The sequence below is a fragment of the Mytilus californianus genome, unplaced genomic scaffold, assembly GCF_021869535.1.
Source record: "Mytilus californianus isolate M0D057914Y unplaced genomic scaffold, xbMytCali1.0.p SCAF_7, whole genome shotgun sequence".
NCBI classification, from domain to species: Eukaryota; Metazoa; Mollusca; class Bivalvia; order Mytilida; family Mytilidae; genus Mytilus; species Mytilus californianus.
This window is the reverse complement of record NW_026262723.1, coordinates 22,347,846-22,458,176: the sequence shown is the minus strand read 5'-3', so window position 1 is coordinate 22,458,176 and position 110,331 is coordinate 22,347,846. Positions and strand designations below refer to the sequence as shown.

General features: G+C 32.7%; 1 protein-coding gene across 2 annotated transcripts; it reads right to left on the bottom strand.

Annotated features, from left to right (window-relative positions):
• Positions 1 to 38,704: 38,704 nt before the first annotated feature.
• On the bottom strand, positions 38,705 to 109,161 carry LOC127709271 (voltage-dependent calcium channel gamma-5 subunit-like). Of its 2 annotated transcripts, none has more exons than XM_052214698.1 (5): positions 108,703 to 109,161; positions 44,336 to 44,699; positions 43,234 to 43,320; positions 42,087 to 42,221; positions 38,705 to 39,086 (listed from the first exon to the last, which is right to left on the bottom strand). In XM_052214698.1, the coding sequence occupies exons 2-5, from the start codon at positions 44,577 to 44,579 to the stop codon at positions 38,806 to 38,808; spliced, it is 747 nt and encodes a 248-aa protein (XP_052070658.1). In that variant the 5' UTR covers positions 44,580 to 44,699; positions 108,703 to 109,161; the 3' UTR covers positions 38,705 to 38,805. The 2 variants fall into 2 exon arrangements, with proteins under 2 accessions (XP_052070658.1, XP_052070659.1); XM_052214699.1 differs by lacking the exon at positions 108,703 to 109,161 and adding an exon at positions 56,700 to 56,723.
• Positions 109,162 to 110,331: the final 1,170 nt, after the last annotated feature.

Below are 110,331 nucleotides of genomic sequence, written 5' to 3'. Positions count from 1 at the left end.
TATTTCTTTTAGATCATCAATAAACTGACAGTAGTTGTTACTGTAAACTATCAAAACCAACTAGAGGGGCATTGCTACGATTAACCCACAATAAATCATTCAAAAACAGGTAAAAGATGATTTACATTTTCATTAATCTGTGACATCAGAAGTCCATTAGGACTCATAATTAGGTCAAGCAAGATCTAGTTTCTTAGGATTTTTCAGAAAATCTTTCAACCAATTTGGGAGTTATTGCCTCTTAAGATTTCATTTTTTTTCCAAATTTTGAAGTTTTTGGTTATTATGTTGAAGACTAAAACAAACAGCGTGAAATTTGGATACCTAAGTAAAAAAAAACAATGGCAAAAATTTGGAATTAACTCCTTATAGGAGTTATTGTCTTTCAGCAATGATTTTTAAATTTTTTGGCCTTTTTTACCTACTATAGTAGATAGAAAGAATCTTTCAGCATACCTAATTCTACTAATAAGTCATATATATATATATATACCACTTATAGGAATTATGCCCCTGAAAGATTTTTTGGACCCGTTTTTGGCAAAACTATTAGAGAAAAATTGTGATTGCAAAACTGTTCAGCAAAATAAGTTTTACAAAAAGTCAACCTGGTCGAAATGGTTAATTGAATCTTGATAGGAGTTATTGCCCTTGAAAGATGATTGAAACTCATTTTTGTAGAAACCATTATAGATGATCAGGAGATAAAATGTAAAAAGCAAAAATGTTGAGCTCTATAAGGTCTACAAATAAGTCAACATGGATGAAATCGTCAATTGAATCTTGATAGGAGTTATTGCCTTTGAAAGAAGGGTTTTACTCTGTTTTGCAAAAAAAATAGAAATTGACAAAGATATTAAGCACAATATAATCTATAAATACGCCAAAATAGCCAAAATTCTCAACTGATTACTTAGAGGAGTTAGGCCTCTTGATGACATTTTTATTTACGTTTCTCATCAATTAGCATCCTTCGTCCGTTAACTACTTGAGCAAAATTGACAAGGATAACCAAAAAAAAATCTTCTCTGAAATTACTGGGCCAATTCCAATCAAACATGCTCTTCAACTTCGTACTTTATTCGACCTTTTTTTTTAAACGTTTTTGATTCAAGTGTCACTGATGTATCTTTACATGTGGCAGACGAAAATGAGTGTCGGGCATACTCAATTTTAAGCCTGGTATCTATGATGAGGTTTTTGGTCACAATCATCCTTGGGGTAACTTATTAACAATTTATTGTGTCCGGCAACAACGCCTGCCAACCAACATGAATGATAAGATAGAACAAAGGGATAACATGCAACTTTTGTCTATTATCTTGAAAACCTATATATAGAGAGAATTCCTGACAGAAGCGGAAATCTTCTTACAGAAGAAATTGCCCTTTAAATGATGAATTTGACCATTTTTGGTTCACTTGGCCCATCACTTGGCCTTTCTCATTGCTTGGCGTCTGTCGTATGTCATCAATCATCGTTGTTTGTTACTTTTACTAAAATCTCTGAAACTCCTGGGCCAAATTTAACCGAACATGACCACAATCATCATAGGGTTTCTAGTCAAGTAAAAAAATATGTCTAATGACACCACCTGCCAACCACATGGCTAAAATTAGAACATAGGGGTCAAATGCATTAATTGTCTATTCTCTTGAAAACTGCTATGAATAGAGAAAATATGACAGGGGTAGAAATGTTCAGGATGGTGAGACCATTTACATCAAAACTGTCATTTGAAGAATTATTGCCATTAAACGATGAATTTATGATTTTTTTTTCAATTTTTACTATTATTGTAAAAAAAAATTTGAAAGATAGAGAGAAACTTTCAGTTGCAACAATGATCAGCAAGGCATGATTTACAAATTAGTCCACATTGCTGAAGTCGTCCAACGACTCCTTATTGGAGTTATTGCTCTTAAATTACGATTTTACCTATTTTAGTACTTTTGACAGCAAAAATGATCAGCAAGACAAGATCTACATTCAAATAAGTCAACATAGCAGAAATCGTTGACGACTCCTTATTTGAGTTATTTCTCCTTATTGACGATTTTTACAATTTTTTGCGTTTTTGCCTAAGATCTTAAAAGTTATAATTATTATAATAAAGATAAAAACTTAACATTCTTTATGTCCCTGTCCCAAGTCAGGAGCCTGTAGTTCAGTGGTTGTTGTAGGTTCATGTCTGTCATATTTGCTTATCGTAAATTGTTTTGTTATAAATTAGGCCGTTAGTTTTCTCAATGATTGAATTTAATGTCGGGGTCTTTTATAGACGACTATACGGTATGGGAACACGAAAGATAATTGATTTTAACAGTTTGGCCCCTTTGATATCACTTTATTTTGAAACAATGAAAAAAAAAATTTATATCACAACACTAACCAAAACATAATTTAAGATTTATTCAGCACAAAAAAAAACGTGAGAATCTCACTTTATTTTGAAACAATGAAAACATAAATCTATAGCAATACACTAACCAAAAGATGATTAAGATTTATTCAACACAAACACAAAGGTTGTCAGAATCTCACTTTATTTAGAAACAATGAAATTTTTTTATAGCAATACACTTACCAAAACATGATTAAGATTTATTCAACACTAAAAAAATGTTGTCAGAATTTCACTTTATTTTGAAACAATGAAAAAAAATATTTACAGCAATACACTTACCAAAAATCGATTACAAAATTATTAAACACAAAACCAATAAAAAGGGCGCGAACGTGTAGGGTGCGAACGGACTTTGGGTGCGAATGTGTAGGGTGCGGAAGTAAAAGGGGGCGCACGTGAATGGGCGCGAACGTGTTTTTGGGTGAACGGACTCGGATTCTGTCTTTCTCATTGTTGAAGGCCGTACTGTTGCCTATACTTGCTTACAATCACTTAATTTTAACTTTTGTGGATAGGTGTCTCATTGGCAATCATACCACATCACCTTATTTTTATATTTAATAAGCAAACATGATCAACAAGACAAAATTTACAAAGAAGTTTAGCGGCCGAAATCATCAATAGATTCCTAAATGGAGTTATTGCCCTTTAATGACGATTTTTTAACCCATTTTTCGAGTTAATGCCTAATATGTTAAAAACTATAACAGATAGATAAAAACTTTAATAAAAAAAACAAAAAGGATCAGCAGGACAAGATCTACAAACGAGTCAACATCGCCGAAACGGTCAGTCGGCTCCTTATTGGAGTTCTTGTTCTTAATGAAGATATGTACCCATTTTTAGTGTTTTTGCATATTATCTTGAAAATTATAATAGATAGATAGACATTGTAAATAGCAATAATTATCAGCAAGATAAGATCTACAAATAAATAAGGTAGCATGGCCGAAATCGTCAGTCGACTCCTTACGGGAGTTCTTGCTCTTTAATGACAATGTTTACCATTTTTTTGCAATTTTGCAGATTATCTTTGAAACTATTAAAGACAGAAAGACACTTTGAATTGAAAAAAAATATCAACAATACAAGATCAACTGAAAAATTTTTTTTCTCATTAATTCCATTCTAGGTTACGATGTTGGAGAGAGTCCATTGTTGAAGATGCACATAGACCTAGGTAAGCGACACAGGCTCTGTAGAGCCTCTAGTTTTCTTTCATTTTTGCCTTTTATCTTAAAAACTATAATAGAGAGAAACCTAAAAAGCAAAAATGATCAGAAAGACAAGATTTACAAATAAATCAACTTGACCGAAGTCCTCAGTCAACTTCTTATTGGAGTTATTGCCCTTTAATGACGATCTATTTTAATAAATTTTATGTGTTTTTGCCTATTATGTTGAAGGGACATTCAAACTCATAAGTCGAAAATAAACTTTTTTTTATTATCGACGCCATGGCAAAAACTGAAAAAGACCAAAAGAAAAATAACAGTACACAAAACAAAACATAGAAAACTAAAGACTGAGCAACACGAACCTCACCAATAACCAGGGATGACCTCAGGTGCTCCGGAAGAGTAAGCAGATCTTGCTCCACATGTGGCACCCGTCGTGTTGCTCATGTAAGTACAAACCTGGTGATAAGTCTAATTCGGTAGGTCACATTCTGGAAAAGTGGACGGGATTGTAGTTACGACAATTGGAACAAATCAGTCGTCATCTGTGAAACAGATATTCCATAACTGTTAACCAACTCGTGATGGCGTCCGTAAAATTTACGAAGAGATGATTTCAACTTCACCACTAGGAATTTTTGGTTTAATCGCTTCCTTGTTAACAGCAACCCTCTATCAAGAAAATCATGATAGGAAATACAAGCCCTGGAATATCGTGCGAACTGGGAGATATATACTGCACATGCAGGAGCTGCTGGAATGTTGCTACATAGAAATGGAAAGTTCACAATTGAGAAGCTGAAAGTTTTGTTTTCAACCGACCCTCAATGTCAATTTCTAGATGTAAGTCAAGATATGAGTCAAACTAAAATGTATCTGTTGTATCCTTTATCTAAAGTTCGATGGGATAGATGCGTTCAACATAGTCACCAAACTTTGAACTATTTAGTGAGAGAAAGTGAAGTTAAAGGATAATGCTTACTCCTGTTCTTTCGTCCTAAGAAGTTCCCTTATAAAGTCAGCCTCATGTGAATAAAGGAACAAGTCGGAAAGAAGAGGCGCACAGTTGGTTCCCATGGGTATGTCGATTGTTTGTTAAAAACACGTCCTCCAAACGAAACAGATATGTTGTCCTTATAAGAGTTATTGCCCTTCAAAGGTGAATATTAACCATGCTTTTGCCTATTATCTTGAAAACTATAAAAGATAGATAAAATCTTTTAAAAAGCAAATCATATCAAAATAAGATAAACAAGTTTTTATGCTTTTGAATGGCGATATTATTTTGACTATAATTCCTAAAATATTGACAATTATTTCGAAAACTTTAATAGATAGATCTAACATTAAGCAGTTTATATGATTATCAGTAGAAGATCTACCAACAGTCATTAAATAAGATTTACTGTGCAAATAAGAAAACGTAATTAATTGCAATAAAAGTAAAGTAAATTTCAAAATGGCATATATATATTTACCAAGTTAGCGATTCGGTCTCTTGGGAGTCCCTTGTCGTAATTTGGAAAGGTTTAGAATATTATGAATGACTGAAATATGCATATTTAAGTCAAATCGGTGATCATGAGTTTTTCCGCTAATGCCCCTTTGAAACCAAACTTGCCAGATATGTTTCATATGTTATTACTTAAGTTATGCTGAAAAGCCATTTTATTTATTATTATTTTTTTTTTGGATAAAATAAATTTAGCTGAGCAGTTCAGGCTCTTCGGATACTCTAGTTTACAATAAGTCATCATGCATCTCCTTTTTAATCCGAATTATTTTTAGAGTTTCCATCAGGAAGACATGCAACTTGTCAGATTAGCAAAATGGGATAGGGCATTAGTATCTGTTACTCGTCCCGCTTTTTGTACGCAGAGACATATAAAGTAAAACATGCCCCTGCCTGGCCCAAAGTGAAATGTGAGCTTTTGCAATCAATTGACTTCGGTAGTTGTCCGTCTGTTGTATGTTACAATATCTTCACAATATCATAATTTTTTTTTGTTTATTGCTTTTCTTCATTTTTGTGGTTTTAAATGTTCTCTCGACTGACCTTTGTTTTAGTTGATTCCCTTTGCAGGCATAACTGCACGAGTGTGTGATAGCCGTTTTAATATTAGCTATACAATGACTTCCGTTTCCCGATTTTTGACTTGTTGTTTGTTGGTTATGTCTCGTCTTATATTCTTTCAAATTGTTTCTGTAACAGTTGGATTTACCTCGAGATAATCTGTTACCTTGGTAATATTAAATTATGTGGAAAACAAAAGGGCCTGGAATGGAGTAATTTTTAAGTACTAGTATTTATTTCAATTCTTTGGAGAATAGTGCATATTATCAATCTTCAGAATCGTCAGGCTTTAGCCGTCAATTTGTGTTCAATTTTTTAACTATGATAAAATAAAGGGCTCATAAAGATTCATGGTTTCTTTTAAACTCTATGGTCACATCTGAATGCGTCAAATATCTTTTTTAAAAGATAGTACTTGTTGGAATGTATGATCTAAAACTCTGATTGGGGAGTAGAATAGAATATAGACATTTGTGGCGGAAAGGGGAGACAACTTTGTGACATAATTATAGCATTATAACACAGATGTTTGATATGAATAAACAATTTAGATTTTTCAAAACTTATAAAACACACTTGGTCCAATTTGTTGGCAAATGTTTAAGTTTACCGTAACTCGAATAATTACAGCGCCCCCTTACGGTCATTGTCCTCCAGATGTAGTGATCGATAGGGAGCGTAATATAACGACTGGATTATTCGGGTTAAGTTTACCGAGAAGTTTATATCGCATTAGAATATAAAACTGATCGCTCATTAAATTTTGGATTTTGAAGTTACGTAACCGTTAATTGATTACTTTGATATATTTTATATCTTTAAAAATCGCCACATGAATGGCTGCCATTTTTATATTTGAATAACGAAAATTTAAATTCATGACTATGTAATTATCTGATTGGTCTTTTTATTCGTTAATTTGATCTGTTTGTTTATGTATTTTTTTTTATTTGAATGCACAGTTGTACCCCATGCAATTTATGAATACATAAAATTCAGGATTTCAACATTTGAGTTACATAAACTGTGAAATGAAACACCTATAGAGTTCTAAAATCCAAAATGGTTGATTGTGAGATAGAAAATTTTATTGATATTTCTAGTTGGTTGATATTATGCTGCATCGGATGTGCTTGTAATAAATTGAAGGAACGAACAAGATACGCATGGATTGGCAGAGTCGTGTTGATGCGCTTTTTTTTACATTGCACAACAACTGTTGTCGAATTTGTTTTGGTGTATAGTTTGTTTGGTGAGCTTTCTGAAGTTAAATTACCCGAGGCTTATGAAACAGGACTGATATCTAAAAGAACATTTGTGGCCTTCTTTTGCTTTTTGGGAGTATTTTGGCTATCAGTATCTATTGGATGCTGCTGCTGTTGGTGCGGAAGTCCGTTAGAAAACAAAGCAGATTATTATTTCGTTAGAAAGGTTTTGAAATTTCAGATGTTTCTTATGGATGTTGCTTCATTTTTATTTACATTATTCATCGATATTGATTATGGAGAAAATCTTTTCGATACATCAACACAATTAAGTACAGTTCTTGGCGTACTTTTCATTTTCGAATCACTGAATATGGTTCTAGATTTTATAGAGCTCATAATAATCTGTTTTCCTCTATGTCATAAAGATATAAGAAAAGAAAATGAAACAGAGGGCGAACATTCACAAAATATAATACGTAACATTAACAACGTACACCCAGAACAATCAACGAATGGATACGCAAGAGAAACTAATGAACAGCAGCCAAGTACTGTTCAAAATGGCGGAGTACAAAATCGTGTATATGCTACCAACAATTGGTATTCTGGACACTCGCATGTACCTCAGCCAGGTTTATTCATGCCGAACTCATACAGTTATGAACAACCAGGTCTTTCCATGCCGAACCAATACGGATATATACATCCGAGGCCAACTATTTTACAGCCGAGCACAGACAGGTATACGCATCCACCGGGCTATTTTACCGTAACTCGCGTAGCTGTGCAGCCATATAAACAATAAGGTCTTTTCATGCCAAACCAATACAGCAATTAGGACAACCTTGACCGTCGATGCTACGACCAACTACAACTAGTTTTTTTTAAATGCAAACCCGTTCAACTAAATGCGATCCGATGCCTGTAAGGACACGAGAACAATAGGAAAGTAACTGTTCTTATGATAGAGTAGACACAACATTTTTTTGTTTACGTCTGTATTGTAACCATACTGATTAAATGATATTTGTAAACCACAATCGAACATTTTTAAGATATTATCTGTTAAACTATGTTATTTGAAGTTTTCATGCAAATACGAACTGCCTTATTTTCATTCTTTGTCGGATAATTGCATAACGGGAGCTTGATATACACTAACAATTAAGAATATCTTTGCTGAATATTGATTAAAAAAATGGAAATAAATCTTGCACATACAAAACCCGAAACTCTTTCCAATTACCAGTTTTCCGAGTGTTCCACACAGTCCTTAGCATGAGACTATTTCTCAAAATATACCTTTTCAAGAATTTAGTTTTCGAGCACGCTGGTCTGCTTATTTCACTAGAAATTTCAATATAATCATATTGTCTTTGTGTGAATAAAACGATTGAAAATAAAAGTTAAAACGTTCAGGTTAAATTTTATCAAAACAGATTTCCGTTAGAGATTTTTACAATTTTTAACATTTTTTAGAATAGGTCGTCTCGATTTTTAATTGTAAATGTTTGTGCTGTCTTCTCGGTGTTTTCACATTAAATGTTTACATCGGAATCAGAGGCGGATTTAGGGGGGGGGGGCAGGGGGCCCGCCCCCCCCCTTTTGTGGGAAGAATTTGGTTGATTATATAGGGAATCACTGAAGCATGACTGGAGCTGACCAATGATAATCTGTTTATCGCTATTTTACCTATGACGACATTGTTTATTTCATTAAACAACGGCACGTCCGTTCTTAGTTTCTAGTGATAGTTTTTCTTATCGCTATTTTACGAAATTTTCCTTTGATCTTACTGACTGATAATTTCCTTTCTCAGCACAGTAGAGTGATATGAAAAACAAGTTGCTTTCTTTAAAAAAAGAAAAGAAACACGTGAACCTAAGACCGCTAACAGGTCACCAAAAGATTGTTGCTGAATTTTTGTATGCTTTTGAATTGAAATAATTGACTGTGAATAGAAGGAGATAATGATGAAGTTAAACTACCTTTATCAAAAATATGTAATAGTGTACGTGTACATTCTTGAACAAGTCAGTTGAAAGCAATGTTGGATAGGTGTGAATAGAAAAGTGTATATACAGCTACTATTTGAATATACATTTTAAAGCTCGACTATTTCATTTATTACTTGGGATTGTACATCATTTTTTTTATAAACCTATTGCAAATCTCAGTTTCTACAAACCGGATGTATAATGCAAATTGCACAAACCAATCGCAATATAAATTTAAGCACTCAGTTTGCTTTATAATCTGGATGCATTTATTTTTATCTATCACATCTTTATATTTTGTTTCCTGCATGGTTGCCTTCATATTCTCAACTCGTTATTGAAATTTAAAGTCCATTTTCCATGTGAAGTGAAACCCTGTGGCATGCAAGTTATAAGAAGGTTTCGTATATTTTTCTTGAGAGTAACACACCAGCTTCATTTGGACCTCTTATATATATGTTTGTTTTGGTCTCATAAAACATCTCAAATTTTAAGGATTTCCTGATTTTACTTAAATCAATCCAAATATTTCACAGGGAAACTTGGTTTTGAAGAATATCTTATTTTCAGAAGTTTTATGAATACCTGAACATACTCTCAAAAGAACCAATTTATATAAAAAGATATGTAGATATAAAAAAAAAATACCAGGATTAACATGTTGTACGCCAGACGCGAGTTAAGCCTATAAAGAATCATCAGTGACGCTCGAATAAAAATAGTTAAAAAGGCCAAATAAAGTACGAAGTTAAGTAATCTATTCCTTGGGTAGAAAATCCTTGGCATTTCGAAAATGTCAAAGTTTATAAAAGGACAGTGACTCAAAAAAGAAAACAAAAGAGAAACAGCTATAGGTCAGAATACCGTAAGCAATGATGACCGTGCTTGAAAGTCACATGGCAAGCTCTCATTGCCGTGTCCTGAATTTAGATAAGAAAAGCGAAAATTCGCATTCGCGAGTGAAATTTATATTTATGCATGAACGTGGTACTTTTGCGCAAGAAAGAGTAAATAGAAAGCATATATACGCACTGATACTCTGGATAAGAATACGCATTTGCGTCATCACACATATTAATCTAATAGTTGAATTCGGATGTCAAACTACCTACCTCAAGTGTTTTGACTCCGGATTCATTGACATTTTATCCGTAATTTTTGTGAACGCAAACCGATAGTGTGCGTGTGAACAGGGTGATGTATAATGTGAATGAATCAAGACGTGTAGGATAGCTGACCAACACAATGAAATACAATTTTCAAAACCGTACCATAGTACAAATACTTAGATGCTATAAGGTTGAACTAATAAAATAAAAAAAAATAATTAACTTTATGATAGTAATTAAATTTTGTTATGATTATTGTAAAATATTAATTACGTTTTTGTGAGATGCAAGGATTTAAAATCCTTGTGAATTGAAACCACGCAAGTATTTTTTCATTCACGACCGTTTAAAATTTAGATATTTAGCTAACTTTGGGTACGCACCCCTGCTCATTGGTGCTCATACGTTACATATAATTTTCATAAATGTAACGACTGATCAAACCTGTGAGACATAATGCACGTATTAATACATATAATTTTCATAAATGTAACGACTGATCATCAAACCTGTGAGACATAATGCACGTATGCATTACAATTTTAATTATATTTTATAATTATTAGGAATAAATTCAGTCTCAGTTTTACCTTAACAATGAATATTCTCTAAATCTGGTAGTATCTATTAATGGATTTGGTAATTAACATGAATTATATAATTGCGTTATCATTATACTTGATATGTAATAAACATTCACATTAATAAAAACATATATGTTTTGTCAAAAGGCAAATAGGTTCTAACAGATAAATGATTTTTAGAATGCAACCTAGTCTTTATTGTTTTACTTTCAAATCTACAAATGAACCGTTTGTCGGATTGTTGAAATATACAATGTCACGTTGTAGCCTATCCATAGAGGGACCGTATCAAAGACATAAATAACTACCTATATAAATGATGGAAATTTTCGAGACGTTCCGAGATGCCCCACGTTAACGTCACACCGTCTGTGACGTAACTCTCACAACATTGAGCGCCAAATTTGACCCATTCCAGTTTCTCTGTCTCGTCTTTTATTTGACTACATGTAGGGTTCTACCCTACACCCCGTAAAAAATATGTCAAATTCCCAAATTTCAATAAAACTTTTTTAAATAATGAAAAAAAACGTTGCTTTCACGTTACACTTTGTGGTCGAATTTCTCAAAAAATCTCCAGATTTTGACTATAAGACCGGGGATAAATTCGTTATCTACGTTAATATCCGTAGATATGGATATTTTAACACCCTTCAGTACCCTGTACACCCTTCGGCTTCGCCTCAGGGTGTACTTGGATACTTCAGTCGGAAAGCTGACCCCGGTTTGACCCCATTTCTTAAAGCAACAATGGAAGTCATGTGACTACCATATTTGGGCATTTTTTGGGTCATTTTTTCCTCAACTGAAACGACTCTGTTTGTTTCCTCCAAAAAGTCATATCAAATGAAATCAAAGCATGCTGTACGTTACAAATGCCATTTGTGTATACTTTGTAGAAGTTCTCACATAAAAATTGTTTTGATTAAACGTACTGAATTAAAATACAAAGCCTTCAAACCGAAGGCCGTCACTCGTCGCGTCAAGTTTTTTCAACACATCAGTTGAAATTTCTTTCATAACTTCTGGGGAACCTATGCTGAATTTAAAATATGTGATGAGGCTTTTTATAAACTGGCCCGTGTGAAATTTGTGCCACTTAGGCCTAATACGCTGTAATACGCAAATGTGCCACTTCGATGTTTCGATATTTCTGACGAAGCGGTGCCAATTGTAATTTACGAGTTACGTCCCTTTGTTGACACTTTTCATGAACAATATCTTATTGGTACTATCACATATTATTATTATGTTAAGCACCATATGCTGTTATATACAAGTGGATATTATTAAAATAATTTTACTTAATATATTTTGATACTAAAGACATATGTAAAACAATTAGGTAAACACATTTTATCACTTTTTGAACAACAATTTCAGAACTGAAATAGGATATTACTCTATGCCATAATATATTATTACAAGGGTAACTTTACCAGTAATATTTATATTTTGGTAAATATTTTTACTGCTGTAACCAAATTATATCAACACAGAAATAAATGTCTACTACATAAAGACAAGGGGTAGCCAAAATATGCATGAATACTTGACCTATACAGGGTTAAAATGACTCGAGTCACAAAATGTCAAACAGGAATTCTGCTTCAATATTGATACCTGATCCTACCTTTTTCATTTAAGGTACTTTTAAAAGAAATGATAATCAAAGTATTCTCAATGTAAATTCTTCATTATTTGAAATAAAAGGAAATTGGTTTGCAATCCTTGTATGATTAAACTAAATATAACAATACATTTTGTCTCATTGATTCCATGCAAGTTCTAATGAATGGACTCAAATTATAAAAAAAAGCCTAAACAAATGGATAATTATTTAAATGGTTTATAGCCTAATCATGAACTTGCGAATAAATAAGCTCGGTCTCATATTTTTCTTCTTCTATTTAAAAAAATAAAATAACTTTGCATATTAAAAGTATTTCAGAGCAGTTTCTGAGTGCTAAGTCAACAATTATGTTTTAGATCACAAGTCATATGTAAGTCACATTCACGATAAGTATGAAAATGCGTTGAATAAGAGTGATCAAAATGCAAGTCTGAAAGAGATTGTTTGAAGTTCAAAGGACAAGACTTCTGCATTTACTTTTGCAGGATTCCTTCATAACAAAAAAAATGATACTAACAATGAATGAGTTTTTTTAGTCACCTTACATGCTTAAGGTTGTGCACAGACAGTATAAAATTTCCTTACCTTATTGTTTTAGTTAACGTCAAAAATTTCACTTAAAGAGAATAATTAATCCAGTCAAATTCACAGCTGAACTCGCCTTAATTTGAAAATGTACTTCAAAGTGGTGCTTTTTGTGTTTTTGCTGTGCATGTACTGATTTTGTGCCATAGATAAATACTTCTGATTCAAGTGTTAGTTTTGATGTTATGAAGTAGAGTGCAGAGCGGAGTTTCTCTCTAGCCTCCTCATAATTTTCACAATACAATAGATAATGGTCAACTGTTTCTATTTGTCCACAGCTGCATTTGTCGATGAGTGCTGGGCATATCATTGATTTGTAAGAGTTTAAATAACAATATCCTGTTCTTAAACTAGTAGTTATCCGATATATTTCAGTTGAAGGTTTGTCTTTTGGAATTGTATTTTTTACATATTGTTGAAAGGAATAATATCTTCTTCCTTTATCACTGGTGTCCCATCGGTTTTGCCATTTTAACATTACACTGTCTTTTGCTCCTTTTTGTATATCTTGTTTTGTAAATATTGGAATGCTTTGTATTTTTTTTGCCTCCTGTGCTGCTTTTTTTAGCTAGTTGGTCTGCTAGTTCATTACCTTGTATATCAGCGTGTCCAGGGGTCCATTCAATGGAAACAATGATTCCTTCAGATTTTAGTGCCAATATACCGATTTTAATATCATGAATAGTTTTGCCGTAATTATCTGATTTCCAACCAATTTAAAGTTAAAATTCCAATTGCTGATTGGCTGTCTGAGAAAATTTTGATGGATTCAGTGTTTTTTCTGTTGTTTGGAATTATAAGAAAATCTTTTACAGCTTGATAGCTACTAATTCCCCTAATAAAATAGATCCTCTATTGGAAACTGGCTGTAATATTCCACATGTTCTGTGCTGTTTGATATTAAAATAGCTGCCCCAGCCCCGCATGGACCTGGGTTTCCTTTGCAGGAGCCATCAGTGAAAGCTAATGTTGTATTCTTTTTTAGTTGATGTATTTTTTCCAAAATAATAGTCTTTCCCTGAAATGCTTGTTCCTCTGATCTAGACTTTGAACTTCCGAGATTTTTCCAATACTCTGGTGGTGATTTTGAGGCTGCTAACCCTCGGAATTCAAATTGAGACTCTATAAAATCAGAATCAATCTCTGTTGACCTCTTCATGTCTTCAGACTGTAATACCATTCTTACAATTGGTGAGATTATTTTTTCAGGTTCATTTATATTTTTCCAATCTTCAAAAATTTGTTTAATAGGGATAGTGATTTTATATGATTTTATTTTTGCAATTTGTCTTATACCGGCTTCTTCTCTTTTGAGGTCCAGTGGAAGTATTCCTGCTACTACTTCTAAGGCTTCTATACTAGCTGCAGTTGGTTGGTTGAGACATAAGGCTAATCCTTTTCTTTGAATAGCATTTAATTTATTTATATGCGTGTTGTTGTTGATTTGCCATACACTGCTAGCATATAACATTGTAGACAGCACTATACTTTGATATATTTGTATTAAAATTTTTGTAGATACCTTTGCTATTCCCTTGATGATTCTGATTATCCCTAAGGACTTTTGTGCTTTTTGCTCAACAGTGTCTATGTTCTGTTCTGTTCTGTTCTGTTCTGGTATATTCCTCCGTTTTATCGGAGCACTCCACTTATCGAATGAGTATTAAAATTTTAAATACTTAACCGAAAAAGCGGATATTTTTATATTTACGATATGAAAAATATATAATTTAATGTGTTTATTGAAATCATAAAATAATTTTTTCCGCGAAATTAACGCAATTTCAGAATGGCGGGCTGTAATATCAGTCCCTTTGTTGTCTTAAAAGAAAGTAGCAACAACGGTCGTTTCAAGGGCTTGCTTTCCGACTGTACTGAACCGAGAAAGAAATTATCAGTCAGTGAGATCAAAGGGAAATTTCGTAAAATAGCGATAATATATATTAACCTATAGCTGTACACTGTAACCTATGGGAATGCAACAAGAGTATAAATCTCAATAACCGAAAATTATACCATAGCAATCTATGGTATAATTTTCACAATTATACCATGGTTTTGTTGTATTTGGTATTCGAAAAGAAAAAAAGAAAGATAGCAAGGCCTATCCGAGGCCGCCTGAATTTTTTTAAATAGGAACAACAGAGTCAGTGTGGGGCCACTAAGCTAAACTGCCCGCTTTGCACCAGCCGATATAAATGAATGTCTAGGGTGGGAATCGAACCCACATACACCAACTCCGTTGTCCTATATTTTTAAATGAACGAAAATTCGATTCAAGAACAAAGTTTAAAAAAAAAGTATATATAAATATATATTATTATATTATACTTGAAAATGTAATTCGATTTTCGGTTATTGAGATGTATACTTGGATTGTAGTCCCTTAGGCTCAACTGTATAGCTACATGTAAAGGTTGAAATTTGCCGTGGCGTCTTTTTTAAGGGGGAGGGAGGGGGAAGGCATGCCCCTTTCAAGAAGCTTTATATATGGTAAATGCATAGATATTTCGTATTATTAATCCAAATGTTGGATGGCTAGACCCCTCCCCCCCTCCTTTTCAAAATCCTGGATTCGTATCCGATTTTATATACATCTTAATTTAACGATTTCTTTAAGTAATAACTATAATATTGGGCCGTTAAGAATAGAAAGCGTCTGGTTACTCTAAATAAAGGTGAACTTTTTGTTTAAATTATCTATAGTCTACATGTGATTTTTAATGATCTTTAATCGTGACCACTTCGAAATCCTTTTTAATTAGATTAAATTGAATGTACAACTTGGGCTTCTGGTACAAATTAAAACATGGAATGATTCATCCAAACTCTCAGAAAGATTCTTGTGAATTAAATTTTCACTGAATTATAAATTAATACCAAAAACTTAAAAACATTATAAATATTTTGATAAAATAAAAAAAAACCAAACTAACCCTTTGCAGTTCAACTTTAAATCTGGGTTCCAGAAATCTTTCAAACTATATCTTGCGTCCATATGCAGAACATATAATTCCTTCTACATATTTTAGTCTGTAACGTTACCCGTCACCAATGTAGATGTGCATCCATCGCTGTCGAAAAATCTTGTCCAACTGATTTTCCCGCTGTTTCAGAAGCCCGTGCGTATTTTAGAAAGTAGGCGGAGCTTAATGTGTAAGGTCCTAAAAGGGTAATTTGACCGATTCTTATCAAAATTATTTTTGAAGTTAATAAACAAAAATATATGAAATATACATTTTTAAACAACAACATATGCAATAGGTTAAAACAGATATTTCATATATTTTGGTTAGTTTTGTGGTGTTTCGTAAATTATACCATAGTTTTTTGTTGAAACCCCTCGGCAACCTCACTCGACTTCGTCTCGTGAGGTTATTGCCCGGGGTTTCAACAAAAGCTATGGTATAATTTACGAAACACCACAAAACTATTCAAAAGATATGAAATATCTATAACTTATACAGCCGAATAATAGCAATTATTACATTGGTAGCAATGAATTACATTGATTTCCCAGTTAAATAAAAACCGATAATTTCACATGTGAAATAGAGTGGTTATTTCACTCTCTGACGTCATACAACAATAGGCGTTGTCAAGATGTCGATAACGTCGGATCAAAACAAATTGTGAATGCGTAGAAAAAAGATATAGTTCCTTACATTTTCTACATTAATTTCATTAAAAAAGCCATTTGCCAATGTAATAAAAAGAATAACAAATCAAAGAATTCAAATATCGAAAAATATTCAACTCGTGACCGAACAACACTGATAATTAACTCATGCGCTACGCGCATTCGTGAATTAATGTGTTGTTCGGTCACTCGTTGAATATTTTTCTCTATTTGAATTCTTCGATTAGTTATTCTATAATTCTAATGCCATTATGTTGTATCAATGGTTCTGATTATAGTTAACAGTAAGCGTAAAATTCTCTATCTCCTTGTCTGTAACTAAGGAAGCCCGGCGACATTGTGGAATGTATTGACATGCAATTTTTACAATAATAAGCCAAAAAACACACATGTTGCACCTAGAAATCTTCTTTTTATCAAATTTTATTACATTCTGAAGCGGCCAAGAAGGCAGAAAACGCCCGGTGTTTTCACGTTTGACGCCGGAAGCATACCTATGACGTCCCATAGTTTAGGGGCCAAAGAAGATAACATCTTTTCGCGAAATTTTCTTGAATGAGAATTTTACACTGAAATAATGATTGAAATTGAATTATGTACTTGTTTTGCATTAGAATAGAGATAACTGTATTGTATTTGAAGCTTTGCGGACGTCCATCGGTAGTTTTACTGTCGCAAATACCCGTTTACCTGTCTCCGCTACGCGTCGCCAGGTAAAACAAACTACCGATGGACGTCCGCAAAGCTTCAAATACAATATAGTTATCTCTTAATTGGTGGAAGCCTGTCGATAATAAATTATGATTGTTTAAAATCTTGCTCCTGAATGAACACTCTTAATACAACCGCCTCTTTATTAAATCGAAGTAAAATGGATGAACATGCTGGTGGACTGGAGAAACACGACAAACTTTGATATTTTGCTCTTCCTGCTCTGAAAAAAAATGGTTATAGACTAAAAGGCCACAACTCTTATGAAACGACAGTAGTTACAATCTGTATTTATTTTAACTATACTTAATTATTCATACGTTCAAAACATGAAATTCGAATGTTTTCTAGAGTTCGGTAGTGTGACTTCGAGATGAGACGTCGACTGTTTATCTAGTTGTGAGGGATATATATACAATATAATTATGTACATTGTCGGGAAATATAAAATTTATTTATACGAGCTTTAGAAACAAGACGAAAATCGAGGCTCATTTTATTTTTCCGATAATGTATATAAAGTTATTTAATGTACTGTGACCTATAATGGTTTACTTTTATAAATTTTGACTTGGATGGAGAGTTGTCTCATTGGCACTCATACCACATCTTCTAATATCTATATATTTTTTTTATTATGTAATTTACACCCGGCACTTCAATGTTTAGTTGTTTAAATCAAAATAGTTATCCCTGATTTTTCAAATATATATATTGAGAAACTACACCATTACATCGGGGCAAACACCAGCGGGGGTATTAATTATAATTAGTGTTTGCGTCATACAAAGAAAACGACATATTTTAAGTGCGGACCGAGATGAGGACCCCAAAATGGACTGTCACACAAAAAGAAATATTCACATTACTGGTATATTGCTCAACATGGACGCGTAGTAACAGGAGACTTTATTTGTACATTTAAACAAATAAAGCAAAAAATGATTGATACACCTGTTATTCGTACAATATTCAGCTGATTGCGGCAGGATAAATACAAATACCCAATTTTAGTATGTTAATTTTATTCCATTATGAGTATGTTTACTCCATGCTAAGTTTCTTTTGATATGTTAAATAATTTTGACTATGAGTACAGGTCTTAATGGGGTTTACAGAATAGAGAATACTGGGCATAAAGTTCAGAATACATGGCTGAAAAAATACGTATATATGATTGTCAATGAATGAGACAACTATCCACTGAGATATATAGGCGCAATATCGACCAGAACCACTGAGATATATAGGCGCAATATCGACCAGAACCACTGAGATATATAGGCGCAATATCGACTAGAACACAATACAGTTTGACATTATCGAGTACGATAAAATGAAAATTAGTGAAGTTGAACAATGCAAAAACTATTTAGTAGTAGAACTAAGTATCAATTACGTGCATAACTTTGTTCCTACACATGCATTTTTTAGTTTGAAACTCTATGAAAAAACATTACGTTCTTTTCCGCATCAATAAATAAATAACTATATGCATTTCTTTTTTTCTTTTTAACTTCTTACTGGAAGAATTTTTTAAATATAAAAATGAATTTCAAACATTTCATTGAAAAACTGTGTTTTCATGTCGATCTCGCACATTTGGACACCAGTGAATTTTAAAAATTTTCTTAAAATTTTATAATTGGTTGATATCTTGGGGCAAGACCAGGGACGCAGGATTTTAACTACAGTAACCATATATGAGCCTTTCAATGCGCCCAAGTACACATAGGTTTTGTATTACTTAATCTTTCCTTGTCTGTGTAGTGATCTTTTAGACTCTTGCTTTGGAATCTATATGTAGAAACCTTTTCTGGGGAAATTTTTAAATCAGTCTATCCTTGTTCTGTTGATATCCTTTCGACATTTGCAAGCCAGTTGTTGAGTCTTTTCACATTTAGTTTTCCATATCCTATTATAGCTTACGATACGGTATTGACGTTTGCTCATTGTTGAAGACCAAACGGGGGATTTGTATTTGCTACAGTCCTTATATTTTCTTGCTGAAGGTCGACAGTTCTCTCCGGGCATTCTGGCTTCCTCCAATAATAAAGACTGACCGCCACGAAATATCCAACGGTGCTGTGAGTGGCTTTAAACACCAAAAATCAATCAATCAAAATAATCCACATCCTTTGGTCTTTTGGTTAATAGTTGTCTGATTGGCAGTCTTATCACATTCATTTATTTTCATTGGTATTCTCATCTCAATCTTAAGAACATTTTAAAGATTTAAGACTTAAGAAACCTACTAATATTAGGACTGTAACAGTTTTTTAGTGGCCACTAAGCAGGTTTTATTATTGTGTGTTTTACTCTAACGACCTATGGTCTAAAGAGACCAAAAGAGGAGCACCACATGTTAGGTTATCTAGGCCATAATTTGTTCCTTTTTGTTTGTTTTTAATCAATGTTGCAAATGTTTTTCTCCCGGCTTAGTCTTAGGGTCTGGATGGGGGTCCTTTATTCCTATATATGTTAGACCAATTTTCTGTATTCCTTATTTATTTTGCCAATTATTCTTTATATTTTAGCACCCAACCATTCTCTATTCTTTATATTTTAGCACCCCACCATTCTCTATTCTTTATATTTTAGCACCCCATTATTCTCTATTCTTTATATTTTAGCACCCCATTATTCTCTATTCTTTTTTTTTTCTTTGGCCAATTTTTCTCTTTTCTTTATTCCCCCCACCCCCCTTCATTCTGCTCATTTTCTGTTGTGTTTTGGTGTAATCTGTTATGTTTTGGTGTAATCTGTTGTGTTTTGGTGTAATCTGTTGTGTTTTGGTGTGATCTGTTGTGTTTTGGTGTGATCTGGTTTTGGTGTGATCTGTTGTGTTTTGGTGTAATCCGTTGTGTTTTGGTGTAATCTGTTGTGTTTTGGTGTAATCCGTTGTGTTTTGGTGAAATCCGTTGTGTTTTGGTGTAATCTGTTGTTGTGTTTTGGTGTAATCTGTTGTGTTTTGGTGTAATTCTTGTTATCCTTTTTATGTGTTATTAATAATTAAGATGACAGAAAAATTATTTATTCACAAATTTTCAATTGATAATTGATAAATATCAGTTACTAGTTTCATGAAGACGCGTGACTTGCAATCCAATCTAGATATTTGTGAACATTTGCATACACAGCTGGGAAGCCTTCTCTTGCACAGCCGAATCCCCAGCTGACTATTCCTAAGAAAGAAAAATAATGGATATCGCGTAGGTTAATTTGTTTTACAATTTAAACCAACACAACCATCGTAGAGCTCATAGGCACCTGTCTCCGAATTGTATTTTCTTCACACCTTTACATATATATAGGTATTTTTTTCCGAGACAAGTACCGGTGATAAATCTGAGGAATATAATGACTAGCTAATGTACAATAAATGCATCACATCACAGATGATTTTCATGATTATACCATCCGAATAAATATTGCAATTACTTTGCCTTCTCCCAAAACAACTATCAGTTGATAGTACATGTAGATTGCATAGGAATTAAGGATATTACCTAAACACCAATGTCTTGTGTTTAAATAGCAGGAAACTCCTAACTGAATTAAAACATGCATCATACAGGTTTATGCTCTCGGGGTTAACAAAACAAATATTACAATTGCATATTAAGATACTTAAGATCATACAGAGTAGTTTTTCTTCGAATCAGAAGGAATGAAATGGAGAAATATATGCACCTGAGTTCGTTTTGCTCAGTTTTTAGCTTTCTATGTTGTGTTTTGTCGACTGTTATTTTGTCGACTGTTGTTTGTTTATTGGTTTATTTTCGTTTTTTTGCCATGGCATTGTCAGTTCGTTTTCGACTTATGAGTTTGACTATCCCTTTGGCATCTTCCACCTCTTTTTTTTATAATTATGATATACAGCAGTCAGTTAGAAGGATAGCAAATAAGCTTCAGTTGGATATTATACGAACGATTAGAACCTTTACATTTAAAACAAGACAGCGGCAAAATTACTTCCAGTATAAAGGTTGATACACTCTAGAAGCTGCAGTTAGATGTTTCCAGTATAAACCTTGATACACTCTAGAAGCTGCAGTTAGAGTTTTCCAGTATAAACGTTGATACACTCTAGAAGCTGCAGTTAGAGGTTTCAAGTATAAACGTTGATACACTCTAGAAGCTGCAGTTAGAGGTTTCCTGTATAAACGTTGATACACTCTAGAAGCTACAGTTAGAGGTTTCCAGTATAAACATTGATACACTCTAGAAGCTGCAGTTAGAGATTTCAAGTATAAACGTTGATACACTCTAGAAGCTGCAGTTAGAGGTTTCAAGTTTAAACGTTGATACACTCTAGAAGCTCCAGTTAGAGGTTCCCAGTATAAAGATTAATACACTCTAGAAGCTACAGTTAGAGGTTTCCAGTATAAACGTTGATACACTCTAGAAGCTACAGTTAGAGGTTTCCAGTATAAACATTGATACACTCTAGAAGCTGCAGTTAGAGGTTTCAAGTATAAACGTTGATACACTCTAGAAGCTGCAGTTAGAGGTTTCAAGTTTAAACGTTGATACACTCTAGAAGCTTCAGTTAGAGGTTCCCAGTATAAAGATTAATACACTCTAGAAGCTACAGTTAGAGGTTTCCAGTATAAACGTTGATACACTCTAGAAGCTACAGTTAGAGGTATCCAGTATAAACGTTGATACACTCTAGAAGCTGCAGTTAGAGGTTTCCAGTCAATACATAAGAAGCTATGGTGATTTTGGTTTTTGGATACAGACTCTTTAGAGAGGGGCTTAAAAGGGGTATCTGCACGGAAGAACACGAAATAAAATTGCCATTTCACGATGAACTAACAACTAAAAATGTCTTGCACGTTGATCTTTTTACTTATTTCACGAAACACGGTGAATAACGAACCTTATTCACGGCTGCACGTGAAACAAAAATGACAAAACACGTTGCACGAAAATAACACTTTACCACCCTCTTCGATCCTGTGAGTGAAATAAATATATTGACAATAAGTTAATTTATTTTGTCTGTAAATTTCAAATTCGTATGAATTTGTCATTGTGCTATGTAAAGCTATTGTTATAAAACTTTCCTGATCAAAAATGATCATGGATGGTTTTGTCTAATCTTTTTAGTTTTGTTTGGATTTTTAGCTCTCCGTCGTTTTTATATTGAACTCAAGCGTACCTAATATAGGTTATCTACAGGTGTCTTTAGTGGAGCTTACCCTCCGGAGCACGTACGTGAGATCACCAAAGTTTTCTGTAGGGTTCGTTTTGCTAAGTCTATAGTTTTTTAATTTGTTTGTCTATCTTTTTTCCTATTGCGTTGTCAGTGTCTTTTCGACTTATGAGATTTAAATGTTCCCTTAGTATCTCCCACCTCTATTTTATAAATCTTGAAATAGTACTTTCATACCTATTAAGTCGTATTTTCCTTGGCTATTAAAACAAGCAAGAGGTCCACCTTGGTCACCCTTAAATACATATGGAAAAAGTGTATATTCTTTATAATAATACTTTATAATAGGTCATATAGTGTATGTATTTGAAAATAGTAGTTTTATCATAAAATGTATACATCATTATAATATTCATTGGAAAATATGAATAGATCCGTATGGTTGTTTTTTGGCTGGAAGATGAAGATTCTGTGTTTTGATATACATTGTAAGAATAGATAGTACTGTGAAAAGATATCCTTATAAATATAAACACATAGTACGACAAAAGATCATCCATTGAAATTTTGTGAGTTCTAACCGCCTCAGTGGCCTCTTAGTAACGTGCACGTCTTGGTTGCTGAATGTCGTTTGTTTTATTCTCAGTCGGGTTAAACTAAATAGATATAAGAAGATGTGGTATGAGTGCCAATGAGACAACTCTCCATCCAAGTCACAATTTATAAGAGTAAACCATTAAAGGTCAAAGTACGGTCTTCAACACAGAGCCTTGGCTCACACCGAACAGCAAGCTATAAAGGGCCCCAAAAATGACTAGTGTAAAACCATTCAAACAGGAAAACCAACGGTCTAATCTATATCAAAAACGAGAAACGAGAAACACTTATGACTGTATTGCTTCTCCGCTTAGCACGTGGCATTTATGAAGGAGGACAAAATACGAGTTGGTTTGGAGTGACAATGTGACCTGGTAGTGTGACATGTCTTCTTGTGGACTGTTACCTTGTGAAACTACATGTTAAAAATTAGGTTCAGCCTGTCGGTCTTGTAACCAGGTTATCGGATAGCAAGATTATTTTTCTTATTATATTCCTGATATGCATTTTCAAATATTTGCCAATGAACGTTAACAAACCACCCACCTATTCATTTAATGGGGTGGGTTGTGGTTGATACAATCGAGGAGGCCAGTCTTCAGAGCAGGAGATCTACCAATTATAATTTGTTTTATGTCAAACAATTATTATTCAACTTAATTTGCGTCAAAAAACGTATGTGGCTGTTCCTGGGTGTGAAAGTTTACACTAATATTACATTACATTGTTTTTTTCTCGAGTTGATTCTGTGTTTGCTGTCCATAATCTTATTAATAAGGCTTTTATACTAAACTAAAAAATAGTAAAGAATGTACCTGACATGCGCCTTTGCCTCCTTCCAAATATCCAGCACAAGTCATATGGTCTGGATTGAAAGCGCCACCTATGTTTGTCAGACATTCTGAGTTGGGAAGGATTGGTTTGTACACTTCCTTCAATCTATCAGCTAGAGCACCATCTGACGAAGGATACACACGTGTATGTTATTTCTAGATGTTTATAATTTGTGTAGCTTCTATTTTCTATTTAGCTTTGGTGATTGTAAATCAAACATAATTGAAGCAATCTGACAAAAAGGAAATATTCTTAGCATGAACAAATATCTAAGAAATAGGCAATAAACTTGATATGAACTCAAAGTGATTTTTAATATTTGCAAAAGTAAAACATCAATATTGCAATAGCGGCTATTGACAACACTATGCAAAATGATTGATGTCGGAAATCCAAAGTAACTGTTTTTGTTGGTTCAGCTTACCGGTCAAACGGGGAAGTAAACACAACAATAATTTGACCAAAGATTTATTATCAGTCTAGAAAGGTAGATCTTCAAAGCTTGATCAGCAATAAAGACTTAAGATAAAGGGAATTGGTACTAGGTCTACTTGGGAATAACTTATCACTTTAGTTTCAATGGCTTTTATGGGACACAAAAACACAGTAGCTAGAGTATCTAATTAATGACATCATGAAAATGAACAATTGAAGACCGTACGTTGACCTATAATGGTTTACTTTTTTAAATTTTGACTTGGATGGAGAGTTGTCTCATTGGCACTCATACCACATCTTCTTATATCTAATAAGGTTTCCCATGACATCAATTGAATGTATGAAGTCTGATACTCACTTTCCATCGTAACTCCCCATCCTGTTACTACGCAATTTTTACCATAGAAATCTTCAATTGGTAATGACGTCACACATATTGGAGTTACATCAGTATTTTCTTGGACAGGTGTTGATAGTCGCAAAATAGCAATATCACTGAGGAGGTATGAAGCACTGAAATTTTCATGAACATGTATCTCACTGACTTGGTACGCTTTCTGATTAACTTCATTGGCTGATCTTGAATGAACACCGACATCTATTTGCCAGTCTGCAGCCAATGTTCTAAAAAAAAAAGAAAGATACTAATATACATGCAATTAACACTTTCTCGGTGATTATAAAAGAATTCTTTTATATTTGGTTTTTACCTTCAATTCATTTATGAGTAAAGTATGACAAAAGAGTAGATGTGGTGGATCAATTCACCAAACGTACTTGAAAAACCACAAATGATAAGGAACAGCGCTTTCATTGCGGTTCTTCATCATACGTTATAGTTATATATCACAGTTACAACACCAAAAGAAAACACCGCAATCACTGAGGGTCGCATAGGTTCGTAGGGGTATATATAGTTACGGAACAACGTAAACTAAATGATTAACCAAATACAAATTTAAATATGTACATGTATATATCGAACGCGGAGCATCTTCGGAAACATGATGAAAAGAAAAAAGAATAGCTATAATAGAATTATAAATACTTTTCATTCAATTAAAGTCGTAACCCGAATAATTCAGTCGTTATATTCCACTGCGCTACATTAACGAGTGGGAGAGTCGATCACGGGGAGGGACTGAACTATTCGGGTTATTAAAGTCGTTACGGTAGTAAGCTTGTTGCATTATTGCATATTGTATAAGTATAAATTAATAACAAAATATTGCAATATTTACCCCTCAACACATTGGGCTGCGGTGACTACCACCAGTTCATCAGTACAGGTTCTTATCAGGGTACCACCACATGAAAGCGTACTGGTTCGAAACCGTAGCAAAACCTGTCATAGAATGTTTAAAGTGTTAAAATTCTTGTTGACATAAGTAGCCAATACAATATGAAACAATATTTGAAGTAAACCAATTAAGGGCATGATTATAAAGAGGACAGTACAACAATTAGTGAATATAACAGTGCATACAGAAAATATAATGGAATAAATCAAGCTCTTTTCTTCAACAAAATTAAAGTTATAATAATAAATTTTAGTTATCTGAGTTTTGTTAGGGATGTATCAATACCCTGCCACGTCCGGTTTGTGTTTTTGTTAAATGTTTTTCTCTTTGTATCGATCTGATGAGTTAAACCCTTAGTTTCAACTGATTTTTATAGTTTGTTCTTATGTTGTGCTGGTACACCACTATCCCAGGTTAGGGCGAGGGTTGAGCGCTCACATACATAGTTAACCCCACCACATTCTTTATGTGCCTGTGTCCCAAGTCAGGAGCCTGTAGTTCAGAGGTTGTCGTTGGTTCATGTCTGTCATATTTGTTTTTCGTAAATTGTTTTGTTATAAATTAGGCTGCTAATTTTCTCAATTGAATTGTTTCATATTTTTCATGTCGGGGCCTATTATAGCCGACTATACGGTATGGGTTTTTCTCATTGTTGAATGCCGTACGGTTGCCTATAATTGCATGCTTACATCCACTTCCTTTGAATTTTGGTGGATAGTTGTCTCATAGGCAATCGCACCACATCTCCTTATTTGAACTTTGTCCCCGATGCAAATAGCCAGGTATACACCATGAATAATGTTTAATAAAGTAATATATATGCACGCAAACAAATTGGTGAAGAGCATACATCCAGTTGTGTGGTAGAGAGAGTAACTGGTAACTGAACTGCTATAAATACCAAAAGTCGGTGCTGAACTAGACAAACCAGGGGCGTAGCTGCCGTTAGGCACTTTAGGCATGTGCCTACACATAATTTTTTCAAAAAAAATTTTTGTTTGTATTAAAAAAGATAACGACAACGTTATCTGTAGATGCACGTGAAGTCGTCAAAATTCTTTAATTATCAAATGTAATTTGTACACTAGTCTATCATCCTTAGTGAATGGAGTATGGGTAGAATTGTATGTATGGTCAGAAAGGGGATGTTAACTCCGATGGCTAGTGTAGAGAGAATGCCACGCTCTTTCAGTTTGCATGTTTTATAATACTTGCAACAACTCTTTGAGGGGTTCGAAGGTGGTTTGCTGAAAGGCAAAATTTCTGTCCCTATCCATTAACCCTTATTTACCTAGCTCCGCTACGCGTCGATAGGTAAACTCAATTTGCGACAGTAAAATCTACGTTTTACGAAGGCCAAGCTTAAAATACAATACAGTTATCTCCTAATTTTCTAATGGCATTTTCAAATTTTCAGACCTTCCTCCTGGACGACCCCTATTACAGGACCTAATGGCTACCTGTATTTATTGTAAATTTGTTTTTGTCCTGAACATGCATAACTATTTGCCACTGGACGTCAAGTTAGCAATCAATCAATCAACTAGCTTTCAATAACTTCGAGTACTCTCAGATCTACGTGTAATGACCATAATTATTCCTAAGCAGGTAGGGATTTTACAGTAGAGGATATCAGAAAATATGAATTTCTTGAATTTTGTCACGATAGTATGAACAAAACCGAACTTCTGCATTGGGCATCAACTGTGTGTGAGTGTATGTGTTTGTGTGGCCGGGGTGAAGGTTTAATAATCAAAAGATAGATGGTCGATGTCTAGCCCAAAGGATAGTATTATTATATATAGTAATCTCAGTGTTTACGTGCCTATTCTTTTAATTAAGGATCGTCTATATGTACTATCAATTAACGTATCTATCAACTATCCTCAATCAGAAAGGAATAGATATAAAAATACTAAATAGGATGTACTGCTTAACTAAAGGGCTACGCTGATCTACGCTGGGCAATGCATATTGGAAATAAAATTTTTTATTTTTTAGATTTCCGATCGTACTGCTCTTATTCACCAATTATTTATAATTCTTCGAACTTTTCTTCATGTATATTATCATGATAAAATAACCAGTAAATATGATATTTTTTGTACACAAAATTCTGCAACTAAAATGCTGAAAACCGTTTTCCGTTTTCCGTCGGGGGGCTTCGCCCCCCTGAACCCCCTACCTGGACCTGCTGGGGGCCTTAAGCGGCCCCAGACCCCCTGCCGCAACTTGTGCCTACACTTGATTGGATACCTAGCTACGCCCCTGCAAACAGCATGATTATAATTATATTTTTTTAGACAAGAATGTAATTTATTTGTAAGACTTTTCATCTAAACAAGGAGACCACGTAGTTTATTACAAATGTTTCTATAAATACAAAGATTTAGGTAAATTAAAGGTTCGCTCTGTGAAGGTCGAATCACGTCGATTACGACGAAGCGCCGTCTATCCCTAACACAACGTTTTTTTTTTCTTTTTCTATTTAAAAGTTAGTACAATACATTTCCCTAATATGATAGATGTACTGTGTTTACTTGCTAAGAAAATGTATTCAATATCTCGGTGCAAAGTTCATTTATCGGCGTTTTAAGGATGGAAACATCCTTAAGATTAAAATGCTCATTTTAATTTCAATTTCTGTGTAAAGCCTAAGGACATATTTACCATCCAAGGCCAACTATGAGGAACGGCTTCTCTCCCGCCTACAATACGTGATGTTGCACCAGTTGGGGCTGTATGAGGTGGGTAAAACTGAGTTCCACATGCCGTTGTATTTCCACAGTTTAAAAAGGTATTAATAGAAATTCCTTTAAAAACAGTTGCAAATGCATGTATTAATTTTAAAGATTGAATAATTGCCATTAGAATAACGCCCAGTGGCAAATACTTCATAAATATTCAATATAATGTACTATAGAACGATATATATTAACTAGTCCGAGATTGCTCATCCGTTTGATTGCCTGTTTTAGTCCTATAGTTAGACGTAAGAGCAATCTTGGACTATATAATTGTTAAAGATTTTACCTGCCGTTTTGAGATTTTCGTATTTGATAGTTTATTTCCTTATCACACATTGTTTTTTTTCTGGCATTTGATGTTACCTGTACACTGAGAATGTATATCCACTATTTTTCTGGCATTTGATGTTACCTGTACACTGAGCATGTTTATCCACTATTTTTCTGGCATTTGATGTTACCTGTATACTGAGCATGTATATCCACTATTTTTCTGGCATTTGATGTTACCTGTATTCTGAGCATGTTTATCCACTATTTTTCTGGTATTTGATGTTACCTGTACACTGATCATGTATATCCACTATTTTTCTGGCATTTGATGTTACCTGTATACTGAGCATGTATATCCACTATTTTTCTGGTATTTGATGTTACCTGTACACTGAGCATGTATATCCACTATTTTTCTGGCATTTGATGTTACCTGTATACTGAGCATGTATATCCACTATTTTTCTGGTATTTGATGTTACCTGTACACTGAGCATGTATATCCACTATTTTTCTGGTATTTGATGTTACCTGTACACTGAGCATGTATATCCACTATTTTTCTGGCATTTGATGTTACCTGTATTCTGAGCATGTTTATCCACTATTTTTCTGGTATTTGATGTTACCTGTACACTGAGCATGTATATCCACTATTTTTCTGGCATTTGATGTTACCTGTATACTGAGCATGTATATCCACTATTTTTCTGGTATTTGATGTTACCTGTACACTGAGCATGTATATCCACTATTTTTCTGGCATTTGATGTTACCTGTATTCTGAGCATGTTTATCCACTATTTTTCTGGCATTTGATGTTACCTGAACACTGAGCATGTTTATCCACTATTTTTCTGGCATTTGATGTTACCTGTATACTGAGCATGTATATCCACTATTTTTCTGGTATTTGATGTTACCTGTATACTGAGCATGTATATGGTATTTGATGTTACCTGTACACTGAGCATGTATATCCACTATTTTTCTGGCATTTGATGTTACCTGTATTCTGAGCATGTTTATCCACTATTTTTCTGGTATTTGATGTTACCTGTACACTGAGCATGTAAATCCACTATTTTTCTGGTATTTGATGTTACCTGTACACTGAGCATGTAAATCCACTATTTTTCTGGCATTTGATGTTACCTGTATACTGAGCATGTATATCCACTATTTTTCTGGCATTTGATGTTACCTGTACACTGAGCATGTTTATCCACTATTTTTCTGGCATTTGATGTTACCTGTATACTGAGAATGTATATCCACTATTTTTCGGGCATTCGATGTTACATGTTTACTGAGAATGTATATCCACTATTTTTCTGGCATTTGATGTTACCTGTACACTGAGCATGTTTATCCACTATTTTTCTGGTATTTGATGTTACCTGTACACTGAGTATGTATATCCACTATTTTTCTGGCATTTGATGTAACCTGTACACTGAGCATGAATACCCACTATTTTTCTGGCATTTGATGTTACCTGTATACTGAGAATGTATATCCACTATTTTTCTATTATTCGATGTTACCTGTACACTGAGCATGTTTATCCACTATTTTTCTGGTATTTGATGTTACCTGTACACTGAGCATGTATATCCACTATTTTTCTGGTATTTGATGTTACCTGTACACTGAGCATGTACACCCACTATTTTTCTGGCATTTGATGTTACCTGTATACTGAGAATGTATATCCACTATTTTTCTGGCATTCGATGTTACCTGTATACTAAGAATGTTTATCCACTATTTTTCTGGCATTTGATGTTACCTGTATAATGAGCATGTATATCCACTATTTTTCTGGCATTTGATGTTACCTGTATACTGAACATGTATATCCACTATTTTTCTTTCTGGCATTTGATGTTACCTGTATACTGAGCATGTATATCCACTATTTTTCTGGCATTTGATGTTACCTGTATACTGAGCATGTATACCCACTATTTTTCTGGCATTTGATGTTACCTGTACACTGAGCATATATACCCACTATTTTTCTGACATTCGATGTTACCTGTATACTGAGAATTTATATCCACTATTTTTCTGGCATTCGATGTTACCTGTACACTGAGCATGTATATCCACTATTTTTCTGGTATTTGATGTTTCCTGTATACTGAGCATGTATATCCACTATTTTTCTGGCATTCGATGTTACCTGTATACTGAGAATGTATATCCACTATTTTTCTGGTATTTGATGTTACCTGTATACTGAGAATGTATATCCACTATTTTTCTGGTATTCGATGTTACCTGTACACTGAGCATGTTTATCCACTATTTTTCTGGTATTTGATGTTACCTGTACACTGAGCATGTATATCCATTATTTTTCTGGTATTTGATGTTACCTGTACACTGAGCATGTATACCCACTATTTTTCTGGCACTATTTTTCTGGCATTCGATGTTACCTGTATACTAAGAATGTTTATCCACTATTTTTCAGGCATTCGATGTTACCTGTATACTGAGAATGTATATCCACTATTTTTCAGGCATGTGATGTTACCTGTATACTGAGCATGTATATCCACTATTTTTCTGGCATTTGATGTTACCTGTATACTGAGCATGTATATCCACTATTTTTCTGGCATTCGATGTTACCTGTACACTGAGCATGTATATCCACTATTTTTCTGATATTTGATGTTACCTGTATACTGAGCATGTATATCCACTATTTTTCTGGCATTCGATGTTACCTGTACACTGAGCATGTATATCCACTATTTTTCTGGCATTTGATGTTACCTGTATACTGAGCATGTATACCCACTATTTTTCTGGCATTCGATGTTACCTGTATACTGAGAATGTATATCCACTATTTTTCTGGCATTTGATGTTACCTGTACACTGAGCATGTTTATCCACTATTTTTCTGGCATTTGATGTTACCTGTATACTGAGCATGTTTATCCACTATTTTCCGGTATTTGATGTTACCTGTACACTGAGCATGTTTATCCACTATTTTTCTGGTATTTGATGTTAACTGTATACTGAGCATGTATATCCACTATTTTTCTGGCATTCGATGTTACCTGTATACTGAGAATGTATATCCACTATTTTTCTGGCATTTGATGTTACCTGTACACTGAGCATGTATATCCACTATTTTTCTGGCATTCGATGTTACCTGTACACTGAGCATGTTTATCCACTATTTTTCTGGCATTCGATGTTACCTGTACACTGAGCATGTATATCCACTATTTTTCTGATATTTGATGTTACCTGTACACTGAGCATATATATCCACTATTTTTCTGGTATTTGATGTTACCTGTATACTGAGCATGTATATCCACTATTTTTCTGGCATTTGATGTTACCTGTACACTGAGCATGTTTATCCACTATTTTCCGGTATTTGATGTTACCTGTACACTGAGCATGTTTATCCACTATTTTTCTGGTATTTGATGTTACCTGTATACTGAGCATGTATATCCACTATTTTTCTGGCATTTGATGTTACCTGTATACTGAGAATGTATATCCACTATTTTTCTGGCATTTGATGTTACCTGTACACTGAGCATGTATATCCACTATTTTTCTGGCATTCGATGTTACCTGTACACTGAGCATGTTTATCCACTATTTTTCTGGCATTGGATGTTACCTGTACACTGAGCATGTATATCCACTATTTTTCTGATATTTGATGTTACCTGTACACTGAGCATGTATATCCACTATTTTTCTGGTATTTGATGTTACCTGTATACTGAGCATGTATATCCACTATTTTTCTGGCATTTGATGTTACCTGTACACTGAGCATGTTTATCCACTATTTTTCTGGCATTTGATGTTACCTGTATACTGAGCATGTTTATCCACTATTTTTCTGGTATTTGATGTTACCTGTATGCTGAGCATGTATATCCACTATTTTTCTGGCATTCGATGTTACCTGTATACTGAGAATGTGTATCCACTATTTTTCTCATGTTCAAACTGGTATAGTTTACCGATTACAGATGAAGCATTTAGATAACTTTTGAAAGGTGACCTTAACTATACTAACTACCTTTAAGGCTTTTGCGCTGACGGATCTATTGATGAAATACTCTGGCTAATGTTTCCAACGTTTGTATTTTATGTTATCAACGGATATTAAAGGAAGAAAATGACTCTATTGGATCTGATCCTGACCATAAAAAGGAATTTTCAACTAGAACTTAAGTGTCGTCTGAATTTCTTCGCATTTTTGCTCTAATTTATACCATGAAATATGAGTTCGGTATTTATTAGAAATATTGTATAGAAATTAGTATAGACAGCATGATTAATAAACAATAACCAATATACAAGTTTTTCACTTTGAATCACTTTTGATGTTCTTGTTGAAGTCTTTACATTGCACTTTGAAGATAGATGAATGTTAAGTACACTAAAACTTGAAATTAGAGTAGAATTGAGAATGGAAACGGGGAATGAGTACACATTATATATGATGCTTTCAAATTGATATGTGTTTGACTGTCCATGTTATCAAGGAACATTGTTACCACGAAAACTTAAAATCTTATTGGTCCCATTCGGGTGTGGTATTATGCCCTTGAAATTGTTAATTGTCATAGCGCAAAAGATCCGATCATAAAGAATTTTTTCAACCAACGAAAGACCTTGATATTTTAAATCTTGGTTCTTATCAATTGCGATAATAGACATTTCTATAAAGAACTGTTTTAGTTCATATGTCAACGTTTGATGATATTTAAACCATTACAGGTGATACCGACCTGAAAAATTATACTTTCAAAAACTTATTCATTTGTCATTAGGTTGCAGTATCAAAAGTTCCTTATTTTACACACGGATTAAATATTCAAGTGTATTACATGATTTCTATAAATTTTTATTCTTCTTTGGGCTGAAGTAAGTTTCCTTCTTAGACCTATGTTTGATTAATGGTGGATGGTTATTGCGTAAAAGCATTAATTACTATGAGGATATGTACTGGTACTCTCACGTATATATGTAGGTAGGAAATAAAGAATATGAGGCGGATGTACATGAGACAGAGGATTAGCGAAATACTAGAAATGACCAACATACAAATAATCAAACAAGGCTTTTATCTAATGTCAACTAAATTCAAAATAGCAGGACAGTCTTCAATGATGACCAAGTAATCTTATATCAAAACGGTTCCTATCATCGTAATATTATATTCTTAGTTCCTATTTCTTTTACCTTGAAACACACACACACACACGGCAAAAGAAAAAATATGCGCATTTTCCGTCTAAAATTATGCTAATTGTATTGCATGCTATATGAAAACAACATAAACATCATAACCACAGATGTATTATGATATATTTGAAGTTTATCGATATACAAGAAAGCGCAGATACAATAATAATAATGATAAAAACAATAAATTAATAACACATATTATAATTATAATATAATACAGAAAAAGCAAAAGAAAACCCAAAATGGAAGTGATTTACTGATTTATATATATATAAAAAAACTCATATGAAATGATTTTAGAGCTCACTTCATGCACGTGTTGTTCTAAGTAAATTAATCTTCATCAGGTACGCTTGAGGCCAAAAGATTCAAAGCACAAATAATGAAACATTTCAGTGCATAGAAAACAGAAAGGTCTTGACATAACAGCCAACCAGTCTAAGGTCAATGGTAGTAATAATTTGTAATATGATTTCCGTGTGCACGGCACGTTTAACTAACAATCCTAATGAAGAATGCTAGAGATCAAAAGATTGGAAGCCAAGAAATATAAAACGTTTCAGAGCATAAACACAGATATATATATATTTTCAAGAGAGTGTCCCGGCCTTATAACAAATTAGTCTGGGTCAATGCTCTAATATAGCAGATATAACATAACAATTTTCATCAACAAATCATTCGGTAAGCAACTTCTTGCACAAATATATTTAAGATTATTACGATCATAAAAAGGCACTGGAGTTTCGCAGTTGCATTACTTACCCTGTGCAAATGCAAGCGTTCCAAATAAGAAAACAAGTTCCTTCATCTTAATTGAATATCATAGATTTCTTATCTCTATGTAGTACATGTATGTTTCAAGAGGCTCCATATGGTGTTGTAATTAATTCTAAATTATGAAAAATATATAACTTAACAAGTAAAATTGACGACAAAAATTATTGTTCCACTACAAAACAAGGTGTTTGTCGTATTGGCTAAAAAACAACAGTGCAACAAGACAACAAGCTGTTGTCTGCTCTATGGTCGGGTTGTTGTCTCTTTGACACTTTCCCCATTTCCATTCTCAATTTTACTAAACTTTTCACTTCTGTACTCGTACTGTGAACAACAAATTTATTTATTTTGTAAAAAATGTTTCTGTACTCCTAACAACAAAATTGTTATATTTAAATGTACCTGTGTACGTTATTTTATTTAACGCCATTTTGTCCCAGATTAGAGTTGTCTTTTTGACATTGTTCCCTGCATCCTTTTTTTTTTATTAATTTTGTATTTTTATTGTGTCATAGATCAAACTTATTCGTTCAGTGTATGTTTACTTGTTTTTGTTTATAAGCCTTTTTGATCGAGTTAAGCCATTTCAATTGATATTTTATAGTGTGTCTTTTTATGTTGTAATGTTACACTACTGTTTTAGGTTAGGGTGAAGGTTGGTGCCTGTTAAAACGTTTAAACCCGCTGCATTTGTATGCACCTGTCCTAAGTAAAGAGCCTGTTGATCAGTGGTTGTTGGTGTGGTTCATAAGTGTTTATCGTTTCTCGTTTTTTATATAGATTAGACCGTTGGTTTTCCTGTTTGAATTGTTTTACACTAGTCATTTTGGGGTCCTTTATAGCTTGCTGATATAATAATCAGTATTAGTGGCCGAAACGAAATTTGAACTATTCAGTTTAAACTTTTTGCAAGCGTTCATTGCTCTTAAAACAGACTGAAATTAAATCGTTCGGTGATTTAAAATTGCTTATATCCACGTCATTTGGTGACTGTTGGATATTTGTGTCATTGACAATCATGCCACATATCCTTATCTTATATGAAATTGAAGACCGGCATATTTGATCATCATTTGATGCTGGTACACTAAAACTCTTCATAATTATATATTTGTTTAAATTTCAAAAAACTTATATCTGTAAAATATTTAATCTGCAAAACATTTCAATAAACTAACACACATTTTAAATGTATGTTATCAATAAAGAAAATACCTCACCTTGAATCTGACAGATACCGTGAAAGTTCTTACTTAGTTCAAACGTGATTCTCTGTCATGTCGTTTAAGTTTATATGACCGTATTTCTTCAAATAAATGGGTGATCGTCAGAACAACTTGCTGGCGACCTTGAAACATCAATATGTAGAATAGAAAATAAAATTTACTGAATAAACTTTCAACATAAGTACCCTTTAAAAATAAATACCACTAAACATAAGCTCTTATGTATTATTTAGTTTCTGTTAGTTCAATTACAACCAATTAAAACCATTGGAATCAGTCGGATGAATGACATTGAAACATTTTATTTACTTTCCAAATCTTCAAACTATTAGACTTTCCAGAGTTTAAGTTTATCATCATCATGATTTATTTGATAGAGGGTTGCTGATATCAAGAAAATCGCTACAAAAGTTTTAAGTTGAAAATTCTTAATGGTAAAATTGAAATCTTGTACGCCTTCAAGTCTAGGTTGAGCCAACTGAATATCTTTTCCACCACGGATATGTTCCAATTGTGGTAACCGCAATCTGTCCTTCATAACTATTATCATCGATTTTTTTTTGTTATTTGTAAAGTTGCGGTCGTTGCTATTAGCTATATATAGTAAAGACTAAAGTCAAGTTTCCTAACATTCTGCAGTACTTTTATCTGATTCTTTCATTTGTGTTTTATATATACATTGTATACATTTGTACTAAAACTAAGTCTCATTTTCCCATTTTATCTTCCTATCTTAATGGTTTGAATACATTCAGACACGTTTGGGTTTTGTGTGGTCTTATTAATAATTGACAATGAACTGGAATACAATCAGATGTCAGTTTTGTATCTTTGGGATTTTGTCATATTGGCGTCTACTCCAAATCTTTCACAATAACAATAGCAGGAACATTTAATTTGGTCCGCTACATTTTAGAGTATTGTGGGCACTTGTTCATTGTGATAAAGTAAACTATGATGACCCGTATAGGACTTCTATTTTTGGTTTGTTGATTGTTTCATTATTTTCATCTACTTTACATGTCCTTTACTCTACTGTTTTATCTATTTTTAAATGTATACTGAAGGTCAATATAAAGGCAACCCCTACATGTATTTTCCATTTAATATAAACCCAAACTGGTAGATATTCTTCGGAGATTGACCAATAGTTCTAAGATTTTAAGGACTCCTTAGTGTATGTATACAGAACATTTTCTGCAACTTTAAGAGCTTTTTTCTTTTCAGATACCAGCGTTTAAATATTCCACGTATTTAACACAAAAAATAAAACAAACACAAAATAACATTTTAAATGGCAAATTTCCACAACAATAGAACCAACACCCTCTCTATATATAAAGCTTCTTCCCAATGGCTGGATAGAGTAAAACAATAGGTTCTTGTTTCTAGTTTTAGATTAATCTGGTTTCCTCCAAATTGTTCACCAAAAAAGACTATTCTTGCTCGATGTCAATATGCAGTTCAAATAAGTGCAGAAAAGACATAGCAGGTAAAAATTATCGTCAGTCAGTGGTGATTATGATTCTCATTCAGTGATAGATGAATTACGTAATATTACATCAGATATTGAAATTCTGAACTTATTGGGATGTTTTAATCAACACAAAAGCAACAGACTGTGTGCTTTAGAATAATTAAAAAAAAGTATTATACCGACTTCAGTGCACAAGACACTTTTTACTATCACTATAGAAACACGAGGCTTGGAAAGTAAAAACCTATAATTGCGTATAACAGCTTAAAAACCCACCAAAATCCTAAACAAAAAAACCAAAGTCTTCCAAGGTCAGTTTTGCTATGGGAGTTGCAGCCTTATTTTTAAAACGATTACATTGTATGAAATGGAAATTTACTAATAAAATGTACATGTATCATTAAAATTGTGCCTTTATTGATATCTGGTAAAGTAAGAATAATCAAATATTGGATTCGTCTATTACGGACGAGAAATTGTATTCATAGTGCTATATATAATGACATGTATCAAGAGTGTGAATTAGGAAATAAGTCATCATGGGTTAATAAGGTTAAATGTATGTTACTTAGCTTAGGTTTCGGGCATGTTTGGTATACACAGAATGTTGTAAGCGAAGAAGTATTTTTAAAATTATTCAAACAAAGGCTTATTGACCATTTTCTTCAGGAAAGAAATATTTTTTTTTTCGATTCGTCATTAAAATGTACTATTTATAAACATCTTGTGGATAATTTTCAATTGCAGTTTTATTTGACAAAAAATTTAACTCCACAATGTATTAGATTTCTAACTAAGTATAGACTGTGTTCACACAAATTAAATATTGAATATGGTAGATTCATTAAAAGAGCAAGAAATGAAAGATTATGTATTTTGTGTAACCATGGTGATATCGAGGATGAATTTCATTTTATTTTGAAATGTCCAAAATAAGAACAATATTAGAAAATTGTATATTAAAATGTATTATTATACAAATGCATCTGTTTTTAAATTAGTTCAGTTATTGTCAACAAATAATGTATCGGAATTGTCTAATTTAGGAAAATATTTGAAATACGCTTGCATCCGATTGTATTTAAAATGTTCTGTTGTGATATACATGTATATATTTATGATATACCTATAAGCCGTACTGCTTCTGGTTTGAAATAAACTATTAAACTATTAACAAAAGAACTGACGTCTGGGAAAACGGAAAAATCAAAATGATACTCTCCAGGAATCATAAGCTTGCTTACCAAGGGTAGTAAAAATAAGTCGTACTATTTCCGTGCGCACAACACATGTTTCTGGTATCACATTCATCAGTCTTTAGATACGCTCGCCATCAGATGTTGAATTGCATTCATTAATCTTGTATTATTGCATTTAGCCGAAGATTCGCGAATCTGGTTCTAAATTTACACTTTTTATTTGGTTCATAATCATAGCTTTACATTTTTAATTTGCACTTTAACGAATTTACCTGTTTATACTCAAAAATGAACAAGCACATACACTTTATTTATACACGAATACATTGTAAGAAGGCATATAACAAAAATAGAAAAATTTACATACAATTTAAACTGTTATTGTTCTTGCTATAGAATGATAGTCGGATTAGTTTGATCCATAGGCACTGAAAACTTTCTCTCTAATCCAGGGATAATCCTTAGTTTATCTTCACTGGAAGGAAAGCGTTTTATAAATATTGTTATGCACACAACAGCAGAAGTTTGAGAGGCAAAAAAGCACAAAGCAACAAGATAAGTTGACCAGCTGTATTCGTAGCTAAATGCTAAATCTTCGCTTTTTTTAGCGTGACTAGTTTCATCGTTTATAAAGGTTATATACAGTACCATCCCGACTGCAATACACAGACCTGAAAAATACATATCAGGCCGTTAGTTTTCTCGTTTGAATAGTTTTACATTTGTCATTTTCGTGCCTTTTATAGCTGACTATGCCTTATGGGCTTTGATCATTGTTGAAGGCCGTATGGTGACCTATAGTTGTTAATTTCTGTGTCAATTGGTCTCTTGTGGAGAGTTGTCTCATTGGCAATTAACCACATCTTCTTATTTTTATATGTTTTGAAAGAAACTAATGACTAGTTATAACTAATTTTAGTAATGATGATTGCAGTCAAACCAATGTCATATGTAACAATGGAATGGAAGGGATGGAAAACCAATGTCATATGTCACAATGGAATGGAAGGGATGGAAAACCAATGTCATATGTCACAATGGAATGGAACGGATGGAAAACCAATGTCATATGTCACAATGGAATGGAAGGGATGGAAAACCAATGTCATATGTCACAATGGAATGGAAGGGATGGAAAACCAATGTCATATGTCACAATGGAATGGAAGGGATGGAAAACCATGTCATATGTCACAATGTTATGGAAGGGATGGAAAACCAATGTCATATGTCACAACGGAATGGAAGGGATGGAAAACCAATGTCATATGTCACTATGTCACAATGGCATGGAAGGGATGGAAAACCAATGTCATATGTCACAATGTTATGGAAGGGATGGAAAACCAATGTCATATGTCACAATGGTATGGAAGGGATGGAAAACCAATGTCATATGTCACAATGGTATGGAAGGGATGGAAAACTAATGTCATATGTCACAATGGAATGGAAGGGATGGAAAACCAATGTCATATGTCACAATGGAATGGAAGGGATGGAAAACCAATGTCATATGTCACAATGGAATGGAAGGGATGGAAAACCAATGTCATATGTCACAATGTTATGGAAGGGATGGAAAACCAATGTCATATGTCACAATGTTATGGAAAGGATGGAAAACCAATGTCATATGTCACAATGTTATGGAAGGGATGGAAAACCAATGTCATATGTCACAATGGAATGGAAGGGATGTCAAACCAATGTCATATGTCACAATGGAATGGAAGGGATGGAAAACCAATGTCAAATGTCACAATGGAATGGAAGGGATGGAAAACCAATGTCATATGTCACAATGGAATGGAAGGGATGTCAAACCAATGTCATATGTTACAATGGAATGGAAGGGATGGAAAACCATGTCATATGTCACAATGTTATGGAAGGGATGGAAAACCAATGTCAAATGTCACAATGGAATGGAAGGGATGGAAAACCAATGTCATATGTCACTATGTCACAATGGAATGGAAGGGATGGAAAACCAATGTCATATGTCACAATGTTATGGAAGGGATGGAAAACCAATGTCATATGTCACAATGGAATGGAAGGGATGGAAAACCAATGTCATATGTCACAATGGTATGGAAGGGATGGAAAACCAATGTCATATGTCACAATGGTATGGAAGGGATGGAAACCCAATGTCATATGTCACAATGGAATGGAAGGAATGGAAAACCAATGTCATATGTCACAATGGAATGGAAGGGATGGAAGACCAATGTCATATGTCTTAATGGAATGGAAGGGATGGTAGACCAATGTCATATGTCACAATGGAATGGAAGGGATGGAAGACCAATGTCATATGTCACAATGGAATGGAAGGGATGGAAAACCAATGTCATATGTCACAATGGAATGGAAGGGATGGAAAACCAATGTCATATGTCACAATTGAATAGAAGGGATGGAAAACCAATGTCATATGTCACAATGGAATGGAAGGGATGGAAAACCAAGGTCATATGTCACAATGGAATGGAAGGGATGGAAAACCAATGTCATATGTCACAATGGAATGGAAGGGATGTCAAACCAATGTCATATGTCACAATGGAATGGAAGGGATGTCAAACCAATGTCATATGTCACAATGGAATGGAAGGGATGGAATAAATACTTTATACATTGTATGCGCCGAAAGTGCTTTTCTGGATTGACATTCTCCTGGAACGCTCAAACTGTGTGCGCCGGAAGCGCTTTTCTGGATTGACATTCTCCTGGAATGCTCAAACTGTATGCGCCTGAAGCGCTTTTCTGGATTGACATTCTCCTGGGCGCTCAAACCTAATATAAATGTAACTGTATCGTATGCCCTTAAAAAGGACCTAAACAGAATCTTATCTTATCTTCCTAAACGGAATCATACTTTTCCAAGCCCTCGAATAAAGTAGATTGTTACTAGCAATATAAATACAACACTTCCGGTAAGAATATCAAAGCAGAAAATTCCTACACTGAACTTTTCTGGAGATTTTATCAGATATTTTGTCGAATTATTTATAGTGTGGATTCATTATTATTCTTGTGGTAACAATTTTCGTTGACTTTGCAAGTAAAGGTAAACTACGAATTTAAATGTTCTTCGAAGTATTAATTTTCTATATGCTGGTATGCATAATTGTTTTTTTATTGAACAGTATTCTTAAAATCAAAATAGATAAGCAAATAAAATGATAAAACCTCTGATTTCGGTTTTTTTGTTTGTATTTACCGATATAAATTCTATATCATGTTGAGGACTGTTGTGTGTCATTCTCATCTCATTTTTTGTTGGCCAATGGAGCTGAAAGTCTTTCTGTGATATGTTTTTTATAGTCTTTTTCGACATCTTTTTACAATTTGAAATTGCAGATCCCTACAGTTTCCGGTACATGTTAAACGAATCAAGTGCAAGTAAAATTCAGCGTTTATTAGTAAACCTGTAACTTTGCAAATGACAGCAAAAAAAAAAAAAAAGAGAAAGGCAACGTTCGGAGTGTGACATGTAAAAATTCTATGCATTACCAATACACGTATAGCTTCATCAGGAGGGCCAGGGCCCCCTTTCCAACCTAATCCGCCTCTGAGATTGCTGTTTGCTTCACGGCCAATCTTTCATGCATATTTTTTTTTTAATAAAAAAATTAAGTTCTGCATTGTCAGTAATTTACCTGCGTTTATGTAAAAAACAGCTGCCAACAATGTTAGTACATTTCCTCGTATATTTCCAACAATATTGAATAAGGTTGAGCATATTATAAGAAAGAAACCAGTTAGAAAGACTGGAGTTGCTTCTCTTTGTGCCTCTGAAAAAGAAAAATAATCATGGTTTTGATTGTTTTTTTGTTTTTGTTTGTTTTGTATTACCGTTAACTAAATATTAATGACAAGGGGAGGGGGGGGGGGGGCGGGCTTAAAAAGTGCCCCTCCCGTTTTTTGATATTTTTTGGCGAGGGAAATGTTATATTCTGGTCATATGTAATAAATTAAGCTATCTGATTCGCAACTTCGTCAAATTGTGCATTGCATGGATTTTTTTTTCGCTAGACAATGATCAAAACATTATTGAAATTATGACTTTCAATTTTGACCCCTTTATCAAAGTTTGCGAGCAGCGTTAACTCTCTGGAATTTGACGTCTGTAGTACGTTTGAATACAAAAATGATAAAAGATTGAGGAAACACAAACTTGAAAGATAAATCGAGATTTTGTTTCTGTTTTATTTCCAGTCAGAAGTTGTGATGCTTAACTTTGTTGAGTTGTATATTTTCACTAGTACAAAGTATTGTCTCTCTACATCTGGTAACTTTGTAAGAATAAGGTAGCTCGCCATCAAATCGAATTCTGGTCAGTATTTTCTCGGGTTCTTGGGTTGTCTTTTTCTTTCAAAAACAATTGTTTGGCATATGACGTTTTCAGTTGTTCTGTTCAATGTAAGATCGGAAGTTTTCCTTTTGTTATTCTTAACATATTGCGGATTGTGGGTAACTACAAAAGGGATAATTTCCCCGTTTCGGTCCCATTTTATTGTTGTTCTAATTCAGTTAACGAGATAACAATGTCCCTTTTAGTTCCAGCATCTATTAGAGAATTGTGTTTATTTTGTTTCCTTAAATATATATATATATGTTAAGTTTGTATTTATGTGTGTTACACAATAACCGAGGCTGCTTTGCTGATGAAATACTCCTAGATTATCGTTTTTATCACATTGATTGAACCATATCTATATAATATGTGACACTCTAATAAACTATTTACTTACTTATAAGGTTATTTCTCTATAACAAATATTTTCAATACATGTCTCATGTTACCTGCGATTGCTGTGGTTGTTTCTTGTTTATCGTTTTTATCTTTTTTGTTAAAACTACTGGAATAATCTAGAGGAGTACAATCCTTGCCTGTAACAATAAGCACTATCATTGTAATGTTTTTTTATAATGTATAAAAGCGATAGGTTTCCAATTATTGTCACATTAACATATAATGTCTATTTAGATTGCTCATCCAATTTTGTCAATATAACGGAACTATATAAATAACTGTCATACAAGTGGGAGGTTGAGCTAGCTATGAAACCAGGTTTAATCCACCATTTTTTTCTATCGGAAAATGTCTGTACAAAGTCAGTAATATGACAGTTGTTTTCCAGTCGTTGCGTTGGTTGATAAAGTCTAACGTTTGATTTTGTCAGTTTTATGGACTTCCTCTTTTTGAATTTATATTGGAGTTCGATATATTTGTTATACTTTTTTATTGTATAAGTAGAACCTCAGACAAAGTAGTATCCTCCACTATAATATGTGATATGTACTACAAAATGTAGTTTATATATTAGTTGAAGAGCGACAGGCCATTATAAACATACGTAAATCTATTTTTAAATGGTGAAACTAAACATTTTTGCAACATACCTTTTCTTTTTTTTATCTTAGAGAAGGTTTAGTACGAATTTTGCTTATCCGTTTATTTGGAGATTGTTTCATATTTCATATCTGGATAATTTTTATTGAGTCTGAACTCGGAAGCGGGTGATGTACGCATAGTGAGAGCGGCTTACCTTGTTGGAGCATGCTTCCTTCTTTTGATTTCATGTGACCTCTGATATGACCTTTGTTTTGTACATAAATCAGGCCATTAGTTTTCTCGTTTGAATTGTTTAATATTTCGGATTTTTATAGCTTAATATGCGATATGGGTTTTGTTCATTGTTGAAGGCCTTACGGTGCCATTTAGTTGTTAACTTCTACGTCACTTCGTCTCTGATGGAAAGTTGTCTCATTAGCAATCATGCCACATATTCCTATTTTTATAGTATTTTTCAAGTTTTTGCTGTTTGTTTGTAAATTCCAATTTGATTTGCGTTGAACACCGTAAACTATTGTTGCATGTTATTAATTGCAACGTACTACCTACCCACAGCATGTATGATACAAAAACGCCAAAGTCCAATTTTCGAAGCGACATTCCACGTTTCCGGCATACCACTATAATTCGTTCCATTGAAGCCATCTTCGGATATGGTAAGCATACTTGCAGTAGGAACTTCCTCACTTAAAAGTAACCAATAATCCGTAGAAATGGCCAGTGCAATGCTAGCTAATGATACAGCTCCTAAACTAAATGCTACACAAGCCAGCATAAACTTTGAGCAATGCATAGTAGATGAATAAGACTGAACAGCCGTCTAATCTACATGTTATATGTGTTGAGTCTATCATTACACAGATCTCAGATACACAAATCTCCGTCTACTGCTGGTTCTTATCCATTTATATTTCTAAAAAATAGAAAATTTGAATAGAAAACCTAAAAGAATCCTTGCTCTATTCAATACAAGTTTAATTGAAAAATTTAGAAAATTAAAAATTATCATCTGAAGTCATGTCTAAAAGTACTTCCGGTTTGATGTAAGCATTGTAAGGTCATTTATGTAAAGATACCCTCAAGTCTTAATAATTCTCCTGGAAAACATTACCACATGTGGAGCAGAATAGGCTTACCCTTCCAGAACACCTGAGATCAACCCCGGTTTTTTTGTGGGGTTTGTGTTGCTCAGTCTTTAGTTTCAATGTTGTGTTTTGTTTACCCCTTTTTTTTTTGGTCGTTTTTCGTTTTTTTCCATGGCGTTGTCAGTTTGTCTTCGAATTTTGAGTTTGAACATATTTAGGTATCTATCGCCTCTTTATGTTTGTTTTACATATAATCTTGGTTAATTTTAGAAACGGTACCACTGTTGGTTTGTCGTTGAAACAATTCAAGCAAGACAATTATAAAACCTTACAAGTAAAGAAGACTGGAACCAAATTAGTTTCGAATCAGCGGAAACAACGAAAGGAAACTATACATAAACAGGTCACATTTGTTTGTTCCTAACTCAACTTTAGCCAGCAACCTTGTATGTGGTTGTGTTATGTCATATCTTTATGGTTTTTCATTGAAAAAAGTTTAATAGAAGGTCTTTGATAGTTACTGGTTCCTAAAAATTGATTAATTTACAAACTTTTAAGATTGATGACCATTAAGAGTTAAGCATATTTATAGACACATTTCTTCTATTTGTGAGGGGGATGATTGACATCTAAATGTTTTGATTATTTGGGTCAATGGTCTGCTGTTTTCTTGACGTAAACCCGCCCTTTATCTGCTCTTATTCATATAGATTGTTGTCGGTCTAAATAGGAAAGAAAAGATCTTAATTCCGACAAGCTAAACAGTCAGATATATAAAAACTGGTAGCATGGAATCTTATTGGCTTTAAAACTCAATAGTCTGACAGTCACATATCTGTAACATTAACAAGCTTACTTGAACCAACCAGTTGTTGGCATGATATGGGTTATGTTCTTCTCATATAATTTATGATGGCATGATACTAAACCCCTAACGGGGGTATTGTAGTTGATTTTCATATGATGAAGACATAATCTTTCGATCAGTTTAATTGAGGTCTGGAGCTGGCATGTCAGTAACTGCTAGTAGTCCTTTGTTAATTCATATTGACTATTGTCATTTTGCTTAGTTTCTTTTGTTACCTATTCTAACATCGGACTCGGTCTTCTTTTAAACTGAGTTTTACTGTGCGTATTGCTGCGTGTTTGTTTATTCCACGTTGGCTACAGGTATAGGGGAAGGGTTTTGAGATCTCATAAACATGTTTAACCCCGCCGCATTTTTAAGCCTGTCCCAAGTCAGGAACCTCAAGCCTTTGTTAGTCTTGTGTGTGTTTTTTTTTAAAGTTTTTGTTCCTTTGTTTGTTTCGGAGTTTAGTGTGGCGTCCATTTTGCTGAACTAGTATAGATTTTCTCGCTGCGTTGAAGACTCATTGGTGGCCATGTGCTGTTTTCTACTCCTTGGTTGGGTTGTTGTCTCTTTGACACATTCTCCGTCTCCATTCTCTATTCTATTTGATATACTATTCAAGAGACGCTTATATATGGAAGACCATTTCTGAAGATATGCCGTAAAAGCGAATCTGAATGGTTTGATGAATTTACTAATCTCATTATCTAATGAATACATACACTGATCGAAACATTAAAAGGTAATTTGCAGATATCGTTTTATATTATAACTTTTGCACTGCTTATGGCACACGTTCACACATATGATGGGAAGAACGGATATGATATAAAATAATGTTTGTGACTATTCCAAGTGAGGAGCCTGTAAATCAGTAGTTGTCGGTTTTTTGCTGTATATCATATGTGTTTTTTGTGTGTTTTGTACATAAATCAGGCCATATGTTTTCTTATTTACATTGTTTACATTTTGTTATGTCTAGGTCTTTTAAAGCTTTCTATGTGGTATGAGTTTCGCTCATCGTTGAAAGCCGCATACGGCGACCTATAGTAGATAACATCCACACCATTTGTTCTCTGATGGATACTTGTCTCACTGGCAAGCTTACCACATCTCCTTATTTTATGTTGTGCATCAACGTATGACACACAAGCAATACGTTACCTAAAAAAATTCAAAGGAGCATTGACACTTTATCATAGAAAATTAAATCAAATATATACTTGAATCCTACATTACCCACTACAAAAGAAAAAAATATGAGCTATGCATCTGAAATTGACTCTTTAACATATATGAGGATCCATTTGGTAATTTTGATTACCATGTCTCTAAATCTGAAATTGTCTGATTACTTCTCAAAATGTTTGCTTTTTATTTGAATCATCGATTAAGAATTCAGACACTTGTCTATTTTCAAGATACTACAAGCTATATCAGACGAGAATGGTTTATAATTTACATGTGTATAAAAATTGTGTGAAAATAAGACACTGATTACTACGGACATGAACAAGCATCACTTACAACCCCCTTACAATGAGGGCTTACAATGTCTTGTATCTTATTATCTGGTGAATATAAACTACCATTCATGAAAGCTGACACAAACTACTGACAGTGGTATCAAAATGGTTTGAATTTGGTCCATAAATGTCTAATTTTCTTTATTAACAAGATGTTTAGATATCAGTACTTGATGCTCTCACTTTGATGTAGGTTTTTAAAATTTAATCTTGGGAAGATCAATTTGATGGCTTAATAATCTATGTGTCTCGGTTACTACAAATGAGCGACACAACAATCTCTTTTAACAACGTTTCCAATTATCTTTGAAAATATTGTCACTTTAAAGTTTTAATTGCAAGTAGGAAAAAAATGTTACTGTCAATTCGTCAACTTTTACATTTCTGCATTAAACAGATTTGATTAATTATAAATGACAATATTCAATACATATTGTACTTCATTCCTGTTTTTAACATCGAAGCCAAACAATTCTGTATTATGGGTTTAAAGATACCAAAAGTGCAACCAAAGACCATAAGGCGGAAAAACCCAAAGAAATTTAGTCAAAAAGAGAAAAAAAGACGAACAAACTACAAACATCTAAAACCCACTACACAAAAATCTACAACCCACTACACAAAAATCTACAACCCACTACACAAAAATCTACAAACCACTACACAAAAATCTACAACCCACTACACAAAAATCTACAATTCACTACATAAAATCTACAATCCACTACACAAACATCTACAATCCACTTCACAAACATCTACAAACCACTACACAAAAATCTACAAACCACTACACAAAAATCTACAACTTCCACTACACAAAAATCTACAAACCACTACACAAAAATATCAGATTGAGAAACATGAACCCAACCATAAAACGAGAAGTGAACACTGAAGCTGGAAGTTTCAGCAATTCTTGCTCCTCTAGTGGTACCCATCGTAATCTGCACGACAAGTAAACAGCCTTGGAACAAAGAACAAACTAGAGATATGAACTCTATTTATAGGTCTTACTTGAGTTATGCAATACTATAATCGATGACAGTTAATGACGACCAGTTTGAACAGTGAATATGTTTCTTTTTTGTGATATTTAATTCAATGGTAACACTTAGAATGAGTTTCATAACAGCGTGGACATGGACACATAGTAATTAAATGTTATCGTGTGTATCACGGGCTGTCGACAACAAAGACTTCACGCAATTACAGTATGTCAGGGGCCTCTCAATGGGGATATACATGATTACTATCTTTACACATGTCCATTCATAAAATAAAGGTTTTTGCATGAAATTTTATAGGAATTTGTTTTGAATATATTTATATACTCAGAACAAAAAGTTTCTTTTGACAGAATGAGTATATTCAGAGGTGATATCACCAAGTAATCGAAAAAAAAAAAAAAAACGTTATGATTTTTCTTGCACAAACGTTCTGTGGCTACTTAAAAAAAATAAGAGAACATTTATTCGTACGAAATGATGGAGAGTAACCTACGTTCAACTTTCATACTAAGATTATTTATGTTGGTGATAAGAACCCCGCACCTTCAAAAAAAAAAAATCATTTTAGTCCTCTGGACTGCATAATGTTTTGCACTGAACAAATTTGAATTCCCATCGAAGACTCCAACGATCAGATTTTCGTGAATATTTAAATATCATTCTAACAAAAAATAACTCGCGAAAATATCAAGAAGCATATGAATCCGGTCTTGTGTGCATAAATTACGTTGATTGGAGTCAGTGTAGCTTTTGTGGAAACATTGATACATGTATTTATTTTAGATTTTGTTATACCTCAACACGTATAACAACAGTTACGGGATCTATACAGTCCGCCAAAAGTTAAGCACCATCTATTTTTATTGTATCGAAATTTTTTCATTTAAAAAAAAATCAGTTATTCCTCGAAAAAGAGAAAACGTTCAAGTAGCAATTTTGCTAACATATACCATAAACAAACCATAACTTAAGTTTGGTCACATATGCAGGTTCTATGCATTTACATTTTGCGTCATAGAAAGAGTGCAAATTACACAAATCAGAAACGAAATTTAAGTTTCACTGTGATTTTATTTTTTTACAACAATGAATCACCAAATATCATTAAAATTCTCTACAAATAATCTTTGGTATGTTCGGCAAATTTAATGTCAATATTTGAGTCAATAGGATGTGTAACCACCTCTCTTCCGGTACAGTTCCATAACACGGCGTCTCATACTCTGTACAAGCCTTCTGAACTTTAGTTGAGGAAATCTATTCCATTCATCAACAATTGCCACTCTTAAATCGCAAAGATTTTGCAAAGGTGGATCTCTGCGATTGAAATTTCTGTAAAGGCATCCCAGACATGTTCGATAGGGTTCATGTCTGGAGAAATGGAAGGCCAATGTATTCTTGCTCTTTGTACTCGGTTACAATCCTTGCCCTGTGTGGTCTAGCGTTGTCGTCCAGGTACAAGGGTCTTGACGCAAATGGGTGATTATCAAAATGAGGGACTACAATGTTTCTAAGCACCAAATCCCTGTATGTCTGTCCGTTCATATTACCCTGCAGAATATGCATACCCAGCTTACAACGATATGAGAAGCAACCCCATACTGTAACACCACCAGCACCGGATGCCATCGTTGGACAAATGTTGTTTGGTCATATAGGTAGTTTTATTTTCTCGCCAAACTTGTATTCTGCCGTCTACTGGTCTTAACAGAAACCGACTCTCATCTAACAAATGCATTTTTTGCCAGCTTCTCATGTTCCAGCGTCGATGGTCATTAGCCCATTGAAACCTGATTATACGGTGCCTGGCTGTTAGGGCAAGTTTCTTGACAACACGACGTGCTCTTAGGTTGCCTCTATGAAGTCGACGGACCAATGTTCGAACACTAACACGACCACTTGGAGGCCAGTGGTGTCTAAGCTTCGGGGCAGGAGTAAATGGGTTGGCTTAAGCACGACGAATAAGCAGACTGTCGTCACGACTGGTAGTTAAACGGGGTCTTCCGGACCTTGGTCAATCATTTACAGTTCCTGTGTAAACATGAAGTTGTAAAAGTCTGACAATGACGGTGTGATTAACATTGAAATGGTTACCTATGCTCCTAGTGCTCATACCGGCATTTGACATGCCAATTGCTTGTCAACGTTCAGCCACAGATAACTTTCGCCTTGCCATATTACACAATGACTTAATGAAGGTCAAATTTCACCTGTACGCGGGGCAATTTCTTTATACGGACATGTATTATTTATTCCCCCGTCAATGCATGTATTTGTGTTTGTTTACATATAAAGCATTTTTTTTATTTTTGCGATTGACCTATCCACTGAATGATTTGCAATGCATGATGGACTACTTGTCTATAACTGAAATGCTTCTTAATTTTTCACTTATAGCCAGAAACGATTTTTTCTTACTTTTTTCTCTCGATTACTTTGTGATATCACCTCTGATTATACTCATTCTGTCAAAAGAAACGTTTTGCTGTGAGTATATAAATATATTCAAAACAAATTCCTATAAACTTTCAAGCAAAAAAAATTATTTTATGAATGGACATGTGCAAAATAGGAATTATGTATATCCCCATTGAGAGGCCCCTGCCATACTGTAATTGCGTGAAGTCTTTGTTGTCGACAGCCAGTGACCGATACGATATCATTTAGATATCAGTTGTCCATGTCCACACTGTTATGAAATTCATTCTAAAGACAAAGTCAGTAGTTTTAGAAATATTGTGACAAAGTGGATATACTGAAGAAAAAAAAAACAGAATGTTATGCTATTAACCCGTTGAGGGGTTTTCATACTTTCCTCTGATATTCATATAAATTTTATAACAGTAAATATTAAACAAAACTTTTTTTTAAGCGCCCTTTTTGGCATCTTTGTCCTTTAGTCTTTAGAGATAGTTGTCTCATTTTTGATTATTTTTATATGGTCAATTTGCCATCTTAGTTTGGGTGCAATGATATTATTGATGAACTAAACATAACAATAAACTATAAATTTATATTTTTAAAAGTCATGCAAAATATGAGTAAAAATAGCAGTATGAGAATAAGAATCATTCCTTTCTAAAAATGTATAAAGCATGTCAAGAAAAATTGAATTATTCTTTCCTTGAACTTTTAGCAATTGATATGCAAGCGTATACTATTAATAATGCCACACTATTATACACGAAGTTAACAATACTCAAGATTACATTTACGTCTGAAGAACAACATGTTTAATATTTGAAGTATGGTACCTCAAAGTTTATTTACACTTGAGTGATTATTGGGCTATGGTCTCCTGTCTGTTTAGTCCGTCATGTGATGATTCAATGCAATACAAATCAGTTGTTTTATAGTTGACCCGAGATAATATCACTTTATGTTAATCGTTCTGTCGCATAAAACAGCGTCAGTCGTTTGATTAGAAAAATTTGTCTGTGTAAAAATAAGATTTAATCGCAACATACATTTTTAAGAAAAATTAACCTGACGTCCCTCATATAAGACCACTTTAAGATCTATATAATCATGAAAATTGCAAACCAGCTCATCCCAACCCTTTAACCTTTCAACACCTGATATTTTACCCTCTACATGGCTTTCCATACCAAGATAACACAAAAAGATATCAAAAAGAGAAGGGAAGTAAATCGTTTGAAATATACTGGAATACTATATTCGAGAGGGCGATAACATTTCTTTACCCATATGTCATCTCCATAGACACCCGACTTTTTTTTATGTCACGTGACTTACATATTTTACTGTACATTGTGTAACGTGACGGCTCTAGACATTTCATTGTCAATAATATCACACTATATGTATAGATAATATAGAAAAAGATAAAAAGAATTCAGAATTTATTCTTGTTTTCTGAGGGAGCACTCTCTATCATTTCCGTTCCTAAAAGGCAATTGATAGGTCTTAATTGCTTTTCATTAGCTCATGGATACAGAAATTTCTGCAAGCATTGACTAGACTTTGGAATTCAAAGAGAATTAACGATAAAATGATAAAATTAGAAAAATGCTTGACAGAGCGAACCTTTTCACAGCATCAACATGAATGGTGACATTGTATAAAGATTAATGCAAGGATGGTGCTGCATTTAACGATTCGCTATTTACATATGAGGAAAAACTTTAAAAGTCAACTTGGTAGTGTTCATAAAGATTTAATCGAAGCATTCACTGCAGTAAGTCTGAATTAACAAACTTAATTACTTAATAGAATCGAGTTTAAGGATAAAAAAATAGGACTTTTCATCAAAAGAAAAAAAAGATTTCTTTTGATGAAAAATCCCATATTACGCATAACTTTTTCTTTTTGCAATGAATAAATTAAATATGAAATACTGAGTCTCGAAGATGAGGTGTGGTTAACGCACGGCCTTCAACAATGAGCAAAACCCATATCGCGTAGCAAGCTATAAACGGTTACGACATGAACTAAATGCTACATTTGATTAGTTTAGTGATTCAAACTGGTGCATTTGCAATTCAAACAGACGTATGGTTAACGCACGGCCTTCAACAATGAGCAAAATCCATTTCGCATATCAAGCTATAAACGGTTACGACATGAACTAAATGCTACATTTGATTAGTTTAGTGATTCAAACCGGTGCATTTGCAATTCAAACAGACGTTCAGTTATGAAAAATGTTGTTTTGAAGCAAACTTGGTCGTTAAGAATTCAGTCTAATGAACATTATTACAAGACGTAGATATCAAAATTACATATCTTATGCTATTGCAAACTGTCAACTTCTTTAAATTAGCAATGAATTTACATGAACTCTCGCACTTTCAGTGAACGTACTTCAGCCCGGTGTATTTATAACAGATGTAGTGACTGTTTTAGATTTAAAATTCAGGAGTTTTTTTCCCATTGTGTTTTATGTACTGTTGTTTGTCTTTTCGTCGTTTTTTGTTTTTTGCCATGCTATTGTCAGTTTGTTTTTTGTCATGCTATTGTCAGTTTGTTATTTGCCATGCTATTGTCAGTTTGTTTTTTGCCATGCTATTGTCAGTTTGTTTTTTGCCATGCTCTTGTCAGTTTGTTATTTGCCATGCTATTGTCAGTTTGTTTTTTGCCATGCTATTGTCAGTTTGTTATTTGCCATGATATTGTCAGTTTGTTTTTTGCCATGCTATTGTCACATGCTATTGTCAGTTTGTTATTTGCCATGATATTGTCAGTTTGTTTTCGAATTAAGAGTTTTGATATAGCTTTGGTTTCTTCCGTCCCTCTTTTAATTTCATTTATAACGAAATGTGAATGTTTTGAATTTTACTTTGAAATAGATATATCTGTAGAGTAAATGCTAGAATAATACATGACAGGCTGTGGTTTTCATTCTGTGTGATGTTACCTTAAGCTTGAGAAAAGTATCTGAATAAGATATGGGTTTTGCTTATAAGGGTTAATCCCGTTAAATTGTTATCAAAAACATGAAAAAGAATAACAAAAATGTTCGAAGTAAATAAAATTTAAATATGTTTGTGATATTTTTTTCAACAGACAATCGAGATGCATATGGGTGATGATCGTGCTTCCATTTTTAATCAACTGATTTCCCCCCTCCCCACCCATATACATGTAGCCCTATTTTTAATCCCACTACCAAAATGTAATGATTTTCCGTACTCTAAGTAACTACAAAATTTTCATTTTTTTATTGAGTCTTTTACACCTAACATGACATAAAGGTTTGATCTATAAAATGGATTGCAATTAGCGATCGACAATTGACAACTGAATTAGTCCTTGGACAAAAACTCTGCGACAATTTTTGATGAACTTTACATTTATATGTAACAAATCTAAAAAAAAATGGATATGAAATGTGTATATATCAACTGGGGTTTTACTCAAGAACCTTGTTTCATAGCAGTATTTTGTACGAAGACGGTTGATGCGTACACAAAATTACTTGGCCATATGTGTAAATTTGAGTGAATCTCTTAGAATTCATTGGTACTATTGCAGATTATCTGTATCCAGAGGACTAATGGTATGTTCTGTTCAATGAAGTGCATTATTAACTTCATTGGTGACATATACCATTTTAACCTTGCCTTACCAAATATGTGCCACATATCGAGCAGAAAATTCCTCTCATCTAAAGCAAACTATTTTACATATCATCACCAGGTATTAGTATGTTTCCATGTTCAAACTGACTCCATCTTAAGCTTTGTGTGTATTGTTTGGTATGTGCTTGCTTCTTTGATTCACACTTTGTGTGTATTGTTTGGTAGGTGCTTGCTTCTTTGATTCACACTTTGTGTGTATTGTTTGGTAGGTGCTTGCTTCTTTGATTCACACTTTGTGTGTATTGTTTGGTAGGTGATTGCTTCTTTGATTCACACTTTGTTTGTATTGTTTGGTAGGTGCTTTCTTCTTTGATTCACACTTTGTGTGTATTGTTTAGTAGGTGCTTGCTTCTTTGATTCACACTGTAAAATAGTGTTCTTTCTTTGATGTTTGGTTTTTTAGTTTCTTCAAACTTTTCTGACGGCACGCAATGTTATAACGATACCTTTTTGTATTTGTTCACATAGTTTTCTTTGATGTTTGGTTTTTTAGTTTCTTCAAACTTTTCTGACGGTACGCAATGTTATAACGATACCTTTTTGTATTTGTTCACATAGTTGCACTGAAACTTTGTCATGTAAACGTAAGTTGATTAGCATTTATCTTAAAAGCATAATTATCAAATCCTCGTTAGGTTTCTCACATTCTACTTTCGATAGTGGGGGAATTGTCCCTTTTCACTTCGATTTCATCGCAATTTCGCTATTCGATCAATTATCTAAACTTATTACACCTTCAATATCTACATCAAACACCTGTTAAACATACACATATCATTTTATGTAAGATTCTTATTTGGATGCATGAGGTTAAGATTTAACTTTACACTAATTTATAAACCTTTAATGATATGAGGATGCTAGTTATAAACAGTCATTAGCAAAGAAATTTAACACAAAGCCATTAATAGAAAATAAATCAAGACAGTTTCTTAATGTTCATATGCGTTGTTATATGTGTACATTTTCAAATTAGTTCAACGAGTGTAGGGAATTTCGTCTTCTACAACAACAACACGAAAATAAAAAAAAAAAAATCACAACTTCCTTTTTTCAGACGTCCAACAATTGTGTTGAATTGTTGGGTTATAAGAAACACTGCAGATAGAAAACACATTGAAAGTGGATGTAAAATATAAATATGCAGAAGTTTTTGGCGGCATTTTTCAGTTTAAACCAAAAGTATGGACTGTTGTTTTTAATCAGGTAGAAGCTAAATAGTATTAGTAAAACCAGTGAGAATCTATGAAGGGGATATCATTGATAACAAATCATAAGTCAAAGACAACACCTCGAACAAAAGACCAATGATAACTAACTAAATCCGGTGGCTGTACTTCGGAGTAGTTGTTATAAAGTCACGGCATATGTTGTGTTTGGAAAAAAAAATATAGGTTAATATGTTATCCTCACTTATTAGAGTCATATTATACTTCAAATTTAGAAAAAAAAAAGATTTAATTTGTTTTGAATACTTGAATGGCTAAGTTTTACTATACAACACATGAACACGGACTTTCTTTTAGAAGAAATCCTTTATCTTATCAAAATCTCCAGAAATGTACTGCAGTCTGCTATTGAATTGGTTTCTTCCCGTAGTCTTAATTCACCGATAGCTTTTTCGTATGCAGTGACCTTAACCACGAGACCTCTCGTGAGTACTTTGGCAATTGCACAGCACAAGTGCGAGGGAAAACCGTGATGAAAGAAAAGGTTAACAAACGTGGAAGTTAGATAGTTTTAATTGATTCTGATAGAAAAATTGATACATTACATCATTCAACAACTGTATGACAAAGTTAAATTAACAAATAGAAACGTATTGAAAATATATAAAACAAAATCGCACGATTGCATTCTGTCATTTCTCTTATTTTTCACGTGATCCGTGATTTTGTGTTGATTGTTTATTAATGTCACGTTTGGTAAACTTCGGCAAAAATAAACACGAAAGTTATTTAGCAGGGAAATTTTCAATGAGTGAAATTTTTTTTGTCGATCATATGTAATTAATTCGTAATAAATGTAAAAATACGTGCAAAGAGGACTCAGTTTAGCATATATACAGTCATTGCTTCAAACTCGCTTCATATGGTTTTAAGGATTACTAATAAATATTATCATTTGTTACAATTATCGTTGGACCTTCAACAGACATTTATTGTTCAACCGAATGAAATGAATGGTACAAAATATGTTCACGCAAAGTGAGTTTTACTTACAAGTTAATCCTTGATTATGTGTAGAAAAACAGTTGCGATCTAACCGATGTTACAGTCACAACATGAGAAACAAAAAAAGAAATCTAAGAACATTTAGGTAAAATAGATATACACCCTACCTGTATCGACACCTCGCATTGTTTGTTAACAAGAATATAATGTTTGACATTTAGTTATATATAATCTCAAAACCTATCTCATTATTTATTAATCACATATAAAAGCAGTCTCATTTCTCATATTTCTAATTCCAAAAATGCCATTACAATCGCAGCATAGAAATTTATCAAATAAATGTAGTTGTATTTCAGTAGTCCCCAAAGCAAAGCAATCAAAAAGGATTCCTTGTCAAATGCCATTATAGAGATCAACACACCAAGAAAATTTAATCTATCAAAAATCTAATTACGTGTTTATTTTACCCAACGTGATCTGCTCACTGTCAATTTCAAAATGTTGAAAATGGAAGACTGCAGCTTCGGTCAATAATAATAATTGTTAAATTGTAGTTTATTGGATAATAGTACAATACAATATTTATCTGTAATAAAGATATATAACAGTTTCTGTACATCGATATTTATAATTCTTGATAGAAAGGAAGGAATTACGCAACAATGGAACATTACCGACATCAGATCGTATACATGTTTTGAAATTTTAGTCGTTTTGGGACCAGAAGAATATAAAGAACATTCGGAAAAATTTTAAAATAACACAAATGTGCTGTACAAAATGCATGAATAATTAATAACAAACCATTAGCTTGTTGTAACAAATATATTTTCGATCAAAATTTAAGTGCAATCTTGCACTTTTTTTTAAAACTTAATAATTAAATTCTAAACCCTCTCAAGCGAGTACAAAAAAAAATCAGGTATTAAAAAATGTAACATCGTATTTTACAAACATGTGTCCAGTAAAGTCTTGTTTACAAAACTCATACTGTACATTTGTTCTACTGTAACGTAAAATTATCGAAATGTTGCCATGTTGGCTAATAGCTTTATAATCTGTTTTATTAACGAAGTTAAATACCAGAGAATTGAAGGAAATTTTGATTTATGAATATCAAAGAGGCTTAATAATATTACGTAGCAAATTTTCAACGGTTTTACAAATATCTTTAATGTCAAAAAGTTATCGAGGTTGAAGATATATTCATACAAAATAATAAAAAAAATGTAATATTTTGAAAATCGAAGAACATACATAACCAAAATGAACTAATTTGCATTTAAAAGAAAAATCATATAAACTATATTTCAGCGATATAATATTTAATTCGGTTAAAAATGCCCGTCTTATTAATTTTTTCGGTAATTACTAACAATGTGTCAACAAAATTTCAAAATTTCAGTTTTGATCTATTTTCCACCCTGTACAAATTGCTTACTTGTTTAAATACGACATGCTTTGCTGTAATAATGCACACGAAACTGTTACATTGTCAATTAAATTAAATATTGAAATTTCACTGACCCTAGTGTGATATATGTACGACCTCCAATATAACTGAAAAAAAAGAACAGTCACGATAAAACGCCACTATTGATCATTTCAAAATTTAGAAAAGCACTTCGGACGCATGAAATTTATAACGTATTGTTTTCATTGTTTATAGCACGGGGTCGATACCTCTGCTGGTGGACTATGAGTCCCCGAGTGTGACATCAGCTCAGTAGTCAGTACTTCGGGACTGACATGATTCATAACCTTTCTAAAATTGTCTGTGTATAGATTTTAAACCAAGGTTTCAACTCCCTCAGGCAAAGTTAACCTTAGATGGATTTGGCTCTTTTTATTAGGTCCTTTTTGTGTCTTCAACTGTTTCGGTTGTTATACATCCTTGGCTTTCAATTACTTGGCTTGTGAAGGTACATCCAGAAAAGCGCTCTGCGATTTTATGGCGTGTTTTTTTTTCAGGTAAAGGACAGTCTGCCACTGAATTAAGCCGTCAAAGGCACCCGACTAATAAGGAACTGTAATGCAGGTATATTCACGAAAAAAAAAAATCAGGGATATTTGAACCCAGGAAAGTCTACCTAATTTGATGAAAGTTTAGTTCCTACAATCTAGACACCATTTGTTCATTATCAAATATTCATTTCACTTTTTGGCTCCTGAGTTAATAGTGGACGGGATACTATTTTTCGTTCCTTGGCCCCTGAGTTGATAGTGGACGGGATACTGTTCATCGTTCCTTGACCCCTGAGTTCATTTCAGTATTCTTGGATTTTGTGCTTATAAATCACAACTTTTGTTTGTCTTTATTTTCGACTTTTTTTCTTTAGACCATGACTTGCCTTGTTGTTTGTCGTTTTCACCATATATTTTGTGATCCTATTTTAAATTTTATGTTTTAAGCAGCAAATTCAAACAGTTTCTCTCTCAACGCGTGAATAAAACCGTGTTTTGTTTATTTGTAAATCATCTATTAGTTTCCATGATATATAAGTCATTGTGTTGGGCCGTGATTGCAGCTGCCCACATATATAAATTCATCATAGATACCAGGATTAGTAATTTTGTACGCCAGTCGCCCTTTTCGTCTACTAATGACTCATCGGTGACGCTCGAATCAAAAAAGTTCAAAGAAAAAAAAAGTACGAATTTAAATAGTATTGAGATCTCGAAATTCTGAATAGTTTTGCCAATCACAGCTAAAGTAATCTATTCCTGGGTTAAAATCCTTAGTATTCGAAAAATTCAAAGTTTTGTAAACAGTTAATTTATAAGTATGACCATGTCCATGATAATATATGTCAACACAGAAATGCTGACTACCTGTTGGTGATACCCGCGGGGAGGAAAAATACATACAAGAATAACTTACATTTGGTGTAGGATATGTATGAATAAATAGAAGTGAAACCAACAAAAGATTTAGCAAAAAAAAAACAAAAAAAAAAAACCAAGATAAGCGTCAATTTTTTTTTATAAATGTTTTCGTTAATATAAAGTTTATTAATCTTATTTCAAATATTTTTTCTATTATAATAATGTTTCAACATGTTTAAACATCGAAAAATTGTTGCCATATTTGCCATTGGCCTTTAAGTTTTTGCTTTATTTACGGTAGTTAAATATACCGGTCGTGACAGTAAATGTAAAAGTGCCTACTCTAGATTAGGTGTGAATCAGATGGGGAGAGTAAAAAGTCCCAAGATCTGTAGGTGTACATTAAATATAAAGTCCTATCCTTCTGCATTTGTTTGAGGAAGTGACTATTCATACTTTGTAAAAACCCACTCTGATTTAAACAAAAAGCTCTCTGAAACTGAAAACATTAATGAAATTTGAAAAAAATAGGCAGGACAGGAGTTTTGAGTAAAAAAAAGGCAGGATGAGACACTTGCAAAAAAAAAAATGTCAGGATGACAATTTAGGTAAAAAAAAAGTCAGGATAAACTTTAAAAAAAAGGCAGGACCGAACAGAGTGAAAAATAAAAAGGCAGGACAGAGATTACAACTAAAAAAAAATGCAGGACAAAATTTTTCATCCTAGCCCCCATAAAAATCAAATGGTAGCTCCCTAAAGGATATCACAGATATAATTAAGTCAGCTGCATATCTTGAATAGCATTTCCAAACTGACAATGAGGATTGGTGGACAACTAGAATATTTACAATTTTCTCGTTTTTAACTTTTAATTTCTCTGCAGAAATATTCCAGCAGCGCCTCTAAATGGAGAAGATATCTCACAATTGCTACGATATTCAGGAACTTGCCCTTTCAATCACGATTTCCTTGATAGATGTTTGCATTTTTGCTGGAAGCCTTGGAACAAAGGGTTTCAAATTGTAAAAATGAAGTCTTTTCTTTGAAGGTATTACGAACGACATCATGCCATGGTTGGTCGTTAAGGAATATCTGTGTTATAAATAACCACGGATATGTTATACTTGTAGTGGCCATAATCGCGTTAAGGAACACCTGATTCCATATCCGGTTTGTGGTGGGATTCACTTTTGTTTTCCTGTCAAGTGTTTCATGAAATTGTCTTTTCGTCGTTTTTTCTTACTTCATGGTGTTTTTAGTCTTATTTTGACTTATGCTTTTTATTGCCTCCTTTGCATTTTCGCCATTTTTTAAAAAGGGCGATGAAAGTGTTAAATTTGAATACAATTTTAATATGAATAGCATCAATATTCTTCAGTCTACGTTTTATATCCCCAAAAAGCTACAAAAGATTTAGAAGCACCCAATTCTCAAATGAACGGGATAATCTTTTGTTTAACCCTTTCATATAAAGCGACTGGATAACTTCTAAATGGTATATATATATATACATGTATATATGTCTAAAGATTTGCACAACGGTACTAATATAAGATGGTAATATACGAAGATGATGTAATAAAATCGTGTCAACATCTTACTTTAGTACCGTTGTGCAAATCTTTAGACTTATATAACTTATTCCTAATCTGCGCAGTATCGTCTATTCTAGACGATCCGGTACATATTAAATTTGCTGGTTGGTCCTTTTTATAGACTTCTATATGTATATAAAAATTATTGAGTTAGATTGCTGACAAATAAAAATACATTGTGTATAAATTAATAGTATAACATCTACACAATCTTAAAACACATGTCTTATGTCTATAGATATAAGAAGATGTGGTATGAGTGCCAATGAGACACCTCTCCATCCAAGTCAAAATTTATAAAAGTAAACCAATATAGGTCAAAGTACGGTCTTCAACACGGAGCCTTGGCTCACACCGAACAGCAAGCTATAAAGGGCCCCAAAAATTATCTCTAGATTCGCTTTACATGACAAGGTAACACTACGACTATTGAATCATATTTTAATATAGCGGATGTGGTCGAGTGAAGAATTGTCTTAGCCGTGTGATATGACTTTTGTTATCAACTGCATCCGGTATATATCAACTGTTTCCGGTTTATATCAACTGCTTCCGGTTATTATCGCATGCCTTTCTTTAACGTAATCGCAAAGCATTTCGACGTCATTCTGCAAATTCCGGAAAATAAACCTCAGTGGTACATTTAAGTGAAAAAAATAGCCAAGTAGAATTACAGAAGGAATATTAGGAAACAGGAAAATATATTATTAAAAAACGCAAAACAAATAATACAATAAATGAATTTTATAAAGTTTTAAAAACGTTTTCATGTCTGTATGGCTTCTGCTGAAGTATATGATAAAAAGAACATAACATGTCATTTTTCATATCAGACCCCTTATCAACCCATGGTCAAAATCATCACTCGAGCCTGTCGGCTCTCGGGCTGATATCATGACCTAGGGCTGATAAGGGGTCTGATATGAAAAATGCCATGTTATAATCTATATGTATCAAAGGTGTGAGTTCAAGTCCCGTTGAGGGAAAAAAAAATTGTCAGCATACAAATCTAATTCTAACACTGTTGGATTTAATTTTTTAGACTTAAATAATACTAGTCAACAAAAGAAACGACACAAGGCAATGTATTTTCCATATATAATGAAATTGGATACACTGTACACAGGTAAATAATTGCCCAAATGGTCTAATATTTACACAATGATATTTTCTTATCAAAACCAGTGATTTAAGGCAAATTTGCAACTTTTGTTAATTCAAAATTCGTATTTTCACCCAAAAATTCAAAACTTAAAACTTTAAACGTAAACATGGTCTGCTTAAAATTTTTTGAATTCCTTTGAAGATATTTGAATACTTTAATTCTCATCTTCGAAATTAAGTGCCGACTTTTGTCGTCATTTTCCGCAAAATAAATTTGACCCCTGTGTTCAATAACATGGTATTTTCTCACTTTCCAATTTGGTCAGATTCTTTTAATCATATGCATTGGTTTTGCAAAGGAATGTTTTTCATTAGATAATTTAACAGTTTTTCCTATTTATCATATTTTATGATATATTGGAGTTCAAACTTGTGTATCGTTACGTAATTTTGTTGACTACTGTAGAAACATTAATTTTCGTGGGGTTAAAATTTCGTGGTTTTGTCTCCATATAAGATTTCATGGGGATTTAATTTCTTGGTTTCCAGTAAATGGAAGTGATAATGTATGTTGGTTAAAATTTTGTGGGGGTTTTAATTTCGTGGATATATTCTTTCCACGAAATAAACGAAATTAAATCCTCCACGAAAATTTCTGCTTTTACAGTATATATATACAACTCGTCTAAACATCAGCCCAACAATGTTAGATCTGTAAATTTGCTTTCGCAAATTTTTTGTTCTTCCCTCGCCGGGATTCGAACTCATGCTACTGAGATATCGTGACACCAAATCGCCTGCACTGTATCCGACGCGCTAGACCACACGACCACCTAGGCTTCACAATAATAAAGGTTTCGGTGACCGGGTGTTACCTTTCCTCGTCAGTTTTAATCTAGCGTCGTTAAAATACAATGTAATAACAAAACTAAAAGAAAAAAACAACGAAATAATCATAAAATGCACCTGTTTTTCAAAAGACATGTATTTGTGATTATATATAAGGTGAAATGCACATCGCATGTTTGTCATTTATGCTCTATAAGTTATCTAGAGAAGAACTATTATATAAAATGTTTCGCACATTCAGACATTGATGAATTATCGGCATTCTTTTAATTATGTCTGTAGCGTCCTAGGAATTGAAACTGACAAGCAAAACATCATAATTGTACAGTTACAATGATTGAATAATTTATCTTGCTAACAAAACAAGCCAATTAAAAATCATGTTATTATTGTCAAATTAAAAATTGTAATAAATCTCCATAAGGAAATTATTTATTATCCATTACTAGTAGATCTTAGGTGCAAATAAGTGGAAATTGATAAAGTTACATCGGGAAAATATATCTTTTTTAATATATATATATATATATGTATATATATATTATCATTATAATTTTTATTGGTTGATTTTTTATTAATCCATTGGCAAATATTTCATGCATATAAGGGACAGAAACATGATAATAAACCGAACACCTGGTAATGCTCAATGGGTTGACCAGGATGTAGGTAAGGAAATTTGGAAAAGAGGGTAAAATGGCAGAAACTTTGCCTTGCAACCTACGGGCTTCTAAAATAATTATTGCAATCTTTCTTTAACTTATAGGGATCTTGATGTTGTACTTACATGTTGCACACTATTAAAAGTTCGCATTTTGAACGGACGTATCGACATTTTTGTATTTTCCGTACAGCTATCCCCTTTTTTGCCCTTATCATATACTTTACTGCCGAACAGCATAAGTTCAAGTGCACATATTTTCAAACTTTTAAGCTTTAAGTTTTGTTTTTCGTTCCTTATGTTGTTATGTTCGCTTGTATCTGTTTTCGTTGCTTATGTTTTAATGGTCGATAAATTTTGTTTTTGTTGCTTATGTTGTAATGGTCGGTAGTATTTTTTTTTCGTTCCTTATGTTGTAATGGTCACTAGTATTTGTTTTCGTTGCTTTTGTTGTAATGGTCTCTAGTATTTTTTTTTATTTTATCGTTCCTGATATTTTAATGGTCACTAGTAATTATTTTCGATCAGTATGATGTAATGGTCACTAGTTTTTGTTTTCGCTGCTTATGTTGTAATGGCCCTAGTATTTGTTTTCGTTCCTTGTGTTGTAATGGTCACTAGTTGTTGTATTCGTTCCTTATGTTATAAAGTCGCTAGGTTTTGTTTTCGTTCCTTATTTTTGATGATCGCTAGTATTTGTTATCGGTCCAGATGTTGTAATAGTCGCCAGCATTTGTTACCGTTCCTCATGTAGCAATGGTCGCTAGTATTTGTTTTTGTTTCTTATGTTCTAATGGTCGCTAGTATTTTTTTTCGTTCCTGATGTTGTAAAAGAGAGGCGAAATATACCATTCAAACTCATAAGTCGAAAATAAACTGACAACGCTTAGGCTAAAGAAGAAAAAGACCAACAGACAAACAATAGTACACAAAACACAACATAGAAAACTAAAGACTGAACAACACGAACCCCACCAAAAACTGGGGGTGATCTCAGGTGCTCCAAAAGGGTAAGCAGATCCAGCTCCACACATGGCACCCGTCGTGTTGCTCATGTTAGTACAAACCCGGTAATAAGTCTAATTCGGTAGGTCACATTCGGGGAAAAGGGAACGGGATTGTTGTTACGACATTTGAAACATATCCGCTATCTTCTGTGAAACGGATATTCCATAACGCTCAACCTACTCGTGATGGCGTCCGTAAAATTTACGAAGGGATGATTTCAACTGTAATGGGCGTTAGGTTTTGTTTTCGTTCCTGATGTTGTAATGATCGCTTGTATTTTTTTTTTTTCGTTTCTTATGTTGTAATGGTCACTACTATTTGTTTTCTTTTCCTGTGTTGTAATGATCGTTAGTATTTATTTTCGTTCCTGTTGTTGTGATGGTCGCTAGACTAGTAGTATTTGTTTTCGTTCCTTGTGTTGTAATGTTCGATTGTGATCGTTTTCGTTATGATGTTGTTATGGTCGCTTGTATTTGTTTTCATTCCTGCTGTTTTAATGGTTCCTAGTATTTGATTTCTTTCATAATGTTGTAATGGTCACTAGTATTTGTTTTCGTTGTTTATGCATGTTTTGTTCTAATGAGCGCTATTATTTGTTTTCTTTCCTGATGTTGTAATGGACTCTAGTATTTGTTTTCTTTCCTGATGTTGTAATGGTCGCTAGTATTTGTTTTCCTTCCTAATGCATGTTATGTTATTATGGTCGCTAGTATTTGTTTTCCTTCCTAATGCATGTTATGTTGTTATGGTCGCTTGTATTTGTTTTTCTTCCTTATGCATGTTATGATGTTATGGTCCCTAGTATTTGTTTTCTTTCCTTAAGTTGTAATGGGCGAGTATTTGTTTTCGTTCTTTGTGCATGTTTTGTTGTAAAAGAGGGACGAAAGATACCAGAGGGACAGTCAAACTGATAGATCGAAAACAAACTGACAACGTCATGGCCAAAAATAAAAAGACAAACAGACAAATAATAGTACAGATGACACAACATAGAAAACTAAAGACTAAGCAACACGAACCCCACCAAAAACTGGGGGTGATCTCAGGTGCTCCGGAAGAGTAAGCAGATCCTGCTCCACATGTGGCACCCGTCGAGTTGCTTATGTTATTACAAATCCGGTAAATAGTCTAATTCGGTAAGTCACATTCGTGAAAAGGGAAGGGTATTGTAGTTACGACATAAGGAACATATCCGATATCATCTGTGAAACGGTTATTCCATAACGGTCAACCAACTCGTGATGGCGTCCGTAAAATTTACGAAGGGATGACTTCAACTTCACCATTTGGAACTCTTGGTTTAATAGCTTCCTTATGAGCAGCAATCCTCTATCAAGGAAATCATGATAGGAAATACAAGCCCGGGAATATCGTATCAATTGGGAGATATATACTCCGTATGCAGGCGCTGCTGGAATGTTGCTACATAGAAATGGAAAGTTCACAATTGGGAAGCTGAAATCATCTCTTTTGTCGTAAAGTTTTGTTTTCAACCGACCCTCATTGTCAATTTCTAGATGTAAGTCAAGATATGAGGCAGACTTAACTGTATCTGTAGTATCCTTTATCTCTAGTTCGATGGGATAGATTCGTTCAACATAGTCACCAAATTTTGTATTATTTAGTGAGAGAACATCTATATAGCGGAACGTAGAGTTAAAGGATATTGCTAACTTCTTATCTCTCTTCCTAAGAAGCTCCTGTATGAAGTCAGCCTCATAATAATAAAGAAACAAGTCGGCAAGAAGAGGGGCACAATTGGTTCCCATTGGAATTCCGACAGTCTGTTGAAAAACACGTCCTCCAAACGTAACAAATATGTTGTCAATCAAGAAATCAAGCATCTTGATAATGTCAGTTTCAGAGAATTTTTTGTTTGAATCAGAGTGATTCTTTACAAAGTAGGATTTATCCCTCCCCAAGACAAGATACTTGTATCTACGTTCGCCATTCTTTTTAATGAAACAAAGTAATACCAACTCGTTCAATTTGTCTTTTAGTTTGGAATGGGGAATACTTGTGTAAAGTGTAGAAAAGTCAAATGTTTTAATACTATTGCAAGATGAGAGAGTCTTAGATTGTATGTACTCTAAAAGATCTTTGGAATTTTTTAGTATCCACATCTGATTCACGCCACCTCTAGAATAGGCAGTTTCACAATAACTTTGGAGCCCGGCTTTGATTGCTGATAAAATAGATGTTAATAATTTAGAAAGAGGTTTCGTGGAGCACTTGGAAGACCCAGCAATGTACCGTTGTTTGTAATGACACTTATGTAGTTTAGGTATCCAATACAGTGATGGAAGATCCAGTTCTTCGTCTTTGGTTGAAATTCCAAAGGAACATAGAACAGACCTATGATTATCTAGGATTTCCTCTTTGGTAAGTGTCGTGAGGGTATATGTTGAGTTTCCAAGTGAATTGTCAATACCTAATTCATTTATCAATCAGTTTATGTAATGATATTTACACACAAAAACGATGTTGTTTAAGGCTTTATCTGCGGGGACAACAACATATTTGTCATGGAGGTAGGACAAGTGTTTTGCAACATTTGGGTCTTTAAAAATTGATGTAGCGTGGGTATTGATATGCCCATTTAGTTTCTTAATTCGGATTTGTATCAACGACCTCACAGCCTTAATCCATTCGGAAAGAGTATCTACGTCTTCTTTCTCGCGTTTAGCCCATTGCCTGGCATAATCCTCGACTGAATCCATCAGTATTTTGAAGTTGTATTTCCAATTGATGGATTTAGGCTCACGATATTTCGGACCTTTGGATAACAAATTTCGCAGGGAAGTGTTATCGACAATGTTGAGGTCTCCGGTAATAACGTGGCCAGCCGGATTATATGTGCAAAGGTTGCTAGTATTTGTTTTGGACTTGAACAACATTCCCATTAAACAAAACAACACAGAAAAATCCCTGTTAAAATACAACCTACATAGGGAATTTTTCATCTATACATTTTATAATAAATGGAAAAAACTTTTCTATAGAAATTAATATTATGTTCTATTTAGAAGCGTTATTCTGACAAACACTGATTTTAACTTTTCTGAAATTGTTAGAAAAATATTCTTCTAAGAAATGTTTTCCACACAAAAATATAAATAAAAAGATAAAGAAAGAAAGGAAGAAAGAAAGAACATTGGATAACGAAAAAAATAAGCATGTAAAATAAAGGTAATGGAGAGTTCATCTGCAAAGTATATTGAAAAAAGAATTGTCAATATCAAAACCATGAAAGATAACTCAAATCGATCGTACGATAGGTAAGGGATACGTGTGTTTATACGTGATCTTATTTCAGTGAAAATTAAGGCTGGAATATGGAGAACCACGTGATAAATATAAATGCATAATTTCTATCATTTTTCATCAGAATAAAACTATCAAACATGAACCAAAATTCAAGTGTATGATTTTAAAGTACGTATATCATTTTATTGGTAGTCTCTACTGGGCGCTAATATTTGTTTTCGTTCTTTATGCATGTTATGTTGTAATGGTCGCTAGTATTTGTTCTTCGTTCCTCATGCTGTAATGGTCAAGTGAGGAAATGTTCCATGATTGCTGAATGTTTAAAAAAAAAGATATTCAAGCTACAGAAAGCCAATTTGACCATTTTCCAATCATTTGATTGTTCAGAAGTGATCGTTAAGCCGTGCAACTGTTCACTATAACGTTTTATCTAATATTTATTACACTGTAGAATTTATATTTCGGCTGAATGCATTTTATCAATATGCTTCTACTATAAGAATCTTAATAGTTATACTATGCATTTTAACAGTTGATATTTTCCAAGTTTCTTCATCCCAAGGGGCATTATTTTCACAAGTAAATGCAGACTGATTATAAATCTTTAAGCTTTCATTGCCATTGTGAATTCTTACATGATCTGATAAAATGTCAAAATTCCCTTTTTGCGAGCAAAAATTTTCCTACATTCACTATTTAGAATAGAAATATGTGGACTAATAGAAATATGTGTAGTTGTCGTTTGTTGATATGGTTCATAAGTGTTTCTCGTTTCTCGTTTTTGATATAGATTAGACCGTTGGTTTTCCCGTTTGAATGGTTTTACACTAGTAATTTTTGGGGCCCTTTATAGCTTACTGTTCGGTGTGAGCCAAGGCTCCGTGTTGAAGAACGTACTTTGACCTATAATGGTTTACTTTTATAAATTTTGACTTGGATGGAGAGTTGTCTCATTGGCACTCATACCACATCTTCTTATATCTAAATAACTAATTATGTTTGCTGACAATGAAAGTGTATACATTTCTAGGTCATGCATTTTGTAAATTGTAATAGAAACTAAGGCTACAGCTTCCTCGGGCAGCACTGACCTAAGATTTTGACTGTTCTGTCTATATCCTTGGGGTTTTTAATGCTCACAAAAGATTTAAATTTTTTGCTTTATAACGTGTATTCTGAAACAAACCTGATGATTGTTATGCTAAAATAGTTTGTCTTTTATTTCTTTAAGCAAATACAAAAAAGGTAACATCAATATAAACTTCTACAGTTTTCCGGTAATCTCCAACTACATAAATATACTTACAGGCAAAAAGGATATGGATTTTTTACTTGTGAGAGACTCATTGTTGAAGACAGTACGATGACTATAGTCGTTAGCATGTACTTCACTTGGTCTTTGGTGGATAGATGTATCATTTGCAATCTTATCACTTCTTATTACAGTGAGGATCCAACACAAAACTTAAAAAAACCAAGGATGAATAAGTACGTAAATACGTGAGAAGCTATAAAACAAAAAGGGACCTAAAAGAAATAGCCAAATCAATCTAAGGTCTTAAAGTATTAAATGCCTTCTTTTCATTTAAAAGTGTTTAAAAAGGTACAGTCCTGTTGAACACAATGATTAATAACTTTAAAGTCAATATATTTATATATATAGTCATGTAAAGTTTCGGTGACTTTTGATTCATAATTCAACAGATCTCATAGTAAAAAGCTATTACAAAACTAGTCGTTTGTCATTGATCATAATTTTACTTGTCACTGTCATAAGAAGAAAGAATATTTCCTCGTATAATCCGAGTTATTGTCGATTCTGTATCCATTTAATATCCGTTATTATTTTTTGACGTTGCTTTAGCTTGTAAATCATTTTTGTTCAAATATTGTAACGAAACAAACACATTAAAACTATTATTAGTATAATTTTCTAATGACATGGATGTGGACAGACTCAGCTATTCAAGAACAAAAAGGTGCTAGCTTTATAAAAATATGACAAATAAGACATATAGGGACTAATACGGTAGTTCCGGGATACGGGTTTAAGTTGAATCTGTCATGTGATTTCCATCACCACGTGATTAAAATGTAGGCATCGTCATTTCCAACACATGTTGAGCAAACGGTTGAAAACGTTTGATTTTTTACTGCACAAAATATTTGGGAAATTAAAATCTAATAAGATGGTCACCATCCCTCTGTCATACGGGAATCAAGATTACGTACTTACGGAACATAAATTATTTCTATACTACCCTACAGAATGACGATTCTGAAAGTGCTGGGAACTTTTAATAGAGCAGGGATACAACCGCGCCTTCTATCTGGTAAATGACGTCATCAAGGCGTGCGAAATTGACGATCTTTTCTGGGGAAAGACATGATTCCAGAAAGGACGTATAGCATAAAATAAAGAATGGGAAATCAAAACTTTATAAATTGGTGTGCCAAAGTACCATTTTGCCTCACACTATACATACAAATTTCGTAGGGGTGTACTTTTTACACAAAAACTGCTATAAAAGATTTATGACGAAGAACGATTGATATCAACACTATATAATGTTTACCAGCACGAATTTGTTGATCGATCCGATATGTCTAGCGCCGTGTCTCAACTAACTAGCGACATGTTTAAGCAGTCTTAGATCTATAGATACTAGAAAAGCCTAATCTGTTATCTTACCTATAGTGTCCTATTGTCGATTGTAACATTTTGACTGTATGTTGATTAGCATGGCGAATGATGTATGTATAGCAAGGGACCCTTACTCTGTCGACGAAACCGGTCTTATGGAGTTCATGCAATTCCCTCAGGCATTGTTTGTTACCTTGATTTGTCGTCTTAATCGATTTATTAGATTTGAACATCGGTAAACTGCTGTTGCCTTCATTTACGTTCATCAAGAACGCTCAGATGTATAAATGCTTGAATAAGCAGCAACCGTCTTTATATTGAGTCCCGATAAGAATCACAGGCTCGGGAATATCGTATTAATGAAGTCCATTCCCCATTGGGATGTTCTGCTAGAATGTCGTTAAATAAAATATACAAAAGTTTACTCTAAATTTCAAACTTTTTTCTCAGTTTAATTCAATATCAATATCATTTGTATGATGTCGTAATAATACATTAGCTTCTATGGGATTATATCATATCAAACTTCAAGTAATAAAAATTAAAGTTTACCATGGTGTAAACAAAGGGATAGCAGAAGATGGAATTATCTCAATAAGTAAAACATTGCATAGTTAATACAAAAACACTGAAGAGTACTTAAGAAATGAGATTTTTTAAACAAGTTTGTTTACTTTACAAAAAGATGAACAGGAGATACCCTCAGGTTTTAAAATAAACTGCTTATTATTAAAGACCAGTTAATCTAGAGTTGAACATAAATGTTGAAGGGGTGGTTAAATATTTTGTATATTAACCTTACATTTTTCAAAATGATAGCTTTGAATTAATAGAATGTCTTCGGTTAGGGAATACTTAAATGGAGATGGAATCTACATCTCTAATGTATTCATCGATTTCATTCCAGGGCCTTATCGTATTGGAAAATAGTTATAACCTACAACATGATACTATCAGATCAGTATTATTTCAAAATGTATATAAAAGAATAAATTGTACTGAATGTGGTGTTAGTTTTCGTAAATAATTAGGGCTTGTCCATGCTAAATAATTTAAGTTAAAATTTCGTTATTCCGTTTCTGCGAAAAAAAGTTTGTTTGTGCAAGATTATATCTATCACATGATCGTTACATTACGTAATCAATCTTAAATAGTCTGTATGTTAAAATATATCAAATGTGTCTGAAATCCAATAATGTTCTCAAAGGTATCGAATATGTGAAAGTATTTAAATTTAAGTATTGAGACGTTATTGAAAGTGTTGAAGATATCGAACGGGAAATTAAGCCATGAATTTCAGAATACTTAACAATACAAAATGCAGTTGTATGTAAAAACAAGTCCAATTTAGTATTACTTATGTATCAATTCGTTCAACTACTATAACTACAGCCTACGGTATTTACGTGTGTACAAAATGTTATATGTTTGTTTACTTGCTATGTCGACCGTTTAATCAATATTACTATTTGCTATCAGCTATCAAGACCAAGAGTAGTTGTAACTAACCTATCATATCACGTGACAGTAAACGATAGGATGCCAAAACCGTTTTTGACCAGTTTGTGCCTACTTACAATAACAATTAAGAATGCATAGTTCATTTTAGCGAGTGCTTGTTTCACATATATCCATGTAATCTTGACATTAAGGAGTCTCGGAAATAAGAAGATCTGTTTATTATTTTGATCTCTTTTGTGAAATTAACAGACATAGATGATTTCAAACAAAGATCTATGACAAACGTAACAATATTAGTTTTCACCATCGTCAACTTCTCATTTCTTAGTACTAACATATCCTTTTTTCCGTCGTAATGCGTTAACCTCACTTAATAGCTATATGCGTGCATGCCTACATTATGCGGACTTCATTAACAATGAAAAACATCTTCCATAGGGTTATGAGAAAGAACAAATGGATTCAACAGTACAATTAAAATGTTTACCATTACGGATTGGTTGACCGAATCAATTGTTTTGTGTCTGAAATCACGAAATAAAATTGAGAATGGAAATGGGGAATGTGTCAAAGAGACAACAACCCGACCATAGAACAGACAACAGCAGAAAGACTGTTTTCGTGGTCTTAAATCTTACGACACCAGCAAATTAACCAATTTTGTCCTACATGTATACCCTAGTGTGACTTTCTTTATACAGTTTGGATTCAAATAACGGGCGATGCATGCATATCATATCATATCGGCGAACCCACACCTTACGATTATCCAAATGTTTCTCTCGGTTGGTATATTCCAAACAGAACTACGCGGACAGCAAATCGGTAAAGTACTGTTATTTTTATCTGACTTGTATGCACGATATAAAATGCCACAAATGAAGGTAGGTTAATTGAGATCTATGAATCTATAAAGACTTTTATCAACAAATGACACAATCATTTCTGACTTGTTGGTTTAGGGACATTCATTCCTTAGATTGTACAGATGCATTCTTATGAAGACAAACACATATAAGGTAAAATCATCTGGTTTTTGAAGTGTTTCAATGAACACGGGTCATCAATTAACTTGTGCACTAGGTCATTCAAAATCATATTTTTGCACTAAAAAAAAGGAGGAAGTTTTATCGTATGTTTCGGGGAAAATTTGAATTTCAGACCCTAATTATATCTGATTGGATGTCATTGATTCTCCCGTGATATCATTTCCACGAGTTTGCTGATTCATTTATTTGATCGATTGTTGTTTGCTTATAAGTAGCAAAACTTAATGTCACCAGGGTTGGAACATTACGACTGAGGGACAGGGCAGAAAATTTGCCTTTCAAAAGAACCATCAAAGAGATGTTGCAAGGGTTTTTTTTAACCGGTAAAAAACGTGACACTCTCTCTTCAAGAAGCATTTAATGTAACGTCTCCATGTCCATTGACGTTGCAACATCACAAACACACAACTTTAGCAATGGGTGACTGCCGGGTAGGACCGTATATATATACCCCAGTTAATCGTTGAGATTTCATGTATTTGATGACATTTAATAAATAAACATTTATATTCATATTTTGTTCATTTCCCTATTTCATGATGAAGGTTTGTTAACTCTAGATCAATGGCTAGGCAAAAACAAACTGTTTCGTTTTTTTAACAGTAATAAAAATACAAATACACTTTTAACTTCATACAGAGTGTCTTCAGAGAGATCTGAATAACAGTCAAGTTATCTACAACCTATTAATATCTTAATAAATCATACAAAATAATAATTACATTACATGTATGTTTCATTATAATACGTTATTTTGATTGGCTAACAGCAATCTCGCGTCATTCTGAAATCAACCTTCATTTCAAAATGAAATGTAACATTCATGATGACACGAGCTTCCACAATAAAGTGCACAGGTAAATAAAAGACTTGAAAGAAACCGTGTTTTCATGATCCTAGCAAAAAATGTAATTGAATGCTTCTTTTAGTAATTTCATAGGGTTGTAAAAGCGTTGACCGTGCGCACATTTTTAGAAATTTTACAAAATGTCCTTCGGTCAACGCTTTTACACCCAAATAAATTTACAAAAAGAAGCATTCAATTCTTAAATGAAAACATTGGTATTGGTTTAAAGAGATTGGATATTGGTTACGACAACATTAGCCATTTTCAAATATACGAAATAATTAAAAAGTATCCACTGGGAATTTGTTTCACTGTTGATTTTGGTTCAAGTGATCAATATATACAATGATAAATATTGCTTCTGTTAATGATTAAAACGAGTATCGAGAACCTTTGGTGCATAATCAATGTCCTTTATTTTCGAATATTGGATCTCTAATTTCATTACCAAAAGGTCATCTTCCGAATATAAGAACTATTGACGATCTCTCAATTCACAACGTAAAACGTACAGACGATGGTATCTTATAAAGTCATGACCTATACTTAAGCAAGCTTCTTAATCCACAAATAGTCAAAATAATATACATTGCTTCTATTTTCTAATATGATATAAGTCTTTCAATGTTTAGTATCAGACTATTTTTATACCCAGAAAAGAAAAAAATAATTATATATTGAAAACTGTTGGTTTTACATATACATGTTGTTGGTGTTAGTTGATCTAGAAATAATTCTACTATTTTCCGGAAAAGTAGAATAATCTTTAACCAATCTTAACTTCAAGGTCACAAAGATTTGATCAAGGTCTTACCATCACATAGAAATTAAAGCCTTTCGGTACGTTATGACTAGTCTTGCATCCGGTCTGCATAATCACACTTCCCATTTCTTTCATGAGGTTAATATAAGAGATTAAAGCATGCAGGAGTCCTAAAGATCTTGTCTTGTTTCCATTTTTTATAGGTCAATTTTTTTAATAGTGGGATGGCTTGAACTTTATCAAATTTTATGACCATGAGACAAAGTTCAGGGTCAGCTGATGGCATGCCTATTCAAGATTCATGAAATTGTAAGGGACTGTTATACGATATCGAACTTATTTCTTGAACGTTTATCTGCAGATTTATGAAATGAAAAATCTAAAAATTAGCAAAAATATTCTCGTCAATAGAATTAAAACCGATCAATAATTTCCGAACTAATCGAATTTTACGTAATTTTTAGCAAATCTTAAATACTATATTTATATGAAATTAAATTGTTTTTTTCTAAACCTGAAAAATATAACAAAAATAGTCTAGATCGGTTTTTCTTCAACCACGTACAATGAATACATAAATGCATTTCAAAGGCGAGAAAAAAAGTAAGAAATACTATTTATAAAAGAAAAAAATGTACTGTATTAATTAAATGTCCAATAAACAACGTTGTTTTCAACAGAAATACGAAAGGAATTTTGAATTTTCTTAATTTCGATTTTATTTTATTTTTTTGTCACCCTGATGACACAAACAAAGTCAAATTTCATTTAAGACTCAAACAAACCATTGATTCTAGAATCTCTTTTACTACATAATAATGATAACAAACTTGTCTACCGACAGTATAAAGATAAATGATTTTAGTTCTTGAATTTAAAAAAAACGTATCTAACGATTACGACAGATCGTTAAACTTGATGGAGGGTATTGGTTTCCTTTGCTTCGAATGATTAGTGCTCATTCTTTGAAATAGTAATGAAGAGGCAACACTGTGATTCAATAATCGTATATAACATTCATATATTGATTCTATCTGTTGACTAATGATTTAAGTAGGCGTTGATACGTGTAAGAATGTGATGTAGAGTACATACATATCTGGGCCCGTATGCATAAAGCTACTCAAGTTAAGATTTGTTCCGAACGGACGGAGTTTTATACATGTCCAACAATAAATTTCGTACTACGATTGGATTTCTTAACTTAAGTGGTTTTATGCATACGGGCCCTGTATCTTAATGGACGACAATTCAATACATACGAAACGAAAAATAGTAGAAGAATGAGCTTGTACTAACCATACTGTCATAAAAATACGCAATTTTTATAAGAGTTTAAAGAAGACTAACAAAGTTAATGAAATATTACAGGTATTTCACTAAAATCAAAGTCATGATGCTTATGAGAAGCAAAACATGTTCGACAAGTTCTCAACCGAAAAGAAATTACGTCTCACGGCATCGTATACAAATATGTGCGTGTGAATGCAATACCTTTTACGGTTAGGATATTATTAATATATAATATTATTCAACTTTTATAAAACGGCCTTTTTGTACATATGGCATGTTTATGACGTCACGAGGAAATCACAAATGATATTCTGCAACGTAGAGGCCACTATCCTGACGTTTCATCAGGAGCAATGGCAACAATAACGACGCCTTAAAAATGAAAACGAGGTAACAAACATTCCTTTTGATTTAATACTAGTAGTATCTGGTGATTTCTGCATTATAGTCAAGTTTAACAAAGGTTTAAATGTTCACCTTTAACATGTATTTAGTGCAATGTAAGCCTACTTGCTGTAAACCTCAATACAGCCTGCCATAAAGCTCTTTTATAATCGTATTTCATGGAAAACTCTTATCAAGATATCATATTTCAATCGCAACTTTAGTTATCATGCAGTCATTCCGAGATTATAAGTAGTACAAGCCAGCAGGAGCAAGGTCTTTTGAAATTATACTTTAAATAGATAGATAAAAGATTCAGTACTATAGATTTGATGTGCAACTCGAGACGACAATGAACTGTATTTTTAGAATAATGAAATCCTTTTGCAATTTGACAAACAATTACAAAAGCATTGAATAGAAAGAAAGAATGTTTTTGCGTTTCACCCCACAAAAAAATTGGACACTGAATATTGTTTAGTTGTAAATTAAGAAATTTTTTGAAGAACAAACTTAAAAAAATTACTGATTAATTGGTCGTTCGCTATGTCCATCTAATTTTCCCTACCACTAAAGACAATTAATAAAGAGAAACAAATCATAATATCCCGGTTAAACTATGAAAAGTAAATGAATACAAAAAACAAACACTGAAAATTTAAAGATATTAAAATAAAATCGTAAAGTTGAAGTTTTATATCAATTGATGGCGTCCGATAAACTGGAACATTAAACTGATAAAATGTAATCTTTATAATGCTCATATTCGAGAGTCAAAATAACTGGTCATATAAATACATTCTCGTTATCATAATGCAGGTTTTGATATTAATTGAAATGTGATTTAATCATAAAAATCTCTCAGAGACAAAAACAAAACTAAGAATTTGATTTTTTCCCTTATGAAACGTATGGACAATAAACGGGAATCCATGAATTAATTGAGGTTGATCAATATTTTCTACCTGCAATTCTTGAAATATAATTCCTTAGAACAATCAGAGAAATAATATTTAAAGCCCTATTTTTATGAATATGAATAATGTATTTATAGATAGTTGACGAATTATTTTTTAATTAAAAGAACATATTTTATGATTTCCCTTGTTGGAGAGGACAAAAAAAAGGGTCCATACAGATCAGCTAAAATCAAAAGGGTCCATACAGATCACATAAAACCAAAAGGGTCAATACAATTCAGCCAGAGCATAAATGGTCCATTTAGATCAGCCAAAACCAAAACGTTCCATAAGGATCAGTTCAAGTTAAAGGATTCATACAGATCAGCTAAAAACAAAAGGATCTATACAGATCAGCTAGAACCAAAAGGGTTCATACAGATCTGCCAAAATCATAAGGGTCCGTACAGATGAATCAAGTGTCTATACAGATCAGTAAAAATAAAAGAATCTATACAGATCAGTTAAAGACAAAAGGGTCCATACAGATCAGCTAAAACCAAAAGGGTTCATACATATCATCCAAGAACATAGTGGTCCTTTTAAAATAGTGTAGGGTCCATACAGATCAGCCCAAAGGGTCCGTTCAGATCAGCCAAAAGGGTCGATTCAGATCAGCCAAAAGTAAAATAACAAAAATATCGAACTCCAAGGAAAATTCAAATCGGAAAGTCCCTTATCAAATGGCAAAATCAAAAGCTCAAACACATCAAACGAATGGAAAAAAAGGTCCATATATATAAGCCAAAACCAGAAGGGTCCTAACGTATTAGCCAAACCTTCTTTGTCCGACTTTTTATATAAGAATTGCTCACTTAGCTTTAGCACAATTACATAATTTAATGTACTAGAAATTTTTAAACAAGATTAATAATTTAAAGCATGGCGAGAACAAAGCACTGAGTTCTGGTCGGATTGTTTGTCGTAGAAATTGGCATTCTTCTACTTGTTATTTTGTCGTAGTTAGTACTTTATATTTAAAATCTTTGGGTTTCAATGTTGTCCTCCCAATAAAATTTATTAAGTAGATAAAAGACCCTTTTCACCAGCAAGACTTCAAATCAAGAGTCAAAATATGTTTTTGTAATTTATTTTGTATGAATGCATACATTCTATTTTCTATGCAATATCAAATATCATTATAACGGGGGAATATAGTTATACTGTTTTAAGAGAAATTTTTTAAATCCAGAATTAAAAACGCTTATTTTACTTGTACAATGTATACATCAAGTTAACACATTTAACTCATTAATTCTATGGAGAGTAAAAGATTTTGTCACTTTGAAAAAAGTAAAAATAGTGTACAGGTTCATAGCATAAAATATATATGTAAACATATCAAAACACTTAAAAAAAACTAAATATGTGCATTGTACTTGCATATTGTTTTATCCAAGCACCAAACAGTGAAGTGTAATATTATCAAAATACTAACGTATAAACATAACATTTACTTTCTGCATCATATTTAGTCTGATATTGGATGGTAAAGACTTGTAGAACGACGGTTGATATATATGGGTGTTTCGTGTTTTATAATGTCAATAAATTGCAATAATAACGTAAAATAAATCTCAGTATACGATGTCAAAATTTGTTTATCCCCATCACATATAAAATGTGATTGTGTTTTTCTTTTTTGTTGATATATCAGACCAATATGTTGTGATATTGCCTTTAAGTCATATAGATAAATAGTGTGGATATTTGCAGATGAAAACATTGGTAAATTGATCAGTCAAGACTTAGTGTTATAATTCAGAACGCCAATCCAATCTATTATTAATTCGCTGATCTGACACAATATAAAGAATGAGGATGATAGTCACTATAGGGAATGAATACACATTCTGCATGTTAAATTTTACTGTCAAATGATAAACGATCATATCCCTGGAGGAAAAGTCAAGACTTATTAAACAGACCAGTATGAGCAATCAGTGTACATTTGCATATTTAAAAGTTTTAGTTATGAATGTTTCTGCATAGGAAATAGCCATATTCCACCAATGATTGTTATTGTCATTTGAAAAAAAAACTATTTTATTTTTCTCTCTTTTGAAACAAAACAAAAAAGTTTTCATTTTAATGTCTATTTTTTTTTATCAATTACTTGACTTGAATTAGATATGACTTAGATAAATAAGCTAACTATTTTTATCCAACTATTAGCAAGATATAATTGGTTATCTATATCAAAAGATTTAAGCAAATAAATCACTCAGTGGTTTACCTGCTATGATTAACCTCAAAATGTATTGACTACATCCTTGATCTTTAGCTTGATTGATTGCAAGAAATGCTCGAAAGTGTTTTTAAATCAAAATAAACTGTTATAATACAGAATTACAAGATGTTAAAATGAATTTAATGTACGCATACTCATGACGAAAATTAATTTTTTCAAGGAAATAAAAGCACAGATCTTACAAGATCAGCAAATATGACATTTGCAGCAACTTTTACCACCACCAACATCGGCACTTATAGTATATCAAAGAGTGATATCAACACCATTAACTCACTAGAGTGGCTGATCGAAACAATTACATAAAAATTCAAACAGCGCACAGATTATAGCACACAATACATCTAAATAAATTGATGCAATAAGATTTCTTAGATACATGTTAACTGAAACTCGGGAAATGTATTCATCTTTCTTAGGGAAAACGAAACCTATCTAGAAGGAAAATAACTTAGAAAACGCAGTTACTTCCCTTGAGAACACGCAGAACGAAACATTTTTAAGAATTAATTATTTTGGATTTTTCCGCAATCAGTATAGAAATATACGGTAAATCTTCAAAGGCATATGGAGTTTGTAAATCTCTTGAAAATATCCTTATCTTTAACTTGAACGTTTTCGTATCGTTATTTGACTTTAGAACAGGGATTTCACAATGAAGAGTGACCGCCGGTCATGCATGCACAATAGTGCTTGTCAAGATGCGATTTTTTTAATCTCGTCTTGTCACATGACTTGCTAACTTACCTAGAGAACCAATTTTTGCCTCCATGACTGATGACGTTACTTCGGGTCAATGATGAAAAGTCGTCATATAACCACAAAATGAAATTTAATCCAGGACGTCATAATGTGCCTGCCAATGTATAATTATTTTTTTTTCTGGCTGGATATCTTTCCGGTCTATACTATTCATAAAGATCTTGTGACCAGATTTTCGTCATGTTTGTATCATTTATAGAAATAACATATATTATATTTTTAGTCGTTTTTTATGATTATTCACATTTATATAAGATTATTGTCGAAGTGTTTCATAACTTTGACCGAGCAGTCACTTTATTGTTAAGTAGGGGTATTTTCCTTCAGTATTAATATCATTTAAAAACACTTTGATGTTCAGCTAGCACTGATCTTTTTGAAAGGTGTAGTTATTTTTTCTTCAGATAAAGCTATAAAAAACATCGATTTTGTGTGTTTATCACATTACATAAACTGCTTGACAAAGGAATTAGAAATTGACACTCACAAAAGAGGAAATCCTGAATATTCATAGATCTGGTATCTGCTCCTTTGGAAATTCGACCATAAAGAACATCGTTGTTGTGTGTTAATCACATTACATAAAAGAGGGACGAAAGATACCAGAGGGACAGTCAAACTCATAGATCGAAAACAAACTGACAACGCCATGACCAAAAATAAAAAGACAAACAGACAAATAGTAGTACAGATGACACAACATAGAAACCGTAAGACTAAGCAACATAAGCTTCATAAACTGCTTGACAAAGGACACTTACCAAAGAATAAATCCTGAATATTAATAGGTCTGGTATCTGCTCCTTTGGAATTTCGACTGCAGATGCAAATCCGTCACTTTATTGGATACCTAAACTACGTTAGTGTCCTTACAAACAACGTTATATTGCTGTGTCTGTCAAGGCCTCCACGAAACAACGTTATATTGCTGTGTCTGTCAAGGCCTCCACGAAACAACGTTATATTGTTTTGTCTGTCAAGGCCTCCACGAAACAACGTTATATTGCTGTGTCTGTCAAGGGCTCCACGAAACCTCTTTCGTAACTCATAACTATAAACAACAAATCATGCAATTCTATAAATTATTTGACTTTTCTACCATTTACAAAAGTACATGTATTCCCTATTCGAAACACAAAAACAGATTGAAATATTGGATCAACTTAGTTTCATAAAATAAAATGGCCAACATAGATACAATCCTACATTGTATAAAAAACCTTCTGATGCAAACAAAAAGTTCACAAAAACAAACATGGTCTTGATTGATGACATACTTGTTACGCTAGAGGACGTGTTTAAAAAAACCAATCGACATTCTTATGGTAAACAACTGTGCTCCTTTTCTTGCTGACTTGTTCCTTTATTCATATATGGCAGAATTCAACAAGAGCTTCTCAAGAAGAATAAATATTAAATAGCTTTATCATTTAACTTCACGTTATGGTATAAAGATGATATTCTTTCCCTGAATAAAACCAAACTTTGGTGACTATGTTGAACGCATCTATCCCATCGATCATGAAATAAAGAATACCACAGATACATTTAAGTCTGTTTCATATCTTGACTCACATCTAGAAATTGACAATGAGGATTGGTTGAAACATAACTTTACCACAGAGGTCATGTTTCATATTTTCCCAATTGTGAACTTTCAATTTCTATGTAGCAGCATTCCAGCAGCGCCAGCATATGGAGTACATATCTCCAAAAGCTGATACGTTTCTTATAATGATTTCCTTGATATGAAACAGGATATGTTCACCCATTCGGAGCACCCGAGATTACCCCTGGTTTCTAATGGAGTTCGTGTTGCTCAGTCTTTAGTCTTTTCTATGTGATATTTTGTAGACTGAGTGTCTTCGTCCTTTTTTTTGCTATGACGTTGTAAGTTTGTTATCGACTTATGGTATCTGCCTACCCTCTTAATGCTCATCTTTTTGATAGGTGAAGACATTTCAGATACTTATAAGACTTGACTAGCTTTCAACAAGCAAAACATTAAAAGAACGATTGCGCGTTTACAGTTTTGAAAATAATCTATCTGTCGAAGACTCAACTTGAGCTGTGGTTAGAAAATTTAAGAAACTTCTTTAATCAGAAACAGCTTTAGTATTTGTAAAAATAAAATGACAATCTTATTGCAAAAACATATTCCCTATCTGGTAAATATTATACATTTTAAATACGGTGATATTTCTAACCACACGTGTCTCAATAAAATGACTGTTTAGGATACATAGGTTTTTTCAATATTTGTGATAACAATACAAAATTTAGTTGTATCTTATGTTTCTCGCTTTTACATGAATGAAGTAATTGTTAAATGTGATTATTTTCTCAGCTAGTATTCAGACTTTGTGTTGTGAATGTGTAGCTCTATGCCATAATTATGGAGTAAGATAGAATTAAAATGCATAATTAAAAAAAAAAAAAAAATAAAACATGTCCATTATCGTTTAGACTGTAGATTCATTTATTCTGGCATTCACAAAAACTCCGAATTTACAGTCGAAAAGGAGAGAGCATCAGAAAACAGTGCAACATGCATTTGGAACCATGTGATGGATGAGATCTTTCCAACTATACGGCTAAATGTAAGGAACGTTACATCAACAATTTTTATCCGTCATAATAGTTTAAGGTTTAGGCTTTTATAGTTACTAAAACGCTTATGCATATCCAATTACAAAACAGCTTATAACTTCAGAAAGAAGTGAAAATCTGCGTCATTTAGTTCGACTAACGCTATATCGAGACACGTTAACTTTTGTTTTGCAGAAAACACGATTTTCTTTAACTTTAATCAGTAGGTTAACTTTCATTTGTTATGCTTATGAATTGACATTTATACACAAAACCTGACTAATTTCATATTGAAAATATAAGAAAAATATTAAATCGTATAAACTGACAGATCATAATATTAAAAACGACAGTATTAGATTTTTGTACTTTAAGCAGTATTTAGGTGAGTGTTAAAAAACTGCAATGATTGTTGTTTTTGTTTTTGGAAGAACACGTTTTTGAACTTTTCAATTTTGAATTGTTTAAGATAAACTCTAGTTAATAAAAAATATTTTAGAAATCAAATGAGGATGCGCCAATATCGCATATTATTTGTATGAAAACTAGTAATGAATTAGTAGAAAAATGATATAGATAAAATTGGACATGGAAAACCGTCAATATGACTAAGTACGACCAAAATATATATAATAGATTAATCAATGTCATATATGTATGCAAAGCATTGCTCTAGTAGATAATTCGAATAGTATAAAAGAAAAAATGCCTACTTCTAATCCATTCACTACTTTTTTATGCGTCGAAAAATGGAAAAGCTAAAACCAATATTCTACATTATGAAATATAAAACACATAACTCTTATCTGTTTAATCTAAGTTGCCATATACTCTTCTTTAGACAAAGACAAAGCTACGCATATCATTTGCCGTTTATTTAATTACTGGATAAGAAAAAAGATCACACTTAAGGTTCTCTTAAATTAAAAAAGTATGAAGTTAAATTGAAATGTCAATTAAATAAAATTTTGACATCTATGTATTTACTTTATCCTGGAAGATATGTCTTAATATAGTACGGTAAATTTATAGCATTTAACCATGATATTTTTGAAAAAATAATGGAATTTGATGCGACTGTCATACAAGTGAGAGGTTTAGCTAGCTATAAAACCAGGTTCAATCCACCATTTTCTACATAAGAAAATGCCTGTACCAAGCCAGGAATATGACAGTTGTTATCCATTCGTTTGATGTGTTTGTTTTTATGATTTTGCCATTTGATAAGGGACTTTCCTTTTTGAATTTTCCTCGAAGTTCAGTATTTTTGTGATTTTACTTTTTATGGTTTCATACATGTTCGGCAATTTCCATGGATGTATATGAAATTTCAGAATTAAAATGAAACTAGATAGTAGCACAATGACTTGGATCATATTTAAAATTGAAAATGAAAATGGGGAATATGTCAAAGAGACAACAACCCAGCCATAGAGCAGATAACAGCCGAAGGCCACCAATAGGTCTTCAACGCAGCGAGAAAATCCCGCACCCGGAGGTGGTCCTCAGATGGCCATTAAATAAAAATGTGTACTAGTTCAGTAAAAATGGACGTCATACTAAACTCCAAATCATATAAATGAACTAAAATTAAAAAAACATACAAGACTAACAAAGGACAGAGGGTCCTGACTTGGGACAGTCGCCAAAATGCGGCGGGGTTAAACATGTTTTGTGAGATTAGATTGGTGTTTTGCAAATGAGTCACCAAATGAGTCTCAGCATAAATAAAGGCAACAGTAGTGTACCGCTGTTCAAAAGTCATAAATCGATTGAGAAAAAACAAATCCGGGTTGCAAACTAAAACCGAGGGAAACACATCAACTATAAGAGGGAAACAAAGGAACAACAGAAAAACTGAAGTGCAACAAAAATAACCGCCAACATACAAAGAAACGAACTATTTGATAACAACTGCCATATTCCTGACTTGGTGCAGGACATTTTAAGAAAAAATAAAACTTAAAACCACTAATCCAAAAAAAAATTCCATCATTACTCCCCATATTTCAGTGAGTGCTTGCATCTAATATATCCTAGTGAACTTGAGATTATTATACTACCGAAACTATAAGGTCTGCTTCATTTCTTGATTTTTTTTGTATATTGAAACAAATGGACGACTTCAGCCTAGAATTTATGACAAACGTAATAGTCTTGATGATGGTCTTGAAGTTTAAATTCTAGGTACTGACGTTGTTTAACCTCTTAATTACGTGTTATAGTGTTCTTTTATTTGTCTTTGTAAATTATTAACCTTTACTGTTTAGTCCTTTTTTGGTAATATCTTTTTGACGTGGCTCAGTACCGCCATTGTGTTGTTGTGCTGTGATCGTTTTTTGTATTCTTGTCTTTCATTTTTGCTTGTGTGCTTTGTCTGCATGCTATTTTGTTTTTCTTTGTTGACATATTTGTTAGTTTTTATAGTGATTGAGATTATAACAAATTGTTGACTGCTGTACCCCTATTTTGGACATTCTACCTATTTTGTCTGTTTGTTTTGTTCACACATTGTTTTTCAATATTATAAAATTTTATGCGACTGTCATACAAGTGAGAGGTTTGGCTAGCTGCAAAGCCAGGTTTGATCCACCATTTTCTTCATAAGGAAATGTCTGTACCAAGTCAGGAGTATGACAGTTGTTTTCCATTCGTTTGATATGTTTGAGCTCTTGATTTTGCCATTTGATAAGGAACTTTCCGTTTTGAATTTTCCTTGGAGAGTGGTATTTTTGTTATTTTACTTTTTTCTAATGAGAATCCGCCAAATTTGTACTTGCCATGAGGAACACAACGGATGCCACTAATTCAGAAGGATCCGTTCGGAGCACATGAGATCACCACAAGTGTTAAGTAGGTTTTGTGTTCCTCACTCTTTAGTTTTTTTATGTGGTGTTTTGTGAACTTATTTGTCTTTTCGTTTTTTACCATGGCGCTGGAATTTTCTCTCGACTTATGAAATTTTGGAATCACTTTGTATTTTACTCCTTTTTTTAAATGTATCTCAAAAACTGATGAATTTTACTATTTTGTAATATCAAATAACAAGCCTTATTATGCTTCTTAACCAAACGATTTCAAAGATTATCTAAAGTACATACAAGTTACACGATTTCAAAGTAAATCTAAAGTATATTTTTTAATATCCCACATTGACTTATTTAATGAGTTATCTAGATGTTAGTAAACGAATATCTGCCAAATTCATAATTCTCCTCTTTCCAAGCAATTCTGAATATTACTTTAACGTTTAAATACACAAAAAGGCTTTGGTTATGTCTTAAAGTGTCAATTAAAAACATTTACTAAGTTTTTATCCATTTTAACCTTTAACATAATGGTATATTTGAAACCTATTTGATTGTTTCCATTCTATTGTTAGTCGGAAAATCCTGTCATTTGATTTAATTCAGTTATGTTTTATTAGGATTGAAAAATGCATTCTAACTACTAAGCCATATAAAAATAAAAAAATGCACACTATTTCAGTAACTGTGAAGGGTTATTCGGGTTTAGTTTTACTATGTGACATAATTCCATATATGTATATCATTCAAGGAATCAATACGCAACATTGCTACTGAAAATAATATCAAAATATTACATATTTGGTGACTGTTATGGAATAACCGTTTCACAGATGATATCGGATATGTTCCTTATGTCGTAACTATAATACCCTCCCTTTTCACGAATGTGACTTACCGAATTAGACAATTTACCGGATTTGTAATAACATAAGCAACACGACGGGTGCCACATGTGGAGCAGGATCTGCTTACCCTTCCGGATCACCTGATATCACCCCCAGTTTTTGGTGGGGTTCGTGTTGCTTAGTCTTTGGTTTTCTATGTTGTGTCGTCTGTGCTATTATTTGTCTGTTTGTCTTTTTATTTTTGGCCATGGCGTTGTCAGTTAGTTTTCGATCTATGAGTTTGACTGTCCCTCTGGTATCTTTTGTCCCTCTTTTAACGATTAATATTCTTAATTTCTGAAATACAACCAAACAAAATGTGATATCTTTTTATATGAACTCTAAGTAAGAATATATTGCATGTGTTGATATCGTAGTGATTTCCAGTTCTGTTATCCAGAAATTGACTTCGTGATATATTTTTCATGAACATAAAACATGTACTGGAAAAACCATTATCAGGTTATGACCAAATTTTAGAAAGCCATTAACGCAAAAATATTTGAGAGCAAAAGAACCAAAACGACTTTAATAGATCTTACATTTTCAAAGAGTTAAGGAGACAACCATTATACAAGTCTTAAGATTTCCGAAACAAAATTAATAAAAGATATGTGCAAAAAGATTAAATTATATTTAAGACAATATCCATCATCCATAATGATTATTAAACTTAGTAGAATTTCCATCACGGCAGTCAATCTACTTTTAAAAAGTGTAAATGAATTTAACATATACGACCTAATATTTGACACTTACACAGACGTCTCATCAAACAAAATCATAACTAGATTGCAATATCCACGAGAGAAATGAGACAAATTGGTAATTGACTTTGTTAACAAGTTGTTCAGTAAAAGATTCAAGTGTAAATAAAAAAAAAGAACAGTCCTAGATATCAAATACCCGAGGTTTGGGGGAAAGGTTTTGTTGGGGTTAATTGAGAAGAGTCTTATACTGTCGAGGAATTTATGATTAAGAGTCTGTAACGGCTATCATAACTTTCCACTTGTTTATCCGGCATATTGTCAACAACTTGAACCACTGTCGATTAGTCTATTGTCGCTTTCCAGAAATAGCCAACAGCCGTTCTGATTAAATAAGCCAATATTACAGTCGAGTTAATTCTGTCAATAACATTCATCTTTTGTTTCCCTAAAATAACCAATTATTGCTACAGTTTACAGATAAATTTTCTTTTTATCGACTGAACAATACCAAATAACTGTGTCTGCGTAAATGTATGAAATCTGGGACAAAGTATACTTTTATGTAGATTCTCAGTGTTAAAGAGAGAAATAAGATTCCAAAGTGACATTCAAACTCGTAAGTTGAAAATAAACAGACATCGCCGTGGAAAAAACGAAAAAAGACCGAAAGACAAAGAACAGTATACAAAACGCAACATCGAAAACTAAAGACTGGGCAACATGAACGCCACCAAAAACCGAATGTGAATTATACGTTAGTATATACATTCATTCAATGTCTAAAAGCTTTTAACTAGAAAACGGACTTTTACAAGGGATCATCAACGTCTTTGTCATTAAATGACAGGGGAGACAATTGCATTGTGCAGTAAAACACAAAATGATTCAATATATTTCTAAACATAGTAAGCAAGAAATGAGACATGACAAAGAAGTATACCCATGAGAAAATGTCCGTGATTTACTTCATAAAAACTCTCTATGGCTTGAAAGAAGTAAACAACTTTACATAGTTACACGACTGACAGACATGACCTTACACTGCCATATTAAATATTATATAATTTGCTAAATTTTTCGTCATTTACGCCTTTTGGTTATATGAAACGTTGGATTGCTAGCTTGTTGACGTACAAAAATGGATTCCCATATCTCATGTTTTCTTATTCTGTTCCTTTTTACGAAAAAATAGCTTTTGCAGTCTTTAGCCTTGTATCAAAATTTGATTTTTGTTTTACGGATTATATTTCAGATTGCAAACAAACAATACAATTCTGCTTAATTTAAAGAAACACAAACACCCCTTTTAATGACAAAAGTGTATTCTGTTTTTTTGGCGTCAATAACAATTTTAACTAACAACGAAATTTCCACACCATCCATTTTGGTACCCGACGCCGGATTGTATTTTGTTGTCTGTGGCGCACATTGCTGATTTTTCTGTAGAATTTTTTCTTTTTACTAGGAACAAATTCCTTTCATTCTTAACAGTAAAGTTAAACAATTGTTTGCTTCCTAGTAATTAATCATTTGCTAGTTATGTCTAAATACTTATATTTGTCAGACAAAAAAGACAAAAAAGTAATTTACTTTAAGAATATCATAGCATTAAAAAGAGTTCATTTGCATAACATTTATCTATTCCCATTTTTTTCTAAGTATTCTAATGGTTTAGCTCGAACATTATCCATAAATAGCTCGCGAAACATCCTTGAAGTTTATGGGTTTGGTTTACCATTCATTAATAACAAAATGATATACCAATAATTCTTTGAAATTATTATTTCGTATATGTCGACAAATAAATGCTCGCTAGTCATTCACAGTGTTGTTCAATATTTAATTTCGAAATTGTTTGTAAACAATGAAAGTATGAAAGTTATTGTGTAAGGTAAACAATGGTTCTTATATAAACATATAAAAGCTCTAATTCCTTGTCCGGTTTTAGTTATACTGTATGTCCGTTTGGTTGATCAGCTCTTCAACGTTTCTTTAAGGTTTTGGATTTTAAAAAATTGGCCTCGAGCATCACTGAAGAGACATTAATTGTCGAAATGCGCATCTGGTGCAGTGAAATTGGACCGTTTATATTATTATATACTAGAACTCATGGTATTCATTTTTGTTTGTTTCTAGAACATATTTTATATTTTCAAAGTTTTTGCCGGAAGAAGACCTGAATAAAACTAAATAATTATGCATTTTAACCACTGAAGTAATCCATCAAATTATGTTATTAAATTGTTTATAAGCTTGTATAATAAAAGAAGCACTTTCAGTATTGATATATCAGAAAGCAAACCTTATCTGTAAATTTACCTATTTTGTTGTTTTTTTTGCATGGCCGGTGATGCATGTATAACAAGAGATGCTTGCTGTGTCGAAGTACCCGTGTCGCTAGGTTGAAAGTTCATGCGATTCACTGATGTATTTTGATTTTTATACTAGTATTAACAAATGTGCACTAGAAAAAAGAGCAACTTCAGAGCATCAACGTCTTTGCAGAACATTTACCACAAAAAATTAGAAAATTGCAAACGACAATGAAATATTTTCAAAGCAAAAGCACATATTGATTGAAATATGACAAAGTAGTTTAACAAAGAGAAATTATCTCTAATTTATTCCACGACAAGCAACCCATGACTAGTATGAAGAAAGAAGGCACACACGTACCGATGACAAGACAAATTTATCAAAGTGTATTCCCTCATTGCAATATCTAAAATTACAGAACTGCCAAAATTCAATGCATAGTAGTATAAGTTGTCCCTATATTTGGATATTACATCCGGTTATTAAAGATAAACTGTGTATATACTTTGCAATTGAACAATTTAGAAATTCAACTTCCTTATAAATAACGATGCACTGACCAATCTTTCTTAATTGGTCTACTTCCGAACTGAATGAGTTTGGTGGAAATTTATATTTACGGAATAATAGTACTGTATTTGAGGAGTTGCCACCGTCATTTCGGGATTTTAAGGTCTCAAATGTAGTTTTACTGGCGACGAGTAGCGGAGTCAGTAAAACGAATATTCGCCACCGTCAAATCCAAATCCAAAGTTGACGGTACAACTCTTCAAATACATTAATGTTATTCCTATTCTAAAGCAATTTAAAAAAGACAATTGTCTTGAAATGTTCAAAATTGAACATTTCAAATCTCGATAAAAGTAGACTGCGATTGCGCAACGTTGTTGCCAAAGCCCCGACCGTCGACAGTGGAATTGATGGTAGTTGTCATCCAATCAAAATTGGCGTTACATACCTAATTGCATTATAATTTGATTTTAATTATTAGAATCATAATAAAACATGCCATGAACTGCCTAGTCTGCTTTGTGTAAATAACAACTAACTGAACCATATCGACAATGGGTTTTTCAAAGATGCTCAGATGAAGTCCATTGATAATGCAATACTTGTTTAAGACGTCGGAAAGGTAAAATGTTTTACTTTTACAAGTAACAAAATAAAATGCGATATTATACAAAGTTACCTCTTAATATGACCACATTTCTTAACCGGACTTGCGGAAAGGCAAAGAGCGTAAATTGCGTTTGTTCTATAATACGAAATATTAATTGCAGTGGAATCTTTTCTAATGTTGTTTATTTTGTTTTGTTCGAATTTAAGGTAATTGACATTATTAAGATTAAAATACACGCTTCTTGCGTGATCTGCTAAGTGAGAAAACTCTCCACAAAGTAAATACTTGATGCAAGTTTAATATTCTGTTTTTTCATTATTTATGCATTTTTTTATGGGCAACATTATCTTTGGATACAATACGATTTTCACTTAAATTATGATTTTTTTGCTGTTGTTATTTTCGTTTTACAGATGATAATATACAGCAATAGTCCAAATGATATTTCAAGAAAATTGTTCTGTCAAATTGTCATTTACAATCAGTAAATATATTTATTTACTAAGAATGTTGATGTGGCACTGGAGAAAACGAAAAATGATAGAATTTGTTCATACTTCGCTAAAATTAAGTATATATTGTAATATGTTGAAAAAAATAATAAAAATGATAGGCCAACGAGCTTTTTTCCAGCTACAGATTGTGAAAAAATAACGCATTTTGTATCGATTATACAGGAAAAACTGTTATATAAATAAAAGGCAAACTAAATGATAGAATTGTAAAAATAAATTAAGAGAAGATAGCTCTTAGAAGTTGCTTTAAGAATATCCGAAGAAAAAATGGGGTCTCCGTACATATTTGTCTGCTATAACATAAAATAGAAAAACTTCATGTAGATTCCTTTAGAAACTATCATAATACTATTTCTGAGTAACATCCCCTAAATAACCTAACACTAAAAAATTTAAATCAAGCAAAACTAATCTACCTTAAGTTTGTAAAATAATTAGTTAAAAGTAGAACAACAAAACTACCGAACTCCAAGGAAAATCAAAACGGAAAGTCCCTTATCAAATGGCAAAATCAGAAGCTCAAACACATTAAACGAATGATAATTAGTTAAAATCAAAAATATTTGTTATTCCCACTATTTAATTGCATTTCTGCATAAAATTTTGCTGACTTGATTGAAAATCTAGTTCTTTTTTACAACCCAAGACGTCGAAAGACACTCATACTACCTCAAACAACTTTCACGACATATAAAAACAACACTGGTGGATACTATGCTAAACAAAACCAAAAGCAGAAAAGCATAGTTCCGATTCATTAAAGAAATAATGTTGACAATAAATAAATGAAATGAAATGAATAAGTTTTTAGGCAATGCGCACCAAAGACACCAGGCTTATTATTTTGTTATAAAATTGATCAGTGGCGATCGAATTAAACAGTTGGAGGGCGAAATGAAATACGAAGTTGACATCTTAAAAAAACCGAAAATTTCAAAAACAAATTGTGCTAAGTACGAACTATACCAAATAAATCTTGCGTTACGACAATCGACACTATCTAAACATATAATGACGATTCTATCAAATTTCTGGACGTCAGCATGTTTGGAGAATAAGCTATATCAATATTTTATTATTCAGTCAATATTGCTCTAGGTACTTACTGTGATTCCGGCTTATTTTTGAATTCACAAGAAACATAATTTATACAAAACCTCTTCAAAGATAAAAAGACAAAACATCTTGCTAATTTATTTACTCTTTAGTGTGTCCTGTTTCTCCTAAAAACCAACATTTCAGCGAGTTTTTACATCTTATATATCTCAATGAAATTAGCGTTGAGGATACTACAAAAACTAGAAGGTCAGTTTCATATCTGGACATTTTCTTTGAATTAACACAGATTGACGACTCAAAAAAAAAAAGATCTATTCTAATCATGACAATTTATGTTTCCCATTGTCAATCTTCAATTTAAGAAAAGTAACACACTTTCGATTTCTTCCCGCATATCTCATTGATACGTGTGTGCATGTTCACATTATTTTGACTTATTGACAGGGGTATGCTTTAACAAACAAACCGTTTACATCAGGCTTATGAAGAATTATTCCTTTAAGTAACAAAAAAATGCGATATTATACAAAGGTATGCTTTTAACACATATTAAGAATTATATCTTTAAGTGACTCTCCGCGTGTTAAAAGGGTCAACATCTTTTCCGTTAGGTGAGTCAATCTCTTCACTCAAAAGACGTGTTTTTGCGGTCTAAGATTTGAATTCACCAGAAAATACGTGTACATGGTCATTATAAGACGTTAAACGTGTCGACGATTTCGTCTTTTACTTTTCAGCGATTGCTTAAAGTTTTCCCATTTGTTTGTATATTCAAAATGAAAGAGTTTTGAACACGGTAGTTACCGTTGTTTCTTATATAATATATGGTCAAAGCATTATGTCGTACTTTTAAAAGCACTGAACACAGATCAACTAGTTTGTCTATTTTGACCGTAATACATATATAGTTTGCTTGTGTTATAGGATAGTTTTATTGGGATTTCTAACTTAGCCGTTAACTGAACTCCGTCTTGTGTTAGAATTTATGGTATTTGTCTTATAATAAAGTGCTTTGCCACGTTCGTAATTGCAGAAAAAATAATATGAAGATTGCATTCATCTATGTTTATGTTTAATCGTTATATTAAAGTGCTTTTAGAAATTCGTTTCTCTTCATTGCAACTAACCAGATTTACTTGGACGGGGAAGGTCTCTTTATCGCAACTAACCAGATCTACATTGAGGGGAAGGGGGGGGGGGGGGGGGAGGTTCATTCGTATAAAAATATAACTTCAGAATCAAATATAACATTTTAAGAGAAAGTTGTGGAAGGAGTTGTACGGAAAGTATCACAATATTAACTTACGCACTTTTACATGGCCATTTTGCTGTCGTTCTACATTCAACAAGTCGATATAATCAATAGTCAGCCTTTCGTTAATTCCTATCTAATTGTTGTTCTGATTAAATAAACGTAGACACATCTGTTTGTGATGTATTGTTTTATTCAGATAATTGTAAGAACGATGATATTAAAAGCCTTGATCTGTTTTAAAATGCGCTGTTTCTGCTTAAATAGTTATTATCGAGTCCGTAAATACTTTTCTGCAATCGTCAATGTTGTCACTATAATGATATTAGACTATAGCTGGTTGTGTAATATCGTTTTTGGTACATTAATTGTATTTCTAGCTACATTCTAAAAGATCGAAAACAGTTCTTTTGACACGTAGAAATATAAATACAAGGAAAGTGATTACCATCCAATATTACATTAACTAAAAAAATAACTACAGGTTACCCTATGGGACTGTCACGCAAGACGAGCAACAACACCGCATGTGTATGATTTGGTGAACACCAAATTCATCAAGAGAAAGCAATAACCACTTACGAAATTAAAATTGACGTGATAAATTGAAGAATTAAAGAGGATTTGCAATCACAAAGTGAACAGACGAACAGATAATGTCCATTTACAGGACGTTGCATCTGCACGGATCGCTGCAATCAGAAACCAAACATGATACAGGTAACATAAGAAAGGCATATGCAAAACTGATAACGATCACAGTCCATTAAGCTGAATTGAACAATAACCATTACCTAATTGATATTGTAGACAGTTTGATATCGTATGCTGTAAATAACCAGATACCAGTCAAATGTCATATGTTTTTTGATAGTAATCAACGTAAATTTTCCTAAGTGTAATATCAATTTTAGTAGAATTTTATATCGTTATATTAGATGAACTATAAACTATAATACAGTTTAAATCTTTTTTTCATCAATATTGATTATATCATACAAAGCAAATGTCTGGTATTTATTTAATGTCATCTAGGGATTTTATTATTCAACATATTAATACAAATCATTTTGTCCTTGGTTCTTATTTTTGTTTCTAAATAAAATGTATAAGTAAGATGTTCCATTAAATGCATATCAGAAAGTAAAATAACAAAAATACCGAACTCCAAGGAAAATTCAAAACGGAAAGTCCTTTATCACAGCAGAAATCCAAAGCTCACACACATCAAACGAATGGTAAACAACTGTCATATTACAGACTTGGTACAGGTATTTCCTTATGTAGAAAATGGTGTATTAAACCTGGTTTTATATATAGCATAACCTCCCACTTGTATGACAGTCGCATAGAATTCCATTATAATGACAACAATGTGTGAGCAAAACAAACAGAAATAATAAGTCAAAATGACAAAAATGGGATACAGCAGTCAACATTGTGTTATAATCTAAATCAATATAAAAACTATTTCAAGAAAGAAAAAACAAAATGCCATATAGGCACTCTATAGACAAAACACATAAGCAAAAATGAAAGACAACAATTAAAAAAATCACCAAAACAATATCACAGTGGCGGGATGTATAAATACCGAGCCACGCCAAAAGGATACTACCAAAAAAGGACTAAACAGTAAAGGTTAAAAATATAAAAATACAAATATAAAGAGCACTATAACTCGTAATTAAGATGACAAACAACGTCAGAAGGTAGAATCTATACTTCAAGACCATCATGTATTATTTGAGAAATTGATACGGAATATTTAGCAACAAGGTCTTGGTACCTTCCGACGAACTTTTCTAGAAAAAGGACGAGACGTTCTTTGACATAAATTCTGGTTCATCAATTTTGTGCTCAAACAGTGGTGACGGTTTATAAAGTCTGAGTAGCAGCTGCAAGCTGTTGAATACCGAATGAGTTGGGAAATTTATATACTACATGCAGGCGAAGTTGGTATATTGCTGCTAAGGTGGGGGAAATTGATACGGAATATTTATCAACAAGGTCTTGATACCTTCCGACGAACTTTTCTAGAAAAAGGACAAGACGTTCCTTGACATAAACCCTGGTTCATCAACTTTTTGCTCAGACACTGGTGACGATTTATAAAGTCTGAGTAGCAGCTGCAAGCTCTTGAATACCGAATGAGTTGGGAAATGTATAAACCATATGCAAGCGAAGTTGTTATATTGCTGCTAAGGTGGGGGAAAAATTTTAATTTCAAAATTAAAATCGTCTCGTTTGTCATAGATTCTGGTACTGAGATGACCGCGTATGTCAAAATCGAGGTATAAGTCTAAAAATGAGGCGGAGGAAGCCGATTCTAATGTTTCTTTAATTTCTAGTTCTGGAGGATATATTTATGGGACACAATCAGAAAAGTTTGAATTGTTTTTAAAAAAAACATCATCAATATATCTGAATGTGAAGTCAAATGATCTGGCTTCTTTGATCTTCTTGTTTTTGTCCTCTTTATCCTAATTTCTTTTATAAACTTTTTTTTTGTTTTCTTTATTCAAAGAGATTACCAACGAATGTGGACTAAGCAACATGACGTTTTGTCTAAATGAACAAATCCAACATTGACAGTCAGAATCAAAGAAAGGGAATGACAAAATGCTACGGCGTTCTAAAGTGAAATACAACAAAACAACAGAGACTGAAAAAGTGAACATCGAACGATCGTTATATGACTTTGGAGATTTCCTTTAAGATGTATGTCCCTTATAAGAATGTAATGAAAATACTGTTGTAATATATATTAATAATAATAATTTTAATAATAATAATAATAATAATAATAATAATAATAATAATAATAACAATAATAATAATAATAATAATAATGATAATAGTATTAATGATAATAATAATACTAGTATTAACAATAATGTACAGATGTTCAATGGTGTTAATATGTCCTTTGATTGAGTTAAGCTATTTCAGTTGATATTTTATAGTGTGTCTTTCTATGTTGTGATGTTACACTATTGTTTCAGAAAAAGGGTGAAGGTTTGGTACCATTAAAACGTTTAAACCCGCTGCATTTGTTTGCACCTGTCCTAAGTCAGGAATCTGATGTTCAGTAGTTGTCGTTTGTTGATGTGGTTCATAAGTGTTTCTCGTTTTTTATATAGATTAGACCGTTAATTTTCCCATTTGAATGGTTTTACACTAGTAATTTTTTGGAGCCCTTTATAGGTTACTGTTCGGTGTGAGCCAAGGCTCCGTGTTGAAGACCGTACTGTGACCTATAATGGTTTACTTTTATAAATTTTGACTTGGATGGAGAGTTGTCTCATTGGCACTCATACCACATCTTCTTGTATCTATAGATCCCAATGTTAGTTATCTATGCTCACTAGGTTGAGTTGAATTTTGATGATCATGAAAGAGAAAAAAATATTATAGTGATAATATATATGTAAAAGAGGGACGAAACATACCAGAGGGACAGTAAATCTTTATCAAATATTATAGACATTTCCACTTTAAGTTCTTGAACTTAATTGAAGTATGGTTGGATGCGATGTGTCGATAAATATATAGAAATTACTTCCTAAATCGCCAATTAGGCCAATCACGACTGTCGACAGGCTTGTATGCGTTTATTTTCCTTTATCGTTTGAGACATAAAAGTAAATGCCATCACAGAAAACTAAAAAGATGTTATTTTGCTTTCAAACAAAATAATATCATATATCATACTACCTTTCCGTTCTAATCTTGAATTCAGTATTTTTTTTATGACATTGGATCTCATAAATGACAGAAAAACAAACCATTTTGATTGATGACTTTACAAGCACAAAACTTGGAACTAGTCGTTTACTTCTGTTGCCTTAATTTTTACAGCATGAGTTAATCAAGTACTAGTTTAACCAAAACGGACAAAATTTGCAAATGATCAATTTTGAGTTTTGACTGTAAATAAGTTGCAACATTCCAGTAGCACATGCATGTCATATATAACTAACTGAGAAATTTTCGCAGACGACGGATTTCGATTATTTCGCTGTGAAAAGAAAGAAACAAACACGAATATTATCCTCCCGGGTAAATAAGATTTTAAAGATAATCCATAACCATTAAAACTAAAGCTTCGTAAACAGGTTAAGTCCAAGAGATCGCAAAACAAATCCCTTTTCAGTAAAGTTCCGAATTGATTCGATATTCCGGGGTTAGTGTTTCCTGTGGGGATTTGCCTTATAGATGGTTGCTACTTTCATGGTAGCTATTGTAATAAGGGTCATAATAATAAGAGTCATATTTTCAAAATTTCTCATTATTCATAACGCCAGTTGTGAATCATCTCGGGATTTGTACTTAGAATAAGAAACACGGGAGGTACCATTAATGAATCATTCACTGCACTGAGCATCTGAGTTCATATCCGGTTGGCATCTACGATGAGTTATTACTTTTTACTACTCCTTTTTGTTGGCGTCTTTGTGGGATTAAATTGTATGTTTGTTTTAGTTTTGTAGTCAGCTGTGTTGTACATCTTTGGTGTATGTCTACACAGGTTTGACGACTGGATCCCAATTATTGTCACACTAACCTAGTATGTCTGTTTGGGTTGCTTACTCAATTTTGTCAATATAACGAAACTATTAACAACTGTCATACAAGTGGGAGGCTTATCTCAATATTTAGTTTCATGTGATGTGTTTTGTAAATTGTTGTTTTCTTTTCGTTTTTTTGTCACACTGGTTCTTTCTTTTCGTTGGTTAATTTCTTTTTCATTGGTTAATAACTTTTTTCATCCGTTAACGGCTTATAATTGTTCCATTGATATCTTCTTTTATTTCGTATTTCAACTGATTTTCGATTGGGCACAGTAATGTTCAATTTTGAGAATGTAATTATTCTAAATTTTGTTTAAAATTTGAATTTGTGTATATCGCCAAGGAGCAAATATAGCTCTCAATAACTGTCTCAAATAATTGATCATCTACTTTTTTTTTAGTATTGAAGTAATACTTAAAGATCGAGAAATAAAATCACGATGAAACCAACGATGTTCAAGTTCTGAGCACTGAAATATTACTTATCATAATATAGCATTGTACCAGGACTAAACAATTGGTTAATTACTTCATAGATCTGGTTTACCATTAATATATGTGTCCAAGATAACAACAGTATTTTCCATTATCCTTTCCTCCATTCTTTCACTTATCATCATTACTTTTCACAAGTATCACGATGGGTATTCCTAGTGGAGCATGACATATTTACCTTTTCGTCTCACCTGACTCAAACACTTTAATCTTTAAGTTTGCATGTAATGTTATAAATAATCTTTTTTACTATTCTTTTTCTTTTGACCATGTGCTGTCTGTCCTTTTGTATCATATGAAGTTGGATAGCGTCCGAAATAAAGGCAACAGTAGTATACCGCTATTCGAAATTCATAAACTGATTGAGCAAAAAACAAATCCTGGTTACAAACTAAAACTGAGGGAAACACATCAAATATAAGAGGAGAACAACAACACAAAAGAAACACAACACTAAAATGCAACACACACAGAAACGAACTATAATATAACAATGGCCATTTTCCTGACTTGGTACAGGACATTTTAAGAAAAAATGGTGGGTTGAATCTGGTTTTGTGGCTAGCCAAACCTCCCGATTTTATGGCAATGTTAAATATAACATTAAAATGACAACATTACATGACAGGACTTCAATACAAATAAATTGGAGAACATACAGGACAGAAACCCACACAAATAATAGCTATCAAAAGGTACCAGGCTTATAATTTAATACGTCAGACGCGCGTTTCGTGTACATAAGACCCATCAGTGACGCTCAGATAAAAAAAGTTCAAAAACCAAAACAAGTACAAGGTTGAAAGCATTGAGGACCAAAAGTTCCAAAAAGTTGTGCCAAATACAGCTAAGATTATATGCCTGGGATAAGAAAATCCTTAGTATTTAGAGTAATTCATGTTTTTGCAAACAGTAAATTTATAAAAATGACTATATAATAGATGTACATGTTAACACCGAAGTGGTGACTTACTACAGAATAAAAACGAATACGTAAAACAACCTATATCAGCACATAAAAAAGGCACAACCGAATAACGTATTATATGTTAGCCAAAGAGAGTGGCGCACAATGTGACGTCACATATAAATTTCCAAACAATAGGATAGTGTTCAAGATTAGGTTTGTATTACTGATATAACATGTATTAATAACAATGAAAATTACAATACTTATCAATATACAATTGTGGTAGTAATTAGATAATTAATTGTATTATCAAGCTATGTCGGTGTTTCTTCTGAATCAAACTGTAAATCAAATATATCGTATAAATTTAGTTGACCCAAACTAAAATCTTATAAATGAACTGGGTGATTAATCATCTTTACCGTAACACACGAATAGAACAGAAAAAAAAAATAGATTTACAACTACAAACGATAAGACATTTGACAAAATCCGATGAGAATAACAAATATAACATCAAAACTAAATACATGGATTTTGGATAGAAAAATACCGTGACACGTCTTATAGCAATGCGAATTCACACTCAGCAAAACGGTCACAATCGGGAATAAGTCACGTTCGGTACTTAAATATCTTCTTACTTATTGATATAAGACATTTCAAATGAGTAAAATTAATACACCCCTTATTTGGTAAAAATGATGGAAAAGAATAAAGATTCGTCACCAAGAAAATCAATCAGATACATTATTTTCGAAGCATATTTCTTTATAGAAAGTGAAGATAAGTACATGTTATCTGGATGTGGATGCTACGCTCACTCGACATTTAGCTGCATATTCTGGCTCGCGGGCTGATATTTTTCAATATCTATACAATCCACGTTCAGATAACATTTTTATCATCTTTCAAAGCAATGTTTTTTTATCAAAATTTCCTTTTTCAATAATTTCGCGGGAATTGTTATTACCAGAGTGTCTCTGTTATTACTAGGCAACATACGTCATCAAAATAATAAACCGCGGATACACCTTGTGGCCAAAATACGTAGGGTAAAATATTCCCATTAACTAGAGGAAGAAAAATGTTTCGTGTACATGATAATGCATATATGAGAGTATAATATTTGAAGATGATACAAAAAAAAAGAAATATTAAAGATTATATTGAAAGATCGTAGTATTTCATATCACCAGAAGAAGAAAACTTCTACTCGCTGACTGCTGAACAGCATACGCTTCATAAAAAAATTCCAGAAACGCATCAAAATGCTGTTTATTTTCAAGACTAAAAGTACACATATATATTTAAGTAGTCGTAATTCGTAAAGGAGAAGTTAATTTGAGAAAAACAGATGTTGGTAAATTGTCCTTCTTGTATGTAAATACCTCGACATCTCGCACCTTGTACCCGCCATTTGTACGTGAGAAGACAAGGAAGGTAGGTGTTATTTTTGTAACGACTACCCCACCAAATTGCATGGGGACGGTATTCTAGTTCAGGTTATGGGGTACCATTTCCTATAAGTGCTTCGCCAAATGTTATCATTGAGGAAAACATATTTGGTTCAAATATGTCAAAATTTTCCGTCAAGATATTTTCTTCTGTATTGACAAATAACAAAACCAGATCACCTGGATTTTTGAAATATTATACAAAATTGCTTCGCTGCATTGTGTTTGTCCATGTACATTGATATATCATTCTTTTGATGACTTGGAGTTAAAATGACAAGGTACATCATGTTTATGATTCTTGAAAAAAAATTATGCTTTCAGTGTGTTCAACTTGGTAGCTCAGGGGTCAAAGCATCTCTTTATGAGATTGTCTTAGGTTCAAATCCTAACTTAGTTACACTGAAACAGTAAATACTATAAATGGAATCTTAACATGTTTTTCATGTATTAATCATTTAATAGTTTGCCCTCTTCAGTCTATTTCATGTGAATTATCAATGTACATATACAGATATAGCCAATATATATGATTTACACCATTTTTCACAACAAAAACATTAAATTGTGACTTTTTGTGGAATTTTTCAGGATACCAATTTAATATGCAGTGAACATGATAATAAATTGTTGTATGTGTGCTTTTTTATGAAACAATTATTTTTCTTTGTTTTACAAGCAATTTGAGAAAACTTGGTATATGTAATTCAGGCTCAAATAATTTGACATTAGTGATACATATATGTACATGCACTCAGTTTGACTTTGACTTTCATTTTCTGAATTTCCTCCGAATTGAAGTAAAAAATGTCTGTTTGATTGGTCTTCATAAGCATTATCTTTGTCAGTAGCCATTTTGTATGTTTTTTTTGTTTTGTTTTGTTTTAGCAGACGAAATAAGTATTTTAGACATGTCAGAAAGAGGGTTGTTGTTTTGTGGTAGATTTTCCACCTATTTTATTATTTAAAATGAAATGTTTAATCTAGAGTGTATAATATATGCGCATTTAATTAATCAATTTTAATTATAAGTTTTACTGTGAATTTTAATAATTAAAACTGCCACCCCCGCATTGTTGACATTTGTATCGATAGATTGATCTCAATACAGATCAGATCAATAGTTCAGTTCTGAAAAAAAGTAGTCCCGGCAGAACTTATCAAGACTGCCGTCGACACCATTTTATCAACATCTCGTTTCAGAATGTAAAGTAATTTTAGGAAAAAAGAAATGGTTCATTGTAAAATATGTACTGCAAGTGTAATTTATTTTATTAAAAGAATTTATTTGGTGGCTTATCACCATTACAATGCAAGGCAATATGTTGGGAGAATTTGTTGATAAGTCCTGCTCACTTGATAATGTCTCCTCACTTGCACGCGCTAACTGGATACGAGTTTTACAGATATGTTGAGGAAGCTGATAAAGCGGTAGGGAAGGATGACAAATATTTAAAACAGGGTACGTGCCATCGATATGCAGCAATTCATTCTTATCAATCCCTAACTATGTATATATCAGCCATTCGCCAAATTCGAGTCTGTCTACCATGGAAGGAAGTTTTCCTGTAATTCTATATCGTAACAACATATAAGGTAGCAATATTTTAAATATTGATGTCGAATATCAACAGTTTTAATCGTAAAATGATTAGTCTGACGGCGCAAGATTTTTGTAAATTATAGTTAAGTTCGAACATTCCAAAATGATGTAATAGGCTTTTAAAGCAGTAAAGTTTTAATGCTTTCATTAATCATATCAAATAGACACAAAAGGTAGACAAAAAATTTCAAGGATATTGGTATGGAAACAGTTTCCTTATTCAGACATGTTTTTAAGTGAGATATATGTTTTCCAAGAAATGAAAACGAAATCTTCAGATAAAGTTATAAATTTTTCAGATAAAGTTACACACCGTCCTCTTGCAAATCCAAGCTAATGAAAACAATGGTAAACATTATGTAAAAAAAAAATATTATAAACTGAGAAAAAAACCAGAGTCATCTGAATTGAATAAAATTGAGAATGGAAACGGGGAATGTATCAAAGAGACAACAACTCGACCAAACAGCAATAAACAGCATAAGGCTTGAATGTATATCCAGTGAAAAAATTAAATGAAAACATCTTTAAATGTCTGACTATAATAATAAAATCTAAAAGTTAAATTAAGGAGACAGTTGTCTACCGATGTCAATATACATTATGGCTGATACAATTTTGAAACTTTCAATTGATGTTCATTTGCTGGTCATAAATTTGCTAAAATAATCATTATCTACAAGTCAACCAAGATGTGTATAATGCCATTAGAAATCTAATATAAGAATAAGGATATGTTGTATGATTTCTAATTACGTTGCTATTTTATAGTTTGGATGAGTTGCGACTTCTGAAATCAGTTTAAAAAATACATGTAAATCACGTTACATTCAAAGTTACTTTTGAACTAGTTACAAAACTGCACTGCCTATAACAATCTGATTTTAATTAGTTATAACTGGATGCTCACATTAAAATATCAAATGACATTCCATGTTTTGTCATTCACTGTAGACAACAGAGTCAACATTATAACATAATTTAGAATAATATGGGTAAAAGGGAATCACATATTTAAGATGTTGTGACTATGACCCCTTTAATTATCGACGACGTTTCTATATAACGTCAATTGTGCGTCTGTTGTGCTTGAAATTTATGTCAGTACATTGAACAAAGGAATTGTTATCTTAATTGGGATAATTTCCGTATCGCAGCTTAAATGAATGAGATAATTGATAAAGTTAATATATTTCTGTAGGAAAGTTCGAATAATGTTTATAGGAATACAGACGGGTACTTGGAAAATGTCAAGAGGACATAATGACTTTGTCATTTCAAAGATGCAAGGGTCCCCAGTTTGTCAATAAAACATTTTAATGACGTCATAAATCTGCGTATAGTAAAATGAGTTTTTCTAGTAATGGAAATGATATCAATCATACGTATTTTTCTTGTCATCAAAGATACCAACTAAAATAGAAGTCAGTTATTAGCTTTAATAAAATATTCATTCATTCCTTGTAATAATAGCAAGTTGCATCAAAAGCTTCAGATTATCTGAATGATTTATAAGTATACAAACATTTGATGGTATTGGACGAGTTGTAAATTGGAAATGCGTCTTTCTTTAATTACCCTAACACTGAGCCAAAGTTCATGACTTACATTCAGAAATCTTGAAATAAATAAGATAATATGGGATAACATAATTGTTTTTCGTATTCGATAAAAACAGTACAGTTATAAGGAAAGTATGTCATCAGACGAACTCAACTCAAAATACATTAAACTATTTGTGAACAGGTATGTGTTAAGTGACAACGAATTAGAAAATATTAATGGAAGACAAATACTACTAAGATACACAAAACTATAGATTTTTGTCAAAAGTGTTTCACCTCTTGGAAATTCCCTTATATATTTCATATAAAAACACATATTTAAAAAAAAACATTGTTTAAAACTTACTTCAAGTCCGATTTTGATAAATCTTTTACTGTTAAACTCATTAATGTAAACAGTGTTTTCCGGTTAAATATGATATTTTTTTTTATAAAATATCATTACTGAAAAATCATTATTCATATACAAATATTGAAATTTAGCGTATATTTTTCCTATAGAGTGCAGAAGTTCACAGTGATTTCCTTAAAGGTATAAGTCTTGAATACATTTTTAATTATCGAATGACTAAACATGCATTACTGTTTTTAAGGAAAACAAAAATTTTAAATCGGACAAGCAATAGGTTAAGTAGAATTTATATTGAAAATATGTTTCTTATGAAATATATTTCGAAATTTTCAAATGCGAAACACTTTTGACCTCTAAATATAGGTGATATCAAATCCTATCTTTTAAGATTTATTAGTGCTTCTTACTTATTCTCTTTTGCTGTTCTTATAATTGTTGCGAACTTTTCCAATGAAGGATTAATCCAGACATCTCCATTAAGGATGTTCGCTACTCTATTTCAAAATAACAAGCTTTTTTAAAGACTGTTATAAATTAATAGTATATAGATAACACAACTGAAAAAGCAGAAAAAAATGACGGATCCGTGTCCTTGTTTTCGAGATATAAGCCATAGCAAATTTGGCGGGAAATGATTCTCTCTAGATTTCTTTCAAAAATTATGGAAAAATAACAAGGATTTTATAAGATTTTCAAATATGACTTTTTAAACTATATTTGATAAAATTATGAAAAGAAAAGTAGGGGTTAGAGGGCAAAATTTTTGAATGGCACTACATGGATAAAACCAGAGAATTCCGAATATCTGGCAAAAATTCAAAAACAAAAGGAGCGAACATCCTTAAACGCACGTAAAACAGTATGTTTTCCTTTGATAATATATGTTTTAGTAAGTCAAAACACGAAGCTACGTTTCACAAATGTCAATCGTTCAAGTTTCAATTAAATCATGAAAAGACACAATACATTTAATTAACACTTAAAAGAGGTAGGGCCAATTTCGTCTGAATTTATTTCTCAAGGGGACCTGATTCACAAAGTATTTCTGTCTTTACTTGAATTTATAGCATCACAATGCCGTGTGTTTGCCTTCAAGTTCTTATAATGTTATCATAGTTTATTTCTAGCTAGATGGCAAATTATAAACGCATATCATTACCTTTTTCAAAAGGTTGTTTATTTGTAAAACAAGAAAGATTAACAATTTAGCATTTACTGTCTGCACGAGCGTTTGGTCATATAAAAAATTAGTACGAGTCTATCGTGCATATTTCAACAATTTAAGTTCATACAGATCTGACAAATGAATAAAATAAACTGAATGGTTACTTGATTGGCACATAACCAATATCTATAAGTCTAGAATATAAAGCAAACATAACCTTCCTAGCTTTCATGACTAAATCATTAATGCTAGAGATAAGAATTACAGCCAAGAACTGACCCCCGAAATTTATGTTCTATGATATTATAGACTTTTCTGCTTTGAAGGTTTTTTTTCTCCTAAAAACCATAAATTTTGTCTTCAACTGTTAATTGCCATTTATCACAGGATTGCCATAAGATATTCATACTATTTCAAAAACCATCATTAGTTTATAGTTATATATATATCATCCGAAAACGGGAAACTATTCATGTTTGAATCAACTAGTTTGAGTGGACTTCATTTTTCATCAAAGAATATATCATTAAATAATACATACACAAACAAGCATGTGACAATTATAGATCAATATTTCAACAATTTAAGTTCATACAGATCTGACAAATGAATAAAATAAACTGAATGGTTACTTGATTGGCACATTACCAATATCTATAAATCTAGAATATAAAGCAAACATAACCTTCCTAGCTTTCATGACTAAATCATTAATGCTAGTGATAAGAATTTCTGCCAAGAACTGACCCCCGAAATTTATGTTCTATGATATTATAGACTTTTCTGCTTTGAAGGTTTTTTTTCTCCTAAAAACCATAAATTTTGTCTTCAACTGTTAATTGCCATTTATCACAGGATTGCCATAAGATATTCATACTATTTCAAAAACCATCATTAGTTTATAGTTATATATATATCATCCGAAAACGGGAAACTATTCATGTTTGAATCAACTAGTTTGAGTGGACTTCATTTTTCATCAAAGAATATATCATTAAATAATAGATACACAAACAAGCATGTGACAATTATAGATCGAACGTGACTAAAGATCCTGTGCTTCATGGTTTTTTTTCGATAAATTTATAAGGATGCATAAAAGCAGTAGTCGCCATAACTTATGTAACATACTATGATTTACTACATATGTTTTGTTAAATTTTGTATTTTACACAAAATTAAGCCTCAAATTTGCTCCCGCAAAATTTGCAATGGACGGTTTTTGTTGTTCTCTTTAGATCTGCTATGAATATAATCATCCATGTATACGCGTATTTATTCATTTTGCTTTCAACGCTTTTGTCTCTGAGAATTCTCTTGAAAAACTATTTTCAGGTGCGCTTTGTCGGCAGTAGAACCGTTTTACTTTGATTCAATTTGGGTTTTTTATTTACATAATGGTGTGTTAGTACCGTTATCAAATTTCTTCATATTAATATTGTAAAACATCAACTGCAAGTCACACTATAAAGGTTTTTGTCAAATAGCGCATCGTAGGAGTTCAAAAAGGTTTCATATTGTGTTAAACAGCTGGAAGTTTAGAATACATATAGGATGAAAATCTGATAATCTTGATTGAGCAGTTTGTGTTTGTATGTTTTAATGATAGAAACAATATGTTTTCTTTGCTTTACCAGCAAAGCGGAAGAGGACTTGACCAGATCTGGTATAGCTTTTCAACGTAGTGTCAAAGATTATTTCGCAGGTGAAATTGCTAGATCAAAGCTATTAAGGCCGGGACAAAGATGAGAGATGTCAAAAAGCCTTGATATGCAATTGTATAAAATACCAACCAGAACTTAATTCCATACATATAATTTTACAAACGACACATACATTTTGACAATCAAGTGTGATCCCATGATAAAATTCGGCCTCTTTGAGACAATTATTTTTAGGACTATGACATTTGACTTTGATCCTTACTGTTTAGGAAAAAGGGGGACGAAAGATACCAGAGGGACAGTCAAACTCATAGATCGAAAACAAACTGACAAGGCCATGGCCAAAAATAAAAAGACAAACAGACAAATAATAGTACAGATGACACAACATAGGAAACTAAAGACTAAGCAACACGAACCTCACCAAAAACTGGGGGTGATCTCAGGTGCTCTTAGGTAAGTAAGTGGTTTTTGTAGGTAAACTTATTTTAAAAATTGTTGAATTGAGGACAAAATGTCGCTTTTTGTAACTTTAGCATTACATCTTCATGGTAAACATATAGTTCTGTATTCAATGAAAAACAGATACATAGACTAGTCAAAAAATATACGTGACGCAGTTTACTTCGTCCACAAATGTTGCCAAATGTTTAAAACTTTTATTTTCAGAATTTTCAGAATTTTGGTAATAATGAAAGAAAAATATTTAAGACTTAATTGAAAGACGAATAACGAAATTAAGTTTAATATTTCTTGGGTTCTAAAAGAATTTTGAAAAAGGTTCATGGTGCAGAACATTTACTTTATGTATGAGAAAAATTGTTGCACACACTTGACAACTATCTGAACGACGTAACACCGCGTTTATTTATGTTCCTCTTCTCAAATAATAATGAGATCTTCTAACGAAGCAAAAGCTCACACCTCAATGCAAGTTTTAGGTCCACAGCACCGAACAGTTAAAGCGGAATTCTTTACTTGTTATGTTCAAGATCAATCACACAATTATGAAACATCAGGTCATCAATTTTCATGCAAGTGTTTGCTCCGTCTGGCGATCAACATTTCCAATATCAAAATTTGTGAGGGAGGGGATACAAAAATATGTATGAACTAAGTTTCTTATTCTTAGTGGAATTTTTGGTGTAATCCCGAACTTATTTGAAATTTCAACGTTTAATACATATGCTTTTTATTCGAAATGTCAAGATATGATATACATATTTGATGAGACAAGTGTACACTTCTACAAATTTTAAATACGATGATTTTGAATATAAAAGTATTCAAATACTTAAGAAATGAGACTTGTTAGACCAATATTCAGATTTATTTACTGACAATTTAATATTTGTCTTTTTCAATTTAGATTTAATACCAAAACAAAACTTATTATGACTTACCTTTACAGAAACCACGTCCGTAAAATGATTGTTACGTACTGGCTGACTACAGGTTGTGATATAAGACTTTATTTATAAATTACGATACCACGAATCAGAATGCAGCAATAATCTCCCGTGTTTATTTAATGTGTAAATTGTCACTTGTTGGTAAACTCGTCACTTGTCTAATGTGCATCCATTATTTAGATTTAGTTCACCAATTTGCTTCTATTTTTGTTTTCTTTCTTTTAATTACCTTACATGTAACAACGAATACTACCTAACGATTCAGTCAAAACAATTTCTTTATTTCTGAAAATCCATTACTCGCAAGCTATATTACTATATTGTGTAAATTTTCCTTCATTTATTTGATTTAGTCCTGTTTTATTGCTATGCTTCCAACAATTTCACACTTTTTACAATTCCCGTGATAGTCCTGCATCCGACTCTGGTTTTCTGCTGGAGAATATGTCAATCACATTTTCCTGTGCTATGTAACAATAATTAATATTTCGCATAAGGTATATAGATTATTGACTTGACATCTTCTACAATATTGAACGATAAAAGGAAGATATATTTCTCAATAAATGTGGCGCATATTCCCTCGTCTCTGTTTATTTTGAAAGAATTTTTAAAACGCTCTTTGATTTAACATTTTACTCACTTGAGAGACAGTTTAATACATATATGCCTATTGTCTTATTTTAAAGACATATAAGTCTGTATGTAAGTTTAAAAGTTCTAGTTTCAGAACTTTAACTTTAATTTCATATCCGTTTAATTTTTCGGATTAGAAATCAATTCAAACTTTGAAAAATGTATTATAAAAATTGATTGATTGATTGGTATTTAATGCCACTTTCAGAACTATTGGTTATTTCGTGGTGGTCAGTTTTTATTAGTGGAGGAAGCCGAAGTTCACAGAGAAAACCACCGTCCTTCGGAACGAAAACTTACAATCCTAGTCTATTGGAATTTGAGACAAATACATCTGCCAGGTGCGGGGTTGAAATTCACAACCTCAGTGTGACAGTCAAGTGATACAGTAGCTTTTTTGCCCTTTCTTTTTTAGACCACTCGGTCGCCTATATAATTAGAAATTCTCAATTACTTAAAATTGTGCTGGTTTATTTGAAAATGAATATGAGGACATGCTTTAGTCATTGAAGACTTTTAGTAATTTAGAGCTTGACATATAGAATAGACACTCCTTTTGAAGTCTTCTGGAATGTTTCGTTTTGTGTCGTTGAGTTGCTGTATCATAGAGGGTAACATAAAATAAGCAAAAACGCAATACGTACAATATTACGATGACATACAAAAATCTTAAAATATGGTGATGCGGTATGGTTGCTAATGAAAAAAATTATCTATTAAAGACCAAAGTTCAAACGACTGCAAAACTCCTGGTCACGAATGACCAATACTCATACTCGATTGATTGAGTGATGGCTTAATCCGACAGGGGTCCCCGGCTTGTACAGTGGTAATGTTGGAAGGAACATCATGTTCTTCTGGTATAATTGGCGCACTAACTGAATATCCACGGTGATTAAATGAGTTTAGAAAGTGTCTGATGTTGGATATAAACATTGTGATAAATTGACTCGAATTAGGAAGTACAGCGGTGATTATTAAGAT

Bases quoted from the DNA above. Each gene is read 5' to 3' on its own strand.
- LOC127709271 (XM_052214698.1), bottom strand. From the start codon at position 44,579: ATGCATTGCTCAAAGTTTATGCTGGCTTGTGTAGCATTTAGTTTAGGA. The intron at 42,222-43,233 runs GTAACATGAGAC...TTTCTTTTTCAG, and splicing joins AACAACCACAGCAATCGCAG to AGGCACAAAGAGAAGCAACT. The intron at 39,087-42,086 runs GTAAATTACTGA...TGTATTTTTCAG, and splicing joins TGTTTTTTACATAAACGCAG to GTCTGTGTATTGCAGTCGGG.